We start from the raw sequence: 144,179 nt of genomic DNA, 5'->3' as shown, positions 1-144,179 counted from the left end.
CATATCAGTAATACCGTCTTCAAGCTTATTTCCCTTGTACAGACCCTCTATATACTCCTTCCACCTTTCGGCTTTTCTTCCTTCCTTTCATTAGATACTGGCATTCCATCGGAGCTCTTGATATTCATTCAGATGATTATCTTTTCTCGTAAGGCCTCTTTAGTTTTCCTGTATATCTTCCCCCTAGCGAAATATGCTTCTAAATCCTTACATATGTCCTCTAGCCATTCCTGCTTAGTCCTTTTGTACTTCTTGTCAATCTCATATTTTAGACTTTTCTATTCCCGTTTGACTGCTGCACTCGCTGCATTTTTATACTTCTGGTCAAGTGAATACAGGGTTATAAATTCAAAATAAAATGGAGACAATGCAAAAGTAGGTTTAATAATGAATTAGAAAATAAGCATGCGGGTAAGCTACTATGAACACCATACTGAAAGCATTTTTTTGGCCAAGATAGACGCAAAGTCAACATCCAATACAGCACACACAAGTTTAATGCCAACTATATCCGTATACGGTGAAGAGATTGAAGAAATATATAACGAGATAAAAAAATGAGTCAAACAGTTAAGCGAGATGAAAATTGTGAAGGGGGACTGGAATTCGGTAGTCGGAAAAGGAAGACAAGGAAATATTGTTGATGAATATTAACTGAAGAAAAGGAATGAAAGAGAAAGCCTACTGTTAGAAGTTTGCACACAGCATAATTTAATCATGGCTAACACTTGGCTTGAGTCATGAAAGGAGGTTGTACACGTAGAAACGATCTGGACACACCGGAAGGATTCAGATTGATTGTATAATGGTAAGACAGAGATTTCGGAACGTAGAACATATGTGGACTCTTATCACAATTTATTGCTTATGAACATTAGATTAAAACTAAAAGTTCAGAAAGGTAGGAATTTAAGGAGGTGGGAGTTGAATAAACTAAAAGAACCAAATGTTGTTGAGACTTTCAGCAGGAACATTAAGCGACGATTGAGTAGAAGAAGGGAAAGGGATGCAGCAGCAGACGAATAGGTTGCTTTGAGAGATGAAATAGTGAACGCAGCAGAATATGAAATAAATAAAAATACAAGGTCTAGTATAAATTCTTGAATAACATAGGAGATATCGAATTTCCAGGTACATAGGCAGCAAATTTCAGAGATTTATGGCTGGGTGCAAATTGCACTGAGTGCAGGTTTCAAATATCCATCGGACTGTGCTGTTTTCGGCCCTTTTTTAGGTGTCTTTGGTAACGTGGACGCACCGACCAAACAGTTTGGCGCCGTGGGTTCTCAGACCAGAGCCTACCCGAATTAGCTAATTAGCTATCGCATAAAAAGAAAATATGCTGGTTAAACGAACTGGTTTTGTGTGAATGCCGAACGGAGTAAGTCCGAGGCCGATTAAATATTCCAAATGGCGGAATCATAACTGAACAGCAATATTTTGCACACCTGACGAAGCAGATGTGCAGATAAGAAATTGATTCATAACCGCAGAAAAAGATAAGCGAAGTACCTGTTTTCCCAATTTTTAAATAAAAATTTCGAGATTTGAAAGGTAAATCTCTTTATTTCGTCGAAAATATGACAAATTATGAGGACTCCAAGACTGCACTAAGTAAAGCAAGAAGAGAAGGTACTGCGACGACACATACCCTTGACACTAGTTTGGAGATTCGACTGAGCGAAGACGTTTTGAAATTAACTGAAGGTCATATTTTTTTGAAAACTGACTATGGGTCTGTTCCTAAAAATGGAATCTCCGTATCTGGCTTAGAAGAAGTGGTGGAAATCATGTGCGAAAATGGGCCTGTTTTTATGGACGGTATATCTGACAGTTGTTCGAAACAACTCAGACGACTATAAACCATACACGTTGACATCGGAAGCACATACGAACAGACGAATGTATGTCTTTTATTTTTGCTTTGCTCCCAGACAAAATTCAAAATACATATAAAAGACCTTTTTTTGGATTGAAAACAAAGATGCCTGGGTGGACAGCGAAAACTGCAGTGGTTGACCTTAAAACGACTACAGTTAAAGCTATCAAAACATTGTTCCGCGAAACATCCCTTTCCGGCTGCAATTTTCACTTCAGCTAATGTCTAGGAGTAGTATGTCTATGTTCGTTCTGGAACACTTTGAAGACGTATATACGCAGCGATTACGCGTATGCTACGGCACCGTACCCATCTGAGTCATCGCCCTCTGGCCGTTGCGCAAGGTCGGGGCAGCCGTCCAGATGAGTCGGTTACGTACACTCACAAACACACACACACACACACACACACACACACACACACACACACACAATGTTTACAAGGGGTTAAAATTGGCATAATTTAATTTGGGAATGTTGTGAACTTCCATTTCTTACGAATTATCAGTTCAAGTATTAAAAGGGTCGGTTTAGGCCGGTTGAGGTGGAAAAAAACACCTTGCGTGTGTCGTTATTCCAGTGTGTTGTCTAAGTGTAGCTTAGATCGATTTGTGTACCACTGACATAGGTCGATCGGTCAACCACTAACAAAGTTCGGTTTAAGTACCACGGAGATAGTTCGTTCTGTGTACCATGTCCTGTGTACAACGATTGATCAAGTCTGTCACTATCCTTCGACTTTACCACAAGAGTGGCGGCGGCAAGGAGAACTGGAGCGAAATGTAGCAGCCAAGATTCCTCACCCCTTGCACTAATGGGAAGTAAACCAAAGAGGTAGCAGGTAAGAGCTCGCCTGCGAGCTCGCAAATTTTGGAAATGTAAGACGTACCACCAATATATGCATCTGAGAAGCTGCACTTTACGTATTCTGAAAATTTCCGTTGGCCAGTTTCCAATGTATCCTTCGTCAAAGGCTGTCTTCTCTTTGCTAATACTGACATAATCGCCAATTTTAAGTTTCGAAGGGCGTGGAACGATCATTTTGATTTTATTATTCTCCTTCGCTGGCTGCTTATTAATTGTCCTGTTTTTCTTGTGATTATATTGCTTTACGAATTCTTGTACAGTATTAATCAATTTTTAGGATCCCTGAGCAGTAAATTTTCTGGACATAAGACTCTTGAGAGTTCTGCTGAAACGTTCAACTACGGAAGCTTTCATACTTGAAAAAGTGGACTAATGATTAATTCTGAGATAATGCATTAACTTTTTGAAACTAGTATTGTAGAATTATTTCCCGAGATCAGTTTGTAAGTGTGCTGGAACCCGCCTGCTTTCTGTGTAATTTTTTTTAAGAGCATTTGCAACTGCAACACCGCCTTTAGTCTTCAGAGCAGCAACCCAAGAGTATTTGGAATAAACATCAACCACTGTTAATAAATATTTATATCCAGAATTCCATTTCGAATATGCAATCATGTCAATTAAGTATGCTTGATGGAGGATGCCAAATCCTTTTGTGAAAACTGTCCACCTAGTATACGTTTAACGGGTAACGGGCAGCACGATGAAGCTCATGAGCAATCGCAGCTTGCATCTCTCTTTAACTTGATGCTTATTGAAAACATCTGCCCAAGCCTAGTTCAACGCCGTTGGCTACACAACAAAAGGGGACCACTACTGTTAGTAATAACGTCTCTACTCAGGTATTAGGGGAAATGGAATTAATGATGGACGACAAAATGAAAGAATCGAAAAGGCAATTTCAATCTGTTCCGGAGGAAAACAAAGAAATGTGGGAGGAAAACAAACAAATTCAGGAGAAAATCGAAACTAAACTGAACACGTTAACAGATACTGTCAATAATTTGCGATCGGAGCTTACTGAGATGTTCGATGAAAAACACGATCAGATCAGAGAGGGACGTAAAGTCAAACGCGAAGAAATCGAAACGGAGACCCTAGAATTGCGGACCCACGTTCACAAAGAAATGCAAGCAGATAATTGAACTGGTTAGTAAAGCTCTTGAGAAAACACAGGCGCAAAATGATGAGATCATTAATATCAATAATACAAGCAAGAAGGACAAAAATCGATGAGTATAATGGTTAACGGCGCACAGATCTAGAGCGACGAATTGAACAATGAAGTAGACAAAATCCATAACATAACTACTGGCAGTGACGAAAAGTCAGTCGCGTTTAGTAAAGAGAATCTGCGTAACGAAGTTAATGCTGTGAGTTCATAACTCACAGAAGTTACGACTTTAAATCACAAATTTAATTGAAATATCTACAACTAGTGACAGAAGACTACTAGTGCAAACAGTATGAAAATTGTCAAGAAAAAAATTCGGAATATGAAAAGTGCTTGTTTTTCGTAGGTCAAGTTAAAGTGCCACCTCCAGCACATGAACAGATGAAAAGAAACGCCGATTCCAAGGACGGTCCCACTGAAGATGCATTAAAGTAAAATGCAAGACACGTCTAAACGAAATAAAATACATTGCAGTAAGAAAAGAGAGTTTTTGTTTATAAAACGAGTGTCTCTTCGCAATGTTCGCGCGAAAACTCCTTGAGACGGATCTGCGTTCACTGAAAACAGAATTTCCTGTACATTTTAGAGCTTCATAGCACGTTGAACAGTCCATGTTGATATACTAACAAATCTATCTTTTATGATACTGTATCTGTACATTGAGTAAATAGTATAGGCAAAAAAGGACACATTTGGAAAGGGAATTAAACTTCAAAGAGAAGAAATGAAAACTTTCGAGTTAGCAAGATTAGCATTTCTCAAAACACAAAATTTGCGTACATCAAATACAGGTATGAATTAAAGTGCTACGAATTCATTTCACAGTTCAGACAAGGAGAGAATATTTGAACAATAGTGTTACAGAAAGAAGGTTATATATGTGGAGGAGACCTGGAGACACTGGAAGGTTTCAGATTGATTATATAATGGTAAGACAGAGATTGCGGATCCAGATTTTAAATTGTAAGGCACTTCCAGGGACAGATGTGGACTCTGATCACATTTTATTGGTTATGAACTGCAGATTAATAGCGAAGAAACTGCTAAAAGGCTGGAATTTAATGAGGTAGGACCTGGATAAACTAAAAGAACCAGAGGTTGTAGAGAGTTTCAGAGGGAGCATTAGGGAACGACTGACAAGAACAGGGGAAATGAATACAGTAGAAGAAGAATGGGTGGCTTTGAGAGACGAAATAGTGAAGGCAACGGAGGACCAAGTACGTAAAAAGATGAGGGCTAGTAAAAGTCCATGGCTAAAACAAGAGATATTGAACTTAATCCATGAAAGGAGAAAATATAAAAAAAAATGCACTAAATGAGGCAGGTGAAAGGGAATACAAACATCTAAATTAGATCGACAGGAAATCCAAAATGACTAAGCAGGAATGGCTAGAGGACAAATGTAAGGATGCAGAGGCGTATATTACTAGTGGTAAGATAGATGCTGCATAAAGAAAACTTAAAAAGATCTTCGGAGGAAAGAGAACCACTTGTATGAATATCAAGAGCTCAGATGGAAAACCAGTCCTAAGCAAGGAAGGGAAAGCAGAAAGGTGGAAGGAGAATATAGTGGGTGTATACAACGGTGATGTACTTGAAGGCAATATTATGGAAATGGAAGAGGACGTAGATGAAAATGAAATGGGAGATATGATACTGCGTGAAGAATTTGACAGAGCACTAAAAGACCTAAGTCGAAACAAGGTCCCGGGAGTAGACAACATTCCGTTAGAAGTACTGATAGCCTTGGGTGAGCCAGCCATGTCAAAACTCTTCCATCTGGTGGGCAAGACGCATGAGACAGGCAAAATACCTTCAGACTTCAAGAAGAATATAATAATTCCAATCCCAAAGAAAGCAGGCGTTGACAGGTGTGATAGAAGATAGGTTAAGGAAAGATAAAACCTACGTTTATAGCATTTGTAGACTGAGAGAAAGCTTTTGACAATGTTGACTGGAATACTCTCTTTCAAATCCTAAAGGTGGAAAGGGTAAAATACAGGTAGCAATAGGGTATTTACGATTTCTACAGAAACCATAAGGCAGTTATAAGAGTCTAGGGGCACAAAAGGGGAGCAGTGGTTGAGAAGGGATTGTGACAGGGTTGCAGCCTATCCCCGATGTTATTCAAAATGTATAATAAGCAAGCTGTAAACGACACAAAAGAAAATTTTAGAGTAGTAATTAAAGTTCAGGGAGAAGAAATAAAAACTTTGAGGTTTGCCAGTGACACTGCAATTTTCGCAGAGACAGCAAAGGACTTGCAAGAGCAGTTGAATGGGACGGACAGTGTCTTGGAAGGAGGATACAGGATTAACATCGACAAAGGCAAAACGAGGATAATGGAATGTAGTTGAATTAAATCAGGTGATGCTGAGGGAATAAGATTAGGAAATGAAGCACTTAAAATAGCAGATGAGTTTTGCTATTTGGGAAGCAAGATAACTGATGATGGTCGAAGTAGGGAGGATATAAAATGTAGACTGGCAATAGCAAGAAAAGCGTTTCTGAAGAAGAAAGATTTGTTAACATAGAATACAGATTTAAGTCTCAGTAAGTCCTTTCTGGAAGTAATAGTCTGAAGTGTAACCATGTGTGGATGTGGAACGTAGACGATAAACAGTTAAGACAAAAAGGGAATAGATGCTTCTGAGATGTGGTGCTACAGAAGAATGCTGAAGATTAGATGGGTAGATCATGTAACTAATGAGGAGGTACTGAACTGAATTGGGGAAAAGAGATATTTGTTTGGTTTGATTTGTGGGGAAGAGATATTTGTATTACAACCTAACCAAAAGAGGGGATCGGTTGGTGGGACGCATTCCAAAGCATCAAGGGATCACCAATTTAGTACTGGAGAGAAGCGTGGGGAGTGAAAATCGTAGAGGGAGACCAAGGGATGAATACAGTAAGCGGATTTAGAAGAATGTAGGCTGCAGTAGTTACTCGGAGATGAAGAGGCTTGCACAAAATAAAGTACCATGGAGAGCTGCATCAAACCAGTCTTTAGACTGAAGACCACAACAACACAACGACAGTTTTATAGAAGAACGCTATATATTATACAGGTACATTCGATAAGCAACGAAGAGTTTTTAACTTGTATTGCTGAGAAAAGAAAATTACGACATAATTTCGTTGGAAGAAGAAATCAGCTGGTAAGCCCATCCTGAGGCATCACAGAAATGTCAATTTGGTAATTATGGTAGGTTTCATTAAGCATGTTCAACTGGGCGCAAACTGCGTAGTTACAGAGAAGAAGAGTTTCGCACAGGATATCCTAGCGTCAATACGTGCGTCTTCATTCCAAAGACCACAACAATGTACTTACCAGTCTATTAATATGACCTCCTGTCAAATGTCTGAATAACCACCTTTTGCAGTGCAGACCATTGCGATAACATATACAGCAAGAGAGTCAACTAGGTTTTGGAAGGTACTGACAGGGATGTGGAGTCATGCCGGCTCCAGTGCTGTGGTCAGCTGCGCTAGATTTCTCAGTTCAGAATCCATGACGCGAACTCCCTGATCGAGGTGGTTCCATAGATTCTCAATTGGGTTTAAAGTCTGGGTGTTTGGTGGCCATGGGAATACGCTAAACAAATCCTGGTGCTCTTCAAACTACGCGCGTACCCTCCAGCTGTGTGACACGTTGCATTGTCCTGCTCATAGATGTCATCATGCCTAGGAAAAACAAACTGCACTTAGGAGAGTACATGGTCCCCCAGGGATAGATGCGTACTTTTGTTGATCCATTACGCCTTCCAGAATGACGAGATCACCCAAGGTATGCCACAAAAACATTCCCCAGAGAATAAAGCTCCCTCCTCCAGCCTGAAAGTGTTGCTCTCAGACGTATCTCGCCATACACGCCCACGGCTATCTGTCCGATGGAACATGATTCATCTGCAAAGGCCACATATCGCCACTCAGTTCGGAATACTAAATTGTACTTATATTTCGGAACTATAGGGGTAGTGCGACCTCCAGACCAGATGAGAGGAAACGCAGATCACAGCAAACTGTAAGTAATTACCTACGAACCTTTTCGGAAATACAGGGATAGTCGACCTCCAGACCATATGAGAGGAAACGCTTTTGGTTGCCAATAAGAATTCCACTGTTGTGAGAGACGGAACGTCATACACGTTTCAGTAAGTCTTACAGAATAATTACTAATAGAGTTTCAACAGCACCACAACTATTATACATGGAAATGCCCAAAATACATGATCCAGTGACAATAATTTGACCACCGGCAACGTGTAATAACCACTCACAGACGGCAGGTGGGAGCACTAGCAGTGGACGATATATAAAGCAGAAAAGAGTGCAGTCGTTGGCATAATGCGGAAACGGAGTGATTTACCTGACGTCCAGGGGGGTTTCATCATTGGCTTCTGGGCCAAGGGTGGAAGCATTACCGAAACGGCTGAGTTTGCTTACTGCCATGGTTAAAGTATACCGTTCACGGCAAAACGACACTACCCAAAACCGGCGACGAAGGAGCTGTACTGCATTACGGGCCATAGATGACAGAGGCGAATGACAGCTGTGGAGATGTGTACAGGTGAGTAGACGTGCAGCTGTGGAGCAGCTGACCGGCCAGATGAACCAAAGGTCAGATATGTGTACCAACAGTGTTTCTTCCACGAACATTCAGCAAATGCTACCAAATATGTCTACCAACAGTGCATCTTCGACGATCATTCACCAAATGCTACCAAATATCACAACTACCGAGCCATAAGCTGATGGACATTTCATAAACACTTGGTGGTTTCTACCCCTAGAGAACCTATCAAATGTTTGTGTCATGCAGAATCAACGAATAATGTGAGCAACACCACGGCTCTTGCCTAGAGAGATTGTGTGTGCTGTTACTGCCTTGGAATATGGATATGTGCGTCACCTAGCTCACGTATCGTGATGGAACACTGTAGCATAATTGACTTGAACACTGATGGTTCTTGTCGGCTATAGCACTGGCGTTTCACCCCTTATAGAATGTAGCCAAAGTCTCTAGAACTCCACAGAGATAAAACATCGTTAGGTGGAAGCATGTTAGGTGCTCGAAATGGATTTCCTGCATTGAGATGTTAACAGCGTCGCATTCTAGACGACTAAGTGGACTGAAATAGCCGCACAAACATAAGAGAGTGTTTGATAGAGTTCTGCGCTGTCGTCATATGAATAAAATACAGAATATCGAATTAGATTTGCGATTGTATTGGGGAGTTCCTAGCAGATATCGTTTTATCTTAACGTAGAGGATAATTCGAGTTTAAAAGTAGTTTCATGCACTATTTTAGAGATGATTACTATAGCTTCTAACAGCGGTGCTGTTCCCCTCCGTGAACTTGACAGTGTCGGCTCCTGTCTTATTGCCTGGCTTGGACACCCACTGCCACAGTAAGAAAACCGCTCTGTACTTCTAAAATTACAGCGCGGTGTGAAATCAGGAACCTGGTTGCGTCGACGTATCCAGCCATAACCGAACATTATGGCAGCAATCAGCGGTTGTTCGCTGTGGTGTACACGAATGTGTCAAAGATAAGTGACTGTAGGTTGATACAAGATGACCTAGGCAAAATTTCTAGTCGGTGTAATGAAGGGCAGCTTGTTCTTAATACTGGAAAATGTAGGTTAATGCGGATAAGTAGGAAAAACAAACACGTAATGTTCGGATACAGCATTAGTAGTGTCCTGCTTGGCACAGTCATGTCGTGTAAATATCTGGGCGTAACGTTGCGAAGCGATATGACATGGAAGGAGCATGAGAGAATTGTGGTAGGGATGGCTAATGGTTGAGTTCAGGTTATTGGGAGAATTTTAGGAACGTGCGGTTTACCTGTAAAGGAGACTGCTTATAGGACGCTAGCGCGACCTATTCTTGAGTACTGCTCGAGTGTTTGAGACGCGCACCGGGTACGATTGAAAGAAGAGAACGAAGCGATTCAGAGGCGGGCTGTAAGATATGCTACCGGTAGGTTCGATCAGCAGGCAAGCGTTACGGATATGCTTCGGGAGCTCAAGTGGGAATCCATGGAGGGAAGAAAACATTTAATTCGAAAAACACTACTGAGAACGTTTAGAGAACTGGCATTTGAAGCTGAATGTAGAGCGATCCTAATGCCGCCAACATACATTCGCGTAGGGACCACGAAGTTAAGATACGAGAAAATAGGTCATATACGGAGGCATATTGGCAGTCGTTTTTTCCCAGCTATACTTGCGAAAATGGTTCAAATGGCTCTAAGCACTATGGGACTTAACATCTGAGGCCATCAGTCCCCTAGAATTAGAACTACTTAAACCTAACTAACTTAAGGACATCACACACATCCATGTCCGAGGCAGGGTTCGAACCTGCGAGAGTAGCAGCCGCGTGGGTCCAGACTGAAGCGCCTAGAACCGCTCGCCCACCGCGGCCAGCTTCTATTTGCGAGTGAGGTAGGAAAGGAAGTGAGTAGTTGTTGTGGTACCCACCTTACGGTGATTTGAAAGGTTTGTATGTGGATGTAGAATAGGAGAATGGCAAACATCTGCCTACATTCCGAAAGTATGACGTGGTACAGGCCAATTCAGACTCGCACGGCAGTTGAAAGCAGCTGGGAACACAGGACCAAACGGATCACTGGAGAGTCTAAATGGTTATTTGTGAATACGGCGCTAGCAGTGTTAGCGTCTGTGGCACACAGCAGCGGACTCCGTCTTTCGGCGATAAGTGATGATTGTAGCACTGGTGAGGTGTGTTGGAGTGGCCAGCGATCGCCATCCTCTGCCGCGGTGCTGCACGGCATGAGGTTCCATCATGTTCAAATAAAGACATAAGTGAAAACCTCTCTCATTTCTTTTCCCTCTACACACATCAGTGATGAGTGTTTGCCAACAGTTCAGGCTGTGTCAGTGAGTTATACAGTTTTAAAGTCGAGATAGGCGTTCCATAGTGCTTCCCTGCAACAACCAGTGGGTTTCCCACCATTTTAAATTTAGGGTGAGTAGGTTTTGAATTTCTCACTATTTTAAAACTTAGAACAAGCGAATTTTGTGAATTTTCCCATCATTTTAACCTTAGGAAAAATGGACTCTTGGGTTTGAAACTTAAGGTAGCCGATTGGGGGGGGGGGGGGGAGGAGTAGGGGGCTTAAATTGTGATATCAGAGTAGTGAGCGGCGGGTTGCTTAAACTTTAATATCAGAGGGTACTGTTTAAACATAGCACTAGTGAACTTAGGACACTGTCATATCATCCGAATAAATGTCGCTTTACTTCATCGGTGAATTATCACTGAAAACTGTCACATCCATTACATATGTGGCAGTAAACGTACGTAGAGAATTAGACTGGAATGACTACATAAAAGTAGTCGTATAAAAGGAATATGACATATTCACTGAAATAATTCTCAGAAAGTATAGACCACCAGCTAGCACGGTGTGGTTTACAGTTAAAATACCGAGAGTGTACGTTCGTAGAACAGTCAACCAAAATTTTGGTTCCTACTACATATATCTCGCGCAGAAACCTTGGAGACAAAACTGAAGAGAGAAGACCTCACACGGACACTTTCGAAAAGTCGTTCTTAGCGTGCACCATTCGCGACACAATGAGAAAGGCGAGGAAGTGGCATTTGTACATGAAGCAGCATCCGCCGCACACCGGCTTGTGGAGTACCGATGTTCACGTACATATACGTAAGAAATCAAGTTCATTGTGAGCACGAGTACATAAGTTGCATCTCTTACTAAAGAAACGTTCTCTTACGACTACAAAACAGCTCACAACGGTGCATTTCTTTAAACTCGCACTGAAATACGTAAACATCATTTACTCTTTCATTTCTTGATGTTTCTTTGTTCCGATTTAAACTAAATCTTATATCGTCTGCAAACAAGGGCCAAATCTGGCTCCTGACGGACATAAATTATTAGATCATTAACAAAGAAGAAGAGCAGTAATGCACCTACCTTGGAACTCTAGAGAAAGACGTTTGTGATTGTGCCATTTATAGATGACGTGGTGACCTTATATGTTACTTGAACGGCCTAGAGTGATTCTCTCCATCCTGTTTCCCTAATAAAAACTAAAACAACTATGTGTCGAACCACGTATCCCATAAAAATTTATAATCTCTAATAGCATACAAAATAATGGTACACTGAATTACTTTTGATAAGTCGCAGAATATCCCTATTGAAATTTAATCATTTAAAATTTTCGAGGCTAGATTAATAAAAATGAGACGAAAGCTAAAATTGTGATATTAATGCTCCGGGTATTCTACATAGTCTCCTCCCACTTGAATGCAACACACAGAACGTTCATAATGGTTCAAATGGCTCTGAGCACTATGAAACTTAACTTTTGCGGTCATCAGTCCCCTAGAACTTAGAACTACGTAAACCTAACTAACCTAAGGACATCACACACATCCATGCCCGAGGCAGGATTCGAACCTGCGACCGTAGCGGTCGCGCGGTTCCGGACTGAAGCGCCTAGAACCGCTCGGCCACTACGGCCGGCGAGAACGTTCATACAATCATGTGAAATTGTCAGAAGAGTTCTTTCGGATGTTGCTAAACTTCGGCGTCACAGTGACTTAGACGTCGGTTATGTCCTCAAAGCGTGGAACCTTCCTGTGGATTTCTGCACTTTGTCGTTTTGTGGCAGATCTGTTTTGATTACATCATATGTCTTCATAGCGCGATAATTTTTTCTAGTAAACAAATGTCAGATGTGGCGTTTCACTCAAGTCGCTATGACTTCGCGAATGCACATCTGTTGTTTACAGTTCTTCGTTCGAGCTACCACACTAGGTTCTGTGGTAATGTCGCTAATGCGCCAGGAAAAAATTCAGTCTCGGAACATTAAGGCCGGACGATGCATGTGCCCAATGAATACTATATATAAAAAGTTGCATCAGCAGAGTAGACTTTTTGGTATGGAAACAGTGATTGACTAAATATGCCGTACAACCAAGGTGGGATATAAATCTCTAGTACAATATCTTATGAAAAATTTTGGAAAATCATGTAAAGAATGAGGTTGGCCAGTAATTAACGTCTGTGGAGTCAGGTAAGTCATGATCATAGACTGACACAAAGACAGAACAAATATTGACGTACAGTGTGCTCGAAATAGGTCTAGAGTAATCTAACAACCGTATAAGTGGCATTGATATGACGGTCCCTCTACGGTCAAATAATGTATATGATGTTCTTGAGGTGTACTACGATATGAAATGTAACTAATTCGAGAGGACAATAATGAGTCACTTGACAATACTACAAAGCAGGAACAAAATAAAAGTCAGAAAACGAAAACATTATCATTTAGACACTTGTGTATGACTGTGACTCCAAATAACCTCCTCAGATGTTTAGTACAATCTGGAAGAAAAGAAGATTCTGAAAAGAATCGTGTTGTGAGCAACCGCGATACCTGTTGGTGTGGGTGCGCAGGCGCAGGAAGGAAGGCAGAAGTTGAGGGCTGTGTTATTAGGGCGGGGCCCCGCTGGCAGCTTAATCATCGTTACGAGTGGACAGAGCCGGCGCCGCGGTATCAAATTGAAATGTCATGTCCGGCGCGCCTTCATCAGCGCCCGCCCACCGTTAACCCGCCAATAAAATTTCGATATTAATAAAGCGAAGGTCCGGCTTTTAATGCTCGTAAATTCCCGCCCGTTTAATTTTTATCAAAGTGCTGATGGGTTTCTTTAGAGAGTGTTTGATGGTCCGATCCACTCTGCTACAGGTCAATATAATTCGCGGCCGGCTCCGCGGACGCACATAAACGCCGGGTATCACAATAAGCCGAGTGGCCGGGAACGCTTCTACGGCGGATATATGTCACCCACCCCTGCCCTAGCGCCTCTCCAGAATGAACTCATTTTGCAACAGACGTTCGGACCGGAAGGTATTAACTTGGGGAGCTCAGGGACCTACTATACGCTTGCCGTGTAACAACCTACAGAATGTCTTGCAGTTTCAGGCTACTCACAGATAACGTCGTTGTTTATTGACGAATCGCAACAATGCACAGTGTATCCTGATTATTAGCAGAAACTCACATGGATGAAATTATACGACAATAGAAGGCAAAAACGCGCCAATAAACGTGGGTGTGAATATGTTTAATTTCTTCCAGAGGCATCGCCAGTCGAATCTAGAATGATACAGTTTTGCGAGATAATTGCAAATGTAGTTATGTGTAGCCATTCACTTAAGTATGAAATTTGGTCCTATTTCATACAAATGCATTAGAAATGTAAACTTGTCGAACAAGTCCACATGCAACTTGACTAAAATTTCAACCATACTTAACTGCTTCTGCTCGTTACTTGTTACCATTCATTCGTTCCAGACGCTTTTCGCCTTTTACTTTAAGGTATCGTCAGCGGAATCTAGAATGATACAATCTTCTTCAGTATGCGATATTTGTAGTCAGAAGAAAAACAGTTCACGTTTTCTTACGTAACCAAGTGATTGCTTACATTTCTTCACGTTTTTGGTTGGCATCTGCATTTCCTCTTATCTGCTCACGCAAATGCTAACTGAAAACACGAAAACTGTAAGTAATCACAAATTTAGGTAAGAAACAAGACGTGAACTATTTTATAATCTTCAAATGTCGCAAATTAAACAAAACTGTATCATTCTAGATTCGACTGACGATGCCCTAAAGTAAAGGAGTAACGCGTCTGGGAGAAATTAAATACATTCCATCAAGAGAAGGTGTTTTTTATTTACAAAATGAATAGTCCTTTGCTCGTACCTGTCGAAAGAGGTGTTCCATGTGTCATCGTCGCATTCGGACGCAATACTACTCTCGTCTCTGCAGTTACAAATTCTTTGAAACATACCTGTATCAGCTCCTAAATCTTGACAAGACTGTACAAGTCGGTGGAGCTGTTCTTATACAACATACACTATATACCTCGCTTTTGCGACGACTGGAAAAAAGAATAGGACATTCCCGTGTTGTAGAAGGGTAGTAGAACAGATGCACATATTTATAGACCTACTAGTTGAGATATCCGGCATTGCTCGGATATTTGTATAATTCAGTATTCTATTAGTCCATTTCTACTTCCCACCTCTATATGACTATATCCTCCTCTCCCCTCTCTCTGTGCATTTTCTCCTCTCCCCCCTCTTTGTCCACCTCCTCCTCTTCCCTTTTTCTGTCCATTTCCTCCTTTCCCTGTCTGTTCGTCTTCTCCTCCCCCCTTTCTCTGCCTCATTTCCTCCTCTTCTCTGTCTCTTCATCTCCTCCTCTCCCATCTCTGTGCCTCATTTCCTCCTCCTTTCTGTCTGTTCATCTTCTCCTCTCTCATCTCACTGCCTCATTTCCTCCTCCCCACTGTCTGTTCATCTCCTCCTCTCCCATTTCTCTGCCTCATTTCCTCCTCCTTTCTGTCTGTTCATCTTCTCCTTTCCCATCTCCCTGCCCCATTTCCTCCTCCTTTCTGTCTGTTCATCTTCTCCTCTCCCATCTCTCTGCCTCATTTCCAACTCCTTTCTGTCTGTTCATCTTCTCCTCCCCCAACTCTCTGGTTTATTTCCTCCTTCCCCTGTCTGTTCATGTCCTCATCCCCATCTCTCTGCCTCATTTCCTCCTTCTCTCTGTCTCTTCATCTCCTCCTCTCCCATCTCTGTGCCTCATTTCCTCCTCTCCACTGTCTGTTCATCTCCTCCTCTCCATCTCTTTGCCTCATTTCCACCTCCTCTCTGTCTCTTCATCTCCTCCTCCCCCATCTCTGTGCCTCATTTCCTCCTCCTTTCTGTCTGTTCATCTTCTCCTCTCTCATCTCTCTGCCTCATTTCCTCCTCCCCACTGTCTGTTCGTCTCCTCCTCTCCCATCTCTCTGCCTCATTTCCTCCTCCTTTCTGTCTGTTCATCTTCTCCTCTCCCATCTCCCTGCCCCATTTCCTCCTCCTTTCTGTCTGTTCATCTTCTCCTCTCCCATCTCTCTGCCTCATTTCCTCCTCCTCTCTGTCTGTTCATCTTCTCCTCTCCCATCTCTCTGCCTCATTTCCTCCTCCCCACTGTCAGTTCATCTTCTCCTCTCCCATCTCTCTGCTTCATTTCCTCCTCCCCTGTCTGTTCATCTCCTCCTCTCCCATCTCTCTGCCTCATTTCCTCCTCCCTTCTGTCTGTTCATCTTCTCCTCCCCCATCTCTCTGCTTCATTTCCTCCTCCCCCTGTCTGTTCATCTCCTCCTCTCCCATCTCTCTGCCTCATTTCCTCCTCCTCTCTGTCTCTTCATCTCCTCCTCCCCCATCTCTGTGCCTCATTTCCTCCTCCACACTGTCTGTTCATCTCCTCCTCTCCCATCTCTCTGCCTCATTTCATCCTCTCCCCTGTCTGTTCATCTCCTCCTCCTCCATTTCCCCGCCTGTCTCCTCCCACCCCTGTCTCTGTCCATCTCCTCCTCTATCCTGTGTGCAGACCACATGCCCCTTGGTATCCGCTTCCGGTGACGCCTAAGGGCTGAGATGACACGCCAATCTGTCGGTACCGTTGGGCTTTCAAGGCCTGTTCGGATGGTGTTTATTTTTATGGATATCGTTGACATGAGCCTGTTGTAGAAATGTGGAAGATGTTCTATGCTCACGAATTATGACGGGTTTTTGGAGAACAAAAATCTGCACAGTAGATATCAACATGGATTCTGCAAACGGAGATCTTGCGAAACTCGTCTTGCTTTGTTCTTCCATGAGATCCATAGTGCTGTCCACAATGGCGATCAGGGTGATGTCGTGTTCCTTCACTTCAAGGAGGCATTTGACACTGTCCCGCGCTACCATCTAGTGAACTTTCCAGGATTGTAAATATCAGTTGAGTAACAAGTTATGAAACGAAAAGATTTCACTCTTTTGACTTCTCTATTCTGACACACTTCACTAGACAGATTGACAAAATTTACAAGCATGAAATTCCAAACTTTAACCATTTGCGGCCCACAACTAAACATAGGGAAGGAATATAATAATTTCTTTCAAAATCTATCTCTATTGTTACAGAAAGCAGTAATATGTTAAAAAGACAATAACATTTGAATTCTATAATAAAATATTTTGGGTGATTTCAAAGTGATACCACTGGAATATTCAGATGATTTTAATGGCCACATTTTTTTGTGAAATTCAATGAAAGAGTTTTCTGTTTTCGTTATACACAGACCATCATTGCATGTTTTACACATTGATCTTGTGAGATGTGGTACTTTAGCAGTACTACAGAGTGCACATCGTCGGGATGGTCCTCTTCTTGGCACATGAAAAGCATTCCCATTACGCTTTTCTGGTACAACGAATGGCTTGAATCTGTTCTGCTTGATTTAGGACCTCTTGTGGTTAGGGACGCTGAAGATTTTCGTACTAGACGAGCAGTTGCGGAGAGTCTGAACTGCTTCAAGGATATTTTCTAATCATTGCAATGTTCGTTATAAGTGGTGTAGGAATTTACAACAGTGACATCAAGAAAGTGCCACAAAATTCTGTGCCACCACTTTTTGCTCTTTTTATCAGTCTCATAGGCTAATTTTAACATGTCGGATTTGTCCAAAAGCCCCATTTAGGCATTGTAATCCTTTACAATATCTGAGCATGAAATTTCTACACAGGTACCATCTTTACATTTTCGAGAAGCTGTGCTTACATTTTCAATATTGTGGAAATTTGAAAGAAACTGTATTGTTTTATGATCTTTCCACACCACAGCTGTAATACCTTGGCTGCTGCATCGAAACTGGAATTCTCCCTGGGACATGTGCTTTTCATTTTCAAAGTCTTTTGGGAACCCAACTCTCCCATTTCTCGCTGTTCCACAGGCATATATTCCTTGTTTCCTCGAATCATGAGTGGCACAGAAGTAAAATAATTATCAAAATACAACTTGTGATATTTTTCTTCAAGTTCTGAGCTAAGGCTTTTCTGCCTCCTGCCCAAGTTTTCCAGTATAGGTCTGAAATTTGGAAACGTAGCCGGTTCAGTTTGCCAGTACGGAAACTCTGTGTCCACGTTTTATACGTTTCTGTGGCATATACTGCTTCAGGCTCCACTTACCTTTTAATCGAATCATAGATTCCTCCACAGCAAGCTGTTCTGTTGGCAAATAATTTTCTGCGGGTTTGCTTAGATAGTCTCGCAGTGGGCGTATCTTGAATAGTTTTTCATAACCTTTTTCTCCCTCTTTGGTTGCTGATTATTATCGTTCACGAGTATATGGCCTACCAACCACGAAAACCTATTCTGACGCATGAGAGCTGAAAAGTACGAATCACGGAAAGCTAGGTCAGAAGACCAATGATCCCTATATGAAGGACATTTTTTTATCCACATTAATAAATTGATGGCAATAAATTCCTTCATTTCCTCGGTATCAGTTGGTTTGAAAGTGGTAGAACCTCAAAGTTTCTGAGTCGCACATAAATTTGTTTGAAACACAAGACGATCTAGTAAATCATCACCAAATAAGTAGTCAAACATTTCAGTGGGGCTTGTTTCGTCAGAAAGAATATTTGAACCACATTTCCGTGGGGCAGGTCACTGGCGCCCAGATGTCCAGACTCAGTTACAAAACATATTTGTGAAAGCACAAGGCTTTTAGCGAGTTTATGGCTGTTCTTTGGAAACTTCGAAATGGACACAACAGGGGAGATAACAAGCTTTTTATGGAAGGCTGTGGTTCCATCCTGGTCATGTTGTTAGCAAAAGACACGGCATAAACGGGTGGGAAAAAGGCCGCAAAGCTGATTTCTTTTTTCAATTAACTTTGAAGTCTCTGATTGGTCAAATTGGTGTATGCGAGACCACGTACTTGCATTTTTCGGGTGCGCACCATTAATAACAGATTGCGAACGTCCATGACTTCAGTCGCCGAACACATCGTGGTGTGCCGCCCTGACCACCAGGAAGGTAAAGTACTCGCTGCTACGGCGTAGAGCTCCAATATATGTTTCTCAGCGCCCTGTTCTTTCGAACCATTTTTTTTTAATAGTAGAATGTAGATGCTTGATGGTGACGTAGTTTTTGTGCCATAACCCTGATTCACGTGTATGAAGTCAGATAAAGCGATCAGTGTTCCGGTTAGTGTCGTGTGTCGATCCTCAGCTGATCATTTCGTCCACCATTGACCCGATGCTGGTGAAAGCCTTTGTCAAATAAAAATGTTTGTGTGACGTTTGTCCGCAGCTCGTGGTCGTGCGGTAGCGTTCTCGCTTCCCGCGCCCGGTTCAAAATGGATCTGAGCACTATGGGACTTAACATCTATGGTCATCAGTCCCCTAGAACTTAGAACCACTTAAACCTAACTAACTCAAGGACATCACACAACACCCAGTCATCACGAGGCAGAGACAATCCCTGACCCCGCCGGGAATCGAACTCGGGAACCCTGGCGGGATTTTCTCTGCCTCGGGATGACTGGGTGTTGTGTGATGTCTTTAAGTTAGTTAGGTTTAAGTAGTTCTAAGTTCTAGGGGACTGATGACCATATATGTTAAGTCCCATAGTGCTCAGATCCATTTGAACCATTTTTTTGTGACGTTTCTTAAGTCATTTTTGTCGTTTTGTGATATTAAGGATGAATGAATGTATTGTCATTTAGATCACAACTTCTCCCTGTGTTCTGATTAACAGTACCTTGGCATTTTTAGTGCAGTCCAGATTCTAAAAGAGAGTAGCAAGCTTGCAGTTGGCGAACCGCTGTCAAGATCTTGGTCCTTGGCACTTCTGTGATGCTGTCAGTTTGCGTACTTGCCGACATTATTATGAAATAAAAATATGGTTCATTAGTACTTTGTATATACTTAATTCTCTGATTGTGTTGTTTATGTGTTTGTTTGTTTTATTTATAGCGCATTTGTGTCAGTGACTTCTGTGTCATTTGTCAATTGATTTCCCGTCGGTGCTAACGGCATTGTCGTATTGTTTTTGTGGTGTTTAATATTGGAATTGATTTGTATTTTGTTGTTTTTGATTCTGAATCTCGTGTACTATTCTCGTAGTCTCCGACTACATACAGGTGTGCAGTTTTTTTTTTTTTTTTTTTTTTTTTTTTTTTTTTTTTTTTTTTTTTTTTTTTTTTTTTGACGTCATTGTATTGCACTGCGTATAGATAATACGGTTGTCCAGCTGTCGCACGGTTTCGTTGCTGATAGAGAATTTGAATGATAACGAGAAGCAGATCTAGGCAAGTAGACTGGGAGCGGGAAAATGAAGCATGCGTCACGGAAGAAGAGCGCAATGAAACAGCTGAGGCGCAGTTTGAACGAAGGGAGGCGATGCTGTTGAACGGTGTTAGCAACAACGGTGACGTGCAACAAGGAAATCACATGGTTTTTCTTGAGGGGACAGACAGTGTCAGATCGGGTGTGGTAGAAGATGTGTGCGTACCACAACATATCGATGCAGATGTGCTTATTAGAAATCCGGACAAAGAAGACAGGGCGGTATCAGAACGCTATGATGCGGATACAACACCACAGAAATCATGTATGAGTTCGATGAGAGCTGGACTAAAATGAATGGAGGAAAAGATTAATGGACTAAAAGGAATGGAGGAAAAAATTAATGAGACTAGGATGGACATTAGAAATATCGGTGGTCAGGTAAATCAGATGCGAGAGTAACACAAGTCATGGGCAAATAAACTCCAGGAAAACCTACGGAAAGTAAGCACCAAAGCAATGAAAGGTTTAAAGACTGCACGTGTTGCTAAGAAGACGGCAGAGAGCGCCAAGACAGTTGCAAGTTTCGCAAGACGAGTAGCAGCTGAAGCATCGAAAGCGAGTAAACGCATAGAATTGCATGGGCGAGAGGTGGTCACCAGTTCGAACAAGAAGGTCGAAAGCGTAGAAAAGCGGCAAAATGACGCGGAGCAGCGCATCCACACAAAAATACGTGAAGCCACGGATTTTCATGTGACAGCGGCCATGGACAAATTGGAGTCAGAGCTGGGCAAATTAAAGACTGGTTCGGACGTGACAACTGCAACTCCAGTGAGCGAGACTGAAGAGGTCCGGACACTCCTTTCATTCAAATCGCAACAGGAAGCGATCAACATGCGCATGGAGAAGAAATTGGAGGAAGCGTCAAGGAAACAAATTCAAATGCGGCCAAGCGCGAACATAACAAATTCAGTCGAGACGGATAACTGTAACCGTTAGCAGCGAGCAGAGGACATGGTGAGATGAACGTCCCATTTTATCGAAGCCGAAGAGGGAGCACAAATGAGGGGACGTCGAACGAGGACATCCAAAGGACTGATATTTTCAGTAGGACGGAAGTTGTCGATGAAACGCCATTTGATTTTCAACACTTCTTACAAGTCCGAAAATTCGAAATTTTCGAGATGAGGGTAATTTTACTCACCCACGCACTTGGATATCACAATTTGACCTCTTTTTACCTCCACTGCGGACACTTGCAAGGGTCAGTTGCGGAGAAATTGCGTGGAATGTCAGCAACGTGTACAAGTTACCAGGAGTTCAAGGACAGCTTCCCAAGTATCTACTGGTCCACGTAGACGCAAGAGCGCATAAAATACAATATGATTGTTGCCAAAGATTTCGAGAGTTCAGGCTACAAAAGCCCAGTCCAGTTCCTAGATGTAATGATTGACAAGAACCAGTATCCCGACGTACGATGCTCTAACGGTGAAATCATTCATCATCGTTACACCAAACTTCCGTCAGCATATCAACAAGTATTAGCTGGCAGGTTTAATGTGGAGCTCAGTACTGTCCGCAACAAACTTCACGAATTAGAGTACGTATTCCGAGCAGAAAACATCAGAGAACACAGAGGAAAGTCTGACAGATACGTCGCAGGTCCTATGTCGCGTCACTAATATAACCATTACAATAATAGAAATGGAAATGCGCGGAATGGAGCGCCTTACGGAAACCTTTCACGGCCGTATATTTCGGGAGTAATGAAGTTGAACAACGAAGAGACTGGAATGGGAACCGCAATGATTTTGTACTATACGGGGCTGGAACGGAAGGAGGAATGATGGCTACGGACCACAAAACAACGGATGGTGAAACCATGGCTCCTGTTTCAATGACAAATGGGCGCAATTGAACCGCGGAGGAAACGGAAATGGAACTAAGATCGAGGAAACGGAGATTGGGGGAGCGAATCCTGGTCGAGGGGCGCAAGGAAATGATAACCAACGTCAGTGACTAGTTACGTATGCAGAAGAGGCGCAAAACGCATCTGCAACTAATTTCGGACCTAGCCGCATCAATGTTATTAGATACGACGATACTGAAGAAACGTTGCTGGAAGAAAGAGCGGAGTTCACTCAAAATGACGTGCATCCCCCCGACCCCGCAACAGAATGCAAACCTATCTCCGCCATGCAAATAATATTTATATACCAGAATGAAATTTCATTGTACAGTGGATCGTGCGCTGATTTGAAACTGCCTGTCTCCGCAACACCCTTCCTTTCAGGACTGCTATTTCAGCAGAGTATACGGGAGAAGCTGTGTGAAGTTTAGAAGATAGGAGATAAAGTACTTGTAGAAGAGCAGTTGTGATGGCGGATGGTGGGTCTTGGTTGCACAGCTCAGTCAGTAAGAAAAAGCCGGTAGAGCACTTTCCCGAGAAGGGAAAATGTCGCAGGTACGAGTCTCGATACAGCATACAGTTTTGATCTGCAAGGAAGTTTCATTGTTTACATAGACTATTCTGTAGTTAGGTCTACATCTCACCTTAATTGAACCAGACGGAACCAATAATAATAATTATTATAACTGTGCTAATCATTGAAATTCTCACTGGACTCGCATTCGGGAGGACGACGGTTCAATCCCACGTCCGGCCATCCTGATTTAGGTTTTCCGTGATTTCCCTAAATCGCTCCAGGCAAATTCCGGGATGGTTCCTTTCAAAGGGCACGGCCGTCTTCCTTCCCAGTCCTTCCCTAATCCGATGAGACCGATGACTTCGCTGTCTGGTCTCCTTCCCCAAACCAACCAACCAACCATTGAAATTCTCTGAGAGGGGATTTTTTTATCCCCCAACATATTAAGGTTTCTCCTCAGTCCACTACATATGGACTATCGAGAATATGATTGCTTCTGCGTTCCTGTGCTGTCTGCGTGCCCTCTGTGGGACAGGTACGTTAGGGACTGAAAAATTTTCGCACTTTTTGCTCTGAAAGATTTTTCTCCCGAGATATTTGGCGCTTTTCTTGGTACATCTACCAATTAAAGTTTTTAAATGTTTCTGTTACACTCTCTCACCAATCAGACATGCGTGTGACCATTCGCACCGACCGTCTTCATATACTCTATTCTGTGGCAATGTTTTGCACCTTTCAAGGAGGCTTTCCTTCCGATATTACTTCATTAAGTGACTACAGGGAGATATCAGATAGGTTGTAATTCGTTATTCGATCATCTGTGTGACTGACATCTTCAGGTACACTTAGTTTAATTCTTATTGTTTGCGCATGTTGGGTGATAGGGTAAAAGCAATGCTGTACTAGCTCAGTGTAAGAAAGAATAGGAGCATGTGCTTATACCAAGTCGTTTCCCTTCCTGGAAGCTTGAGAAGCTCTTGAGATGCGTAGACGTGGGAACGACTATTAGTCCACAGTGGCTGTCTTTGTAGAGTTCGGTGGAGAATATGGCAGCAGCTTAAAAGTCGCGAATCCTGAGTTGCGGTGGCGCCCAGCGCCTGGTCCTCGCGACCTAACTGACTGACTGGTGATCCAAACGAGCCTACCCTGGCTCGTGTTAGTCCAGGTAAAGCGTGTAACGCCCGTCCTGCGGTTCCTGTGTGGTTGGTGTGGTGGCCTCACATTTGGAATTGGCCGTGGGGTATTCTTTCGGTGGCATCCTGGCTCCGTTACGGTTTGTTAGTCTCGTAACAGGTCACGTCGACGTGTTGTTGGCGTACGGTGGATTTGATGGCCCAGATCTCTGATGAGCCGGTTTGACCCTTCGGTCCTCTCGTAAAACAGTCGCACTGACTGCCGAAATCTACCCTGTAGTAACGGGATGCCGGTCTGCTCGTGAAGACGAGCTTTAGAGTATAGCTACGGCAGGCGCAGAGCGAGCTTAAGCGCCCGGTTCTGCACACTCTGCAGCGCGTTGACGTGGGTGTCAGCTTCTTGACCGACCACAGCAGCGTACTATAGCAATGGACGTACCAGTGTCAGGCATAGGTTAATGCCGTGGCAGGGGGCAAATGTTGTAGACAATGCAACGGACCTCGCACGGCTTGAGACCACCCACCACGGCGCCTATAACAGTTAACTTGTTTAGCAGGTAGGCCTGGCGTCTCGACAAGGATTGATAGGTTCACATTTTGTCGATGAAGTAGGGAGATATTCCAGGAGCTTCGACACCAAAATCAAAATCCAAGTCAGAGATTGGTTGGAGCGCGGAAGAAAGTGATTTCCAGAAATATGATCCACTATCCACGTTTAAAGGAGAGGGGAACGGAGACTTGCTGTAGGAAACGCAGTAGAGAAACGTGGTCAGTCTGCAGTCTTCCATCTTAGAGCTCGTTAAGACCGGACGAAGTATGGACCTCATGTCTTGTGCTCTTTTGTAGAAGACATCTGTTAGGACACCGTAGTTGCTTCTATACTTAGACGTTACCTGAACTTCGCCCGACGGCCGGGAGTTCACGTCTGGTTCAGCAAACAGTGTTAGGGAGCACTACATGCGCTGTACACGAGTTATTAGGCAGTATTCGTTTGGCAGTATTCGGACTGCAGTCAGCCGTCCAAGGTTTTCGAATCACATTCCATCGATCTGAGAGTCTCCAGCAATGCTGTTGGCGGGAGATAGAGTAGCATGGAGAGCTGCATCAAACCAGTCTCAGGACTGAAGACCACAACAACAACATTGGGGTAGTAATTTCTTATGATATTTGATACAACGGTGATGTCAGTCTTTCCGTGCGTATTAGCAGATCGCGTGCGTTAGACAGGTCACAGCTAAGCTGTGAAGAGCCCATACCAATAAAGGGAAGGTCTGGACCCTATATTACTTCTCAGATTATTACTTTTGTCAGTGATTTCAATATCTGTGGGTTCAGTCTCAAATAAATGTAATGCAGATAACTGTACTTGTTGTTTCGTAGGTAGTAATTTATCCTGATCGTTAATTTACTTGTGTTTTGATTTATTTTATGTAGTATAACTTTTGAGTTAGTTTGAAGGGGACAGGCAGCTTGTCTGCATGTCCTGAATAACTAATTATCAGCAGGATAATTCTAAGAAACGGATAGGCAAACCACAGACAATTTGCTGGATTAATACAAATAAAATTAACGAGCTCTTACTGATGGGTACCTGTAAGTATCAGGGCACCCATCACATAGCATTATAAAATCCGTTGTGTTAAATCACTTGTATGTACCTATGGCCAGTCCCCGCCGTCACTAGCGGCAAGAGTGAACGTTAGAACTCTTGATGTCCCCTGTTAGTCTGGCCGGATGTGGGTCCAACATACTTCAGCAGTACTCAGGTATTGACTGTACAAATGATTTTTACGCAATTTCTTTTGTAGACAGACTTGTGCTTTACATAATTCTACGTATGATCCTAGCCTGTCATCTGCAACTCAGGCTATATGGTCGGTCAGCTTCTTACTTGTACACCCTACTACTCCCAATAATGTGTGTGGTATGAGTGACCATGGCCGTGTCTTATTAAACCAGCAGCCAAAGAATACCATTTACCTTTCATTACGTGCAAAGCTTCGCGTTTCTTTACATTAAGAGCAAGTTTCGAGGTTGAATATTTTTCGAAATTTAGTTACATATTAGCTGAATACACAGCATGGCCTGGGATGTATTTCAATCCACTATTAGTCCATTTTCTCCTTCCCCCTCTCTGTCCATATCTTCATTCCCCCTCTCTATCTATTACCTCCTTCCCCCTCTCTCTGCTCCTCCACCCTCTCTCCGTCCATCTGCTCCTCCCCCTCTCCTCTGTCCATCTGTTCATCTGTTCCTTTCCCCTTTGACCATATCCTCCTCCCCTCTAAGTCCATCTCCTCCTCCACTTCTGTCTCCTCCTAACTCCTCTTTCTCCTCCCCCCTCTCTTTGTCCATCTCCTCCTCCCACCTCACTCTGTCCATCTTCTTCTCCCCTTTCCCTCTCCACGTTATCATCACCATCTTATTAACAGGTTGCCGGTTCTCATCCACACAGTATTTCTTAAACGAAGTACCAAATTTGGTTGAAATCGGCCCATGGGTTTAAGTGGTGCTTTTTACCCGTGATTTTATCCGCGTATGCGCATGTCACATATAACTAACGTACTTCCCACGTATTTGAACACATATTGCACCTGTTTTTCCAGCGAATTTCGCCCTGCAGTGTCATTTTCACGAAATTTAGTCTTTTATGACGGTATATCTCCTGAACTGTGTGTCATTCGATGATATTTTTCTTGATACCCTCAGCGGCATATGTAGATGGATACTGTTTGCGAAATGTGTTGCAAATAGAGCTAGTAGCAAATATGTAATAAACGTAAACACCGTGCTTGATGCGGCACGTATCTCAGTGTTTATTACGTCATATCTCCTCTACTATGTCTCGTAAAATGGTGTAGTTTTGTTATAACATTTAGTGGTATATGTAAATACTGTGTGCAAAATGTGTCGCAAATACAATAAGTAGTAAAGAAGTGAGAAATTAAAACGTCTCGCCCGATGGGGTAGTTTTACTGCATGTGCAGCAAAAATGTAGTAAGCGACAAACTTATTGCATTTCGTCATTTTGTGCAGGTTGTCAGAAAGAAAAAAAAAGTGAAGGTTTGAAATTATGTGTAAAGTTTGTTGCAAGTCATTAAGAGCTCTCATTCTCAAATACTTGATGAATAAAATCGTGGTATTCATGTGTCGTTGGTTACACTTCTTTTCCACCTCCACTCCCTCCTCTTTGATAGACAGGTGTTTCTTACCCAGACAGAGATTCTTCCCAGGCACAAACTGACACGTGCACCAAGTTTGGTTGAAATCGGTGCAGTGGTTCGGAAGGAGATGTGAAACATACATACATACATACATCCGTTTTTACAGTGTATACAGATTACTCCAGTTGTTACCTGATAGAATTTCCTCGTTGATAACTGCATAATCTTTGAAAAGCCTTGCAACTAATACAATACGCCAAGTCGTTAATGTATAATATGAACCAACGATTTTATGAGATCTAAAGGCTACGAACATTTCCTCCATAACGCTAACTGTGGCTCGCCCACGGAAATTGACGAGAATACTGTGCTGTCTCGGTCATTGATTCGAGGCACAACAAAGAGCACTCCAAATGTACTACGCTTTCTATTGGGGACATCGGTATAAAATTGGAAAAAATCAATGGAACCGAAGTTACACTGAACTTTGGAGTCGACTTTAGAAGTGGGCTTTAGGACTTAAGAATTCAAATCAGTGCGTATTCCGACACCTGCACTCAACTGCGGTCGGTAGATTACAGCGAGGGTCGGCGCGTAATTAGAAAGCGAGGCTCACGGCTCTAAATGGAGTGCGGCACCAGCCGTCGCGTGACCTGTCACAGCAGGACAATCGCTCTGTTTAAGCTGCGTCGTAATTACCCGGGACCTGCGAGCGCGGGCGCCGACCGCGAGTGCGTGCACAGTCCCCGCCTCTCAAATATTGACGGCCTGCGAGTGACCAGAATCTGTTCATTCCGTCCTCAGGTAGTTCTCCCGCCAGAAGAAAAGCACGTCCTTTGATTTAATCATCTCGAGCCAAGAAGGTCGCGCTAACACGCGCCTTTACAGTTTACATTTCTAGGTGCTAGCGTTCTTTCACCACAGTTAAAACTATACGATTTTTCGTTGATGAATATTAATCGTAGAGGAAATTAACGTTTTTACTATCGAGCTACCATTACAGTAAGTCGTATTTTCAAAATACTGACACCAGATAGTTGCGGAAACCTACCTCAGTTCGGATCCGGAGACATGTAGGGCCACAAGAGCCAATATTGACCCAATGACTTACTTTACAAGATATATTAAAGAAAGGCAAACGTACATTTATAATACTTCTAGATTCAGATAAGGTTCTTAAAAATATTGATTGTAATACAGTCTTCGAAATTTTGAAGGTAGCATTGGTAAACTACACGGAACTAAAAGGTTATTTAGAATTTGTACAGAAACTAGACTGCAATTGTAAGAATCGAAAGCATGAAGAGAACGCTGCCATTGAGGAGTGAGTGAACAAAGTTGTAGCCTATACCAGATGTTATTCAGTCTGTGCGCTGAACAAACAGCAAACGACGCAAAGGAGACATTAAAGTTAACGTAGAATAAATGAATTTTTTGTGGCTGATGATGACATTGTAACTCGGTGAGAGACGACAAGCGGCTTAGTAGAGCAGCTAAATCCTACTGATAGTGTCTTGAAAAGAGAGTGTAATATAAGTATTAACTAAGGTAAACCGAGCGAGGTGGCGCTGTTGTCAGCACAATGGACTCGCATTCGGGAGGACGACGGTTCAAACCTGTGTCCGGCCATCTTGATTTAGGTTTTCCGCGATTTCTGTAAAGCACTTGAGGCAAATTTCAGGACGGTTCCTTTGAAAGACGATGACCGATTTCATTCTCCATCCTTCCCCCATCCAATGGGACTGATGACTTCGCTGCTTGGTACCCTCTCTCAAACTAACCAATCAATGAAAGTAAAACAAAAATAATGGAATGTTGTCTAAGTAAAGCAGGTGATTCTGAATGAAATAAATTAATATATGAGACACTAAAAGTAGTAGGTGACGTTGGTTATTTGGGAAGCAAAATAACAGATGATGGCCGAAGTAGAAAGGATATAGAATGCAAAATGGGGATAACACGAAAAGCATTTCTGAAGAACTGAAATTTGTTAACATCTAATATAAATTAAATTTTAAATTGAATCTGCCAAGTTTGCTGTTTATAGTTTTATTACATTTCGTACAATAGGCCTATTTAGACAGTACTACCACTGTCAGGTACACATGCAAATATTATAGTTGGTAAATTTATTTACTTTCTCGATATTTGTACTGTAATTAACTGTACATGTATATTTACGTCTAGCTAAGCGAGACGTACATATTGTGTCATTAATTAATTTGTTTTACCAATTGTCGCTATTTTAATGTTGGTAAAATAAAATCAAGTATTAATCTGACAGCTAGTTGACAGTTCCCAATGATATTGTACGTTTACAAAGTGTTTATTTTTTATCTTCCAGAATGTCTGTAAAATTTTCTAGATATTATTTATGTTTCAAGTCGATCTGTTCGTTTAGTATGTCATGCGGACAATTTTTCATGTAGAGAACTTTCCAATCCTTCCAATAAGTTAAAGGCGAGTGTTTTTGGTATTATGTGTAACATTTGAGGTGTCATTTTGTTGACTTTATGGATATGGTTTTTTGTAATGCATCAAGAGACTCGATTGATTTCTGTGCTTGTCTCTAGCATGTTCTTTAAATCTGATGTTAAAATTTCGTCCTGTTTGAAACATAAATATTATTTAGAAAATCTTATTGTCACTGTAGAACATGAAAACGGATAAAAAATAAAAAACCAAAGATTACAGAAATAGCTAAATTATTTTCAAATAACTTCCGGGAATTCAGCCACGTAACACTTTCAGCGACCGCCGATATTTCGGCGGGAGAACACCCCGCCATTTTCAAGCTGAAAGTGTTACCTGGCTGAATTCCCGGAAGTTATTTGAAAGTTGTATACGCCAGGAGAAACTCAGGTCTCACAGTTAAATTATTTGTACCTCAAACAATACCTCTGACTTTTTTTGTAGACGTACAGCTTCATTGAGAACTGCCAACTAGCTGTCAAATTATTACGTGATTACCATCATAGAAACAGCGATAATTGACAAAAGTATTCATCAGTTGTGCAGTATGTACGTCTTGCCCTGCTAGACGTATGCATACGTGTATAATTAACTCCATGTAAAAATTATGCAAGAGTAAATGAAATTTACCAACTTGACAATGGAAATACTGCTGAAATAAGCCTACTGTACGAAATGTATTAAAACTATTGGCAGCTAACTGGGAAGTTTGAATTTAAAATGTCGTACTAAGACCATAAAAATTTAATTTAATTCCTAGCAATTGTTTTTTGAACTCATTTATTTGGATTGTAGCCTTGTACGGAAGTTAAAAGTGGACGATACGCAGTTTAGACAAGAAGCGAATAGAAAGCAATATGGAACTTGATATGCCGGCCGTTGTGGCCGAGCGGTTCTAGGCGCTTGAGTCGAAACCGCGCGACCGCTACGGTCGCAGGTTCGAATCCTGCATCGGGCATGGATGTGTGTGATGTCCTTAGGTTGGTTAGGTTTAAGAAGTTCTAAGTTCTAGGCGCTGATGACCTCAGATGTTGAGACCCATAGTGCTCAGAGCCATTTGAACCATTTTTTGACGGTAAGATGCGTAGCCGGCCGGTGTGACCGAGCGGTTCTAGGCACTTCAGTCTGGAACCGCGCGACCGCTTCGGTCGCAGGTTCGAATCCAGCCTCGGGCATGGATGTTTGTGTTGTCCTTAGGTTAGTTAGGTTTAAGTATTTCTAAGTTCTAGGGGACTGATGACCTCAGATGTTAAGTACCATAGTGCTCAGAACCATTTGAACCATTTTTTGAGATGTGTCGATCAAGTAACGGATGAGGAGATGCTGAATCGATTTGTGGAGAAAAGAAATCCATGACACAACTTGGTTTAAGGAAATGTCTGTTTGAAAGAACACATCCTGAGGCATAAAGTAATCGTCAATTTGCTAAGAGGCGTAAGTGTAGAGGACAAATCGATGTAGACTGCAGTTTTTACTTAGAGAGCAGAGGCTTTCACAGGAGGGATTAATGTGAAGACTTGCATCAAATTGTTATTTGGACTAAAGACCACAAAAACAACGCAAGATGTTTCCCCCCATGAACCAAGCACCTTGAAGTGGTGAGGTGTCTTACGCGCCTCAGGAATTCACATATTAGTACCGTAGGAGCAACCAGGTCGGAGAGCTGCCTGTGGAGAGCCCTCACAAACATAATGATGGTTCTGGACAAGGGGCAGTAGCTTTTCCATTAAGGGGCAGTAATCTGGATGACTGATTGATCTGGCTATGTAAAATCAGTCATGCGTTGGTATTCTGCACGACTATCCCGAGGACATGCAGCTTTACTATATTATGAAACATGGACATAAATGGTTCCGATTGTGACGTAACAAGTTATTACGAGATGACATTAGTTGCAGTAGGGTACGCAGCCGTTTGGTGCGGTGGCTGCAGCATGGCTATGTTCTTTTGTCACTTCATTCACAGCGCAGCTGACGCTGCCTTCCGTGAGAACTGCATAGCATAAGAGTCAATACGAAGATGCATCAACTCTACGAATCTAAATAATTCATGTTACTTATTATTTGATTTTGTTCAGATTTGCTACGCAGCCCTTCGTTATTAATGGAATGATACTTTCAGAATTACAAATTATTGTTTATTATAGTGCCGGAATAAAGAAAATTACCTAAAAGCTCTAAAACCTACGAGTGTTTTTTAAAACTAAGTTAGGTACAATAATAGATTGACTTTCATTATCGCCCGGCCGCGCTGGCCGAACGGTTCTAGGCGCTTCTGTTCAGAACCGCTAGACTGCTACGGTCGCAGGTACGAATCCTGCCTCGGGTATGGATGTGTGTGATGTCCTTAGGTTAGTTAGGTTTACGTAGTTCTAAGTTCTAGAGGACTGATGACCTCAGATGTTAAGTACCATAGAGCTCAGAACCATTTGAACCATTTTTAAGATGCGTAGATCAAGTAACGGATGAGGAGATGCTGAATCGATTTGTGGAGAAAAGAAATTCATGACACATCTTAGTTTAAGGAAACATCTGCTTGAAAGAACACATCCTGAGGCATAAAGTAATCGTCAATTTGCTAAGAGGCGTAAGATCTCAGATGTTAAGTCCCATAGTTCTTAGAGCAGTTTGAACCATTTGAACTTTCATTATCATTTGAAGCCAGGCTCAAGTTATCAGTGCATAAAAATCAATTAATTAGAATTTTTTTTAAACTTTAGTCCCCGTACATTACGTAACGCAAAAATCAGTCAAAATTATTGTTTGATTATATTTTGTTGTTTGAGTCCCTGAGATGATTGACAGAGTGTATGTGTGACATACGTTAAAACTTAATGTTTCATTTTTCATGAAACCTTTTACAAATAGACCGTGGGAAAGTTATGGTGCAACCATAATTCAGATGACGTATGGCCATGTGAGCTTGCTTTTGTATAAAAGAATGAAAGTTAGAGGTGGAATAAGTTTATTTATCCATCTGGAGAATAATTCGCACTTCGCTTATTTTGATTAAACAGTATGCTAGAAATTGAGGTTTCAATGACATTAATTACTATGAGATCACTGACTAGATAAGGCAGGTTTTGCCGTGAGAATGATCTGGAAGGAACTTTCTGATTGGTCGTTTATATCAACAGCCCATCAGAATTAAGCTGTTCGCGTCCGAATATAGTGGAGTGAGCAGGGAGTAGAATAGTCTAGATAGTTTCTTGCTAACCGGCGTACGGATAACACCATGTTAGATAGCTCCGTAAAAATACTCTGAAAATTGAAGAAATGGTGAGTTAATTACGGTTCGAATACCTTGTGAATGAAGCGACTGGAGTTACGAACATTTTAATGAAAGTTTGGTGTTTCTAAATTAAATAGTTTGAGAGTTATGAGCGTGTAAACTTCCTGGTCGTAGTAGCAATTCCATGTGGCATGTTTCGTGCTCTGTACGGAATACTTAGGTGAGCACTTCTTACTAACAAGACCACTGAAACGACCGAATGTTTAACTCGCGAATAGTTGTGGGTCTGTAACTGCTAGAACGTGAAAATTAGTCGGGTCGGACTAGCAAAAATTCTGGCTACTTTTCGAGTGGAACTATATTATACAGACAGTGAACTTTGAATGATAGAGCATTCCCATATTAAATACGGACCTGATAGGTATTTCATGTGTTTGCATATGAATAAAAAGCAGATTCAATCTAATTTTAAACGGCTTCTGCAAGTAGGCTGCATCCTCCGAACGCACGGTTTTTTAAAAGTGAACTTTCAGGAACTGACTTTCAACTCGAGTTACACGGTCTCTGTGTGGTATGTGTTAGGTAGTGGTTTCATAAACGCTACTTTACACTACCTAGCATGTATCTGCTACTACAGAGTGAAGGGACGTTGGAAAGAAGCATATCGAGGTAGGTGGACTTTCGATAAGTGAAAGAGAGAATGCAGACGACCGACCCCGCCCCGCCAATGGACGATGGAGGTCAGAGGTCTTTGTAATCTGGTGCTACAGAAGAATAATGAAGATTACATGTGTTGATCGGGTAACTAAGGAAGATGTACTGAATCGCGCTGAGGAGAAAAGATATTTAAAGCCTAATTTGACTACAAGAAGGATTGCGCTGATGACCTCGCAGTTCAGTGGTCTAAGGCACCAATGATTAGTCACCAAAAGAAGGGATGGTTTGGCGGGGCACACCATTAGACACGATAGAATCAATAATATCGTAATGGTGGGAAGTGTCGGGGCTAGAAAATGTAGAGGGGACAAAGGCTCGAACAATGTAAGCACGTTCGAATGAGTACAGTTTGCATTTTTTACGTAGGTTTGAAGAGGCTTACACAGAAGAGGCTATCGTGGAGAGCTGCATCATAGCTTGTTTCGAACTGAAGATCACAAAAATAATAACAGTGTGATGTTTCGGAGTGCACGGAAAATCAGAGGAATAACGCTGGAAGAAGTGGAAAAGTTATGTGCCATTTTTGATGGAAACTACTATTCATAGAGCTGTCACTAATTTTCTGAAACACACAAATATAATGTTGAAAGGACATAAAACTAAGTAATGCATACGTAAAATGATAGAATTGAGACAAAGTATAAAATGTGTGTATGTATTAATATATGTTCTACATCCCCTCCTAAATCAGCGCACCGATTTGTACTAGACTTGGTACACATATCACTGACAGTCTAGAAAGAATCGCTGTGATGCTAAAAGCCATCTACCTATCGAAGGGGTTGGGTTTAAAAATCAGTGTAGCTCATGACGGGCTAATACGAATATTTTAGTCATCCAGTGTTTGGAAAAGACGGCTCTTCGTGATCTGAATAAACGTTACACATAATTTCAAACATTCACGAGACGTTTTCCTCGCTATCAGCCCTCACAAAACGATGAAAGGAAAAAAGTTAATTGCTTACTACATTTTCGCTAATCACGCAGTAAAACTGCCGCATCAGGCATGACGTTGACTTTATTACTTCTTTACTGCTAACTCTATCCACAACACATTTTGTAGGTAGTAGACGCATGTAGGGTTATATTGTACGATTCATAGTTCTGGAAATAGAACATCATAAACATAGGGGTGCCTGAGAATGAAACTGCAGAGCGAAATTCGCTAGAGATACGGCTGAAATATGTGTAGAAATAAGCGTAAAATATTTTAAATATATGTGAAATATATGTAAAATGAGCGCACGCAGGTGAAGCCCCGGGTAACGAGCTAATCCTAAACTGCTGAAACAATTTCTGTCAAATTTCGTACACATATTGGTTACGATCTGGAAACTCACTGACTGGAGTAGATTTGTCTTCAGTGATGAGTCCCACTTCGAACTGAGCTCCGACGACCAGCGAAGACGTGTCTATAGGTGCCCCAGACGACGGTGGGATATCAACCTGACTTTCGCCCTCCATATGGCCCGACAACGAGAAGTGATGGGTTGGGGTGTCATTTCTTGTCATAGCAGGACCCCTTTGGTTGTCATCAGCGGTATCCTTACAACAGAGTGGTACGTCGACGATAACATATGCCCCATTGCATTGCCCGTCATGGTAAGCCTTGCTGGGAAAAAATTTCAGCAACATAATGCCCACGCACACGAGGTGAGAGGTTCTACGGCTTGTCTTCGTTCTTGCCAAACGCTACCTTAGCCAGCAAGGTCGCCGTATCTCTCCCCGATTGAGAATGTTTGTACCATTATGTACAAGGCCCTCCAACCAGTTCCGAATTTTGACGATCCAACGCGCCAATTGGACAGAATTTGGTACGATATCCCTCAGGAGGAAATTAAATATCTCTATCAGCCAATTCTAATCCGAATAACTGCTAGAATAAGGGCCTGAGCTGAACTACACTACTGGGCAGTAAAATTTCTACACCACGAACATGTCGTGCTACAGGCGCGAAATTTAACCGACAGGAAGAAGATGCTGTGATATGCAAATGATTAGCTTTTCAGAGCAGTCACACAAGGTTGGCGCCGGTGGCGACACCTACAACGTGCTGACATGAGGAAAGTTTCCAACCGATTTCTCATACACAAACAGCAGTTGACAGGCGTTGCCTGGTGAAACGTTGTTGAGATCCCTCGCGTAAGGAGGAGAAATGCGTACTATCACGTTTCCGGCTTTGATAAAGGTCGGATTGTTGCCTATCGCGATTGCGGTTTATCGTATCGTGACATTGCTGCTGGCGTTGGTCGAGATCCAATGACTGTTAGCAGAATATGGAATCGGTGGGTTCAGGAGGGTAATACGGAACGCCGTGCTGGATCCCAACGGCCTCGTATCACTAGCAGTCGAGATGACAGGCATCTTATCCGCACAACTGTAACGGATCTTGCAGCCACGGCTCGATCCCTGAGTCAACAGATGGGGACGTTTGCAAGACAACAACCATCTGCACGAACAGTTCGACGACGTTGGCAGCAGCATGGACTATGAGCTCGGAGACCATGACTGCGGTTACCCTTGACGGTGCATCACAGACAGGAGCGCCTGCGGTGGTGTACTCAACGACGAACCTGGGTGCACGAATGGCAAAACGTCACTTTTTCGGATTAATCCAGGTTCTAGCATCATGATGGTCGTATCCGTGTTTGGCGACATCGCGGTGAACGCACATTGGTAGCTTGTATTCGTCATCGCCGTACTGGGGCATCGCCCGGCGTGATGGTATGGGGTGCCACTGGTTACACGTCTCGGTCACCTCTTGTTCGCATTGACGGCAATTTGAACAGCGGACGTTACATCTGAGGTGTGTTACGACACCTGGCTCTACCCTTCATTCGATCCCTGCGAAACCCTACGTTTCAGCAGGTTGCCGGTCCTGTACGGGCCTTTCTGGATACAGAAAATGTTCGACTGCTGCCCTGGCCAGCACATTCCCCAGATCACTCACCAACTGAAAACGTCTGGACAATGGTGGCCGAGCAACTGGCTCGTCACAATACGCCAGTCACTACTCTTGATGAACTGTGGTATCGTGTTGAAGCTGCATGGGCAGCTGTACCTGTACACGCCATCCTAGCTCTGTTTGACTCAATGCCCAGGCGTATCAAGGCCTTTATTACGGCCAGAGGTGGTTGTTCTGGGTACTGATTTCTCAGGATCTATGCACCCAAAGTGCGTGGAAATGTAATCACATGTCACTTCTAGTATAATATATTTGTCCAATGAAACCCCTTTATTACGGCCAGAGGTGGTTGTTCTGGGTACTGATTTCTCAGGATCTATGCACCCAAAGTGCGTGGAAATGTAATCACATGTCACTTCTAGTATAATATATTTGTCCAATGAAACCCGTTTATCATCTGCATGTTTTCTTGGTGTAGCAATTTTAATGACTAGTAGTGTAACACTCTATTGACTTGCTCAATTTTTAAAGCTCTTTCTCTTGAATAAATCACCCAATTTCTCTGAAACTGTAATCATTTGTTTGTCTTTAAATAAACGTACCAAATTTTAACCGTTGCACGCACTCTCAAACTAGTCCACTCCTAAATGGCCTTAATCAGACCAATCCTCTCACGTCAACGACGCCTGGATTTCCGTTCCATCATTATTTTACTACTCCCTTCCAAATACAAGCCCACGCCTTCCATATCCGTGTATCCTCCCACTACAGCTTTCAATGTGATCTTATAAATTTTCCTTACCTTCCCTATCACATTGAACACCTTCGTATTTCCAATCTAAAGATCGCGCAAATATGATAGCAACTGCCTTATCGTTTCATTACTAATTATTAACGACCAGACTGTGAGTGCCTATACCAACACATCCACAAACCTTACACATACACGCTCTCGCCACGTCTTATCTCAAAGAAACTTTAACTACCTTCCTTTACCTGAAAAGAAAATGCGCTCCGAGGTCTACCCATCCACTCAGTTTCAACAGAATACGCCTCTTCCTCTTAGTTTTAGAACACTCGCACCCTCGTGATAATATTCTGCGACAGTGAGTCTAGACGTGTATCGGGAGGTAGCAGTTATGAAAGGTTTGGTTGTTGGCAAGTGGACGGGCATGGATGGCGAATCTGTGACTGAGGACATATAACAGTTTTACGTGTACTGTGGACTGTAAAAATCATGGACATAGTGTATTTAAATGCTACGTATGCTGTATTAATTTTCCATGCAATATCACAGAGGCCACGACATTGGAATAGTGCAGAGACACATCTATTAAAGTAACTCTTTTCGAGATATGACACAGACTGCCAAGTTAAAATTCCAATGTGACAATGTGCCCCTCATCGTGAACTATCATATCGTGGAGGAATATATAAGCAGTGGTCAGTGGTTGTAAAAGGACAGTTTCACTGAGTGAACTATTTTTAATGTTGAGCAGGTGGTCCGTACTGTTTACCATACACAGAAACTACAAAGCTCGATCAGTAATTACAGAGATCAATTACATACAGTGACGTTGGTTATCATTACATTGTTCAGTACGGATTACCTTTTTCTACATCGCCAGCCGTCAACGCTTCAGTCAAAAAGGAGACACATACATTTTTTACTCCTCCATACTAATTATCACTGAAAAGGAAAGCTGCAGTGGCAATATTCAACAAGGACCACAACTACTGGAATATGTTTCTGGTCCGACAGCTTGGAACAGCGACTCGTCATTTCTCACAGTTAAGTTTATTTCACCGAACATTTAACTGTTACGCAATTCTCTTTTCGTTATTACTATTTTGTGTTATTGTATTTATGATTACAACTGATCATTGCTCACTATACACTGAATTGATAGCCTTTCCGAATAACCAGGCAACTAAGTGCAACAGGGCGTGGTAAATAAGTTTCTGAAGCTTCGTGTCCCTGAGGTGATACTCATGGACCAAGGTGCCAACTTCACATGAGATTTGACAAAGCAGTTATGTCAATTTTGAGTGTTGGAAAACTGAGGACTAGCCCGATGCATACACAAGCTAATTTCAGAATGGAAAGCATGTGTCATACTGTTGGCAGAACGTTGAGCTATTATGTCAACTGTTGCCATAATGTCTGGGATGTTTACTTGTCATATGTAGTGGCAGCATACAGTTCCAAAGTGCACACCAGCACTCGTCTTTCTCCATATGACGTAGTATATGGGTGGAAGATGCCTTCACTGTTTAATGTAGTCAGATCAAAACTGGAAGTAGGAGAGCTGTTATAGAACTTTGCTAGTACAGTGAAGAGGTGGAAACATATACAAAAGGCATATACCAAGGTCTGGTGCACGAAGAGAGGGGAGGGCTCGCTCTGAGCACTATGGGCCTTAACATCTGATGTCATCAGTTCCCTAGAACTTAGAACTACTTAAACCTCACTGACCTAAGGAAATCACACACACCCATGCCCCAAGTAGGATTCGAACCTGCGACCGTAGCGGTCGCGCGGTTCCAGACTGTAGCGCCTAGAACCGCTCGGCCATCCCGGCCGGCTGAGAGGAGAGGGAAGCACAGGTAAATTATCATACCATCAAGCAGGACAGTGGATTATGTTGACAAATCTGTATACCACAGAGGGTAAAACAGAAAAATTCATCATGCAGTACCAAGGGCTGCATCAGGTTGTCAAGATATTACTAGTGACGGTGAAATTACAATTACCAACATGAATATCTGTTGTTCACATGGAATGCATTCGACCTACTCAAGGCATCCCAGATGCTTTTCCACAGGTTTCGGTAGCAATCGTTAAGGAGAAGTACAAGCAGGGGGTTGGACAGCAAGGGGGACTTGCACAAGCCACATATAAAATGTGGTATGTATTAAGGTTTGTCATGGAAATAGAATGTCATGGAAATAAAATGGAACACAAAAGGCTTTGTTGTTGGCATATTGTGAGTGGAAGTATTTTTGTTTGTAATGTTGTCTTCAGTGCAAAGACTAGGTTAATGCAGGTCTCCACGCTACTATGTCCTATGCACGCCTCTCAATCTCCGAGTAGCTGCTGCAGCCTACAACCTTCTGAATTTGCCGACTGTATTCACCTCTTAGTCACCCTCTACTATTTTTTCGCCCACACGCTTCTCTCCACTACTAAAATGGTGATCTCATAATGTGTCCTACCAACCGATCCCATCTTCTAGTCCGAATGTGCCACAAATTTCTCTTCTCCCCATTGCTTTTCAGTACCCCCTCATTAGCTACGTGATCTACCGATCTAATCTTCAGCATTCTTCTATAGAACCACATTTCTAAAGCTTGTATTCTCTGTTCATCGTCCATGTTTCACTTTCATACGCGGCAATCCTCCATACAAATACTTTCACAAAAGCCCTCCTGACACTAAAATCTATACTCAATGTTAACGAATTTCCCTTCATCAGAAATTCTAGCCATTGTCAGTCTACATTTTATATTCTCTCTACTTCGACCATCATCAGTTATTTTGCTGCCCAAATAACAAAAGTCATCTACTATACATATGTTTTTGGATAGGTCCGCCTTTAGGAAAACATAATTTTGTTTTTTAACCCAAACATCTTTCACTACAGTCGCAGTATGTTCAGTGGGCTTTTATTTTATGGCTGTTAAAGATAAAGAGATTCATTTCCTAATCCAATTATCCCAACATCACCTGATTTAATTCGACTACATTCCGTTATCCTCGTTTTGCTTTTGTTGACGTTCATCTTACACCCGCCTTTCAAGACACTGTTCATTCTGTCCAACTGCTCTTCCAAGTTCTTTCCTGAAAGAGCCCTTTGCTCCCTGTATTTTAGCCCTACCATCTTTAGAATTTGAAAGAGAGTATTCCAGTCAACATTGTCAAAAGCTTTCTCGAAGTCTACAAATGATACAAACGTAGGTTTGCCTTTCCTTAACGTATCTTCTGTGATAAGTCGTAGGGTCAGTATTGCCTCGCGTGTTCCTACATTCCTCCGGAATCCAGATTGATCTTCCCCGAGATCTGCTTCTACCAGTGTTCGTTCCCATTCTTCTCTAAAGAGCTCGCGTTAGTATTTTGCATCAGTGACTTATTAAACTGATAGTTGGGGATTTTTATACCTGTCAGCGCCTGCTTTCTTTGAATTGAAATTATTATATTTTTCTTCAAGTCTGAGGGTATTTCGCCTATCTCATACATATTGCTCATCAGATGGAAGAGTTTTGTCATTTCTGGATATCCCAAGGCTATTTGTAGTAGTAACAGAATTTTGTCTTCTCCCGGGGCCTTGTTTCGACTTAGGTCTTTCGGTGCTACATCTACATCTACATTTATACTCCGCAAGCCACCCAACGGTGTGTGGCGGAGGGCACTTTACGTGCCACTGTCATTACCTCTCTTTCCTATTCCAGTCTCGTATGGTTCGCGGGAAGAACGACTGTCTGAAAGCCTCCGTGCGCGCTCTAATCTCTCTAATTTTACATTCGTGACCTCCTCGGGAGGTATAAGTAGGGGGAAGCAATATATTCGATACCTCATCCAGAAACGCACCCTCTCGAAACCTGGCGAGCAAGCTACACCGCGATGCAGAGTGCCTCTCTTGCAGAGTTTGCCACTTGAGTTTGTTAAACATCTCCGTAACGCTATCACGGTTACCAAATAACCCTGTGACGAAACGCGCCGCTCTTCTTTGGATCTTCTCTGTCTCTTCCGACAACCCGATCTGGTACGGATCCCACACTGATTAGCAATACTCAGGTATAGGTCGAACGAGTGCTTTGTAAGCAACCTCCTTTGTTAATGGACTACATTTTCTAAGGACTCTCCCAATGAATCTCAACCTGGTACCCGCCTTACCAACAATTAATTTTATATGATCATTCCACTTCAAATCGTTCCTCACGCATATTCCCAGATATTTTACAGAAGTAACTGCTACCAGTGTTTGTTCCGCTATCATATAATCATACAATAAAGGATCCATCTTTCTATGTATTCGCAATACATTACATTGCTCTGTCAAATTCTTCACGCATTATCATATCTCCCATCTCGTCTACATTTATGTCCTCTTTCATTTCCGTAAAATTGCCCTCAAGTACATCTTCCTTGTATAGACACACTATATACTCCTTCCACCTTTCTGCTTTCGGTTCTTTGTTTAGGACTGGTTTTCCATTTGAGCACTTGATATTCATACAGGTGTTCTCTTTTCTCCAAAAGTCTCTTTAATGTTTTTGTAGGCGGCATCTATATTAGCCATAGTGATATATGCATCTACATCCTTACATTCTGTGGTGTCGATAGCAACGATGCCACGGCGTAACTACAAGTTATTAAGTTGGCACTACGACAGACACAGACGACAGCTGACTCTAGCCGGAGCGGGAGAGATCTACGAGCTCCGCTCCTGATTCTGCCCTTTTGATGAAGAGCAGACGGCCGGGACACTTCGCACCACATTGCAAAGTTATGTATTCTTCTTGCTAGAGTAAAGGCGATTTAAGTTATAACTGCAGTACCGACGTGTATTACCTTTGCTGCTCCTACCCACGCGCCGCCTTCCAGGCGGGATACAACACATTCGTCCTCTCGCCATGCCTGCTTAGTCATTTTGTACACTCTGTCGATCTCATTTCTCATACGTTTGTACACCCTTTCGCCTTCTTCAGTTGCTACATTTTTATATTTTCTCCTTTCATCAGTTAAATTCAGCATCTCTGGTGTTACCCAAGGATTTCTACTAGCACTAATCTTTTTATCTACTTGATCCTCTGCTGCCTTCACTATTACATCTCTCAAAGCTCCCCTTTCTTCTTCTACTGTATTCCTTTCACCTAGTCTCGTGAATAGTTCCCTAAAGCTTTTGCAGTTTCTTCAGTTTTAGTCTACAGTTCATAACCAATAAATTGTGATCAGAGTCCACATCTGTACCTGGAAATGTCTTACAATTTACAACCTGGTTCCGAAATCTCTTTCTTAGCATTATATAATCAGTCCGAAACCTTCCGATGTTCCAGGTCTCTTCCACATACACAACCTTCATACAAACTTCTATCACGATTCTTAAACCAAGTGTTAGGTATGATTAAATTACGCTCTGTGCAAAACTCTACCAAACGGCTTCTTCTTTCATTCCTTTCCCTCTGTCCAGATTCACCTACTACTTTTCCTTCTCTTCCTCTCCCCACTATCGAATTCCAGCACCCCATGACTATTAAATTTTCAGCTCCCCTAACTATCTGAATAATGACTATAATCTCATCATACATCTCTTCAATCCCTTCATCTGTGGAGATAGTTGGCATATAAATTTTTACTACTGTGGTGGGTGCGGGTTTCGTGTATATCTTGGCTGTAATAATGCATTCGCTATGCTGTTCATAGTAGCTTATGTGCGTTCCTATTTGTTTATTCATTATTAAACTTACTCATGCGTTACCCCTATTTGATTTTGTATTTATAACCCTGTACTCACCTGACCAGTAGTCCTATTCCTCTTGCCACCGAACTTCACTAATTCCCAATATATCTAACTTTAACCTGTCTATTTCTCTTTTTAAGTTTCCTAACCTTCTTGCCCGATTAAGGGATCTGACATTCCACTCTCCAATCCGTAGAACGACAGTTTTGTTTCTTCTGATAATGACGTCGTCCTGGGTAGTGCCCACCCGGAGATCAGAATGAGGACTACTTTGCCTCCGGAATATCTTACCCTACAGGACGCCATCATCTTTTACCCATATAGCAGAGGAGTATACCCTCGGGATAAATGACGGTTGTAGTTTCCCCTTGCTTGCAGCCATTCACAGTACCTGCACAGCAAGGCCGTTTTGGTTGATGTTACAAGGCCATATCAGTTAATTGCCTGGACTATTTCTCCTGCAACCTGCAAAGGCTGGTGCCCCTCTTCAGGAACCACACGTTTTTTCTGGACTCTCAGCAGATACCCCTCAGTTGTGGTTGCACCTACGGTAAGGCTATCTGTATCGCTGAGGCACTCAGGCCTCACCACCAAAGGCAAGGTCCATGGTTCGTAAAGGGTGGGGGGAAGGTGGCTGTTCGTAATATAAGTTAGGTTGTTTGGTTGTTATGTGCGTAGGAATGATTGTTAATAATGGCACCTCGTTCTTGAAATGCATGCTTAGGGAATTATGTTGCTTATGTAGGGAGTTTAAGGGTTTTGTGTTCTTTTCTTCGCTGCGGGAACAGGTTATGAACATCGAGTATTTTGAAAGGGGAAGAGAGAGAGAAAAACTGCGGTTTCCTGTTCCCTGGTTGCCACGCCACCAGAGAAGACCATGAGCAGCATCATATTCCTAGCAGTATCTCTTCAGAAAGAAAGGATTAAGGGCATTGCAGAATTAGCAGTTGGAAGGTGAGGCATAGTTCTCCAGGTTGGAGTATGTCACCTTTGTCACTCACCAGTGACTATTAAAGCTGATTAATAATGTGTGGGAAGTATCACCTTAAGGTAGGAAAAAAGGATGTGCTGGAAAAAGTACAAGGAGAATATCACGGGATACGTGTGACCTAAGAACAGGTGCGTGAACATTTACGCCAGACAACGTTGTAAGGGAGGGTGATCGGATCCAGGAGGAAGCTACTGAAAGTGGTATCTGGGACTACAGACGCCAATGATGTCCGAGAACTAAGTAGTACTCTTGGGCAAGTGAGAGAAGTTGTAGAGAGTAATAAGGCTGTAGCAGAATGGCACAATGCAGAACTGGTAAACCTAGAAAAGGGCATACTGAATAACACGTGCACACTTCAGGAGCTGACAGTGGAGTTACTGGACTACATAAAGACGGTTTTTGGTGTAGTAAATCAGGACATGAGCATTACACAGAACCGCACGTATCTACTAGACACAAAGGTGGCCTAAGCGAGATTCCTGTGGTTATTAGCTGACAACAGAGAAGACGCTCGTGTAGAAGTTGCAGGGTTGTAGGAGGCCATTCATCATGTGTGGCAAGGGCAGCTAAACGTTGCACTATTACCTCTGCTGGATTTGTGGAAGATCCAGAAAGAGCTGCCACCCAGGTTGAAACACATTACCACCGTCTATGGGCATACTCTTTCGCTATATTACCGTCTCATGGCAGTAGAAATCAGTACCGATCAAACGCAACTCTATGTAGCAGTCAAATTCCCAGTGCCATGTACCCACACACCATAAGAGTGTTACACATTCCACCCCTATCCAGTGAGATAGGATAATGTGGAGAAGAATGCACAAATGAGCTGAGGTATCATTGATTGCCAAGAATGGGGGAAGCTATGTGTAAATGTCAGCAGATGAGTTATATGGCTGCCAAAGGGAGTGGGTGATGGTATGCCATACTCGAGTGGTCCAGACGAAGATGGATGTGTATGAGGTTCAATTACGTTTCGACAAGGCTGAAGGAAAAGGGTGCCCATGGGACATCCGAAAGCTGCAAACCTATTTTCAAAGGGCTGGCATACACTGGGTCTACTCCATGTATGATTTTGAGGTGACTGCTACAAATTTCTAAATGCAAGGAAGGCTTAGTAAAGTGCTACAGTCAGAGCTACAAAGCAGTGTATTATTGATTAATGGTGGAATTTGTGACATTATAGAGTTGTCTTTTCATTTTCCAGCTTCTGTTACTGGGATCAGCACTTTAAATGTGGTACAGCCCTAGTTTTACTGGCCAGACAGACCACTGGAATTACTCCTGACCCAGAACCTACCCAACCTCAATAATTGCCTGGGATCCGATCTTCTCCATTCCCCGGACAAACTCATAGCTACAGGAAAGTGGCGTACTCGTGCAGCGCTGTTGCTTCAACACGTGCAACGATACTGAGATAAGTAGCGTCACACACCCATAAGCACGAGTGTAACTATATCCGGCACCTTGGAGGCTCAGACTCTGCTCTGTGCCGCCTTTATCTATCTTCAGCAGAGGACCACCAACTTGCATGAGCCTCCAGTGCATCAGCTAAAAGTGGACTGGATTACCCATAGCTAAAAAGAGCTACATGTCATGATAGGCATAAATGATTAATTCAGAGAAACTGTTTATTGTTAGTAGTTATTAGACGATGAGTCCAGAGTAAATAATCTGGTAATATTATTCTACTAGTTTGTAAGTAGTCATACAATGAAGTTAATCATAAAAGCCAATGGGCAAATGAACTTTAGGTTAATATTCAGTCAATGAAATTTGTGGTTTAAGCTGACTACTTTTAAGGAAAATGTACTGTACACAGTTATCAATGTGTAGGATGTACACACATCAAAAAAAGTTTTGCATAAACCCGGTTCCCACAACTCCTGAAGGGAGACGTTGACTGTGGAGATTGTATCACGGACACTGTCCCTTTGACTGTTCGGATATGTCACTAAGCCCTCCCCCCAAAGATGTAAACAAAAATGCATGAGCAACACTCATTCGACGGGGGGGGGGGGGGGGGGGTCGACAGCTGATCAGTTCCAGTTATTCCACCAGGAAGGAGGTACACGTCTCGTGTTGTCTGCAGTTCGACTGACAGTCAAAGCCGCGGTTCGATCGCGTCCGCATTGTTACTTTGTGCCAGGAACGGCTCTCAACAAGGGAAGTGTCCAGGCATCTCGGAGTGAACCAAAGCAATGTTGCTCAAACATGGAGGAAGTTCAGAGAATCAGAAACCGTCGATGACATGCCTTGCTCAGGCCGCCCAAGGGCTACTACTGCAGTGGATGACAGCTATCTACGGATTATGGCTCGGATGAACCCTGACATCAACGCCACCATGTTGAATAATGCTTTTCGTACAGCCACAGGAGGTCGTGTTACGACTCCAACTGTGCGCAATAGGCAGCATGATGCGCAGCTTCACTCCCAACGCCCATGGTGAGGTCCATCTTCGCCACCACGACATTATGCAGCGCCGTACAGATGGACCCAACAACATGCCGAATGGACCGTTCGAGATTAGCATCACGGACTATTCTCCGGTAAGTGTTGTATATGCCTTCAACCAGACAATCGTCGGAGAAGTGTTTGGAGGCAACCCTGTCAGGCTGAACACCTTAGACACGATGTCCAGCGAGTGCAGCAAGATGGAGACACCCTGCTGTTTTGGGGTGGCATTGTGTGGGGCCGCCGTACGCCGCTGCTGCTCATGGAAGCTGTACGATACGTGAGTGCCATCCTCCGGCCGATAGTGCAACCATATCGGCAGAATATTGGCGAGGAATTCGTCTTCATGAACGACAATTCGCGTTCCCATCGTGCACGTCTTGTGAATGACTTCCTTCGGGCTAACGACATCACTGTACTAGAGTGGGCAGCATGTTCTCCAGACATGAACCCTCTCAAACATGCCTGCGATAGATTTAAAAGGGCTGTTTATGGACTACGTGACCTACCAACCACTCTGAGGGATCTACGCCGAATCGCCGCTGAGGAGTGAGACAATCTGGACCAACAGTGCATTGATGAATTGTGGATAGTATGCCACGACGAATAAAGGCATGCATCAACGCAAGAGGACGTGCTACCGAGTACCAGAGGTACCGGTGTGTACAGCAATCTGGACCACCATCTCCGAAGGTCTCTCTGTATGGTGGTACAACATGCAATGTGTGGTTTTCGTGAGCAATAAGAAGGACGGAAATGGTGTTTATGTTGATCTCTATTCCAATTTTCTCTACAGGTTGCGGAAACGAGGTGATACAAAACTTTTTTCGATGTGTGTACGTTGAGTCTTTGAAGAATTACCATGATCTAAGATCCAGATGCTGGATCTACCAAGAAGGGGAGTTATGAAGCGTAACCATTATCTTTTTGCGCTGCTGAATGAAGTAACGACACTGCCACAGCTTTCGCCACAGACCGTGGTATAACACTAGCTTCGTTATACGTCACTCTTCCCTAACAACCTAACCTCAAGTCCTGTCATGGGAAAAGCCACGTATAACACTAGCCTGCAGTGACGCAAACTAATGTTGCCCTCCGAGAGGATATGGGAAATCTGACTGTGCGTGTGACTAATGGACAAAGGTATTGGACAGTGATTTTGAATATAGTGGAATTAACAGTAAAACTGAACAGGCATTAACTTTGGGGTTAATGAAAGTAGTAAAATTCATATACGAATGAAACAATAAACGGTCGCCAGCCAAATTCGGCACATGAAATTGGAAATATAAGTTTAAGAAAATTGAATGTTAGTTATTGAAGATAATTTCATTAATATTTCCCTTTGCATAGCACACAGGATGCAAGCGGACATAGGGCACTCTAAGCTGTGGGTGGCAGCAGTTACCAATAATGCACAAACTAGTAATTACAGAAGGCAAAAATTGAACCAAACTTATACTAAAAACAGTTACACGCAAGATCATTACTTGAACCAGTACTGAAATGGTAATGCAAGAAATGCAGGACTAAAGATGGACCTGAGGGGCCTCTGTCTTAACTGGCATGTAAAAACCACAAATAAAGATAAATGCTACCACAATTTCACTATTCATATCCCTGTGCATGTATTTGTTTTCCTTAGCAGCAATAATATTCCAATTATCTTTCTAATATGAGAATAATATAGTGGGAACCCATAAACTGGTAGAGTATCATAGGTCTAACTCAATGATTATTTCAATAGCAAAATTTTATTTAAACAAAGTCACTTCTTTACTTCAATTTGGATAGTTTTTATTTTACTTTTCAAGGCAAATTATTCAACACTGAGATCAATTAACATAAAAAATCATTCATAATAGTAATCAAGGCTAAATTATGTTTCAAACGAGTTTAACTTATTTGCCTTTTTCATCACCTGTGAAGCAGGTATTTTAGACAGTAACTTATACACAATCTGGCACAGTACTTTTGCAAAACGATACTTTACAATAAGCTGAGAGTATTTTAGCAAAATTCCAACAAACTTCACTTTTGTTGATCCTTGCACATTTGACAAACATAAATATATCACTAGTTCATTTTAAACAGGATACTTGGTTTTATAAACACTTAGGAGGGGACCCTGCATAGATTCATGATCAGGATACAAAATACGACCCCGAACACAGATTTATAGCATTTGGATTACTATTAAAATCACTAACACAAATTAACTGGTCCATGCTCTGACACGTATCTGTGTGCATGAAGTTGGTGGAGCAGTGGCGAAGTTATGGTGGCAAGCGACGTGGCGGCTAACTGTACTCACGGCTCTTGATGTTGGGATGCTCTATAAAATTCCTTCTTGACGACGGATTTTTAACTTATTAGAGCCATTCCTTATTGCCGAGAATACCAAACAACAGCCAAATCCACATCCGAGGCAAAATTCAATGCAAAGCTGCCTCCAATTGTCTCCCTTGCCACCTTCGACGTGTACCGTGCAACGGCTAGCCACTGACTGCGTACTGTTCCCACCAAGGAGCCGCCTAGTTCAACCGCCAAAACCACCTTTCACATCGCGCCATGCCACTTCCGTTGTGGAGGGACTTCACTACATCATTTACATTTTACAACACAAGTGCCCTAAGCATGAACCAGTTTCCAGTACACATTGTTTATCTTATTAACTTACACATATTATAAAATTTCATTATTTTAAACTATCATTTATCTTTTTCCATATATACATTACAAACTTTAATTTCCTGTTACAAATCAATGACCTTAACTAACAAAGAATAAACACTTCATAATTACAGGTACAAAGTTTCATAATACAAACCTACTTCTAATCGATATAAGTCTTACAGCGGGACTGAGCTAGCACAGCTAGCCAAAAGGGGTTACATCGGAGTTTACGTACTGATACAACACAAAATGCCGCTACGACAGTGGGAAGCAACCACGTCTTGGGCCAGACGAGGGACCAACATTTTAATAATGACAACACATCAGAAAAACAGGACTAATGCAGCGTGGTAGCCTGATTACTTACCAAGAGAGGTGGCGCAGTGGTTAGCACACTGGACACACATTCGTGAGGTCGACGGTTCAAATCCGCGTCCGGCCCTCCTGATTTAGATTTTAGGTGATTTCCCTAAATTGCTTCAGGCAAAAGTCGAGATGGCACTTTCAAAGTTCACAGCCGACTTCCTTCTCCATCCTTCCCTAATCCGATGGGACAGGTGACCCCACTGTTTGGTCCCCTGCGCCAAATCAAAAAACCAACCAACCTGATTTCTTCATACCTTTGCCATAGGCTCTGTTGAAACTAGATTATGGGAATCAATGACTTGGAAAAACAAGTAGACAGCAAGCTGTTATAAATACTGGGTGGTAACGTGGTTGCCTCACATGCACTGGCCCGGGTTCGATTCCCGGCCGAGTTGGAGATTTCTCCGCTCGGGGACAGGGTGTTGTGTTGTCTTCATCATCATTTCATCCTCATCATCGGCCGCATGTCACCCAATGTGGCGCCGAATGAAATAAGACTTGTACTTGGCGGCCGAAACCGAATGGGAGCTCCCGGCCATCAGTGCCATACGATCATTTCATATTTTCAGATATACGGTGTGTATGCAGTGTGGCATCACCACCTTCCTACTCGCTGTTTGCAGCACACGTCCTTCAGGGCGTTGCGCCGCAGAGCGTCGCCAAGGTTGCTTTCGCTGGTTCACAAATAAAATATCTGATTATTGATGGCGTTTCCATGAACAGTTATTGGTCAATTTCATGACAACAACCTTTAAACTGGACATTTTTTAGCCAAATGAAGTTACTCAACATCGAAAAACTTGTCATGTTACACTATTCAGAGCCATTTTGGCAATATGACTATTTGAATGGAAGCGTGGTAATGATCATTCTAGTTCACGTAACAGAACTATTCGGTAAATTATAGAAACAGTCAAATTGGATAAATATTTTTAGTTATTCGAGAATAACATATGACAGACTTTGTAGACTACTATTTTCCTTGGCGACCACACAGATTTCTTTCCGTTTTCCTGAAATTTGTTCAGCAGATTTCACTTTTATTTTACAGATCAATTAAATTTTGCTACATTTTGCGTGAACATGATCATTACTGGAAGGAAGATTAATTAGGGGGAGATTCTGTTTCGCTACACGCATTTACTCTCACACGCCTAATGATTTAAAATATTTTTGTTTGTACCGTGGCTCAAGTAACACAATTTACACTGAAAGTTGTCATTCCGGTTAAGCTCTACCAAAAGAAAATGAGAATGTATGATTGCTTACGTGGGACAGAGGTACCCACTTAACAACATGAAGTTGTCATGTACAGTAATAGTGCCGAACATTATAAGTCCCATAGTGTTCAGAGCAATTTGAACCATTTATTGCTCTTTATTTACAGTTATTGGACACACAATGGGGTTGTTTTGTCTGTAGCGTTGGTGGGCGTACTTTTTTTTAGTATGAGTCATACTTGAGCTGAGGTTATTTAGTGTCTTGCAGGCGCAACTGCCAGGATAGACCGTGAGACGTTATACTTGTTTCACTGTTCGAAAAAAAGTGCCTACTGTCGCTAGCTGATGAGTGGTATGACATAGCTCCTCGATCTTGTCGAACAGCTTTTGAGCTTTTCCCCGCACTTTTTAGCACAGGAATTTTTCGTGCAGTGCGTCGTGGAATTCCGTTGTCCTTGTCCTCCAATGTGCTCCGACGGTCCATCGGAGACATTTGTTTTGCGTGACTTGGAGCTACCTGAAATTGGTGTCGCATCTTGCCCCAAGAGGTCACTCATAGTTCAGTGTGGGCTGTACGGTGGCTCGGTATAGTCTCATCATCGTGACAAAATTCAGATCCTTACTCTTGAAAAATGGGATGATAGGTCTCAACGTTCTTAGTCCGGCTTCCTTCTTTTCTGCAAAGTGATGGGCGAAGAAAAGTTGTGTGTCCAGGTAAAGGCCCAGGTATTTAACCACCGGGAACCAAGGAATAGGTTGGTTTCCGATGAGGAAACTTGTTTGGATGACCAGTCGGCGTAGTGTGAAAATAGTGGTCACTGGTTTATCCGGGTTGAGTAATGTTGTGTAGCTGTGCCCATCGTTCCGTGAGATCCAGTTGTAACTCCAACCTCGTAATCCCTTGAACTAATTTGCTGTCGCTTGTTAAAAACACTGTATTATCAGTATAGAGGCTATCTGACACGTTTATAATAGCAGGTATGTCGTTGAAATAGACGTTTACAACTGCTGGAGAGATTACAGATTCCTGTGGGATACCGGCATGGACTGGTTTTTTGGCAGAGTTCTTGTCGTCAATGCGCACATGCAATTTCCTACCTAGAAGAAAGTTATCAAGCAATTTTACGTAGCAATCATTATAAAATGAACAACATATGGTGATATAAATCCGTACACTGTTCAGAAAAGCACGCGAGAACACATATCGCCCTAAGTTTAAAAAATGACAAACATCTGACATAATGGTAAAACCTATGTTGACAACAGACCCGTAAGACAAGTCCCATGTAACCAACGTGGTGGAAGAAATACAAATGGCGGAAAAGTGACAAAGATCTCTCATACTGGTATCTTAAACCTGATAGTGCAAATACGCTAGAAAATCAAAATCGATATCATATTTATTAACATTAAGGAGGCAGAAAACGGTTATACATAAGCAACGTGCAAAACCGGTTCTGTTTCATGAAACCTGAACATGAATTGTACAAATGGAAGAAAGATTTACAGGAGGTACATCAGCCACTGGGTTGTGGAGTTGACGACAACACATAGGCTACCCTAGTCGCCAAATATCAATGCAAAAACCCACGAAATACAATTCCTGCTTCAAAATATTTTCAGTTTAACATTAGAGCTTCCCTGTGGCTACAAGTAGCCTACGCTCAAAGAAATGCAGTCATGCTGAAGTCTATCCTATTTATTTTTTTCCACAGGCCGTTATCAGCTAAGACTAACACCTCTTTAAACAGTCGCTTTTATGTGGAAAATATATAATTTAAGTAAGTGCTGACATGCACAATTTTTTTCCTTCCGTTTACGAGCTCTAGCTACCGTCTTCAAATTAAAAGTGTCTTTCTTCTGATCGGCTAAATGGATGGTCCTATTCTTGTATTACGTCTCAAAATAACTGTTTAACGGAAGTATCAATGCTTGGATGTTCTAGAACCTTTGAGGCTGAAAATCGGCATGGCATTCTGTGTCACCCCTAACACGGAAATCACATCTCGCACCGGTGTTCCCACTGTTGCGTCCACAAGTGATATATTGCTCTGTACATATATATAGTAAATTACGCTGCAGTGGCGGCCAATGTTTTATCTCCATGCTGTGGGCATCCTTCGCACGCTTGCACATAACTGAGTTCAACACTGTTTGTCTGGTATTTGGCTCCACGGAAGCTGAATGCCCGTTTGAGGTATTAGGCACAGACGGCCGAATATGGCACAGTCTCGCTGCAGTGCGCGGGTTCGCCACTCGTCTCCTCCACCTACTAACCATCCGACAGAATGCTCACAATAGACTAAAACTACAAAAACTACTAACCGGCCGAACATGGGGACTAAATCGTCCACTGCCCTTCGCATGCACAAATCCCTAATCGGCCCCACCCTTTGCTATAAAAATGTTGCGTGGATATCCGCCCCTCCCAAGTTCTGTAAGTCCCTCTAGATCTTCTACCACATAATATTTACTTAAAAATATTGCTGATAATACAAAGAAAACACTTATTAGCTAAAAAGGAGATAATTAAAAGGTCGCCAGCCCGCCAGAGCAATGAATCTTCAGTTTCTTTGGAAAGATAGTGGCAAAGAAATTTAAGCAATAATCACTGACGTGGCAACAGAATGTTGTCACGCTTTTCCACACCACAACCGTTCACGAGAAAATAAATTAATCAGAAAGCACTGAGTTTGCAGTTACTTATTCTGAAATACCAAATCTCGAAAGTAAAATTAAATAAAGTTACTGGTTAAATAAATGGCTGGCTTAACTTAAACTTTGTTATGTACAAAAATGACTTTTAGTAAACAGAATGTAACTTAATGCAAAATTTAGAAAAAGGTAAGCAGTTTACATTTGATTATTGAAAGATTGAACTGAATTTACTTTAAGCGAATGGGCAACTGATTTTACTTTTAAAATAACAACAATAAAATACATACCAAGCCAGCAGAATTCACTCGCAATATAAATACAGAACAAATGAAATGAGCACTCTTAATTTGTGCTGTATCTTTAGTTATTAGTTTCTCCAGTAAAATTTTACGTAACTTTAAGTGAATGGAGTAAATACGCAAATTTACAAATTATTTAAGGCTCTGTTATGCGATACAAGAATGAGCAGTTCCTGAGGCAGAAAATTTAGACTGAAACTGGTCATTAGCAAACACACAAAACTGACTGTAAATAGTTAGTCAATTTTCATATCCTTTCGACACTTGGTGACTGCACGAGAAAGAAAGTGACCAAGCCTGGTAATAAAGTCTGAGGTCAATGGCAACACATGTGCCCTACAAGTTTTAGCTATTGCAAGTTATCATTCAAGTTATTCATACTTTGTGAAAGAAAATCAACTGGGTAAAGCCCCTACATTACTATATCTGTGATTTGACAGTCTTACGATGTTGTAGCTGTGCGGCCGACGAAGAATGTAGCCGGCGACAATGCTGAGCTGCCGATACTGCTGCTGCTGTTGCTGCTGTTTGAGAACCCTGAGTCGTCTCCAGAGCCACGGATAATTATTGGCAGACAGTAGTTAGAACTGCAGCCCTGTACACTCCTGCCAAGCTCTCAATATACTCGGGTTAACGAATCAGGGGCGTCTACACTGGCATAGCTACACAGCGCGTCTAGGGGAGCGCCCAACAAACACTTCCGCACTCCTTCACCACTCAAACTGGTCTGCTTCCTCACTGCTCGCAACGCGACAGTGATTCTCCATACGCCAATATAAACAACGACACAGCTACTGCCATCTCTTCGTTGCTATCGACACATTGAAATAGAGTTCCCTTGGCTATTACCCAGCAATTTACAATACTCTCATTATAATTACAATCAATTTTATACAATCAGAAATAAATACACTGTTGCAACGATTACTTATTAAATATAGTTTCTGTAATACAGCTTACAGATTCTGAATCAGTAGTACTGTACAAGTTAGCAACGGATATTAAAGGGCAACAATTTTTGGATGGTGCAGAAGGTATTTTATCTGTATTTTCGGTTTTACACCCTTTTCCCAACTATTTGTGTCACCAGTTTTCCCCCTCTACTCCACCCTCTTTTCTGTCCCAACAGCACTCCTATCCCATCGCTGCAGTGCTACCGTCCTCCGTCTCCGTCCTTACACCACAGCATTTCCACCCTTTTCACAAGCCAACCTTATCCCCTTAAACAGCTGACTCCCTATCCCGTGACCGATCCTTCTAGTTTCTAGTGACAGGAAAGTGCTTCTTTTACACACCAGTGTGCCGGCAACATGTTTTACACGTGCTAGTATCATATTTCGTTTTACCTTTTATTATTACAGTTTTTAACTATCAGTGAAAAAAGTCATCCATCGTATATCTGAAAACTTAAATTTTATTTTTCACCTTTAAAAAGTTTTTAACTACGTGTATTTATCTCCACTATCTGTTTCTTGTTTTTTCATCTACCTTACCATTTGATTGTCGTTGGCTTAAGAGCAGGTTGCCTGTACCGCTGTCACACCCCTCTCCCCCCCCCCCCCATATGAGGCGCGGGGGAGATAAAATAACGATAAAGAAGAAGAAAAAGACAGTTAGTTCTGCACTCGCATCTGATACTGTCGATTACTGTCATCGCTGTACTATGGACCATTGGATAACAACTTCGCTTGATACATGGTCTTTCTCTCTGGTCTTGATTCGGACTGTGCCTCTCTTTGCTCTTGGCCTGTCGATATCGAGGCGAAGATTTCCACTTTGGACTTCATTGTTTGCATAGGTTGTTCCGGTCTTTGCTGGGTCCTGACCGCCGTCAGTCAGCCGTGTTTATCTCAGCTACCGCTTGATTTCGTGTTCCCTTCCGCAGGCGGCCTGCCCGTCTTGCGGCTTCAGGTGTTTCTCTCCTGCGTTCCGACGCGTGCGCTGATATCCGGTTACTCGTGAATATAGCTTACGATGATACTAGGGTCTTCAGTCCCAAGACTGGTTTGAGACAGCTCTTGAAGCTAATCTATCTTGAGCAAGTCTTTTCATCTCTGCATAATTATTGCATCCTACTACAGAAACAAATAAACTAACAAAAGTCTCTCATATACCACACAACATTTTATGATTGTATTTAGAAATGAAGCTGATTTAAAGTTGGACGGGGTGGAAAGTGGGCTTCTGCTTCAACTCAGTGCCATGCTACAGGATTATAGCAATAAGAGTTTGCGTGAGCTATGAGAACTTTTGTATAAGATGAAGGTGTACGAGTTAGCACTATAGCGGTAAGGACTGTGAAACCAGCATGAAGTTCCGGATCGGGAACAGGGAGTATGTGGAAGTTGCCTTGTGACAAAAGATACAGTGTGTTAAAGTGGAGAGAAGTGGGGGATTTGTTTGTGGAGGTGTCTCAGCGGTATACGACTGAAAAGAAGTGAAGAAACAATGTCGCTTGTTTTTTTTTTAAGTAACTAAAAAAACGTTTTCACCACGTGCATATCTGCAAACTAGTGTGAACTTAGATTTAAGGGAAAGCACGGCATAGAAGAAAAATCTTTACGAAACAAAACTTAAGTCTTAATAAATTTCTGTGAAATAAAAAGAAAACAGCAACCAGAAATATTCGAAAAAGCACATCTGCGCATACAAAATCTGTTGCGCTGCATCATTCAGTACCGCGTTTCTATCTTTTTGCACTGTAACATGCTGTCCACTAAGGTGATGGAGACGTTGCCGCTGAGGTCACTCGCATTCTTCGACGGCGGGCAACCTGAGTTGCTGCTCCGCTGTGCTTGACGGTTCCTGCGACTGCCTGATGCGTGTTGCAACTGGTTATAAGCATTTTAAGTCAGGGCCATCGTACTAGATAGCGCAGGCCCTACCTCACTCAGGTAACGATGATGGAGATGGATGACAATCACTCACCGAGCTCTCCAAATTAGATCGCAAAGGCTCAATAATACTGACATCTGGTGACTGTGGTCGACAGGGGAGATGCGACACTTTATCCTCATGATAGCAATACCTGCAAAACGACTCCTGAACGATACGAGCTGAGTGAAAAGGAGCGCTGTCATCTTGGAACACAGCATCATCATTGGGAAGCAAAAATTGAGCCATGAGATGGATATGATCAGGCAAAATGGTCACATAATCTTTGGCAGTAATGTGTCCTCACAAAGTAACCATGGGGCTCGTGGAATACCATGAATGTCTGCCCAAATCACCACCTCCGCTATTCATACCATGAGAGTGATGCAAAACTGTTTCGGACGTTTAGTTAACTTCATGTACAGCATTTACGGATATTTCTAAAGTTCCACTAGGTCCGCTTCAGTCATATCATGGAGTGGGCAAATTTTCCTGACTTCCTCCCCACGGCACAGCACTACTGATTAATAATAACGATATCCACAAGTGTATGAATTTGTTTGACCTTGCCGCGCGGAGTAGCCTCGCGGTTTGAGGCGCCTTGTCACGGATGGCGCGGACCCTCCCGCCAGAGGTTCGAGTCCTCCCTCAGGCATGTGTGTGTGTGTGTTGTTCTTAGCGTAAGTTAGTTTAAGTGATGTGTAAGTATAGGACCGATGACCTCAGCAGTTTTGTCCCTTAGGAATTCACACATTTGTTTGACCTTATTACTAAGTTTTAATTAGACATAACTCGAACTGGCTACATTGTAGGGCAGCGAGATACGTACTCCAGCAGAAACAACCAAACTTCATAGAGGTAAGGTAGAGGACACTAGCCGCTGGACGCTTGATTAGAACACTTACTGCTAGACTACGGAAGAATTACGACTTGGCGCTGGAAGATCTTGGAGTAAAGACTTGTTACTGGACAACTGAAGAGATGCCCCTTGATCTCTAGAGACAAATGACTCCACTTTAGCACTGAGTACAGAGTGCGAACTGTACCCAGAATCTCCAGCCGCTACTACCACTGTTTTCTGTTTTTATGCTACACGAGTCTGCTAAGTATGGGCCAGCATTGTAAATACCGATGCGATATGGACGCGATGTTAGTTAGCTCCATACAGCAATTTTAATGTTTCGCAACCAGCTAGTTGCTTTCATTATCACTCTGTAGATCTTACTGGGCTTCGTAATTATTTTTCAGTGTTCTTTCTGTAATTCACCAGCCATTTCTGCAGTCATTGGCAAATCTGCGAATTATTTTTGTAACTATGCTCGTATCGTGCCTACCCACGTGTGCCAAGATTACATTTTACAATTATAAGCCCTAGTCCAGATATTAAATGTTGATTCAGTTATCTCAGAGGGTAACTCATATGTTAATTTCTTTCGACAGTAAACCGGATTGTTGTAGTGACTACTTGTTTCTGTTATAGAGAGATGATCCCTCCTTCCATTAATATATCGTTTTGCATGGTATGGTACCCATATTTTCATGCTTGATTGGCTCACCCCTATTAATTATCATTTCAGTAAGACACTATCATTTCCTTAAATTAATTTGCATGAGCATATAGGGTGCTTCCCTTGTCTGAAAGTCACCAGAGATCTGGCTATAGCATCATAGAGATATGCTAAATAATACAATCGACACCCCATTGAGTTACCATTAGTTTTTTCTGGTATTTCAATCTTCCCGTCTCCTTGATCGTAAAAGGTCTTCTTGTACTTCATTCAGTTGTCTCTTCCTAGTTCTACCTGCTGTTCTCCTCCCTGATGGAAATAAGTTGTTTTGGTATCGTTCACCATCGTTCGACCCACATTATTGTTACATGATAAACCCATTTCAGTCATCTGGCCATCATCAGACCAATAACGTTTGAGTCTTTGTAATGTGCAATGTACTCCACTCATCAGTGGCTGGCTTTTGGGTATGTCCACAGATTTCATATGTTCCTTAGGATTTCTAAACCTAGAAGATGCCTATTCTCTTTCTAACGAGTATTCCAAGTGTAGTAGTCAGAAATTATCGCTGGAAGTATTAACATGTATATAAACAATTTCAGCTCACGAGATATAAATAACCCTTGATAAATCATTTAAAGACCGGTATTATCTGTTCCCAGCTTAATTCCAATACTACTTGATGTACTTTCGCTGTGATCGCCCCAAAGTATCAGAATTCTTTTTTCTCTTTGTACTTTTCTAAATCAACCATCAGTTCATTAATGTTCTGTCGCTGCCATATCACGACAATGTACTTGGCCTTTTAAAGACTAATAAGGAGAGTAATTTTAGCTGAGACTTTACCTACGGTCTGAGTAGATAACTCAATTCGTTATGAGTGCTCCATCAGAGGACAAAATCTTCCGCACAGCGATTGTAATTCCTTGGTATTTACAATGAACTCTTCAGTTTGATACAAATCTTCAAATACTTCCGAATGGATAATCTCTAAAAATGGAATAATTGAGGAAATATTGGAAATAGATTGGAGAAAACTGGCCAAAATTCTTCAAGAAGTGGTCCATGGCATATGGCGAACCGAGAACATCCCCAAAGAATGGAAGTTATTTCACCCACTTCACGAGAAAGGAGACAAATTAGATTTAAGTAACTACAGAGCCACCTATTTAAAGCAGTCTACAAAATCATCTCTTAATCCCTACAGACTATGTTAGAAAAATAAACAGGCCACTTAATGGAAGAGTACTAGGCAGGATATAGAATAAGCCGATCGTGTGTGAAACTATTTCCATAGCTTGAAACCATCCTTCAAACTAGCAAAGCCAAACAAACAGTAATCATATTCGTTTATTTCAGAAAAGCGTGTTATTTCACAATAGATACTGTCTAATGCAATAGAGGAATTACACGTTGATGAAAGGAAATCTGGGAATATAACAAACAGTGCCTGACTGACTGACAAAAAAATCAATATTTAAATTTTTGGGACAGCTTCCCGCACGTTTGAGATCAAGATAGGCATCAGACAAAGGAACAACGTATCACCACTTTTGCTCAGTGTAATTCTGAAGACACCTGTCACATCAACTGTGTAGAGGGTGCGGTGGTGCTGTGCTGTGATCGAAAGAGAATTGTCACACGTGACAAAATCTTTCAAGCTATAAAAAATTCAAAACCCGTATCAGTGATCACGAAATTCCTGAGAAGCTCCATCGATAAGCTACAGCATGGACAGCAGAATGAACGAAGGAACGCAGTGAATGGATGTAGCGATAATGGGAGGAAAGGAAGACAAGCAGTGCTACATCAGTTCAAATTCGCTCCTGAGCTATGGTGAACGAATCAAAGAGAAGGGAAAAAAAGGAATATTTTAAGCGCAGTCTCTGTATTGTATCTTTTCACCACGGAATGCCTTGCTGATTTCCATTCAGCAGCCTAGGATTTCACAGTAGAAATTTCCACCAACCTTCAGTATTTATATTCTACTTCACTATCGCTGTCCTCTTTGTGGGAAACGGTCGTACTGATCCAAACATTTGTTGTTACTTTCCGTTGTGTGAGGTACAAAAATATGTTTGTCATATTCCTGTAAACGTATTTTTTTTTCAGTTTATTCCTTGTAATGGTTATTTCCGCTATCAGGGATTTCTTGTGAGTCCCTATCTCCTGGAAGCATAAAATTTTACATATTTCGCCCTGCTAATGGCACCTAACTGGACACAGTCCTGACAGTTTGTGACATCAAATCTTTTCAGCCATAGGTTGTTGTACTCATTTAGCCTTTTCATTCACTGTGATCTACATTGAGGTGATAAAAGTCATGGTAAAGCGATATGCGCATACACAGATGGCAGTATCGCGTACGCAAGGTATAAATGGGCAATGCATTGGCGCAGCTGTCATTTGTACCCAGGTGATTCGCGTGAAAATGTTTCCGAAGTCATTATGGCCGCACGACGGAAATTAACAGACTTACAAGGCGGGACGCAAATTGCAGCCAGGTGCTTTGGACATGCCATTTCGGAAGTCGTTAGGTAATTCCATGTTCCGCGATCCAAAGGATCAAGAATGCGCCGAGAACACCAAAGTTTAGGCATTACCTCTTCCCATCGGCAACGCCGTGGCCGACAGCCTTCACTTAACGACCGAGTGCAGCGGCGTTTGCGTTGAGTTGTCAGTGCTCACAAACAAGCAACACTACTTGAAATATCCGCAGAAATTAATGTGGGATGTGTGACGAACATATCGGTGAGGACAGTGCTGCGAAATCTGGCGTTAATGGGATATGGCAGCTGACGACCGAAGCGAGTGCTCTCCTGCAGCGCCTGTCCTGGGCTCGTAACCATATCATCTGGAACCTCAACGACTGGAAAACCTTGGCCTGATCAGATGAGTCCCGATTTCAGTTGGTAAGAGCTGATTGTAGTGTTCGACTATGGCATAGAATCCACGAAGCCATGGACCCAAATTGTCAACAAGGTACTGTGCAAGCTAGTGGTGACTTGATAATGGTGTGGGTTGTGTTTACATGCTATGGACTGGGTTCTCTAATACAACTGAACAGATTATTGACTGGATATGGTTATTTTCGGCTACTTGGAAACCATTTTCCGCCATTCATGAACTTCATGTTCCCCAACAACGATGGATTTTTATAGATGAGAAAGCACCATTTCACCGGGCCACAATTTTTTGCAACTAGTTTGAAGAACATTGTGGACAAATCAAGCGAGTGATTTGGCCTCCCAGATTGCCCGACATGAATTCCATCGAAGATTTATGGGACGTAATCGAGGGGTCAGTTCGTACACAAATTGCTGCACAGGCAACACTTTCGCTGTCCAAGCAGCTCTGCTTTTATGGATCGGTCTACCTAATCAAAAAAATTGGGATTTTTAACGAAATTCTGAACAAATGTAATATGATAAATCTGGCCTAGGTTATATACTCAGTCATAGCCGACCCCGGTGCGAGTTTTTCTTATACTGCATGCAATACACCAGTGCTAGTTGTGGAACACACTAGATAGTACTATCAAACAGCTTCTTCCAGGTTCCCCGTCATCTTGGTGAAAGTCTCTAGTAAAGAGTGTTGCTTCAAGTGTTATATTTTGGTGGCTCAATGTTATATTTCTTAAATGGTTTACGTTATTGAACCAAGGATTTGAAAATTCATAGTGCGACGCAAATCTCATATTTTGCTGTACGGATCACGTCTTTAACTTTTTAACTACCGAGACGTGTGGAACACTATAATGTTGAAAAACAACTGAAACTGCTAAAACGCAGCAAGACTCCAGAACCCGGTGGAGTTTCTTTTCAAAGTCTGTATAGAATTTACGAGTGTAATAGCTCAGGCCCTTTGATCAGGTAAAATGCTTCCAATGTGCTGGAAAAGAGCACAAGTCTACAGGAAAGAAGTAGACTGCTGCTACAGAACTACTAACCCATATCACTAACATCTATTTCCAACAGAATACTAACCATCCCTGGAACAGAACGAACCTCGAAATGAAAATCGACATCGATTCCGAACACATGAATCACGTGAAACTGGCGTCGCTCTTCAAGCACTATATCCTCAGTGCTAAGAGTAAGCGAAGTCAGTCTCATTCTGTTCTTTCAGGCTTTCTAAAAGCATTTTAATCAGTACCACATTAATGTCTGATAAAGGAAATGTACCATTTTTATATGGGATATCCAACCAAGTTCAAAAATGGAATGGACATTTTCTGATGGACAAGACGCAGCACGTTGTCCTGGAAAAATGGTCATCTACAGACACTGGTGTTATATCTGGTGCGTGAGAGGGAAGGGTAATTTTTCTATCCTGCTCTCCGTGGGTGGAGCACACTTTATAATAACTCTTACTGGTGGTAAAGTAGGGAGCAGTGGAACAAAACAGGGGTTTTTGGAGACAAATGACAGCTGTGTTCAATAGTTCCAGAGCGCAGCGAATTCGACTTAAGTGTACACAACAATCCAGAGAGTAACCCAAGTCAAAACGTAAATCATGTATGTGAGTATCATATTTTCAAGGATTATAATCCCTTAGATTCTAATGTTCTTGTATTTCGGTATTATATGAATTCTTAATTCTTAAGTAAATTCCTATGTTCATTCCCCAGGCAGATTTTGTGCATTCTCTTGGATTATACCGATCGTAGAAACATTCTAAGCATAGAAATTCGGGGCACTACGACCATCGTGTGAAGGCAGGTTTGCCACAGCGAGATTTCTACGCATAAATCTCACTCGGGAAAGAAACATCGTTAACATTGCTGAGAATATCACGCATTGGCAATAACTTCGCGCTAATCCGCGCGTTACGAATCACTTTTCCGGATACTGGCGCTTGCAGGTGATTGCGAATCTAGGAACACTACTGGAATTTCACCGAAAATAACTTCAAATAAGTTTTTCATAATTTTCTTTAAGTTCATTCACCAGATACACTGTTAGTTAACGAATATGGACAACGTTATTTCAGTATACATTGGGAAACGTTCGTGTAGTAATCTTCTACGGACGTGGGTGGATAAACGAAAAGTAAAAATAAAAATAATACTCGGAACTCGAACACGGGACTCAGAAGTGTGGAGCCGCGACGCTAGTCACTGAGCTACTGCTTCGTTTTAATGACATACTCGTTCAGAGGCACATAAAGTACCTCAGCAATTTTTGACCGTCGTGTTTTCAGAAACCGTCGAGTTATCTACTCATAGACGGAGACACGAGTTTGCTTGTTTTGGCTCCTCTTCCAATGAGCGAAGTTTCTGTGAAATCGGGTGCTGGCACTTCTTGTAATCTCCTCGTTATTGGATGTTAATAGTTAAATCTGTATGTGGTAAAAGTTGCAGTAACTTCCAGAGGAACTTCGACAAAATGTCGTCCTGACAACTAACTCTTCACGTAGAGAAATTCAATGCTGTGCATTTCACTAAATTCGAAAGAGTGGTATCTTTGGACATAAGGATTAGCGTATAATAACTAGTGTAAATGATGTCATACAGACATTCATAAGTCACAGTGTTCAAAGATATTAAGTGCTACTTCGCTATTTTTGTATTCTGTATCCACCTTCGTAATCTATGTACCTATAGTCTTTAGCCACCTGCACTTACATCTGGCAGGGATAGAGCCAGCAAAATTAAGCAAGCAACAGCTAGCACGGTGGAGTACGACCAGTCATTCTTTCCACACTCCATCCGTGAATCGTAATATCGCATATTGATAAGTACCATCTACGACGCAAACAGCTATTTGCATAGTATAGATGTAGGTACAATACGTAGTTGATTCACTTTTTACAACCTATCAAGTATTATTGAAAAGAGGAGTTACTTATTTATTTATCTCTTGTTCCGGTGATCCATGTTGTGACACTATCGCAGGATATGGAATATGTCAATTTTACAAGTTTGTAGCCAGAATTTATGGTAATACATAAAACAAAACAAAAACAGGAAACAGTAACTCAGGTCCCACTACAAAAAAAATAAATTTTAGAGATAGATAGTGATTACAATACAAAAAACAGTAAACAGTAACTTAGGTCCCACTACAAAAATACATTTTAGAGAGAGATAAAGATTACAAAATAATAAGTGTTACAGAGAAATAAATATTGAAAAATATATGTTTACAATAAAAATTTTCGGTATTACAAATACAAATACATACATATGCAATTTACAATACAAGAGATGTTAAACGCTGTAGTTCAGGAACTCTTCTAATGTATAAAATAATCCTTGCAATAGGAACTGCCTTAAAGTTTTTTTTAAACAAGAGAAAATCATCTACCAAACACTTAATTCTTGAAGGGAGGGCATTAAAAATCTTACAGCCACTGAAATGGACTCCTTTCTGCGCCATACTTAGATTTGGCTGTTCATAGTGGTTATCATGTTTCCTTCTAGTATTGTGACTGTGATATGCGCTATTGAGCTTAAAGATGGATTTTTCTTTCCTTATGAAGCACATTAACCAGAATACATATTGCGCAGTGGCTGTTAAGTTTTCAGTGTCGCGTATGCGGATGGCGGAAAACAACACTGCAGCCTCGGTCACCATATATTTTAGTTTACCCCACAAACTGTGTAAAACGTTCTGGCGAAAATATTAACAGATGTAAAGTTTTAGAAATGTAACGAAACCATTAACATTAATTCATATGTTTGATATCACCGAAATCCCCCTTTCAAAATATCTCGGATGCAGTTACAAGACCTATATCATCCCTGAAAGAATTGACAGTGCTGTTTCAATCCCTCTCGACATGAAAACATCCGGGCTGGTAACAACTTCAGTATGTACGGTCTGCTAAATGTGAGGAATGTCAAATTTGTAGAGGAAAAGAAGTGGGTGCATCCCGTAAATTTCGCGAAATTAATGTCTGGTTACCAATATCCGACGTCCTGTCATCATTTCACAAGTAACACTGGGGATTGCGTTACAGTTCAGTAGTAAATAACGAGCCTCAAGCCAAAGGCAACGTGATTGTAGCAACTGCTATCAGAACGGACGATCCAAACAGTGCTTCTTTCTCCTTCCTTTTCCCGGGCTTATTTCAGTCTTCAGGGGGGCGGCGTGCTGTTCTGGATTTGGCAACGTTATTGGTAGAGGGTGGGAGGATGCCCTTCCGTCGTCAACCTTTCTCCACTGGGACGGGATTTGTGTAGCCCATCCGTCCACATCTAGTGAAAATGAAATGAAATGATCGTGTGCTATTCATAGCCAGGAGTCCCCACCTGCTGAAATTCGGTTGCTGAGTTGCAAGTGCCGGCCGCTGTGGCCGAGAAGCTCTAGGTGCTTCAGTCCACAACCGTGCTGCTGCTACGGTCGTAGGCTCGAATCCTGACTCGGGCATGGATGTGTGTGATGTAATTAGGTTAGTTAGGTTTAAGTAGTTCTAAGTCTAGGGGACTGATGACCTCAGATGTTAAGTCCCATAGTGCTCATAGCCATTTGAACTATTTGAGTTGCAAGTCTTTTCAGGACGCACCAGACAGGGCGACATGCTTACTGATGATAATGAAATGATGAGGAGCACAACACAACGCCCAGTCTCTGAGCAAAGGGAATCTGTAACCCGGACGGGAATCGAAACCGGCATCGCTGCATGGCAGACAGACCACTTAGCCAAGGAGGTGGACTGTAATTCTTTTTTTAACTAGTATGAAAGTATAAGAACCTGTTGGAAATGTTTGAGAATCGTGTAACTGAGGCGAGACTTCGGTACCAGCCCGGTATTCACCTAGTCGGATGTTAGAAACCACCTAAAAGCCACATATAGGCTGTCAGGCACATCGCCCTCGTCGTTAATCCGCCGAGTGCATTCGATCTGGTATGAGGGCATCTCTCTGAATCCCCAAAGTGGCTATCCAGTTTGGTCCATGTCGACACTGCTTATGATGCAAATTGTTGACGAACGTAAGCATCGACGTATGGCAGCTGACTGAAAAGTAATTTGCTCTTTTCTTGTTCGAAATGATTTCGAAAGCCACTGTAATTTTTTTTATCATCTCATTCATTCGGGATATCTGCTAGAGTTTCGGACGAAAGTTCAGTTCTTAAAAGTTGTATTAAAAATTAAAACCTCTTTCGTATTTTAAAAGTCTTGGAAGCATGATAGGGGGTTTTTGAATCTACGCGATCTGTGGCTAGTGCCTTTTGCCTTGCCTAATACGAAAAAAATGAACGGGTGGCGCTGGTCAGACTGGGGGTGCCAAACAGAGCCACAGCGCTCTCCCATTCTGCCGTCTGCTCTTTTTTTAGTCACACACTAAGCTAATGGAAGGCAGCTTTACATGTTATCGCTCTAAGCTTTCGACAATTTTGGTGACTGAGGCGCTGGTCCTAATGACTGCCTCTAAAGAAAAAAAAAATAGAGTAGTCACGCGAACGCTGCATTAAGCGCGCTTCGGCGCTTTGTATGGCACTTAAGAATTTTCGCACGCCGGCTGTTTGTTCCTCTCACACAAAGCATGTTCGTTTTTACACTGCACGGAAAAAGCTACCATTGTTTTCACAGAAGCGGGATTTGTTGTTTTCTTCACGCGGGAGACACTGTTAAAACACAAATGCAAACCACAGCATCTTTCGACGATTCTACCTTGTATCACGTCTGACTTAACACAAACACGTCACACCCCGGCAAAGAAAGTGATACAAGTTAAAAAACGCCAATTTTTAATTTATAACACTGAAAAATACGTTCGTAGTGCCCCAATGTTCAGGAGAAACGTCACATCTCTATCTCACAAGTTCTCCAGTTGAAGGCAGTTGTATCAGTTTTGTTGTAAGTTACTACACGAATCGCCACGAGAAGAACAGTGTGACCTTGCCTTTTTACTAGCAAGAAAGGCTTGGATAACTCCAGAAGAGCGGCACATTCTCAGCTGTGACACTTTTCATGCGTAAGAATTTCCATGTCACTCTTAAATCATTTATTATTACAATGTCAGTTTATACAGTGTCTGTATCTTACATTACAGTCTTCTTCATACATGCATGCAGACACTGTTTTGACGATTACGGTTGTAAATACTGCGAAACTTCATGCGTTGCAGGGTTCGAGAAGAAAGATGAAAATTTCTGCTATAAAGTAAGTCCATACTGAATGTCTTTTCTGGGCGCAAGGTATTCGTACGTTATATGGGTCCGTTTATGATTCTGTGTTTCTTATATAATTGATGTTCCTTATTAAATTATGTTAAATTTCATTAATTACAATTTTTCATTGTATAGTTTTCTAATAAAACAATTTCAACTTATTTCCCTTTTTTTATTCTAGCTTTGGTACTAATTTTGTTTAATGGCCGTTCTAAAGTCGCATTGTATTACAGTAAGCAAATGCATACAGAGTGGGGTGGTTAAAACCGTTTTGGGAGATATATGGGAAACTACACATCAGATCACTAAAAGGATTGTAATTACAGTTGTTCATCTCGAAGGGCGACATCGAAGGATACTACATTTGACCCTTCTGCCCCTCCCCCAGGTGATGGAAAGAGTCAACTTCGAAATCTTAAGTAGGAACCCCCAATGTTTATTGCGAATTCGGGTTCTCCGGGAAAACATACATAACTTTCGTAGTGAACATTTGTATCGTTGAGTGATAGATGGTGATGTAAATGACACAAATCAAAATGGGATATAATCTGTTGAAACATGATAGTATCTCAGGAAATTACCCAACAGACTGGAATCCCAGGAGGAAATTTGATTACAATGCAAAGAACGTTATATGACCATGTGAAACTTTCAGAAAAGTCTCTCTTTTGGCTGTTGTTCAACTCGCGCTACACATTATCTTGAAGTCCGGTTCTGTCGTCATGCTAATTTTTTCACGTTGTCGTTTTCTGCTAGGTTCGGATTGACAGCATCACGTCTACTCACTCCTGATTATTTTTTTCCAGAAGATAATTGTCGGCTCTGTGTATTTTAATAGCAAGCGTCCACGCTCAGTTGTTATTGTTCGGAAGTCAAGGTGTGCGGGACCAACTTTGCACGCGCTCTTCTCTACTTCTAAACACTTTTGGGACTGTCATGAACACTTGCTTTAGAGATGTTCTCCATTGCTGTTTTTGACATAGTACGGTTGCACGTCCTCTACGTAACATTGCCTTATCACATGTGACTGATCAACAGCACATGTGTTGTTTGCAGTTGTCAGTTCAAACTGCGACTGTAGTATTGGGCAGACGTCGCTAATTCGTAAAGAAACTAAATAATTCTCGGAAATTTTTGGATGTACGTTGCATGCAGTTTAACATATCTTCCATGATCACAATCTCTGAAAATCTCACTGTTGCCTTAAAGTCGATAACGAAAAAATTAACAGCATCTTTTTCATCGAGCGATCCAGCTCCGCTCAACACTTATCTGTTTGAATTCTAAGCTGTTATAAATTTGTAGTGTGAGACCTGCAGCCGAGAAATTTTATCGGCACTGTTACACCGAAGAATATCACAGCGCATTTCCTATGCTTAAACGTCGCACAGATAAATAAATTAGCAGTTCTACTGACTGTAAGCGACTGTAATGAATGTTAGTATAGGGTGGTGGTGTCATGTTTGTACTGCATGATGATGCGAGAATGTAAACAGAGAAACCTTGTGCCTGCAGATAGCCCTCTCCTCCCAAGTAACACTAAGAGGGCCGCGTCCGACTGATGGAGCAACGTCACCAGTGTCACGTTCCTTCACTCTAAATATACAAGAAAGCTTAGTATGACTTTGCAAGGCAATGTAATTTAGAACAGTAGAAAGAAGACAAATACACGAAATTTTATGGTGATTACTTGTCCTCCAATGAACGTAAAAAATCAGCCAGTGGAGAGGCACCAATGGCAGGACATCCACATCTACATCAACGTGATTACTCTGCTTTCGCAATTAAGTGCCTGGCAGAGGGGTCAATGAACCACCTTCAAGCTGTCTCTCTACCGTTCCACTCTCGAACGGCGCGCAGGAAAAGACGAGCACTTACATTTTTCTGTGTGATCCCTGATTTCTCTTATTTTATCGTGATGATCATTTCTTCCTATGTAGGTGGGTGCCAACAGAATGTTTTCGCAATCGGAGGAGAAAACTGGTGATTGAAATTTCATGGGAAGATCCCATCGCAACGAAAAACGCCTTTCTTTTAATGATTGCCACTCCAATTCACGTATCATGCCTGTGACACTATCTCCCCTATACAAAACGAGCCGCCCTTCTTTGAACTTTTTCAATATAATCCGTCAATCCCATCTGAAACGGATCCCACACCGCACAGAAATACTCCAGAATATGCCGGACAAGTGCAGTGTTCAAAATGGTTCAAATGGCTCTGAGCACTATGGGACTCAACTGCTGTGGTCATTAGTCCCCTAGAACTTAGAACTACTTAAACCTAACTAACCTAAGGACATCACACACATCCATGCCCTAGGCAGGATTCGAACCTGCGACCGTAGCAGTCGCACGGTTCCGGGCTGCGCGCGTAGAACCGCGAGACCACCGCGGCCGGCTGCAGTGTAAGCAATCTCTTTAATAGATCTGTTGCATCTTTTAAAGGTTCTACCAATGAATGGCAGTCTTTGGTTTGCTCTACCCACAACATTATCTATGTGAATGTTCCAATTTAGGTTATTTGTAATTGTAAAACCTAAGTATTTAGTTGAATTTACAGCCTTCAGGTTTGTGTGACTTATCGCGTAATCAAAATTTAGCAGATTTCATTTCGTACTCATGTGAATAACTTTACATTTTTCTTTATTCAGGGTGAATTGCCACTTTTCGCACCACACAGATATCTTATCTAAATCATTTTGCAATTCATTTTGGTCATCTGATGACTTTACAATTCGGTAAATGACAGCACCATCTGTAAATAATCAAAGAGAAGTACTCAGATTGTCTCCTACGTCGTTAATATAGATTAGGGACAGTAGAGGGCCTATAACACATCCTTGCGAAACGCCGGATATTACTTCTGTTTTACTCGCTGACATCCCGTCTATTACTACGAACTGTGACATTTCTGACAGGAAATCACGAATCCAGACGCACAACTGAGGCGATACTCCGCAGGCACACAGTTTGGTTAGAAAACGCTTGTGAGGAACGGTGTCGAAGTCTTCTGAAAATCTAAAAATATTGAGTCAATTTGACATCCCCTGTCGATAGCACTCATTACTTCATAAGTTCCGCAAGAACTATATTTTCTGAATCCGTGCTGACTATGTGTCAGTAAATCGTTTTCTTCGAAGTACTGCATAATATTCGAATACAGTATATGTCCGAAAACCCTACTGCAAATCGACGTTAATGATATGGGCCTGTAATTCAGCGGAATTTCCCTATTTCCCTTTTTGGGTATTGGTGTGACTTGAGCAACTTTCCAACCTTTAGGTGCGGAACATTCTGTGAACGAGCGCTTGTATATAATTGCTAAATATGGATCTATTGCATCTGCATACTCTGTAAGGAACCTGACTAGTATACCATCTAGACCTGAAGCCTTGCATTTATTAAGTAATGTATACTGCTTTGCTACACAGATAATATCTACTCCTATGTTTCTCATCTTCGCAGTTGTTCTTGGTTGGAATTCGGGAATATTTAGTTTGTCTTCTTTGGTGAAGGAGTTTCGGAAGCCGTGTTTAATAACTCTGCTTTGGTGGCACTGTCATCAATTACTTCACCGTTGTTATTGCACAGTGAAGGTATTGATTGCGTCTTGCCACTGATGTGCTTTATACAGGGTGTTACAAAAAGGTACGGTCAAACTTTCAGGAAACATTCCTCACACACAAAGAAAGAAAATATGTTATGTGGACATGTGTCCGGAAACGCTTACTTTCCATATTAGAGCTCATTTTATTACTTCTCTTCAAATCACATTAATCATGGAATGGAAACACACAGCAACAGAATGTACAAGCGTGACTTCAAACACTTTGATACAGGAAATGTTCAAAATGTCCTCCGTTAGCGAGGATACATGCATCCACCCTCGGTCGCATGGAGTCCCTCATGCGCTGATGCAGCCCTGGAGAGTGGCGTATTGTATCACAGCCGTCCACAAGTCTCTACATTTGGTACCGGGGTTGCGTAGACAAGAGCTTTCAAATGCCCTCATAAATGAAAGTCAAGAGGGTTGACGTCAGGAGAGCGTGGAGGCCATGGAATTGGTCCGCCTCTACCAATCCATCGGTCACCGAATGTGTTGTTGAGAAGCGTACGAACACTTCGACTGAAATCTGCAGGAGCTCCATCGTGCATGAACCACATGTTGTGTCGTGCTTGTAAAGGCAGATGTTCTAGCAACACAGGTAGAGTATCCCGTATGAAATCATGATAACGTGCTCCATTGAGCGTAGGTGGAAGAACATGGGGCCCAATCAAGACATCACCAACAATGCCTGCCCAAACGTTCACAGAAAAACTGTGTTGATGACGTGATTGCACAATTTCGTGCGGATTCTCGTCAGGCCACACATGTTGATTGTGAAAATTTAAAATTTGATCACGTTGGAGTACATACTGACGATACTAAAATGAGCTTTAACATGAAAATTAAGCGTTTCGGAACACATATCCACATAACATCTTTTCTTTATTTGTGTGTGAGGAATGTTTCCTGAAAGTTTGCCCGTACCTTTTTGTAACACCCTGTATATGACCAGAATCTCTTTGAGTTTTCTGCCAGATTCCGAGACAGAGTTTCGTTGTGGAAATTATTAAAAGCAGCTATATTTCGAACTTGTGCCAAACTTTGCCAATCATGGGGAATTTGCGTCCTTCTAAATTTTGCATGATTTTTTCGTTGCTTCTGCAACAGCCTTCTGACGCGTTATGTGTACTATGGGGGATCAGTACCATCACTTATTAATTTATGTGGTATATATCACTCAAATGCCGTCGATACTATATCTTTGAAATCATTCCACATCTTTACTACGCTTACGTGATCAGATCGGAAGGAGTGGAGACTGTCTCTTAACAAGGCGTTAATAGCATTTTAACAGATTTTTTAAATAGATGTACTCTGCGTTTCTTTTTGATGGTTGTGGGTGTTAAGGTGTTCAGCCTAGCAGCAACTTCCTTGTGGTCACTAATCTCTGTATTCGTCATGATACTCCCTATTTGTCCAGGATTATTTGTTGCTAAGAGGTCAAGTATGCTTTCGCAACCATTTCCGCTTCGAGTAGGCTCATGAACTAATTCAAAATAATTTTCTGAGAAAGCATTCACTACAATTTCGGATGACGTTTTATGCCTGCCGCCGGCTTTCAACGTATAATTTTTCCAGCACATCGAGGGTAGACTGAAGTCACCGCTGACTGTAATTGTATAGTGAGGCCCCTATTTGAAATGAGACTCAAGTTTTCTTTGAACTGTTCAGGAACTATATCCTCTGAGTCGTGGGGTCGGTAAAACAATCCAGTTAATAGTTTAGTCCGATTGTCAAGTATAACCTCTACCCATACTATTTCACAGGAACTATCTTCTTCAATTTCACTACAAGGGAAACTGCTTCTGACAGTAATAAATACTCCACCACCAACTGTATTTAATGTATCCTTTCTGAACACTGTTAGACCGTTTGAAAAATTTTGGTTGAACTTATTTCCGGCTTTAGCCAGCTTTCTCTACCTATATCTATTTGAGCTTCAGTGCTTTCTATTAGGGCTTGGAGCTCTGGTTCTGTCCCAACACAGCTACGACAATTTACAACTACAATACCAATAGTTTCTATAACTACCTTACTGTGTATTACCTGCCCCCTTTTAGACTGACGCCCTTTCTGTGGTTTCCTGAGACCCTCTAACCTAAAAATACCGCCCAGTCCCTTCCCCACAGCCCCCGCTACCCTTGTAGCCGCTTCTTGTGTGTAGTAGACTCCTGACCTATTAAGCGGAACCCGGAAACCCTCCACCCGATGGCGCAAGTCAAGGCATCTGCAGCCTACACGGTCACAGAACTGCCTGAGCCTCTGATTCAGACCCTCCACTCGGCTCTGCACCGAAGGACCACGTTCGGTTCTACCGAAGATGCTGCAGATGGTGAGCTCCGCCTTAATCTCCGAAGCAAGACTGGCAGTCTTTACCATTTACGCTAGCTGTCCGAAACCAGAGAGAATCTCCTTCGATCCAAAGCGACACACGTCATCGGTACCAACATGGGCTACAACCTGCAGTTGGCTGCACCCTGTACAATCAACAGTTTGACGCCGCCGGAGATGGAGTGGATGCCACGGCTGGAATGATCTGGCACCAAGTGTATCATTTTCCACTGATTATGCAATGATGAAGGTGGTGAACGGTAACGCTATGTTGTAGTCTGTTTTGTAGTGGCTACTGAGTTAGATAATGAATTACGATAGAATGCGGCGCTACTATTTAGTTGTAGAGTCTCTCAGTGGAAAGACCTGAAATTCTCCGACTGTGGGGCAAATTATCATAGAAATAGATAAATAGATGTAAAAAAGTAATAACTTTTTTAAGAAAATGATGAAATGTAGAATTACATTTCCTCACTTTTTGTTTCTAACAAAGCTTAGTGTGACTCGCAGAGCAGTGTAATTGAATACAGCACAACGAATGACAATTACAATAAGTTTTATGGTGGCTACTTGTCATTCAGTGAACGTAACAAGAAAAGGACGAAGTGATAGTGGAACAGCAAGTACTTCCGCTATAAACTGTAAGACGACTGTGTGTAACGTATATACAGGGTAATTCAGCTGCCCCTAGCGCTGTCGTTTTATGCAGCTCTTGATGTTCTAACTTGCGTTCATAAACAATGAGCAAGGTTTCAATCCTCTCGCTCGCACACGCTACGCTCAAATTACTAGTCCTACAGAAAAAAAACGAACCGGAACTGTTTGTAGGAAATTTAATATAGTTTAATATTGTACTGGGATACTTTTTCGCTGGAGGCCACGGTTTTCGAGTTATTCAAGAAAAACGTACAAAAAGAGACCTTTAAACGCACCTCTACCCTCCACTCACCCAAACCAGTCACGATTTCTAGTATGAATATTTTCGTGGCACTCTCTCCTACCATTGTATAAAAACTTCTGAGTACTCGAACATTTTTGGTCTCATACTGATTGGGATATTACGCCACCAGCATAGTCAGTTGTTTCTTTAATATTATCAATTGAAGCGGGGCCGTGAGTGTAATAAAAAAAACGACTTTTGTAAATGTTACGATAAAACTAATTACGTTCACAATTCGATCCAAACTTAACCTTAGGAGTACATCTACATCTACATACTCCGTAAGCCACGGGACGGTGTGCGGAGGAGGGTACCTATCGGTTCTCCCTTCTGTTCCAGTCTCATATTGTTCATGGAAAGAAGGATTGTCGGTATGCTTCTGTGTGGGCTCTAATCTCTCTGATTTTATCCTCATGGTCTCTTCGTGAGATATACGTAGGAGGGGCATAATATACTGCTTGACTCTTCGGTGAAGGTATGTTCTCGAAACTTCAACAAGAGCCTGTACCGAGCAACTGAGCGTCTCTCCTGCAGAGTCTTCCACTGGAGTTTATCTATCATCTCCGTAACGCTTTCGCGATTACTAAATGATCCTGTAACGAAGCGTGCTGCTCTCCGTTGGATCTTCTCTATCAACCCTATCTGGTACGGATCCCACACTGCTGAGCAGTATTCAAGCAGTGGCGAACAAGCGTATTGTAACCTACTTCCCTTGTTTTCGGATTGCATTTCCTTAGGATTATTCCAATGAATCTCAGTCTTGCATCTGCTTTACCGACGATCAACTTTATATGATCATTCCATTTTAAATCACTCCTAATGCGTACTCCCAGATAATTTATGGAATTAACTGCTTCCACTTGCTGACCTGCTATTTTGCAGCTAAGCGATAAGGGATCTATCTTGCTATGTATTCGCAGCACATTACACTTGTCTACATTGAGATTCAATTGCCATTCCCTGCACCATGCGTCAATTCGCTGCAGATCCTCCTGCATTTCAGTACAATTTTCCATTGTTACAACCTCTCAATACACCACAGATCATCTGCAAAAACCCTCAGTGAACTTCCGATGTCATCCACCAGGTCATTTATGTATATTGTGAATAGCAACGGTCCTATGACACTCCCCTGTGGCACACCTGAAATCACTCTTACTTCGGAAGACTTCTCTCCATTGAGAATGACATGCTGCGTTGTGTTATCTAGGAACTCCTCAATCTAATCACACAATTGGTCTGATAGTCCATATGCTTTTACTTTGTTCATTAAACGACTGTGGAGAACTGTATCGAACGCCTTGCGGAAGTCAAGAAAAACGGCATCTACCTATGAACCCGTGTCTATGGCACTCTGAGTCTCGTGGACGAATAGCGCGGGCTGGGTTTCACACGACCGTCTTTTTCGAAACCCATGCTGATTCCTACAGAGTAGATTTCTACTCTCCAGAAAAGTCATTATATTCGAACATAACAGTGTTCCAAAATTCTACAACTGATCGACGTTAGAGATATAGGTCTAGAGTTTTGCACATCTGTTCGACGTCCCTTCTTGAAAACGGGGATGACCTGTGCCCTTTTCCAATCCTTCGGAACGCTACTCTCTTCTAGAGACCTACGGTACACTGCTGCAAGAAGGGGGGGAAGTTCCTTCGCGTGCTCACTCTAAAATCGAACTGGTATCCCATGAAGTCCAGCGGCATTTCCTCTTTTGAGCGAGTTTTGTTTCTCTATCCCTCTGTCGTCTATTTCGATATCTACCATTTTGCCATCTCTGCGGCAATCTAGAGAAGGAACTACAGTGCAGTCTTCCTCTGTGAAACAGCTTTGGGAAAAGACATTTAGTATTTCGTCATTTAGTCTGTCATCCTCTTTTTCAGTACCATTTTGGTCACAGAGTGTCTGGACATTTTGTTTTGATCCACCTACCGCTTTGATATAAGACCAAAATTTCTTACGATTTTCTGCCAAGTCAGTATATAGAACTTTACTTTCGAATTCATTGAACGCCTCTCGCATAGCCCTAATCACACTACATTTCACTTCGCGTAATTTTTGTTTGTCTGCAAGGCTTTGGCTATGTTTATGTTTGCTGTGAAGTTCCCTTTGCTTCAGCAGCAGTTTTCTGACTCGGTTGTTGTACGACGGTGGCTCTTTTCCATCCCTTACGATCTTGCTTGGCACATACTCAACTAACGCATATTGTACGATGGTTTTAGGCTTTGTCTAATATGTTATCGCCACAAGTCGGTTCTCTGTTTAACTGCTCAAGGTAGTTTTCAGATAAAGCACTTTAAAAAATGTCACTGGATTCTTTGTCCCTGCAACCCGTTATGAACGTTTGAGTCTCCCAGTCTATATCCGGCGAATTAAAATCTCCACCCAGAGCTATAACGTGGTGGGGAAGTCTACTCGAAATATTTTCCAAATTATCCTTCAGGTGCTCAGCCACAACAGCTGCTGAGCCAGAGGGCCTATAGAGACATCCAATTACCATGTCTGAGCCTGCTTTAACCGTGACCTTCACCCAAATCATTTCACATTTCGGATCTCCGTCAATTTCCTTCGATACTATTGCACTTCTTATCGCTATAAACACGCCTCCCCTTTCACTGTCCAGCCTGTCTCTGCGGTATACATTCCAGTCTGAGTTTAGGATTTCATTACTGTTTTCGTCTGGTTTCAGCCAACTTTCTGTCCCTAGGGCGTTGTGACCGTCTATTAATGAGAGCAGTTCTGGGACCTTTCTATAGAAGCTCCTGCAGTTTACTATTAGCACATTAATATTGTTATTCCCTGTTGCATTTTGCCTACTCCTACGTTGCCGCGTCTCAGGAAGCGTCTTGTCGGGCCTAGAGAGGGAATTCTCTAACCTAAAAAGAAAAGACATGTGCACTCCACACGTACTCCGCTACCCTTGTAGCCGCTTCGGGCATGTAGTGCACGCCTGACCTATTCAGGGGGACCCTACATTTCTCCACCAGATAGCGGAGGTCGAGAAATTTGCACCCCAGATCTCCGCAGAATCGTCTGAGTCTCTGGTTTAAGCCTTCCACTCGGCTCCAAGCCAGAGGACCGCGATCGGTTCTGGGAACGATACTACAAATAGTTAGCTCTGATTCCACCCCGCGAGCGAGACTTTCCGCCTTCACCAATTCCGCCAACCGCCTGTACGAACTGAGGATGACCTCTGAACCCAGACGGCAGGAGTCATTGGCGCCGACATGAGGAACAATTTGCAGTCGGGTGCACCCAGTGCTCTCTATCGCCGCCGGCAGGGCCTCCTCCACATCTCGGATGAGACCCCCCTGCAAGCAGACAGAGTGAACACTGGCCTTCTTCCCCGACCTTTCCGCTATTTCCCTAAGGGGCTCCACCACCCGCCTAACGTTGGAGCTCCCAATAACTAATAAACCCCTCCCCCCGTGTGCCTGCTCGGACCTTGCTGAAGGAGCAGGCACATGTCCGCTCACAGGCAGAGCGGGCGATGCCACACGGCCAGCCTCCACATTGACCCTCCGCCTCGTGCGCCGCGAACGCCGCTGAACCCGCCACTCCCCTTGGGGAGAGGGCTGCCCAACCGCGCCCGCCACCCGCGAAGATGTCTCGACAGCAGGGACAGTGGGTGAAGCATGTAACACCTGGGGTGTACCTTGCGACGCACCAGACTCCCCACTGCCGCTACACTCCGAGGCAGCAGCCTGAAGACGGCTGACCGCGGCCATCAACACGCTCAGCTGTTCGCGAACAGTGGCCAGCTCCTACTGCGTCCGTACACAGCAGTCACACATCCTATCCATACTAAGGAATCAATTTACTGAAGAGAGTTAATCAACTTTTAACTAGACTGCTAATTCACTAAAGGCGGCTGGTTATTGACTAAACTGTGATTGCTAGCCATTTCTTGTAGAAAACAATGGAAATAGCACTACCTGTCTCTGGACTGTATTGAAAACAAACACTAGCACTACTAGCACTACGGTTGACTAAAGGGACTCTCTCTGACTGTATTCAAAACAAACACGAAATCTATGGAACACTATTATTAGCACTCGACAATTAAAGCTTCCTAAAAGCAAAAACACACGGAAGAAGAAGTGACAAGTAAGAAAAATACACTTAACACTTAAATTAAGGTAGCTCGCTGCACAGCAGACGTGAAGCAGACGGCGGTTAGGACGACACTGACACTACTGGCACTATGGCTGACTAAAGGGACTCTCTCTGACTGTATTCAAGACAAACCCGAAATCTATAGAACACTATTAACAACACTCGACAATTAAAGCTTCCTAAAAGCAAAAACACACGGAAGAAGAAGTGACAAGTAAGAAAAATACACTTAATACTTAAATTAAGGTACCTCGCTGCACAGCAGACGTGAAGCAGACGGCGGTTAGGGCGACACTGTAGTTTCGTAGTCCGAAGGGCTGATGAATACGATGATGTAACTGTTTGTTTTATGATGTTAAAATTCACAAAATTCTTTGGTAAAATTTACACAAACGTCAGTTTTACAATTTATAAGGGCTCGACTAAGCAGATGGCGCAATAAGAAGCCCAGTCAATGGAGACCAAAATGGCCGAACAGGGGAAATAATACGCGCAATCGTGAATTTTTGTGCAGTGGTAGAAGGAGTGACATGAAAAACTTACGGTGGCGGCTGAGTGCGGGTGTGTAGGTGCGTTTGAAAGTCACTTTTGTAGGTTTTTCTTGAATAACTCTCTAATTACGGCTTGTAGCGAAAACGTATCTCATTAAAATCTCAACAAAAGATTTAACTCTATTAAATTTCGTGAAAAAAGCTCCGGTTCATTTTTTTTGTAATAGTAATAACTCGCGCGTAGCTAGCGAAGGAATATGAAGATCATGCGCGTGGTTTATGGAGGCAAGGTATAACTGCATAAAACGGCAGCGGTAGGGGCAGATGAACCACCTTGTATGTACACTGATTGACCCAGAACAGGACGAGGAAACGAAATGAAACTTCACGGGTTGTGAGGGTATTTGATGTTATTCAGTGATTACAAATTCGAATCAAATTTGCAAAGAACTTTGCAGTATGAGCTCACGTGACAGTATCACACTGCACACGCTCTGGCCTGGTTGTATGCACTAATTCGGTTGGGGAGGGTGTCACGAAGCCGTTACATCCTCTCCAGAGGCAAAGTGTGGTACAACTGTTGCCTTTGATATCCTGGACACTGGCACTGGGATGTAGCAGACGTCCGAACTGGTCCCACATACGCTACTGGCCATTAAAATTGCTACACCAAGAAGAAATGCAAATGATAAACGGGTAATCATTGGACAAATACATTATACTAGAACTGACATGTGATTACATTTTCACGCAATTTGGGTGCATAGATCCTGAGAAACCAGTACCCAGAACAACCACCTCTGGTCTTAATAATGGCCTTAATATTCCTGGGCATTGAGTCAAAGAGAGCTTGGATGGCGTGTACAGGTACAGCTGCCCATGCAGCTTCAACACGATACCACAGTTCATCAAGAGTAGTGACTGGCGTATTGTGACGAGCCATTTGCTCGGCCGCCATTGACCAGACGTTTTCAATTGGTGAGAGATCTGGAGAATGTGCTGGCCAGGGCAGCAGTCGAACATTTTCTGTATCCAGAAAGGCCCGTACAGGACCTGCAACATGCAGTCGTGCATTATATTGCTGAAATGTAGGGTTTCGCAGGGATCAAATTAATGGCAGAGCCACGGGTCGTAACATATCTTAAATGTAACGTCCACTGTTCAAAGTGGTGTCAATGCGAACAAGAAGTGACCGAGAAGTGCAACCAATGGCACCCCATACCATCACGCCGGTGATACGCCAGTATGGCGATGACGAATACACGTTTCCAATGTGCGTTCACCGCGATGTCTCCAAACACGGATATGACCATCATGATGCTGTAAACAGAAATGACGTTTTGCCATTCGTGCACCCAGGTTCGTCGTTGAGTACACCATCGCACGCGCTCCTGTCTGTGATGCAGCGTCAAGGGTAACCGTAGCCATGGTCTCCGAGCTGATAGTCCATGCTGCTGCAAACGTCGTCGAACTGTTCGTACAGATGGTTCTTGTCTTGCAAACGTCCCCATCTGTTGACTCAGCGATCGAGACGTGGGTGCACGATCCGTTATAGCCATGCGTATAAGATGCCTGTCATCTCGACTGCTAGTGATACGAAGCCGTTGGGATCCAGCACTGCGTTCCATATTACCCTCCTGAACCCACCGATTCCATATTCTGCAACAGTCATTGGATGTCGACCAACACGAGCAGCAATGTCGCGATACGATAAACTGCAATCGCGATAGACTACAATCCGACCTTTATCAAAGTCGGAAACGTGATGGTACGCATTTCTCCTCCTTACACGAGGCATCACAACAACGTTTCACCAGGCAACGCCGGTCAAATGCTGCTTGTGTATGAGAAATCGATTGGAAACTTTCCTCATGTCAGCACGTTGTAGGTGCCGCCACCGGCGCCAACCTTGTGTGAAAGCTCTGAAAAGCTAACCATTTGCATATCACAGCATCTTCTTCCCGTCGGTTAAATTTCACGTCTGTAGCACGTTATCTTCGTGGTGTAGCAATTTTAATGGCCAGTAGTGTATGTTCTATAGGGGACAGACCGGGAGTCTTCCTAGCGACGGGAGGATCTCAGCAGTACGCTGTCATAGAGACACGTGCTATGTGAGGACGAGCATTGCCTGGTTGAAAAATGGCACCTCGATACAGTCTCATAAGAGATAACACTTTAGGTCGCAGGATGTCTGTGACGTACCCCTGTGCCGACATAGTTCCCTCAATCGTTATCGGCAGTGACTTTAACTCACATTCTGTGACTATTCACACGATGACGTTAGAAATAACGCCGCTGTGGCCCTCCAAAGTAGTGCAAGAATGGAACCTTTCTGCAGGTCGCCTCCATGCTTAGTATAGATGGTGATCCGGGGCAGGGTAGAACTACTGTTCATTGCTGAACACAATACGATGCAGTCCATGCTTCCAGGTCACGGCACCACTCCAAAAGCATCCGTTTGTGTTGAGGTGTCAAGGGCAGCCTAGGCACGGGACATTAATTCCCTGGTCCGGTTGCGGCTAGTCTCCGATCAATGGTGTGGGATGATACAGAGTGTTGCAGGAAGTCCATTACTTGTTCTCCGATGGCAAGCGCAGGTATGAAAGGGTTACGATGTGCTTGATGCACAATACATCGATACTTCCTTCACAAGTGGTCGACCGGAAACCTGATGACGAAATTTCCTTCTCTCATGTTCGCAGGTATTCCAACAGGAGACTGTCACACCCAAACGCTCCTCAAATTTTGATATCACATGGTACGATTAGCTGATCAGATGGAGAGCCATAATGAGACCCCTTTCAAACACTGTCAGGGTAAGGCTGTCTGACAGAGCATACCGTATTTCCATACGCTTCACAGTGAGCGCTCATTAACTGTTTCCTGTTTGTCATATTTGATAACCGTTTCATTGCTGCCGATTATATTCGTACTCTACTTTTAAAAACGAAGTTCATACAACTAAATTGCGATTTTCTCTGTTGTTTTAGTGAACTAAAGTGGTAGTGCACTGAAGCAAAAGGTGTCCAAATTGTTCAACTGAATTTTCATATATTTCACTAGAACATTGTCACAACCCACTGCAACACTGAGATGCGTTTAGGGTACAATGTATTGTGTACGTAATCGGGTACAGATACCTAATATTATTGAGGGTGTGATCACTTTTATGTGCTTTTCCCTTCATTGTCTATGTTCTTGAGATTGAGAACAGTTTTTTGGTTGTTTGTCGTTCATTGGACATTTTGATAACTAGTGCTGGCAGCGAAATTTTTGAGACTGGACGGCCTTTAAGGGGAGTAATTTACTGTTCTTTTCTTAGCGATATTGGAAATGAACTTGTCAGGTTGTGAATCTCTTTACTTCAGTTATGACAAGAAGTACTACTGTCTTGGCTTTGCTGACTGACTGAAGTCTGATCCCCAGGGTTCACACATTCAGGGTACAATCAGAACTTGCGTAACAACCTGCCTAATTGCAGGTTGAGAAGAGCAAATATGCAGCCTTCTCTTACGTCAGCTAACAACACAAGTTCAAATAGGTGGATTACTTATCGTTTGTGCCTCCTACGATAAATTTGGAGAAGGCTTATTTTTCGCTTTGAACTCAGCTGCAAAAATAAGTAAAATATGCAATTTGGTTTTAAATTTACCATTTAATTATTACAGCAACGAGTTTCACTAACGTAATTAACTTTTCAACAAAAGGTGGCTTTTTGTACGTTACGTACGGCGTGTTCAAATGGTTCAAATGGCTCTGAGCACTGTGGGACTTAGCTGGCCGGTTTGGCCGAGCGTTTCTAGGCGCTGCAGTCTGAAACCGCGCGACCGCTACGGTCGCAGGTTCGGATCCTGCCTCGGGCATGGATGTGTGTGATGTCCTTAGGTTAGTTAGGTTTAAGTAGTTCTAAGTTCTAGGGGAGTGATGACCTCAGATGTTAAGTGCCATACTGCTCAGAGCCATTTGAACCATTTTGAACTATGGGACTTAACTTCTGAGGTCATCAGTCCCCTAGAACTTTGAACGACTTAAACCTAACTAACCTAAGGACATCACACACATCCATGCCCGAGGCAGGATTCGAACCTGCGACCGTAGCGGTCGCGCGGTGCCAGACTGTAGCGTCTACAACCGCTCGGCCACCCTGGCAGGCGTACGGCGTGTGTTCTGCTTCTCAGGCAGCAACCCGCCGGGGCCCAAAGAGTATGTTTGGACTAAAATAAACGTTTAAGATATTTGTAATTCTTAATTTGCTGTGAATATAAGCTTATAAATCAATAAGTATCTGGGTGTGGTCGTGACAACGACAAGCATTTCCGTTCTACCTGTCCTGTGATTCGCAAATGCATAGAAAAAATGTCATGCCCTCCTCCTCGCCCACGTTATTGTTGTGGTCTTCAGTCCAGAGACTGGTTTGATGCAGCCCTCAATACCACTCTATTCTGTGCAAGCCTCTTCATCTCCGAATAACTAGTGCAACCTACATTTTTCTGAATCTTCCTAGTGTATCCATCTCTTGCTCCCCCTCTACGATTTTTATCCTCCACGCTTCCCTCCAACACTAAATCGACACTAAATCGGTGATCTCTTGATGCATCAGAACGTGTCATACCAACCGATCCGTTTTTCTAGTCAAGTTGTACCACAAATTCCTCTTCTCCGGAATCCTATTCAGTACGTCCTCATTAGTCACGTGAGCTCCCTATCTAATCTTTAGCATCCTTTTGCAGCATCTCAAAAACTTCTAATCTCTTTTTGTCTACTCTGTTTATCGTCCATGTTTCACTTCCATATATGGCTACACTCTTTACAAATACTTTCAGAAAAGACTTCCTAACACTGGAATCTATACTCGAGCTTAACAAATTTCTCGCCTTCAGAAACGCTTTCCTTGGCATAGCCAGTCTACATTTTATATCCTCTCTACATCGACCATCATTTCGATTCCCAAATAGCAAAACTCATTTACTATTTTAAGTGTCTCACTTCCTAAGCTAATTCCTTCAGCACTACCTGACTTAATTTGACTACATTCCATTATCCTCGTTTTGCTATTGCTGATGTTCATCTTATATCCTCCTTTCAAGACACTGTCCATTCCGTTCAACTGCTCTTCCCGGTCCTATGCTGTCTCTGGCAGAATTGCGATGTCATCGGCAAACCTCAAAGTTTTTATTTCTTCTCCATGGACTTTAATTCCTACTCTAAAGTTCTCTTTTTTTACTTTACTGCTTGGTCAATATTGAGGTTTGATAACATCGTGGATAGGCTACAGTCCTGTCTCACACCCTTCTCAACCACGGCTTCCCTTTCGTGCCCCTCGACTCTTAAAACTACCGTCTGGTTTCTGTACAAATTGTAAATAGCCAATCGCTCCCGGTATTTTACACCTGGTATATCCAGAATTTTAAGGATAGTATTCCGGTCAACATTGTCGAAAGCTTGATCTTAGTCTGCAAATGCTAGAAACCTACGTTTTCCCTTCCTTAATCTATCTTCTATGACAAGTCGTAAGGTCAATGTTGCCTCGCGTGTTCAAACATTTCTACGGAACCCAAACTGATTCTTCCCGAATTCGGCTTCTACCAGGTTCTCCATTCTTTTGTAAAGTATTCGTGTTAGTATTGTGCAGCCATAACGTATTCAACTGATAGTTCGGTAATTTTCACACCTGTTAACACTTGCTTTCTTTGGGATTGGAATTATTACATTCGTCTTGAAGTCTGAAGGTATTTCGCCTATCTCACACATCTTGCTCACGGGATGATAGAGTTTTGTTACGACTGGCTCTCCTAAGGCTATCAGTGGCTCTAATGGAATATTGTCTACTCCCGGGGCCTTTCCTTGACTTAGGTCTTTCAGTATTCTGTCAAATTCTTCATCATATCTCCCATTTCATCTCCATCTACGTACTCTCCCATTTCCATAATACTGCCCCTTAGTACATCGCCCTTATATAGTCCCTCTAAATACTCTTTCCATCTTTCTACTTGCCCCAAAGTGGTTCTCTTTTTTCCAAAGGTCTCTTTAATTTTCCTGTAGGCAGTATCTTTCTTATAGTTATATAGTTATATATGCCTCTACATCCTTACATTTGTCCTCTATCCATCACTGCTTAGCCATTTTGTACTTCCTGTCGATCGCATTTTTGTGACGTTCGTATTCCTTTTTGCCTGTTTTATTTACAGCATTTTTATATTTTCTCCTTTCATCAGTTAAATTCAATATCTCTTCTGTCAGCCGAGGATTTCTACTAGTCCTCGTTTCCTTACCTACTTGATTCTCTGGTGCCTTCACTCTTTCATCTCTCAAGGCTAACAATTCTCCTTCTACTGTATCACCTCACATACTTTAAACTGATGGGGAGAGGAATGTCTAAAACTAGATTTTACAGAGACGCTAAGAGACAGTTCAGAGTAAACTGATTTTGTGGTAAGACCTACAGTACTTTTAATTTCTGTGAATGCTATCAAAAGCGGTTCTAGGCGCTACAGTCTGGAACCGCACGACCGCTACGATCGCAGGTTCGAACCCTCCCTCGGGCATGGATGTGTGTGATGTCCTTAGGTTAGTTAGGTTTAAGTAGTTCTAAGTTCTAGAGGACTTATGACCTCAGCAGTTGAGCCCATAGTGATCACAGCCATTTGAACCATTTTTTTTTTTTTTTGCTATCAAAATTTAGATTGATATCAGGGCAAAAACTTGTCCGATATCTATTACTACTGTAAAATTCCTTTGTGAACTATTTTTCGTAATCAACATTATGATACGAAGACATTCTTCATTTTTCAGTACTTATATGGCATGTAATTAGAAACACCTGAGCTGTAGGACCGGAAAGCTGGAACTGTCCGCAGCCAGATTAATTCACCTTATGACTTTGATGAAATCCACAAGTTGGACGTGTAGCATAATTGAATTGGGACCCAGAATTAGTTTTTAGTGACCTCATGCGCAGAGAATATCACAAAAATGATTCCTATAGTTTCTTATCCAGTGCTAATTTTCTACTTTCTACGTGAGTACTACACTCAAAATCCTGTATAATTTTGTTCGCATATTCTAGTGTTCGTCTGCTCTTACTTCTTTTCCCTCTACTGACCCGTTCAAGTACCAAGTTAAATATTCCTGGATACCTTTGCAGATGTCCCAGTAATCTTCCCGTTTCTGCTAGGGGTCTTCCACAGACTTTTTTCGTCGTCTGTTCTTTGTACAATGTCTTCATTTCGTACTTTACCTGTCCATTTAATTCTTAACACTCCTCCATAGAATCACATTTTAAATGTTTCCTCTTTCCCTCTCTCTTGTTATCTGATGGTCTACATTTCACTTCTGTCCTATACCGTGCCTCAGATGTAAACCTTCATTAATTTCATTCCCATTTCCTTAGCAGTATCTGATACCAATACTGCTTGTTTACTGAATATAGCTTCCTTCATTTGTTTCAGTCTGCTTCTGGTGTATTCCTTGCTTCGTCCATTCTGTCTAATCTCACTAACTTGAGGGGACCATGCTTCCACTGCTATGTGTTACGCAATTTTCATGCTATGCAGGTCATCCTCTTCATCACGTTTATCTTTTGTGTTCTGATCCACCACCATATTTTGTGATAACTAAGCTGTCCTTTACATTTAACAGGTGTTCTACGTCCGTTTTACATCCAACCAGAAGATCTCTGTCGTTTGCTGCTACTTTATTAAACGTGAGACTGAGAGATTTAAAGTCCAAATTGCTAAAACGTCCATCTTTTTCGCCATAATTCGCGCTCTCTGTGTTTAACTTTTTTTTTTTTGACAAAAAAAAGTTTTTTACGGTTGGAAGGCAGCTTGCGTCCAGTGAAGACAGAACCGCAAATGATCATTCTGCAGACTTGCCAGAAATGCGATTCAGGTATGAAATCACATCATTGGAAAAGAATGGAGACAAAAAACTGAAACAAAAGAGCATTAATGATGAAAAATTATTCTTTCAGAATTTTCCATCTTGGCCTCTTATTGCACAATTAACATCCGAACCACAGCTGTATGATGCTCTGCAGCGGCATCTGTACTCTATGAAGCACAGTGAAGCGTGTGAGAGAGGATACTACTCATTGTCTCATATATTAATATTTATTCCCATTCTGATCAGGGCAGTTAGTTGCCTAACTTTACCCGCGCGATGTGTACGGGATACATACGCAGGAAGCTGAAGGAGAAATTCTTGTTTTCGGTTTGAAAGGCAGTTCTTAAGGGTTTCCGCACACGTTCTTGGCAAATGTACGGCGTCGTTCTTAGAGTGCTTGCCAGCTAAGATTTTTCAACATTTTTGTTACAGTTTCTCGCCAATCAGTCATTGCTGTGATTATTCACGCCGCCCTTTTTCGTGTACGCACGATAGCTCTCGTTTGTTTGACCTGATACATGTCCCATAAACTTGAGTACTATTTCAGTAACGGCTGGAAAAAATGTTTTGGATGCAGTCTCTTTTTTAAACAAACGGCAGCGTTCTAGCATCTTACCAGTGAGTCTTGGCCTACCATTTGCTTTACCTAAATCTGTCCTATCTGCTTGTCCCGTACCTCTGTACTCTGATATCCCTAAATACCGGATGATCAGAAAGTCAGTATAAATTTCGCAGGCCGACGTGGCCGAGCGATTGTAGGCACTACAGTCTGGAACCGCGTGACCGCTACGGTCGCAGGTTCGAATCCTACCTCGGGCATGGATGTGTGTGATGTCCTTAGGTTAGTTAGGTTTAAGTAGTTCTAAATTCTAGGGGACTGATGACCTCAGATGTTAGGTGCCATAGTGCTCAGAGCCATTTGAATCAGTATACATTTGAAAACTGAATAAATCACGGAATAATGTAGATAGAGAGGTACAAATTGACACACATGCTCATGCTTGGAATGACATGGGGTTTTATTAGAACCAAAAAAATACAAAGTTCAAAAAATGTCCGACAGATGGCGCTTCATCTGATCAGAATAGCAATAATTAGCATAACAAAGAAAGACAAAGCAAAGATGATGTTCTTTACAGAAAATGCTCAATATTTCCACCGTCATTCCTCAACAATAACTGTAGTCGAGGAATAATGTTGTGTACAGCACTGTAAACCATGTCCGGAGTTATGGTGAGGCAGTGGCGTCGAATGTTGTCTCTCAGCATCCCTAGAGTTATCGGTCGATCACGATACACTTGCGACTTCAGGTAACCCCAAAGCCAATAATCGCACCGACTGAGGTCTGAGGACCTGGGAGGCCAATCATGACGAAAGTGGCGGCTGAGCACACGATCATCACCAAACAACGCGCACAAGAGATCTTTCATGGGTCTAGCAATACTTTGTTGTTGTTTCTTTTTGTTCTAATAAAACCCCATGTCATTCCAAGCATGTGTGTCAATATTTACCTCTCTATCTACATTATTCCGTGGTTTATTAAGTTTTCAAATTTATACTGACTTTTTGATCACCCGGTATCTGTATGATATCGCTGACTGCAGTTGTAACTCATTAATCTGGAAATCAAAGGATACCACGCTGTTACGTTTCGTGAAGACACAACTTAGCATTCATCTGCGTTAAGAGCAAGTTTACAGCCTTTCGTAGGCTGATATTTTGACGAAATCTAACTTAGTATTACTGCAATTTTTACTGGATAAAATCTCCTTATATCATTCACAAGAAGTAACAAATTGCGATTAGTAAAATCCGGTAATTCATTAATGTATAAAATGAACAGCAAGGAACCTCTTACACTCCCCTGGGGCACACCAGATATTACTTCCGTGTCTGCAGATGACTTCCCGGAACGCTTAACTTTCTGCTTCCTCATATTAGGAAAGTTTCCGATCCAGTCGCTAACGTGGTTAGATATCCCATAGGAACGTATTTTCTCTAGAAAGTGTCGACGTGGTATTGAATCAGCTTTACGAAAGTCTATGGTTTAGCAAATCAACATGGTTACCTCTATCTGTGTCACAAAGATAACCATGTTCCTCCAGCAGTGTCTATTACGAACAAATGTGAAAAGTTAGTTTCATACGAGGTCACTTCCTCTTGCCTTTTATGCAGTTATCGGCCTATAGCGGCTTCTCCAGCCCATAGTTACTGTTAATGCCGCTGTGTGCTGCCTTCTCTTTCTCTCCACCTTTTCTGTCTCTCTCTCTGTCCTGCCCCCTCCCTCTCTCTCTCTCTCTCTCTCTCTCTCTCTCTCTCTCTCTTTCTCTTTCTCTCTCTCTGTCCAGCAACGTCTGCGAAACTTTCGTCCCTCGGACAACACGGCTACCACACTGCGCCCCGACGCTCCTGCTTCTGGAAATACTTTAACAATTTCCGCCTTATGTGGATTCTTCTAACTGAATTAAACTGTTCACTCTCCACCCATAACAGAAGCTGCAACTTACAATCACCAGTGGCGAAGCTCACACTTAACACAGACTCAATCTCGTGTTCCGTGTCCTTCTGGCAGAGCAAGCCTTCTGTTTTTGACTTACTCTGAAGTTATCTCAGAATGATCGCTAAATATTTTAACTCGGTGATCATTCGTGACACGTTTTCAAACTACGAACTATTTAACATGTTTAATTTGTTCCTTATTTTGTTTTTCATTTTTATTGTTGTTAGTGTTATTTCTATTTCTATTATTATTATTATTATTATTATTATTATTACAAAGGAAATATGTACTTTGTACGCTCTTCACTACCCTCTTAATAACATTTTGTCAAATTTGCATGTTTTTATAGTTGTCTCTACAATCATTAATTTTCTTGAAGTACATCGTCTTCTCCACATTTTCTAAAATCCTAATTCGCCGTCTACTCTCTAGATCCTCTAACAACTGGAACCCTGAGTAAAAGATTTCATTCCGTGTAGTCTCGGAAACATCGTTTTCGGTGCTACCGACAGACGTGACTGAAGCACTCGCTTGGCATACTGAATACGGTTAACTGTGGGGGTGTGAGTCGACAGGAACAACCGCACCACAGTCACAGCACAGGCAAGAACCCACATGTGACTCGATAACTGAAATATGTTGTACGCCAAGCATTTACATGTGACTGATAAAATGCACTGAAATCGGAGGAAAAGAGTGCATTAGTATTAGTCTTCAAGACTCACAACATAAACATCCATTGAATAAATAGCTGAGAAAATAAATATGTTTTGATACTAAGAAATGTCTTATCTGGTTGAACAGAGAGATAAAGAAAAATACGAGCAATGAGATGCGACAGTGTTAATTACGCTGCCGGCCCTAGTACGTATCTCGACGTACAGCTACAGACGGCGGCGTAGCGGTTCCTCTTCCGATTGCGTAAATCACGTAAGAAATTTACTCCTCACTAACAGTAAACGTCACGATGTATGTGCAAGTCGTATTCAAAAGTAAGTTGCACTTTATAATGGAAAGCTAAGCAAATGTTATTGAATGCGGCACTACATTTAAAAGTGACAGATAAACAATGGTCGGTACGTTGTACCCATCGTTCAGATTCTCGATTATATAAATCCGATCTTTGGTCACCATTCGAAAACCGCTGTGTAACGCCCCATCGTTTAAAATCTCTTCCCACTGTAACGTTACAAGCGGCTGTTCGGCTATGCAAAGTATTTAAAAACAGAGTATTTGAGTGGGCGATAAGAGGGGCCGGCGAGAGGCAATGGGGTAAGCAGGCAGTCAAGCGTTCGCGTCTAGTGGCCAGCACAGGGTTGGTTAGTTAGTTACACGTTACATAGATAATTTGAATTCGTGTATGGAAACTATGTTGAACGAGTCAGGGCTTTGGAAAGCACAAGGAGAAAGGCAGGAGATGCTACGATGTACTTGAAGAAGGGTAGCAATATCGCCTAGTAACTGAGAAGCTTCAAATTATCACTAAAAACACTACTTACAAACAAGTTGCACAAATTCTAATGGCAGCGTTGAAATCATAATAAAGAGACAAATCCAATAAAATTATTACCATATTTATACAACTAATATTATGGAAGTTATTAACATTTATGTGTAAAATTGTTTATAACAACAGCAACCAAAACTACAGACATGGTACTTATGTGTACGACACACATGTGGAACGATCGTGATGACAGCCATAAAATACGTTCAAGTAATTATTTCAAATATATATAAATTGTTATAAATAAATTATTTAATAAACATTCTACCAAGACAAAGAGTTCTTCACAGATACACGAAAGACTATCATGAACAATCTGTGCGATTACCCTAATTTGTTTATGTGCATTAATAAGAAATTTTGGCAATACAATGCAGATTAACTGTAAATGCATATCTTATTTGTTTAGAATGAATATACACTCCTGGAAATTGAAATAAGAACACCGTGAATTCATTGTCCCAGGAAGGGGAAACTTTATTGACACATTCCTGGGGTCAGATACATCACATGATCACACTGACAGAACCACAGGCACATAGACACAGGCAACAGAGTATGCACAATGTCGGCACTAGTACAGTGTATATCCACCTTTCGCAGCAATGCACGCTGCTATTCTCCCATGCAGACGATCGTAGAGATGCTGGATGTAGTCCTGTGCAACGGCTTGCCATGCCATTTCCACCTGGCGCCTCAGTTGGACCATCGTTCGTGCTGGACGTGCAGACCGCGTGAGACGACGCTTCATCCAGTCCCAAACATGCTCAATGGGGGACAGATCCGGAGATCTTGCTGGCCAGGGTAGTTGACTTAAACATTCTAGAGCACGTTCGGTGGCACAGGATACATGAGGACGTGCATTGTCCTGTTGGAACAGCAAGTTCCCTTGCCGGTCTAGCAATGGTAGAACGATGGGTTCGGTGACGGTTTGGATGTACCGTGCGCTATTCAGTGTCCCCTCGACGATCACCAGAGGTGTACGGCCAGTGTAGGAGATCGCTCCCCACACCATGATGCCGGGTGTTGGCCCTGTGTGCCTCGGTAGTATGCAGTCCTGATTGTGGCGCTCACCTGCACGGCGCCAAACACGCATACGACCATCATTGGCACCAAGGCAGAAGCGACTCTCATCGCTGAAGACGACACGTCTCCATTCGTCCCTCCATTCACGCCTGTCGCGACACCACTGGAGGCGGGCTGCACGATGTTGGGGCGTGAGCGGAAGACGGCCTAACGGTGTGCGGGACCGTAGCCCAGCTTCATGGAGACGGTTGCGAATGGTCCTCGCCGATACCCCAGGAGCAACAGTGTCCCTAATTTGCTGGGAAGTGGCGGTGCGGTCCCCTACGGCACTGCGGAGGATCCTACGGTCTTGGCGTGCATCCGTGCGTCGCTGCGGTCCGGTCCCAGGTCGACACGCACGTGCACCTTCCGCCGACCACTGGCGACAACATCGATGTACTGTGGAGACCTCACGCCCCACGTGTTGAGCAATTCGGCGGTACGTCCACCTGGCCTCCCGCATGCCCACTATACGCCCTCTCTCAAAGTCCGTCAACTGCACATACGGTTCACGTCCACGCTGTCGCGGCATGCTACCAGTGTTAAAGACTGCGATGGAGCTCCGTATGCCACGGCAAACTGGCTGACACTGACGGCGGCGGTGCACAAATGCTGCGCAGCTAGCGCCATTCGACGGCCAACACCGCGGTTCCTGGTGTGTCCGCTGTGCCGTGCGTGTGATCATTGCTTGTACAGCCCTCTCGCAGTGTCCGGAGCAAGTATGGTGGGTCTGACACACCGGTGTCAATGTGTTCTTTTTTCCATTTCCAGGAGTGTATGTTAAGAAAGTTCAAGAGTGTATTCGAATAGTGGTCTAGAACGTAAACTCTACAGTAAGAGTCAGATAACCAATTTTTTAAATGGGTGAGACTCGTGGTCTTTTGGTATTCATAACCAGTAAGGTGAGGTTGTTGGTAAGGTTGAGCGGTCGGGTAGCCGCATTTGTTCAGATGCGTTTGCTGTTAGGAATACTTTGATGTGCACTGATTCTGGACTTAACCATTTTCCCAGTGTAACAGTTTGGGATCTAGAGAATGTCCGAACAGTATATGTGAGTGTAGCTATCAGCGACTGCACTTTGCTATGTTGAGTTGGTTATTACATACAGACTTGGATGAACTTGCTGAGAATTAGGAATTTATTCATTTTAGTTGATTTTGATGCACTTTACAATGCCTTTGGCCTACAATAGCCATTTCCTGTGAATGCTCTGCTTGATTTGCTAGATGGTTTATTTCATATTCCATTTGTTACTCTGTGTGTAACATTAGCAAACGTAAGGCCACCATTCAGAGTAACTTTTATTTAATCTGAATAAACAGACAATGAACTTTAATCCTGTGGCTGGGCTTTATCAGTATCCTGAGGATCATTCCTTATTTCCTTCTTTTTAAATGTTTTCATATTGCTACGCCACGAATAAGTACAGGCGTGGATTTGGGGAATTCTTGTAAATTTCGCGCAGCTCTGACTAGAAAGTAGTTGTTAAGGGACGATTTATCACATCGGAAGGCAGGCGCGGGGAGTGTTGATATTTTGTAAACGATTCTGCAGGGCAGATTTACGACACCACTCGCAGGCGAGAAGACATGGCCCGGCGGGGTCTGAATACAACTCTATAGTAATCAGAGTAGCACAGGGCACTGACGAACTGTGAAGAGCCCACACATTGCAGTTACAACAGCGCCTAGTGACCTGTGTGTAGGGGCCGAAGTGGGCCGAGGAAAGCTGACATAATTATTAAAAGAGATTCCACTTGTCTTCTCCAGAGAAGCTACGTCAGAAGTGTAAGGAGAAGATGTATTCAGGGTGTGGTAGATAAGTAATGAGACTGGCCGCCGCGCGGCGCCCCAGTCTCTCGCAGGGCGGTCTCCACCTGTACGTCACGTGGTGGGGGATCTGAGCTAACAATAGAACCGGTTCGCAGTCGCATCGGAGCTCTGGTGCAGTGAGGGTCGAGCTTCGCGTATTACGTTGTTTGTGTGCCCGTGACACTTGTGAAAACGCTGAAGATGGATCGCTCGATAGAACAGCGGTATGCAATCAAATTTTGCTTTCGCTTGGGCAAAACTGCTTCGGAAACTTTTGCTATGATTACGGAGGCCTACAAAGAAGACTCCCTATCAAGAGCTCAAGTGTTCCGGTGGTTTAATGAATTTAAAAACGGGAGGGAATCCGTTGAAGACATGGAACGATCTGGACGCCCTTCAACGAGTCGTGTGGATGAAACGGTGGCCAAAGTGAAAGAACTCCTGGACTCCGACCGTCGTTTAAGTCTCAAAATGATCGCTGATGAGGTCTCCGTGAATAAATTTACGGTTCACCAAATTGTTACGCAAGATTTGATAATAAGGAAAGTTTGCACAAAATTGGTTCCCCGAGTACTCACCGCCGTACAAAAGCAACAACGAGTGGATGTTTGCCATGAGATGTTGAATGATTTGGAAAATAATCCAGACTTTTTAGACAACGTAGTAACAGGCGACGAATCGTGGACATTCCAGTACGACCCGGAGACGAAAGCCCAGAGCTCGGAGTGGCACACACCGAAGAAAGCAAGAATGTCAAATTCCCCCATCAAGACAATGCTGATTGTGTTTTTCGACAAGCGGGGGTTAATTCACAAAGAGTTTGTCCCTCAGGGGATGACTATCAATGCCGAATTCTACAAAGAAGTCCTTCAGCGATTGCACAGAGCCGTCAAACGGAAGCGACAGGACCTTGCTCAACGCTGGCGTCTCCACCACGACAACTCCCCGCCGCACACAACGTTCCTCGTGACCTCCTACTTGACCCGAATTGGAGTTGAAGCTCTGCCACAGCCACCATACAGCCCTGACTTGAGTCCTCCTGATTTCTTCCTATTTCCGAAGGTCAAAAGAAGCCTGAAGGGTCATCGTTTCGACGATATTCCGAACATCCAACGTGCTGTCAGGAAGGCACTAACTGGGATAACTCAAACGGACTACAGTGGGGCCTAAGCTTGGAAAACGCGCTGGCAACGTTGTGTCGACGCCCAAGGCGAGTACTTTGAAGAATATTAACGTTTTGTACAAATTGGATCAATAAATTTGTTTTTCTAGACTGAGTCTCATTACTTATCTACCACACCCTGTAAATAAGCGAGCTCGGAGACAGTCTTGTCGCCATTCTGTTCTCGTACAGAGCCGAAGAGAATGACGACCGGTTAAGTTGTAGGCAACGACGACGACCTGTGGCGATGAACATCGGCAGCCCACCGGCCCGCTGAAACTACCACAAACCTCCGCCGCACAGGTTCGCCATAGCTGTGGCGATCCGGGCCTCATGTTGGAGTTGCACCGGCGCAAACAGCTAGAGAACTGCTGACCCCCGCTTTCGGTTGACATCTTCCAGCGGACTGCAAGTTGCCATCGGCAGGGACAGGGCCCGAGCGCGAACTTGCGGCCTCCGGGTGCAGAGCTGTCTGCGGTAACTGACAGAGCTGCCCTAGATTGACGGCCAGAGCTGCTAAGTTTCACTACAACGGCGGCAGACGGCTGTTTCCCTTCGGCGCTCGACATGGGGTCAACGAGTATCACTTGAGGGAACAGTCAGCCGTTTCGTGGACTACCTGCGTAGTCAACACACTCGGCGGCTACTTAGCCGTGGCGTGAATAGAAGCGCAACGTCCGCAAGACGGGGAAACCGGTCGCCGACGCAGCAGATTCCGGCATTGGCATTGGCTCTGATGCACGCACACACACCTTATGGCGCTTTCATCGTGGTTAGTGAAACACCGGCCGTGTACCTACGATGCAGTAAACCTAAAGACACACTTCCTGGTGTTTCTCTGCACGCCTCAGTGTGAGTCACTCCTCTCTCCCAAACCATACTTCTCGGTTGTTCTGCCCCCCTGAGCTCTGGGAAGCGGGGAGGCGTTGTAACAATATTCACCTATGCGTTTTTCTATATTTCATTCACTGACTGTTCATTAGACTGGCCATATGGTTAATTGATACTTCTTCATGGGCACTATGCAACAGTACACTTTGTCAGGAAACGAGCCATATACATTTTTGAAAAAAAAATGAATTTTTAACCATCAACTGTTTATTTTAAAACCTATATGTCTACCGGTTTCGGTCATGGACCATTTTCACTGGAAGTCAGGTGGAAATACACTCCTGGAAATTGAAATAAGAACATCGTGAATTCATTGTCCCAGGAAGGGGAAAATTTATTGACACATTCCTGGGGTCAGATACATCACATGATCACACTGACAGAACCACAGGCACATAGACACAGGCAACAGAGCATGCACAATGTCGGCACTAGTACAGTGTATATCCACCTTTCGCAGCAATGCAGGCTGCTATTCTCCCATGCAGACGATCGTAGAGATGCTGGATGTAGTCCTGTGGAACGGCTTGCCATGCCATTTCCACCTGGCGCCTCAGCTGGACCAGCGTTCGTTCTGGACATGCAGACCTCGTGAGACGACGCTTCATCCAGTCCCAAACATGCTCAATGGGGACAGATCCGGAGATCTTGCGGGCCAGGGTAGTTGACTTACACCTTCTAGAGCACGTTGGGTGGCACGGGATACATGAGGACGTGCATTGTCCTGTTGGAACAGCAAGTTCCCTTGCCGGTAGAGGAATGGTAGAACGATGGGTTCGATGACGGTTTGGATGTACCGTGCACTATTCAGTGTCCCCTCGACCATCACCAGAGGTGTAAGGCCAGTGTAGGAGATCGCTCCCCACACCATGATGCCGGGTGTTGGCCCTGTGTGCCTCGGTCGTATGTAGTCCTGATTGTGGTGCTCACCTGCACGGCGCCAAACACGCATACGACCATCATTGGCACCAAGGCAGAAGCGACTCTCATCGCGGAAGACGACACGTCTCCATTCGTCCCTCCATTCACGCCTGTCGCGACACCACTGGAGGCGGGCTGCACGATGTTGGGGCGTGAGCGGAAGACAGCCTAACGGTGTGCGGGATCGTAGCCCAGCTTCATGGAGACGGTTGCGAATGGTCCTCGCCGATACCCCAGGAGCAACAGTGTCCCTAATTTGCTGGGAAGTGGCGGTGCGGTCCCCTACGGCACTGCGTAGGATCCTACGGTCTTGGCGTGCATCCGTGCGTCGCTGCGGTCCGGTCCCAGGTCGACGGGCACGTGCACCTTCCGCCGACCACTGGCGAGAACATCGATGTACTGTGGAGACCTCACGCCCCACGTGTTGAGCAATTCGGCGGTACGTCCACCCGGCCTCCCGCATGCCCACTATACGCCCTCGCTCAAAGTCCGTCAACTGCACATACGGTTCACGTCCACGCTGTCGCGGCATGCTACCAGTGTTAAAGACTGCGATGGAGCTCCGTATGCCACGGCAAAGTGGCTGACACTGACGGCGGCGGTGCACAAATGCTGCGCAGCTAGCGCCATTCGAGGCCAACACCGCGGTTCCTGGTGTGTCCGCTGTGCCGTGCGTGTGATCATTGCTTGTACAGCCCTCTCGCAGTGTCCGGAGCAAGTATGGTGGGTCTGACACACCGGTGTCAATGTGTTCTTTTCTCCATTTCCAGGAGTGTAGATAAGGTAAAATCGTATTTCATGTTCCTTTTATACTGATACAATCTAAAAGCCGCAACAGTGAGCACCCACAACAAACAGTCAAATGCAATACTTACAGTAGTAACGAACAAGCCTCACAGTGATTAATGCATGTGTTATCTGCACCACAGTAGAACTTCGTCTGTAGAACACACAGAATATTTATCCTCTTATGACAATATGCCACTCTTGTTATGCGATGCTCTGAGCGTGGGATGACATGTGTCTCTTAATTTCTAAAGTCCCTAAGTATTTATTATAGGCTGTTACTACTTCTCTTAATGTGTAAGCGTTGTTCGTCTCGCCCTCTAAACGTAAATGATGAGCGTATTCTTTCTCTTCTTTCCCCCAAATTGGTGGGTGTCCTTTGTTGCTTCAGCGACTACTGCTCAAAGGAGATCTCAGTGTCAGTTAGACCGTCAGCGAGAGCAGCACCGCTAGTTCCTGCTACTAATAAGGTGAATACACCGTTCGCTTGTTACATATTTTTACGTGCTTCAAACAGGAGGGACTGTAGTAATGGATAGGAACTGTGAATGTTGTGTACAGATGCGAGCTGAGTTGGTGACCCTTCGCTCACAGCTCCGAGCTTCTATGGCTTCCATCACACGGCTTGAGGCTGCTGCCAAGGGGCGTCACTGTGGGGGATCGAAAGAGGCGATGCGAGGGAAGTCGGCACGTCACACGTGTCCTCCGATCGGTCCACTGCTGTGGCCGCCCCGAGTACTGCCTGCACTGAGGTTGACCCCTCACCCGTGGTCGAGTTGGAGATCATTCCAAAGTCTGGCAGGCAGCGAAAAACTTTCCGAGGGGCCGATCGTAGGGCCTCCCTTGTTCGCTTGACGAACACGTTTCGGGCGTTATCTGTGGCTGACGATGTCTCTGAGCCGGATGCAGTCGTGCACCCTGTTCCAGTGGAAGCTTCTCGGCCCACAAGGTCTGGGCATTCACAGAGGGTAGATTTACTGGTAGTTGGGAGCTCCAACGTTACGCGCGTAATGGGGCCCCTTAGGAACATGACTGCCAAGGAGGGGAAGGAAGCCAGTGTGCACTCCGTGTGCATTCCGGGGGGGAGTCATTCCGGATGTGGAAAGGGTGCTTCCGGATGCCATGAAGAGTACAGTGGCAGCCAACTGCAGGTGGTGGCTCATGTCGGCACCAATGACGTGTGTCGCTTTGGACCGGAGCAGATTCTGTCTGGTTTCGGGCGGCTTGCGGAAATGATATGGACTGCCAGTCTTGCTTCCGAGATTAAGGCGGAGCTCACCATCTGCAGCATCGTCGATAGAACCGACTGTGGTGCATTCGTGCAGAGCCGAGTGGAGGGTCTGAATCAAAGGCTCAGGCGGTTCTGTGACCGTATAGGCTGCAGGTTCCTTGACTTGCGCCATCGGGTGGTGGATTTCCGGGTTCCGCTTAATAGGTCAGAAGTCCACTACACACAGGATGCGGCTACACGGGAGCGGGGCTTATGTGGAAGAGTCTGGGCGGTTTTTTAGGTTAGAGGGTCTCAGGGAACCACAGAAGGGACGTCAGTCTAAAAGTGGACAGGTAAAACACGGTAAGATAGTTGTAGAAACGATTGGTGTTGTAGTTGTAAATTGTCGTAGCTGTGGTGGGAAAGAACCAGTGCTCCAAGCCCTAATAGAAAGCGCTGAAGCTCAAATAGTTGTAGGTACAGAGAGCTGGCTAAAGCCGGAAATAAGTTCAACCAAAATTTTTTCAAAGGATCTAAAAGTGTTCAGAAAGGATACATTAAATACAGTTTATGGTGGAGTATTTATTGCTGTCAGAAGTAGTTTCCCTTGTCGTGAAATTGAAGTAGATAGTTCCTGTGAAATAGTATGGGTAGAGGTTATACTTGACAATCGGACTAAACAATTAATTGGATCGTTTTACCGACCCCACGACTCAGAGGATATAGTTGCTAAATAGTTCAAAGAAAACTTGAGTCTCATTTCAAATAGGGGCCCCACTCATACAATTATAGTAGGTGGTGACTTCAATCCACCCTCAATGTGCTGCAAAAAAATATACTTTTAAAGCCTGCGGCAGGCAGAAAACGTCATCCACAATTGTACTGAATGCTTTCTCAGAAAATCATTTTGAACAATTAGTTCATGAGCCTACTCGAAGGGTAAATGGTTGGGTAAGCATACTTGTCCAGGACAAATTGTGAGTATTGGGACGAATATAGGTATTAGCGACCACAAGGCAGTTGCTGCTAGGTTGAATACCGTCACGCCTACAACCATCGAAAAGAAACGCAAAGTATATATATTTAAAAAAAAAAGCTGATAAAATGCTCTTAATGCCGTGTTAAGAGACAATCTTCACTCGATCCGACCTGGCCATGTAAGTGTAGAAAATTTGTGGGATGTTTTCAAAGAGATAGTATCGACAGCTGTTGAGAGATATATACCACATAAATTAATAAGCAATGCTACTGATCATGGTAGTGTAGAAAAGTTGGGGAATGTTTTCAAAGAGATAGTATCGACAGCAATTGAGAGATATATACAACATAAATTAATAAGCGATGGTACTGTTCCCCCACGGTACACAAAACGGGTCAGACCGTTGATGCAGAAGCAACGAAAAGAGCACGCCAAATTTAAAAGAACGTAAAATCTCCAAGATTGGTAATGTTTTACAGAAGTTCCACATATGGCGCGTACTTCAATGCGTGTTACTTTTAATAATTTCCATAACGAAATTCTGTCTCGAAATCTGGCAGAAAACCCAAAGAGATTATGGTCATACATAAAGCACACCAGTGGCAAGACGCAATCAATACCTTCACTGCGCGATAACAACGGTGAAGTCACTGATGACAGTGCCACTAAAGCAGAGTTATTAAACACGGTTTTCCGAAAGTCTTTCACCAAAGAAGACGAAGGAAATATTCCTGAATTCCAATCAATAACAACTGCCAAGATGAGAAACATAGAAGTACACATCCTCGGGGTAACAAAGCAGCTTAAAACACTTAATAAAGGCCAGACCTCCGGTCTAGATTGTATACCAGTCAGATTCCTCTCAGAGTATGCTGATAAAATAGCTCCATATTTAGCAATTATATACAACCACTCGCCCACAGAAAGGTCCGTACCTAAAGACCGGAAAATTGCTCAAGTAACACCCAATACCCAAAAAGGGAAGTAGGAGTAATCTGCTGAATTACAGGCCTATATTACTAACCTCGATTTGCAGTAGGGTTTTGGAACATATCCTGTATTCGAACATTATGAAGTACCTCGAAAAAAACGATTTATTGACACATAGTCAGCACGGTTTCAGAAAATATCGTTCTTGTGAAACACAACTAGCTCTTTATACTCATGAAGTAGTAAGTACTATCGACAGGGGATGTGAAATTTATTCCAAATTTTTAGATTTCCAGAAGGCTTTCGACAACGTTCCTCACAAGCGTCTTCTAACCAAACTGCGTGCCTAAGGAGTATCGCCTCAGTTGTGCAACTGGATTCGTGATTTCCTGTCAGAAAGGTCACAGTTGGTAGTAATAGACGGAAAGTCATGGAGTAAAAAGGAGTAATAGCTGGCGTTCCCCAAGGAAGTGTTATAGGCGCTCTTTTGTTCGTGATCTATATTAACGACATAGGAGACAATCTGAGTAGCCGTCTTAGATTGTTTGCAGATGATGCTGTCATTTACCGTCTTGTAAAGTCATCAGATGATCAAAACGACTTGCAAAATGATTTAGATAAGAAATCTGTATGGTGCGAAAAGTGGCAATTGACCCTCAATAAGGAAAGGTGTGAAGTTATTCACATGAATACTAAAAGAAATGAGCTAAATTTCGATTACGCGATAAGTCACACAAATCTGAAGGCTGTAAATTCAACTAAATACTTAGGGTTTACAATTACAAATAACTTAAATTGGAACGATCACATAGATAATATTGAGGGTAGAGCAAAGCAAAGACTGCGATTCATTGGCAGAACACTTAGAAGATGCAACAGGTCTACTAAAGAGACTGCTTACACCACGCTTGTCCGCCCTATTCTGGAGTATTGCTGTGCGGTGTGGTTCCGCATCAGGTGGGACTGACGGATGACATCGAAAAAGTACAAAGAAAGGCAACTCGTTTTGTATTATCGCGAAATAGGGAAGAGAGTGCTACAGATATGATACGTGAATTGGAGCTGCAATCATTAAAGCAGAGGTGTTTTTCGTTGCGACGGGTTCTTCTCATTAAATTTCTATCACCAGTTTCCCCCCTCCCCCCCCCCCCCCAGATTGCGAAAACATTCTGTTGGCACCCACCTACAAAGGGAGAAATGATCATCACGATAAAATAAGAGAAATCAGGGATCGCACAGAAAAAATTATGTTCTCGTTTTTCCCGCCAGCCGTTCGAGATTGGAACGGTAGAGAGACATCTTGAAGGTGGTTCATTGAACTCTCTGCCAGGCACTTTATTTTGAATAGCAAAGTAATCACGTAGACGTAGATGTATTTCGTATTATCTCTGTAGAACCCCAGAGATGTTTCACCTGGTTGAGATGTCCTCCCATGTTTAGGTGATTTTTGTTGAATTTCTATTCTGCGATAAGTTATCTCCACATCTCTCAATTTGATGTTCGTGCGATGATAGAAAGGAGATACTGTATTACAAATTACCATGGTGGAACAGTTTTGAATGACCGAATTTAAAATTTCAGCCTTCTAACTGGCATCTTCCGTTTCGGTGCCAGTATGGTCAACAAGCTACTAAATAAATAGACTTCACGTAAGTGTAAAACTTCTTAGCAATTTTAGAAAGATCGGTTAGCAAATGATTGAATGCTTCTTGTGTTTTTCATCGTACTCTCCTTTCGATGTCGCTTAAGTCGAGAATGAAACTTAGTTTGCGTTCGTAGCACCTTCGTAACATAGGTCATTTTTACAAGTGAATTCTGATGGAACTCTATAGGCTGTCCCACAAATGTTGCTAGAATCTTCGAGGGGTGTCTTGAGGAAGAAATGGAAGACAGAAACCCTTATTCTGAAACGTCACCCAGCGATGGTGCAGAGAGTCGAAGCTATGGGTGCCAGCGCCCGCCACTCGGCCACTTCTTCGGCAGGAGACGTGTCTTTGTACGCTGACGCACCGTAGGCGGGACGTCTCGCGATGTTCTTTGTTATTCTCTGATGGCTACTAATTGCCACGATAGCCAGTGGAGAAGATGTACCCAGCTGCTGCGTAGAAGGCCTTTTCTCTTATGTATGCAATTCTCTGTTGTCTCGGTGGATGACAGTCAGACATTTACCCGGACCGCTGAAACATGTCACTTCAAGATCACTTCCCAAGCACCATGGAGTTGATAGTTTAACTAACAAACAAGTGAGCAACGGGAGGCGCCGCGTCTTCTCAACCAATAACAGCACCGAACAAAATCCGGTTCCGGCGTCGACGCTACCACGTTGCGGGCTTCCATGTAGCCGGCCAGAGTGGCCGAGCGGTTCTAGGCGCTTCAGTCTGGAACCGAGCGACCGCTACGGTCGCACGTTCGAATCCTGCCTCGAGCATTGATGTGTGTGATGTCCTTAGGTTAGTTAGGTTTAAGTAGTTCTAAGTTCTAGGGAACTGTTGACCTCAGATGGTAAGTCCCATAGTGCTCAGAGCCATTTGAACCGTTTAGCTTCCATGGAAACATTGTATGTTAGTGAGCGAACGCCTGCTGTTGGGTTGTGTTACCGCCTCGACTACAGTTTTTGTTTGTTAAACAATGTCACCAAAATGATGTCGTTCGCCAAATGACAATCCGTTGCGCCGTGGAGTGCCATTAAAGAGTCAGGCTTTGGAATTGCTACGGAGGACGCGCGAGTTTTACGAGCAAGAAAAACTATTTGTTTCTGTTCATGGGCATGCGTCGATTCCTGCCGATAAAGTTTTAGAGCGTACCTCGAAAACTCTAGGACTCAGTGAAAGAACAGTTATAAGGAAAGGGGTGCTACTTCAAGACTTACAAGACAGTGAAGTAAAGAGTTTGGAAGAAAGCCCCTGTGGAAGAAACAGTGTGTTTTAAGTTCTCCCGGTAAGAAAACGAAAGCAGCCTCGTCCTGTTACAGATATTGATTCTTTCCAGTCCGATGCAATTCGTCGGCACATATACAGTAAAAGGAAAGAATACCCCACAACAGCGAAGTTGCTAATTTCTTTAAAAGAAAGTGAACTTTTCTCAGGGGTGAAAACGTCACTTAAGATGATATTAAAAAGTATGGGCTTCCGTTTTAAAAAGTTAGATGGACGAAAACTGTTACTAGAAAAAGCTCATGTCGTTGCAGCTCGTACCATTTTCTTATACAAATTTGTAGGAAAGAACATACTCTCAGTCATGGTTAGGCGAAACCTGGGTCAATGCTGGAGAATCAGTTGAGAAATGATGGACAGATGATACTCCGAATATCAGCGATCATCAGCCAACAGGAGAAGGATCCTGATTAATTGTGGTCCATGCAGGATCTTCAAACGGCGTTGTGCCTGAAGGACTTCTAGTTTTGCGATCGAAAAAAACCGGTGACTATCATGAGGATATGGACCACCAACGGTTTCTACAGTGGTTTAAAAATTTGTTGCTCCACTTTAGTGTTCCGACAGTTTTTGTGATGGACAATGCACCGTGCCATTCCGTGATTTTAGATAAAATTCCGACCACTAGTAACCGTAAAGAAACTATGGTGGAGTGGTTGTAGGCGAGAGACATTGCTGCGGACATGACCATGACAAAGGTACTGTTATACTCGCTCGTGAAACAAAATAAGCCTATGACGCCTAAGTACGTTGTAGATGAAATTTCAAGCGAACAGGGTCACTTGGTAATTAGGCTACCGTCTTATCATTGTCATTTTAATCCAATTGAATTGGTTTGGAGTGAAGTCAAGGCGTAAATTAGAAGTAACAACAAGACTTTTACTATAACAGAAGTGGAAAGAGTGCTACGTGAAGGTCTTGCTACTGTAGACGCTACCTCATGGAGGAAAAAAGTAGACCACGTTGCTAAACTGATAAGAGAAGCACAGACTATAGATGGCATTGTAAATGAAAACGAACAATTAATGATTTCTCTTAATGATAATGATTATGATGACGAAGACAACGGTTTTGGCGCCGGTTCCGATGACAGTGGAGGAGAACTGGATGGGATTGCGCCATTGACATCGTAAATTGGTGAGTGTAAATGTATACAGAGTTAATTCTTTTTCTTTCTGCAATCGGGTAGGCTATGCATGTTTTGCTTTATTTCTTTCTATGAGTATGGATAGCGTGTTATTTGATATGCTTAAATTACATTATTATACGACGTTTTACATGCAGCTATTACTGTAACAATTTGAAACGACTTTTCGTAAATATTGTCATTAACTTCGGGTGTTTTTATTTCCCGGTTCAGTATACCATCAAACGCTTCGTCTCCGTCGTCGTTCTCTCCATTGATAGAAAAACGTACTTTGTTGCACTTACAAATAAACGTTGATTTTAGCTTACATTTACAAAACATACTTCAGAGTTGTGGGAGTGTGCGGTGGCAGGAATTGCAACCTCGCAATCGCAGTGTAGCCAACCACACGCGAGCTGTCAAGTAACATGTTTCACCGGCCCGGGTATAGGTTTCCATCCGCAGTTTATTTTTCCTCTGCAACAATCCAAAATTTCCAATGTTTTTTGGTATACTGGAGAAAAATAGACCGCGGATGGAAACCTGTGACTGAAACCGTCATCTACCGAGGGAACAGGGCATCACATTCATAGGAGAGAAGGCCTGTCTACGTAGCAACTAGCTCCATCTTTTTCACTGGTGATTGTGTGAGTGGATCCCAATCACTGAATAACGAACAACGTTGCGAGACTTGCCGCCTGCGGTCCGGTCCGTCAGCGTACAAGGTCACGTTTGCTGCCGAAGGGATCACCTCTTGACAGGCTCTGGATCTGTAACTTCGATACACTATAGCGTAGTAGGATACGTTCCCGGATACAGGATCCTATGCTCCATTTGTTCCTCAAGGCACCCTCTATAACCCCTCGAAGTTTGTCGCAACATTTCTGGGACACCCTGTATTGGATTGCTATGATGCTACATCTTACATGTGCTACTGATCAGCTACCTCACTGCAGAAGTATTCTTACAATCATGGCACCCCTCTTCATTCAAAGAAATCTGTCTAACAGCCACCGCGATCTTGGTGAGAATTAATAGTCATTAACTGGAATGATTAATATCAAAATTAAAATAACCCAACAATACTTATCTACCTAACAAATAACATAATCATATTTCCGGTTCTCTCTCTCTCTCTCGAGGCCAGATAGGTAGCCACCATGAAAATTTTATCACTTATCAGTTAGCAACTAATTGTGAAACCAAATATGACTTTTCCATTCAATTAATTTTGCTTGAATTAGAGCCGAATAACTATATTAAAATCTCCAACCCTTTGCGTGTCACATGAAACATAGTACTGCTGGCGTCTTCAATGTTGGAAATCCTTCCAACACAATCTGAATGAAATCGTCTTTTATCGGATTCACCATTCTCTACTGAAAGGATCCTTCAGTGATACAAAAAAAATTGTTAGCATTTTTCTCTCAAATATGGTAAAGGATTCATCTTGTTTGTGATATAAATTTACAAAGATCAAATAATTGTAGACTTAATACTTTCTTTGACGCAACAGTGATAGGGTATACTGATCTCCCATGGTAAACAAAACAGTTCAGAACACTATTGATGAAGCGATGAAAAAGCATGTCGAATTTAAAAGAGCACAAAATCTTAAAGACTGACGACGTTTTACTGAAGCTCGAAACGGAGCGCAGACTTCAATGCGAGATACTTTTAATAGCTTCCGTACCGAAACTCTGTCTTTAAATCTGACAGAAAATCCAAATAGATTCTGGTCGTATGTGATATACACCGATCAATACCTTCACTGCGCGATACCAATGATAATATTACCGATAACAGCACCCGCTAAGTCGGAGTTATTAAAACACAGTTTTCCGAAATTGCTTCACCAAAGGCGACGAAGCAAACATTCCAGAATTCAAATAGAGGACAATAACCGACATGAGTAGCTTAGAAGTAGATATCCTCGGTATAGGAAGCAGCTTAAAGCACTCAATAACGCCAAGCCTTCCGGTCCAGATGGCATACCAGTAAGATTCTCTTCAGAGTATGCTGATACAATAGCCCCATAATTAGTAGTCATAAACAATAGCTCGCTTCTCGAAATATTTACAGGTCACACCAATACTCAACAAAGGAAATAGAAGTAATTCGGTGAGTTTCAAACTAATAGGACTAATGGCAATTTGCAGGAAGATTTTGAAACACGTACTGTGTTAGAACATTATGAATTATATCGAAGGTAATGATCTATTGACACAGGGTCAACACTGATTCAGAAAAGAATAGTTCTTGTCAGACATAACTAGCTCTTTATTCGCACGAATGCTATCGACAGGCTTCAAAAATGGTTCAAATGGCTCTGAGCAGTATGGAACTTAACATCTATGGTCAGCAGTCCCCTAGAACTTAGAACTACTTAAACCTAACTAACCTAAGGACAACACACAACACCCAGCCATCACAAGGCAGAGGAAATCCCTGACCCCACCGGGAATCGAACACGGGAACGCGGACGCGGGAAGCGAGAACGCTACCGCACGACCACGAGATGCGGGCTATCGACAGGGATTTCTAGTTTTACCGAAGGCTTTTGACAGCATTACTCACGAGGTACTTCTGATAAAATTACATACCTATGGTGTATGCTTCAGTTGCGCGACTGGACTCGTGATTTCCTGTCAGAAAGCTCACATACGAAGTAATCGACGAAAAATCATCGTGTGTAGCAGAAGTGATATCCTGCGTTCCCTGAGGAAGTGTTATAGGCCCACTGCTGAGCAGCCCTATTTAATTGATTGCAGATGAGGCTGTCATTTACCGTCTAGTAATATTTTCAGTAAGGAAAATTATGAGTTCATCCACATGAGTACATAAAGAGATCTGTTAAATTTCGGTTACTCGCTAAATCACACAAATTTAAATGCTGTCAATTCGCATAAAAAACTAAGAATTACATTCACGAACAAAACACAACGGTCACACAGATAATGTTGCGTGGAAGGTAAACCAAAGATTAAGGTTTATTGCCAGAACGCATAGAAGATGCAACAAATGGTTCAAATGGCTCTGAGCACTATGGGACTCAACTGCTGTGGTCATTAGTCCCCTAGAACTTAGAACTACTTAAACCTAACTAACCTAAGGACACCACACGCATCCATGCCCGAGGCAGGATTCGAACCTGCGACCGTAGCAGTCGCACGGTTCCGGACTGCGCGCCTACAACCGCGAGACCACCGCGGTCGGCGAAGATGCAACAGGTCTACAAAAGAGACTGCCTACACTACGCTTACTTGTACTTCTTCTGCTAGATTATTATTGACGGACGATATCGAAAAAGTTCAAAGAAGGGCTGCTCGTTCTGTATTATTGCGAAGTAGGGAAGACTGTGTCACGGACATGGTAAGCAAATTGTAGTGGGAATCATTGAAAAAAAGGTGTTTTTCGTTGTTGCAAGACCTATTTGCGACATTTCAGTCACTGACTTTCTGCTCTTAATGTGAAAATGTTTTATTGTCGGCAACCTACGTAAGAGATAGGATCATCAGAGCTCGAACGGAAAGATTTTATGTGCTCATTTTTGCCACGCACAGTTAGAGAGTGGAACGGAGAGAAATAGTCTGAAGGTGGTCCGAAGAACCCTCTGCCAGGATCTTCAGTGTGAACGGCAGGGCAGTCGTGTAGATGTAGATGCAGATGCAGATGTAGACGCAGTCACAGTAGGGACCGATGACTTGCTGCTTGGTCCCCTCCCCCAACTCAACCAGCCAACCAACCAACCAGTAATCACAGTAAATGTTTTACATGGTTAAACAATATAGGTCGCTATTGACCATCATCAGTAGAAAAGAAAAAGATAAGACCGTCTATATCACTTTGTCAACGTTACGTATATGGAACAACACAAAAAAGAAAAAAAAAATCATGCCGACTGAAAGCAGCATCTGATGGGCACCATATAACGCCTTGACAGACTGAATAAAAGCGTAGTACTTGTGTTATATGAGCACTATTATCCCATTCGTTACGCCCAGAGTTCAGGGGGCAGAGTTGCCAAAGTTTGCAGTAATGGTTTAATTAAACATTACGGTTTAACAAGAAAGTCTTTTTAAATAGTCTGTAAGGAGAAAATATCTTTCTAAAGGACTTTTGTGAGAAGTTTAAACACAAATGATATACAAAGACGAGAAGTAGTATCAAGAACATATTCTACAACAATACGATGCAATTATTGTGGTATAAAGATTTACAAAACTTTCAAAATTAAAAAAAAAAAAAGGTTCAAATGGCTCTGAGCACTATGGGACTCAACTGCTGTGGTCATCAGTCTCCTAGAACTTAGAACTACTTAAACCTAACTTACCTAAGGACATCACACACATCCATGCCCGAGGCAAGATTCGAACCTGCGACCGTAGCAGTCGCATGGCTCCGGACTGCGCGCCTAGAAACGCGAGACCACCGCGGCCGGCAACAAAATTTTAAAAACAGGGAATATACTCAATAATAATTAAGAGTAGTTTTTAACAAGATGATGGCATATGTTGTGATACATGAAATTAAAAAAAGATTAATTCCACAAAGAAGATGGAGCAGGTTGCCTTGCTACTTGAGCATTAGGAGGCGCTCTTGTACCGAACGCACAGCGTGCCAGGTGACAATAATTCATTAGGAAGGAGTCGCTGGGTAGACCACTGCTGCGGTCAGCACAGTAACAAAGCGCCGCAGAAAGAGCATATAGTCCTCAGTAAACATTCACCTCAGTATATCGTCAAATACACTGCCGGAAAAATAATGAAACTCCCTCAGTGACAAAGTCATTTTATCGACAAGTGAGGTGACAGGTAGTTCATTTTTGAAGGCGCATGTGGTAATAAATTCAGACTAAATTAAACACACACCTACACCGAAGTGCCAGGGAAAATGGTTTAGGTATGGGTACTCAAATGCAGAGATATGTAAACAGGCAGAATACAGCGCTGCGGTCGGCAACGCCTGTATAAGACAACAAGCGTCTGGCACTGTTGTTAGATCGTTTACTGCTGCTACAATGGCAGGTTATCAACATTTAAGTGAGTTTGAACGTGGTGTTATAGTTGGCGCACGAGCGGTAGGACACAGCATCTCGTAGATAGCGATGAAGTGGAGATTTTACCGTACGACCATTTCGCGAGTGTACCGTGAATATCAGGGATCCGGTAAAACATCAAATATCCGACATCGCTGCGGCCGGAAACAGATCGTGCAAGAATGGGGCCAACGACGACTGAAGAGAATCGTTCAAAGAAGTCCAAACCTTCCGCAAATTGCTGTAGATTTCAATGCTGGCCCATCAGCAAGCGTCAGCGTGCGAACCATTCATCAAAACATCATTTGGGGCCAAAGGCCCACTCGTGTACCCTTGATGACTGCACACACCAAGCTTCACGCTTCGACTGGGCCCGTCGACAGCGACATTGGACTGTTGATGACTAGAAATATGTTGCCTGGTCGGATGAGTCTCGTTTCAGATTGTATCGAACTAATGGACGTCTACGGATATGGAGATAACCATGAATCCATGGACCCTGCATGTCAGCACGGGAGTGTTCAAGTTGTTGGAGGCTTTGTAATGTTGTGGGGCGTGTGCGGTTGCAGTGATATTATGGGATCCTTACTACGTCTAAATTCGATTCTGACAGGAGACACTTGTCTGATCACCTGCATCCTTTCATGTCCATTGTGCATTCTGATGGACTTGGGAAATCAAGCAGGACAATGCGACACCCCAAATGTCGAGAATTGCTACAGAGTGTCTCCAGTAACATTCTTCCGAGTTTAAACACTTCCGCTGGCCATCAAACTTCTCAGACATGAACATTATTGAGCGTATCTGCGATGCCTTACAACGTGCTGTTCAGGAGAGATCTCCACCTTCTCGTACTCTTACGGGTTTATCGACAGCCCTGCAGGACCTATGGTGTCTGTTCCCTACAACACTATTTCAGACATTAGTCGAGTCGATGCCATGCCGTGTTACTGCACTTCTGCTTGCTCGCGGGGGCCCTACACGATATTAGGCAGGTGTGCCAGTTTCTTTCGTTCTTCAGTGTAATATAAAGGGTGCCCAAGCAGTTACCTCAGTACACTGTATCCCCTTCTCTGGTGACAAGGCAAGAGAGTACTCTGTCATTCAAGCGACCATAAGGGTCGCCGATTTTGTCCCAAGCGAGTTGTGCCTTTTGTTGCAATTCGGCAATTGTTCTTGTAGGCCATGGAGAACGCGTAAGTTCCTGTTTCTTCATGTCCCATACGTGTCCAATTGGCGAGAGCTATATTCATCTTTCTGTCCAGGACAGCTGTTGTAGAACGCGAAGAGTATATTGCGTCAAAGCGTAAGCGTTATTGAACGTCCTGGACTGAAAAAGTGTATCACCTTGCTGTCGAGGAAATCGCTGTGGTACGGAGATAACAGTCCCACACAAACTCACACCACTAAGCCTGTGTTTCGCGGGCGACTGTGCTCTGGAATGCGTAGTTCACCTCGTCTACGCCTTACACGCGTATTTTCATCAGTCACGTATTGACAGAACCTACTCTCATCACTGAAGACAACAGAGCGCCATTCTACTCTCCAGTCAAATCTTTCACAACAGACTAGCCATGTTTGGCTGTGTCGTGGTGTCAACGGTAGCCTGACTAGAGGCACACGTGATCTAAATCGTGCTGCCAGCAGATGATTTCCAGTGGTCCCTGGTGACACAGGTCGTGCAGCATGTGCCCGAATCGTCCCTGAATGACGTTCCATTGGTCACCGCTGCTCACACAGTGCGTCGATCTTAACATGCGTCTATACTATGCCGACGCCCAGAATATGACCTCCAGGTGCTGGAATGTTCCACAGACCACTGTCGAATGCAGCGACACACCGCTAATACAGCATGGCAAAGATGTGCATCAACTTGTCGGTACGACCATCCAGGTTTCCGGAGGCCAACAAGACGACAGCGTTCAAGTGGCTGAAGGGGCTCAACAGTAGTACACATTCGTACCCTAGAAAGAATGTTGCAAACACACTTTTCACCTATAAAATCAGCACGTTTGCTGTCTGCGGAGTCAGAACGAAAGGTTCACAAAGGAGTTTCCTGAGCGGCACTCGATCGCCGATGACCGTGTCATATGAATCATAAACACCATAAGTGCTCAGTAGGCACATATTATTTTCTGGTGGAACAGAAAACAGCCTTTAAGGGTGAAACATTTTCTTCACTGGACTAAGGGACCGTGGAGAATTCGTTTTATCCACAAATGAGGTTATCATGCTCCTTTCTTCTCTTCGCGTATACTTCAATTTCTTCTAGAACGTCAAGATCCTACTCTTCTTGTCTGTATTCAGAATTTGGAGTTTTTTTGTTATTTTTTCAAGCAGTGCCAATGAAACGCCTCTTCTTTGCAGTGTATAGATAAAAATGCTTGAGAAAATGTATATGAACGATCTGGCACTATATTTCGCAAATCCTGGAATTTTCAGGTTTGTGTTTCAATAATGAGTTAGAGGTCCGCCTTCTTGCAAAAACACATTTTTTTGTTTTTTTTTTAAATCCCGTAATATATTTTCACCACACTTGTGGTATGATCAGCGTCTTTTTCTTTTGCTATTTCAACAAAAGAGCCTATTGAAGATGCCACATCTGTGATGAAACAGGTATGGGGATTAAGCAGAATAAATATTGTGATCTTGAAAGAAGATGAACAGTCTTTTAATTCATTATTATTTTCTGCAAGTACTGGAACAGAGGTGAAAATTCCATTACCTGTTTAAATTGCAGTATCTTATTTTTCAGGTTATTTGTTGTTCTGAAGGCAATATTAATTTCTTGCCAGGGAAAGATACGCTTCATGTTGTCCGATGTTTTGCCGATGTACCTCGTCACTGTTAAATTCTTACTTTCATGTTCTTTTTACTTTGGGGTCTCTTTGTTCTTTGAAATTTTATTGAATATCTCAACCATTGTTTTCGGTTTATAGATGACGATGACAGCGAACTGACGCAAAATACTCATTTATCTCTTTAATTCTGTATAGTTTAATGACATTCTTGTTATTATGTGGATCATTAATAAAATTATGCTCATCTATGCTGCAGTAAAACGATGTATTCAGCATTAATAGTGACATCAGTGTGGGTCGTTTTCCTATATATATTTCAGAACTGTGCCTTCTGTTTGTGTTACAAATTGTCAAATCCAAGAAATTAAACTCGTCGTTTATTTAAAATTCTATTTAGAATTCTATAGTGTACGTAATTTTCGTGTACGTTGCACTCACGTAGGTAGTTATTTCCAGTATTTGTGTTTCTTGCCATTATAAAGAATGGTTCAAATGGCTCTGAGCACTATGGGACTTAACTTCTGAGGTCATCAGCCCCTAGAACTCAGAACTACTTAAACCTAACTAACGTAAGGACATCACACACATCCATGCCCGAGGCAGGATTCGAACCTGCGAGCGTAGCTGTGGCGCGGTTCCAGACTGTAGCGCCTAGAACCGCACGGCCACTCCGGCCGGTTTTATAAAGAATAATGGAGTTCCCCACATATCATATGTTACAGAAATGTTAGCGAGGATGTCATTATTGGCACTAAAATGCGTTCCCTAAATGGTTACAAAATTTCTGATGAGATTCCAGCTAAGCAATTGCCTATAGCCCGGCCAACATATTGTGTATAGTATTTGTACAAAACAAAATAACTGTTGGAAAGAGCGAAATGTAACAGTTCGATTATCTCAGTGACTTCTTGACTCATTTGATTGTGGTGTCATAAGTTCCTTTCAATAATATGAAATCTTTCCTCAATAGGGATGTTCGTGTATAAATTTTCAGTGTCCACTGACGCATAAGTGCCTCTTTCTGACATCAAAATACTCTTTGTTTCATGGGAATACGTTGTGCTGTCTCCTTTTTAATTTCATGTCTGGCAGAATTAATGTTGTTAGTTACTGGCTGAATGGGTTTTGTTTTTGTGAAGTTTTATTTGCACTTGCATCACTGACGTGCTTCCGGTCATAGCTTTCAAACGAAGTTTCTCTTTGCTTGAAAAGAGCAAATTCAGTTTATCTATTTTCCTTTTTAGCTCTTTTATGGCAGTTGGTTGTAGGGTTTTTCTTTAATTCTAGAATATTATTTTGGTTTAGCAAAATTCTCTGTGTCTCTTATATAGTCCCCACCATGGATTAAAACATGCTTGTTTCTTTGACCCACTTTTATTTACTTCTTTTGGAATAGTGTTTTCATATTTTTCTCTTTGTGATAAACGTTGCAGATATATCAGACATACTTATTTTTTATTTCTGCATTATATTTTCTCCATCATTCCTCATTGCTAACTCACTCGCCACTTTAACGTCAGCTGTCGTATTTTGAATAGTGTTACTGTCCTCTTTCTTACTAACATTGCATTGTAGTCCTCCATTCAAAAGTTGTTTTTTTTCTCTTTTTAAAAATTTATATGTTTATAAATGTGTTAATCTACTGGAGTTTTTTGGTGCAGTCTAATGCTGCTTTCAGTCAGAATCGAGAATAATGCGCGTTTAATTTTTATATTGTTCCATATAAGTGGAATTGACAAACTAAAATATATTTTTTTTATGTTTCTTGTGGTGCCGATTTTTACGGCAGATGTATATAAACTGCAAAAGAAAAATATCATTTCAGGACTCCCACTGAAGATACCACGTAAATAAAGTGAGATGCGTCTGGATGCGCAAGTAAAATAAAAGAGATTATTTGCAGCATGTAAAAGACGTTTTCGTTTTAAATTACTGCAATTTGTATATTTTTTTTCTTTCCTGGTTCTGATGATAGCCAATGATGACAGATACTGGTTAACAATATACATTTTATGTCATTCCGACAGAGAAAATATTAACTGTAAAATTTAGAAAAGGTCAGTCAGAATCTCAACGACAAAATATTTTTTTTAAATAAAATTATTCTCTATTTAAAATATTTTATTTGATATTTGAAACATCCCTGTACTGCAACCAGTCAGCGAGCAACCTTTCCTCCCCAAAACATGACGCACTAGAAATTTATGCAAAGCTTGCAAGGCTGCATAAGGCAATAAACGAATTCTCAGATTAGCGTGCAGTACGCAAGATTCGGTTGAGCAATGGTTTTTGTATGGATATTTCTTTCATAGAACTATTGCATTTCCTTAGGTTTCTTTCAGTTGATCTCATACTGGCATCAGTATTTCCTGCAACCAATTTTATGTGGTCACTTCGAACTGATACTGAAGGTATTTTAACGGTGTTGCTGTTTCCAGTGATTTACAGCTCATAACGTAATGGAACAATAACTAGTTTTTCAAATTATTTACGTGCAGTTCGTTATATTTACTTACGTTGAGAGTCCACTATCAGTCCATGTACAAAGAATCGAGGGATCCTGTTCTTGTATTCCTCCATTTCTCTATACTAGCTTCGTGCCTTCGAATGATACAACTCAGAATCTCCCAGAAAAAGTCGGTTGAAAAATCCAAGTTTAGTACGATGTTGATCACCTTTTTCGTCAGTAATCAATGACGAATTTCTACCCGAGGGAAGAAGCGTGGAAGGCGATGATCACCACGCTTTCGACTGTGGCTTGGTCTGCGGATCGTATTGGTAGCACTTTCTCGTCTCCTGTAATGGTGCCGATATCCAACAACGCGTGTGCTTCGAGTGACTCTACAAGAAGTGTTTGTTGACAATTTCCAACAGATTTACAACTGATGTCAGAAGTGTGTTGTAGGCAATGGTGATTACTTTGAAGGCCGGTGAAGTTATTTTGTTTGTAACTCAGGTTACCATCATTTTTTCAAATCATCCACCAAAGTTTTCAGAAGTACATTACATTGTTACATAGTGTTGATCCACCACTGGAACGCAATGCAACAGCGGTTCTGTATGACATGGATTTGACAAGCTGTTGGTAGTTTCCGAGAGATATCGGCCGGTGTTTTGTGGGTGAGCAGCTGGCGCCTGATAGGATACCAGTTGCTCCATCGGATTCACATCAGGATAATTTAGTGGCCAACACATCAAAGTGAATTCACTATTATAATCCTTAAATCAGTGTAGCATGATTCTGGCTTTGTAACATGGATAGTTTTACTGCTAGAAGATGCCATCATCGGTGGGGAAGATGTTAAGCATCAAGGGATACAGGTGTTCCACAGCTGTCATAGTCTTGTCGATAACTACCCATAAGTCTCTTGCCCATCGTATAATACTGCCCGCACCATCTTGCATCTGTAGCTGCATGTTTCGCGAAGCCGTTCACCTGGATCAAGGCATATCCACGCCACACTGAATAGGAAACTGCGAACACACCGTATTTAGATGGTACTTCTGTCGCACTGTATAAGACTTTGTTTCATATATCATATTTCTCAACAATATAGATCAAAAACGAAAAAAGTTTTCAAAGTTACTTATTTTTGGTGCGCTGAAGATGTAATATAATTTTTACCTGGTGCACACTGTTGGGATATGGACAGGCACAGATGATTTCACAGATTTTCGAACTAAGGTTGCCAGTTAATAATGACTTAGTTTCATAATCGAAAAAAGGTCTTTCACACACAAATATGTAGATCGAAATACTGTTGCAGTCTCACAACGGAGACGTGTAAATTCTATTCGTGGAAAGCAATTTCTACATCCTGGCAAGTTTTAACGTAAAAGGATTTGATTTTGAAATGGAAATTACCTTGCAGATCAGTCAATTACACCCACACATGCATAGGGACGCTTTCAACTGAAATGCCAGATGGTCCGGAAACCATTTGTAAAACTGACGTAAGATTGGCAGCGACCTCAAAATCTTTAGGAAACTATCCTTTTAAGTATTTCAAGGTCAAAATGAATTCTTCAGACTTCGTTTTCGTTAACGCTACTGAGCCTAGGCAACTGGGCTGTGTTTGTCAGAATATGTTCCCTCTAAAATGCGATTGTCTTTCTAAATCCCTCCCTATCACATCAGAAAGAAGTAGATTCTCACCTCACAGCGCCTCACTGTGAGCAGTGTCCAGTTAAGTCCACTCAAATTGCGAGGTCTGCAATCCATTTCGGATGTGTTAATTTTCGTTCCTGCATCTCTTTTTCATTCATAGACGCAACAATAGCGTGTTTTAAATCAAAAAATCGTTCCACACATAGTCCTTGACTTAACCAACATACTATGCAGTAATACACACATCAAAAAAAAAGGATTGCATCACCTCGGTTCCCAGGACTCCTTAAGATGGACGTTGACTGTGGATATTGTATCACAGACAGTCCATTTGACTGCTGAGATATGTCACTAAACCCGCCCAAAGTAGTAAACAACCATGCATGAGCAGCGCCGATTAGACGGAGGGTGTCCGACAGCCGATCAGTTGCGGTCATTCCACCAGGAAGGAGATACACGACTCGTGTTGTTTGTAGTTCAATCATGCCTAGACGGTCAGTACCACGGTTCGATTGCGTCCGCATTGTTACTTTGTGCCAGGAAGGGCTTTCAACAAGGGAAGTGTCCAGGCGTCTCCGAGTGAACCAAAGCGATGTTGTTTGGAAATGGAGGAGATACAGAGAGACAGGAACTGTAGATAACATGCCTCGCTCAGGCCGCCCAAGGGCTACTACTTCAGTGGATGACCACTACCTACGGATTATGGCTCGGAGGAACCCTGGCAGCAACGGCACAATGTTGAATAATGCTTTTCGTGCAGGCAAAGGACTTCGTGTTACGACTCAAACTGTGCGCAAGAGGCTGCATGATCCGCAACTTCGCTCCCGACATCCATGGTGAGGTCCATCTTTGCAACCACGATACCATGCAGCGACTTACATATTGGCCCCAACGACATGCCGAATGGACCAACCAGTGTCGCATATGCCTTCAACCAGACAATCGTCGGAGATGTGTTTGGAGGCAACCCGGTGAGGCTGAACGCCTTAAACAGACTGTCTAGCGAGTGTATCCAGGTGGAGGGTCCCTGCTGTTTTGGGGTGGCATTGTGTGGGGCCGACATACGCCGCTGGTGGTGGTCATGGAAGGCCCATAACGGCTATACTATACGTGAATGCTATCCTCCGACCGATAGTGCAACCATATCGCAGCATACTGGTGAGGCATTCGTCTTCATGGACGACCATTCGCGCCCCCATCATGCACATCCTGTGAATGACTTTCTTCAGGATAACGACATCGCTCGACTAGACTGGCCAGCATGTTCTCCAGACATGAACCCTATCGAACATGTTTGGGATAGACTGAAAAGGGCTGTTTATGGACGACGTGACCCACCAGCCACTCTGAGGAATCTACGCCGAATCGCCGTTGAGGAGCGGGACAATCTGGACCAACAGGCCTTGATGAACTTGTGGATAGTATTACATGACGAATACACGTATGCATCAATTCAAGAGGACGTGCTACTGGGTATTAGAGGTACCGGTGTGTACAGCAATCTGAACCACCACCTCTGAAGGTCTCGTTGTATGGTGATACAACGTGAAATGTGTGGTTTTCTTGAGCAGTAAAAAGGACGGAAATTATGTTTATGTTGATCTCTATTCCAATGTTTTGTGCAGGTTCCGGAACTCTCTGAACCGAGGTGATGCAAATTTTTGTTTTGATATGTTTATATTAAGTCTACATATTCTTTGTTTAGGTCTATTGAAACCTGTTTTAACTGAAGTTGGATTAATGTGTGTGATTTCAGTGGTTTTGCTATTCATGCAATCAATTTCTTCGCGTGCCGATGCCTACAAATTTGGTTCACAGTACTTCTTGCTGTACAGAACGATGAATCCTGTCTGTACATTCTTGTAATTTTTTGCTCTTTGATTGTGAACCAGATTTTTAATTCTTTCTGCACAGTATTGTAATGTCATTTCATAGCAAACTTGCCGTAGCCGTCACTAATGTGACTGCATAATATAAATTGTGAATTCTCATCCCTCTCTTCTGTCGTTCCTATTCATTTTAGAGGCTGTGAAGACAGATTGATAGACTGCCTCTTTTTGTGCAGATAGTGACTGAACCTGTGGACATCCTTCATGCCACGAAGAAATAGCGAAGGATAAACGGCGCTGACACCGCGATTCTGCCGAACTGAGGAAAGTTGTGCCGACTGAAAAATTCCACACCGCAAATGACGCGCATCACCGGGCAATTCCGAGAAGGACCGAGCAAACCCGAGACAGGCCAAGCTTCGGCCCGCACGCGTCTCGTACGCCCGGCACACAGGAAGTCTGGTACAGCTTTGCCGGCCCTGCTGCAGTGTCACGTGCTGTAGCACACGCCACAGGGTCCGTATAACGGAGGCCTTCGTGAAGGGAGGCCTGTGACTGCCTTGATGCCCACGAGAAAGACAGGCTGCGGCGGGTACGTCGCAGCACGTGACACTGCAGATCTTACAAATGCCAGTAACCGTCTCCGGTGGGGAGCAGGCAACTATTTCAGACGAATTTCATAATTCTTAACTCCGTGTTTAAATGCATGCAAACTTTCGATAGCACATAACAGAGCTAAGACTTTTAGCGGGCACCTTTCTATTGACATACTGGTTTTCGATGGGCCCTGTATAGGGCTGAGCGTTGGTGAAAGTATGGCAGACAAGGCAACTAGTTGTGACACGTTCTTTGCGGGATCCATATTTCTCGTGGGCTCTGTACTGCCTCTAGTGCGTCACGGCATTTATTTTACACATAGGCACAGGTTCAGGTGCAGGAACGAGCACAGGCAAAATGGAGTTAGTTCACAGTGCCATTTCCAGTTGGAAATTTCGGTGCAGACGTGAGAACTGCTATTGTACACTGTTCAAAATGGTTCAAATGGCTCTGAGCGCTATGGGACTTAACTTCTGAGGTCATCAGTCCACTAGAACTTAGAATTACTTAAACCTAACTAACCTAAGGACATAACACACATCCATACCTGAGGCAGGATTCGAACCTGCGACCGTAGCGGTCACGCGGTTCCAGACTGTAACGCCTAGAACCGCTCGGCCACTCCGACCGGCTATTGTACACTGTATATTTCACGCAAATTACATAACAGTTGTAAACTGTTGTTTTACCACGATCCCTGCTGTTCAGTTCAAAGGCGATTACTTAAGAGTTTACTTCAGTTTCGAGCTTTTGTGAAACATGCAGCCCTGGAACTTGATCTAACATTAAAAATACGATTATTATAGCGCGTGGCAAAGGGAAACATACATTCTAAAACCAAAAAATTGAAAAGAAAACACACACCACTTCATACAAACCTGCGTCTATTTGGAAAATATAACTTAATATCCACTGTTGGTTACAAGGCAGCTGTTCCTTATTTTAAAATAATTATTTGGAAAAATATTTCCCAAAATGTCTCATGTCTTTGAAATTATTTCTTTCCCATCTTTACCAAAAGCACATGTCTCTGAAATGCTACAACACTCATCTGTCTTTTCCAAAAGCTGTTTGAATACTTCCCCGGCGAAGTGGCCGAGCGGTTCTAGGCGCTACAGTCTGAAGCTGCGCGACCGCTACGGTCGCAGGTTCGAATCCTGTCTCGGGCATGGATGTGTGTGATGTCCTTAGTTAGGTTTATGTAGTTCTAAGTTCTAGGGGACTGATGACCTCAGCAGTTAAGTCCCATAGTGCATAGAGCCATTGTTGAATACTTCCCTTTGATTTGTGCCGCTTATAAACAAACATTCAAAATCATCAGATACAAATGTTTGAAATAGTTTTTATCCTTCAACGACAATTTTAAGTATGATATCAGATGGTAGCTTTAAGGCGCCTCTGCACAGATTGAGTAAGTATAAGTTAATCTCATTGTTTATCCCACTTGCAATGAAGTCACGAGCACTAACAAAAAGTGCTTTACTTTTATCATACTCCTTACGGAATTTTATAAGCAGTGCCGTACATAACCTCCAATGTAAAGCATCACACTTTGATCATTTTTGGAGATTACTACACACATAAAAAAAAGTTTTACATCACCCCAGTTCCCAGAACTCCTGAAGATGGACGTTGACTGTGCATATTGTATCACAAATACAATCGATTTGCCTCTTCAGAGATGTCACTGAAACCGCCCAAAGATGTAAACAACCATGCATGAGCAGAGCCTATTAGACGGAGGGGGTCCGACAGCCGATCTGTTCCAGCCATTCCACCAGGAAGGAGGTACACGGCTCGTGTTTCTGCAGGTCAACCACGCCTAGACGCTCAGCACCGCAGTTCGATTGCGTCCGCATTGTTACTTTGTGCAGGAAGGGCTCTCAACAAGGTAAGTGTCCAGGTGTCTCTGAGTGAACCAAAGCTATGTTGTTTCGAAATGGACGAAATACAGAGAGACAGGAACTGTCGATGACATGCCTCGCTCAGGCCGCCCAAGGGCTACTACTGCAGTGGATGACCGCTACCTACAGATTATGGCTCGGAGGAACCCTGACAGCAACGCCACCGTATTGAATAATGCTTTTCGTGCAGCCATAGGACGTCGTGTTACGACTCAAACTGTGCGCAGTATGCTGAATGATGCGTAACTTCACTCCCGGCGTCTATGGCGAGGTCCTTCTCTGCAACCACGACACCATGCAGCGCGGTACAGATGGGCCCAACAACATGCCGAATGGACCGCTCAGGGTGGCATCACGTTCTCTTCATCGATGAGTGTCGCTTAAGCCTTCAACCAGACAATCGTCAGAGATTTGTTGGGAGGCAACCCGGTCAGGCTGAACGCCTTAGATACACTGTCCAGTGAGTGCAGCAAGGTGGAGGTTCATTGCTGTTTTGGGGTGGCATTATGTCGGGCCGATGTACGCCGCTGGAGGTCACGGGAGGCGCCGTAACGGCTGTACGATATGTATGCTCCGACCGATAGTGCAACCATATCAGCAGCATATTGGCGAGGCATTTGTCTTAATGGACGATTTTTTGTGCACCCATCGTGCTCATCTTGTGAATTACTTCCTTTCAGGATAACGACATCGCTCGACTAGACTGGCCAGCATGTTCTCCAGACATGAACCCTATCGAACATGTTTGGGACAGATTGAAAAGGGCTGTTTATGGACCACGTGACCCACCAACAACTCAGAAATCTACGCTGAATCGCCGTTGATGAGTGGGACAATCTGTACCTAGTGTGCGTTGATGAACTTGTGGATAGTATGCCACGACGTATACAGGCATGCATCAATGTAAGAGGAATTGCTACTGGGTATTAGAGGTACCGGTGTGTACCACAATCTGGACTACCACCTCGGATGGTATCGCTGTATGATGGTACAACATGCGATATGTGCTTTTCATGAGAAATAAAAAGGGTGGAAATGACGTTTATGTTGATTTCTGTTCCAATTTTCTGTACAGCTTCCGGAACTCTTGGAACCGAGAAGATCCAAACTTTTTTTGATGTGTGTATTTTACTTTCTTCTTCACGAACGATCTCTGAGAATCTAATAGACACTTCGTTATGATGTGTCTCTACAGAACTCAGCGTCAAGGCGTTACACACAGAAGACGCCAAACAACGCAGAACTCTTTTTAACACACTCATTGTTTTCAGTTTCTTTTTGGAGTCTAAGAGCTATGAAACTGACACATGATAACATGTAATACACATCTGATTGTGCCGACCAAACCCACTCTCGAGAATCCGTCTGAAATTTATTTCATAACAAATATCTGCAGCCCATGATAGTGCTGAAAACGTATTCTGTTAAATGAGTGAGTGTCTTTGTTGTTGTATGTAACAATCAAAATAGTAACAGGTTTTAATTTTCCAGTATGTTTAGAGGGAGGAACAGTTGGTGATAAGTTCATCCAGTACATTGGAAACTTCGCAATATTTTTCAAGTACTTAATACTGGCATCATCAATACTGCTTACTGGTTATTTTAACGGGTGTCTGAGGCGACAACCAGTCTTAGGAGAATGAACTTTCACAATCTTCCACCACGAACGACTAATCTTAATAAATTCTGCTCTGCCTACGGAACATTGCTCTTCGAAAAATGAGTGTAGAGCTGACACGTTCTTTTCATCAAAGAAATGCATTGCCAGCTAAAGATTTTGACGGTGAATATTTGGGGATGCAATACTATCTTCGACAACGATGGTGCAAACGTGAATAATTTACGTCCTAATTGATGAACGATCTTTAGATCTTCAAAATTAGAAGTTAAAACATAAGAAAAACCCTGAAAACAAGGAAATACAAACGTTTGTTCCTCGTCACTTTGATTTAGCCAGTTGTGACTTATTCTTTGAAACAGATGAACGGCGTTGAAAAGCAAAAATATTTTCTCTGTCGGATGAAATGCATTACGCATGAAATTCTTTATAGCATCACCACAAAGAAGTTGAAATAAATTACTGTTGATCTTGTTCTCATCACTTATAAGTGACAAAATGATTTTCCCTACATGTGTTAGTATTTTTAATGACCTTAAGAGTAAGATCTTTGAGCTTATTTGCCTGAAGTGTCTTTGAAGCATAAATTCCCCTCACATCTACATCTACATCTACATTCATACTCCGCAAGCCACCCAACGGTGTGTGGCGGAGGGCACTTTACGTGCCACTGTCATTACGTCCCTTTTCTGTTCCAGTCGCGTATGGTTCGCGGGAAGAGTTGTTGAGTGTAACCTCCACCCATAATATTTCACAGGAACTATCCACTTCTACTTCACTACAGGATAATCTACTACTAACAGCGACAAACACGCCACCACCGGTTGCATGCAATCTATCCTTTCTAAACACCGTCTGTGCCTTTGTAAGAATTTCGGCTGAATTTATCTCTGGCTTCAGCCAGCTTTCTGTACCTATAACGATTTCAGCTTCGGTGCTTTCTATCAGCACTTGAAGTTCTGGAACTTTACCAATGCAGCTTCGACAGTTTACAATTACAATACCGATTGCTGCTTGGTCCCCGCATGTCCTGACTTTGCCCCGCACCCTTTGAGGCTGTTGCCCTTTCTGTACTTGCCCGAGGCCACCTAACCTAAAAAACCGCCCAGTCCACGCCACACAGCCCCTGCTACCCGTGTAGCCGCTTGCTGCGTGTAGTGGACTCCTGACCTATCCAGCGGAACCCGAAACCCCACCACCCTATGGCGCAAGTCGAGGAATCTGCAGCCCACACGGTCGCAGAACCGTCTCAGCGTGTGATTCAGACCCTCCACTCGGCTCTGTACCAAAGGTCCGCAGTCAGTCCTGCATCATCATTATCGGAAAGTAAAGAAGTCAGCATATATGCCTGGATTTTAATAGCAACTATTTCCGAGACTGCATCTAAACATCCACCTCTACGCTTAAGCTTTGGCGAAATTCTATTTAATCTAAAACGTCATTCGCAATTTTTTCATTTGTATGTAACCGATTGTATTGCTCTCTTCGATTAGCGACCTGGCCCGCTTTTAATCCGACTCTACTCTTCAGGTCACCAGAAGGTTTTCTCAGATTCGACAGGTGGCGTAATGATAACACACACGTATTCCTAATGTGGTTGTAAGCACCAGGAATGGGGAAAAACATTGAAGGACACAGGATAGTCTTTTGGGAATATCATGGTCAATTAAGTAAACTATTTTCAATTTGCTCCTTCACAAACTGTAGCTTGCTTGTAAAACTTACATGGGCATTCTCTCTGAGTCATTACTGTATTAATTAATTGTGGAGCGAATATTGTTCACAGTCACCATTCTATTAGCTCCTCAGAAAGCGAAGCAAGTTCTGTAATGTAGAGTACCTGGTCCAAAGTACAGTATCACTTAATATCCAGTAGTTGCTGGAAGGCATCTTACGGATCTTGAGATATACGCTATGTGTATTCGGACATCTGGCTGAAAATACCTTACAAGTTCGTGGCGCCCTCCAATGGCAACGCTGAAATTCAGTATGGTGTTGGCCCCCCTTAGCCTCGATGACAGCTTGCACTCTCGCAGGCATACGATCAGGCACGTGCTGGAAGGTTTCTTGGGTAATAGCAGCCCATGCTTCACGGAGTGCTGCTCTGAGGAGAGGTGTCGATGTCGGTCGGCACGAAGTAGGCGTTCCAAATCATCCCAAAGGTGTTGTATAGGATTCAGGTCAGGACTCTGTGCGGGCCAGTCCATTACAGGGATGTTATTGTGTAACCACTGCGCCACAGACGTGCATTATGAACAGGTACTCGATCGTGTTGAAAGATGCAATCGTCTTCTCCCAATTGCTCTGCAACAGTGGGAAGCAAGAAGGTGCTTACAACATCAATGTAGGCCTGTGCTGCGACAATGCCAGGCAAAACAACAAGGGTTTCAAGCCCCCTCCACGAAAAACACGACCACACCATAACACCACCGCCTCCGAAATTTGGTTCTAGGCTCGCAGTCCGGAGCCGTGCGACTGCTACGGTCGCAGGTTCGAATCCTGCCTCGGGCATGGATGTGTGTGATGTCCTTAGGTTAGTTAGGTTTAAGTAGTTCTAAGGGGACTGATGACCACAGCACTTGAGTCCCATAGTGCTCAGAGCCATTTGAACCTCCGAAATTTACTGTTGGCACCACACCTGCTGGCAGATGACGTTCACCAGGCATTCGCCATACCCACACCCTGCCATCGGATCGCCACATTGTGTACCGTGACTCTACACAACGTTTTTCCAGTGTTCAATCGGCCGATGTTTACTCTCCTTAAACCAAGCGAGGCGTTGTTTGGCATTTACCGGCGTGATGTGTTGCTTATGAACAGCCGCTCGACCATGAAATCCAAGTTTTCTTACCTTTCGCCTAACTCTCATAGTACTTGCAGTAGACCCTGATGCAGTTTGGAATTCCTGTGTGATGGTCTGGATAAATGTCTGCCTATTACACATTACGACCCTCTTCAAGTGTCGGCGGTTTCTGTCAGTCAGCAGACGAAGTCGTCCTGTGCGCTTTTGTGCTGTATATGTCCCATGTCCCTTCACGTCTTCGCTTCACTATCACATCGAAAACAGTAGACCTAGGGATGTTTAGAAGTGTAGAAACCTCGCCTACAGACGTATTACGCAAGTGACACCAAATCACCTGACCACGTTCGAAGTCCTTGAGTTCCGCGGAGCTCCCCAACCTACACTCTAACGATGCATAATGACTACTGAGGTCGCTGATATGGAGTACCTCACAGCACAATGCATCTGATATGAAAAACATATTTTTCTGCGTGTGTCCGGATACTTTTGATCACTTAGTGTGTTCGTACACAGAAATCTCAAAATTTTTGTAGAACACTATATAAATGGGATGTATTTGACACAACGTCTCCAAAATAACACGGAATGCGTGTTAAACTTGTTGGAAAAGTCACTTAAACACAGGTCATATACGCTATTTGTAAAAACATCATAGTTTGTAATCCCGCCTGCACACACCTTACACTTAAATTTCGATCCTCTCGACAAAAAGTTTGATTTGCTCTTTCTTTCAGCAGACAAATGAACAGAGATGTGAGGTTGGTTGTTCAGGAAAAAAAGATGGAAAACCAGTCAGTGCCAACCATCCAACAAGTATGTTCATCTGTCTGCTGAAAGGGAAGTGCCAGAGGAAAGAGCAAAACTCGATTTTGTGTAAGGTGTGTGCAGGACGGGATTACAAACTATGATGCCTTTACAAATAGAGTAAATGAACTGCATTGAAGTGACTTTTCCTATAAGATTACCATGGCTTCGTATTATTTGACAGACTTTGTGTCAAAGACATCACATTTATATTATTTTCTATGAAACTTTTGAGACAATTCCGTGTACAAATATACTCCTGGAAATGGAAAAAATAACACATTGACACCGGTGTGTCAGACCCACCATACTTGCTCCGGACACTGCGAGAGGGCTGTACAAGCAATGATCACACGCACGGCACAGCGGACACACCAGGAACCGCGGTGTTGGCCGTCGAATGGCGCTAGCTGCGCAGCATTTGGGCACCGCCGCCGTCAGTGACAGCCAGTTTGTCGTGGCATACAGAGCTCCATCGCAGTCTTTAACACTGGTAGCATGCCGCGACAGCGTGGGCGTGAACCGTATGTGCAGTTGACGGACTTTGAACGAGGGCGTATAGTGGGCATGCGGGAGGCCGGGTGGACGTACCGCCGAATTGCTCAACACGTGGGGCGTGAGGTCTCCACAGTACATCGATGTTGTCGCCAGTGGTCGGCGGAAGGTGCACGTGCCCGTCGACCTGGGACCGGACCGCAGCGACGCACGGATGCACGCCAACACCGTAGGATCCTCCGCAGTGCCGTAGGGGACCGCACCGCCACTTCCCAGCAAATTAGGGACACTGTTGCTCCTGGGGTATCGGCGAGGACCATTCGCAACCGTCTCCATGAAGCTGGGCTACGGTCCCGCACACCGTTAGGCCGTCTTCCGCTCACGCCCCAACATCGTGCAGCCCGCCTCCAGTGGTGTCGCGACAGGCGTGAATGGAGTGACGAATGGAGACGTGTCGTCTTCAGCGATGAGAGTCGCTTCTGCCTTGGTGCCAATGATGGTCGTATGCGTGTTTGGCGCCATGCAGGTGAGCGCCACACTCAGGACTGCATACGACCGAGGCACACAGGGCCAACACCCGGCATCATGGTGTGGGGAGCGATATGCTACACTGGCCGTACACCTCTGGTGATCGTCGAGGGGACACTGAATAGTGCACGGTACATCCAAACCGTCATCGAACCCATCGTTCTACCATTCCTAGACCGGCAAGGGAACTTGCTGTTCCAACAGGACAATGCACGTCCGCATGTATCCCGTGCCACCCAACGTGCTCTAGAAGGTGTAAGTCAACTACCCTGGCCAGCAAGATCTCCAGATCTGTTCCCCATTGAGCATGTTTGGGACTGGATGAAGCGTCGTCTCACGCGGTCTGCACGTCCAGCACGAACGCTGGTCCAGCTGAGGCGCCAGGTGGAAATGGCATGGCAAGCCGTTCCACAGGACTACATTCAGCATCTCTACGATCGTCTCCATGGGAGAATAGCAGCCTGCATTGCTGCGAAAGGTGGATATACACTGTACTAGTGCCGACATTGTGCATGCTCTGTTGCCTGTGTCTATGTGTCTGTGGTTCTGTCAGTGTGATCATGTGATGTATCTGACCCCAGGAATGTGTCAATAAAGTTTCCCCTTCCTGGGACAATGAATTCACGGTGTTATTATTTCAATTTCCAGGAGTGTGTATCTCAGGATCCGTAAAATGCATTTCAGCAACTACAGGTGGGTATTAAGTGATTTTGGACAAGGTACTCTACATTAGAGAACTTGCTTCGCTGTATGAGTAGCTTATAAAATGGTGACTGTCTGGACATTAAGGTGAAAATGGACAACATTCGCTTCACAATGGATCAATGCATTAGTGACTTAAAAGAGAGATAATGATCAGATAAGTTTTAATAGAAATCTACCGTTTATGGAGAAAACAGAAAATACTTTACTTAATCGACCACAGTATTTCCCAGAGACTATCCTGCGAACTTCTTCAACGGTTTTTTTACTATTTCATGTGTGTTATCAGTACCTCATCTGTAGTATTTGAGAAAACTTTCATGTGACACAAAGTGTGAAATAGGATTAAAATTGGGCCAGGTCGCGTATTAAAGAGAGAAATTTAATCGGTTACATCCACATGAAAAAATCATGAATGTCCTTTTAAATAGTTTCGAGCTTTGCTTCATAGATTTAATGTTCTCGTGTTCTGTGACTGACACTTTAAACAAGTTTGAGCATTCAACCAAGAGACCAAAATCTTTCAGGGGAGAGCTACATAGGTATTCTCATATGATGGGTTGCAGGCTGCAGAGCTGTGTATGAAAAGAACACAGGCCACTAGAAGAAGGAGACATGGTCACTTCAGTGAGGGCACTTGCTAGTTCTTTAACTCCCTACCATCCATTCCTTTCCAGGAAGAAACGTACTCAACCTATCGAACACTGATTATCACGTTTCCATTTTTTCTATTCTTACTCTCTCATGTCAGGGATCGAGATTTATAGCCATGAATTGTCTTGTTACAGTGCCTACCATCACTTAGTTTCTGAGAAACGGTAATACTTTAAAACAGCAACAGTCGAGTTCTATCCTAAACTGATTTCCCACACGTTTGGGCCTTTCTGTTTAAAGGCCATTCAAAAACGAATTAACAATTGCTTACTGGTCCCAAGGTCATATTTGGCTTCCTAGCTGTCTCCCACTTATTAATCTGTTGCTTGAATTTAACCTCCACTTTCCTTCATTTGACTTAGTTAGTAAATAACAGAGTTCATTCACTGTAACAAATTTGCGTAAGGTATTCTGCTGTGATTTTCTCCTTTCCTTTTGCTTAAGGTCAAATTGTATCCAGCAAATATATAACAGCGTGATGTGTCAGCCAGTAGAAAATAGCTATGCAATTTATACAATAAATACGACCCAGTGAAAAGAGGATTAAATCTCATCATAACTTATTATTATTTGGGATGGGGGGCACATTATATGAAACCGTTGCATCATCAATAAAGGTGCAGCTTTTGCTTTCTGCATGCGACGACATTTTAATTTACCGGCAACATTATGTCACAGAGCAGGGTACAAATTCGATTTCCATCGTGGTTGTTTACAGGGTTTCTAGTGTAGTCAGCAGACTTGTGTGTTAACGACATCACAGATGAAAAAGTCTTGCAACATAGCAATTAAGTTGAGAAGTCGTGTAAAGTATATCTCACCCAAACGCTCTGGATTTATTAGAAGACCTTCTCATATTACGAAGTTGATAAATTGGCACGATTCACCTTATTTAATGCCTTTCAGTGACTTACGATGTTTTCGGCACAAGATCCTTGTAACTCGGAAACTTTATCGAAAAAGATTCGTGAGCGCCTGTTGTACACCGTGCCGGTACGTGTGCCTGGCTGTCAGAAAGTTCGTAACTGGGGGTTCGTGGTTACAATTCCAGCACGAATATATTAAGGCTTCATTATGCCCTTTCAACATACCAGGTATTTCAATATTTTAGAAACAGTGTTCGAGGGACGATTCACCAATTGTAAAAGACCAAGTCTTCTAGCGTCCCGTAGCTAGATATAATCCGTAAAAGATGAAAATAAAAGATATATGAATATCCTCTTTAAACGCCTCCAAGAATTTCCCTTCATACCGGAATAGTGCTGTCTATAATGATAAAACGTTTTTCTTACTTAGAATAGGCACATGTTTCAGAAATCACGAAAAACAGGTCATTGGACTCATTGCACTTTGGCTGTGATCATACCAGAGATGTGTTTGTTGTTAGTTGCCGCAGAATCTGTTTTGAATGGAAACCACATCGGAGAAGAGAGACAAATGAAAATTAGAATATGTAGTCACCTCTGAGATACACCCAGAATGAGAATGTGTTGATCTGTGATGCAAATTTTAAGTTTCATCTAAGATTGGCCTTAAGCCATTATTTTTGTCCGATGACATATAAATACAAAACCACAACAGTTCGCACCAGTAGAAATAGCTATATAAAAATAGCCATTGTATATTACTCTATGCTACAAACAGCATTCACATAAAAGCTGATAATGTAGCTACACAGCCCAATCATCACACTCTCGAACTACATCGAGAAAATTTCTGGACTCTGGACTAATACGACTAAGTGGCAGAGTCAGCGAGCGGGCACTGTTCACCCTCTAGGTCCTCTGATGTTTCTTTAATAAATCGTAAGGTAATGAAATTGTGGCTTCCAGTTTATACTGGTAAGTGACAGACAGAAGATTCGTACTTAAACTCATCACGATGTAATTTCACATACCTTTTATTAATAACAATATATTGTCTCTGTGTCGTACCATAAGAAAGTCTTCGTGTCGCTCTATGAAAGGGAGTTATGATCGGTCACCTGACGGGGAAAGGACCATCTTCAAATGGTTCAAATGGCTCTGAGCACTATGGGACTCAACATCTGAGGTCATCAGTCCCCTACAACTTAGAACTACTTAAATCTAACTAACCTAAGGACATCACACACATCCATGCCCGAGGCAGGATTCGAACCTGCGACCGTAGCAGTGTTGCGGTTCCGGAATGAAGCGCCTGGAACCGCACGGCCACAGCGGCCGGCTGAGGACCATCTATTCACCCACCGGCCACAAGTAAATCTAACGGCCATTGCGTTCACTTACCTAATCAGGCACCGTTGCGGTCCATAGAACAAACCATTATGGACCTCAACTATACTCTCCTCATTGTGGCTAGGGTAAGATTCGGAGGAGTACTATCGACAGAGTGTGGGTCCAGACCCGCTACGTCAAGCACGTTCTTTGTTGCTACTCCTTCACCCATTTCAGATCACGGTTCGGTCAGAAAGCCCATGTTTTAGTTTCAGTGCATAAAACTCATTCCGCCAACCTTGATAGGCTTCTTGAAATCCACTCCCCTGACACTGTGAGAATAGATACTAGTATAGTCCATGAAAAAAAAACGTTAAAGGAACACCGACTATTACCTATCAAACAGAGGTCGCATAACTCAAGATTGGAGACAGTATCTGCAAGTTCCTTCGAAAATATCGGTCATTCCGGATTATACCAACTTGCATAAGAGGTTTAAGGTTCACTTTTTTCTCATTATTGCCTCTGAGAAATTTTAAGTGGTTAAAAAGTGCGTAGTTATTGCCAGAAAACTATTCTAGTTCAGTGTTATATTGGTTTGCAGCAAATTTTCACACGTGAAGCAACCTGAAGTTGCAACTCCAGCCCGAACAAATTCTACGATCTGAACCTTCACAGACCCCCAGCTATTCACGAGCTACTACATCATTCAATGGTCTTCTTTAAAGGAAGTGCTCAGCATAAATTCCGTAAAATTCACGAAACACGCCACGCGGAGTTTTCAATGGTCCAGAAATTTGACACAAAAATAACTTCCAGACTAATTCACATAAAAATCTCAAAATTTCACTGAATGTTTAAAAACAGTAATCGCCTCACATTTACAGTAAAAGAACCGAGAGAATCAATGCTTTTCTTCATGTTAGGTGAGATAGGTGTGGCGGTGGTGGTTGTGGTGGTTAGTGTTTAACGTCCCGTCGACAACGAGGTCATTAGAGACGGAGCGCAAGCTCGAGGTAGGGAAGGATTGGGAAGGAAATCGGCCGTGCCCTTTCAAAGGAACTATCCCGGCATTTGCCTGAAACGATTTAGGGAAATCACGGAAAACCTAAATCAGGATGGCCAGAGACGGGATTGAACCGTCGTCCTCCCGAATGCGAGTCCAGTGTGCTAACCACTGCGCCACCTCGCTCGGTATAGGTGTGGCGCTGTGCCACATGTTCTCACTAAAACGGCTGCGAAACACTCCTCGACCCGCTGAACTACAGGATGAAGTGCCATACTAAGCGTGGGAAATGCTTCATTCTGATTGGTTGATGAACTGAATGGACACTCAGAAAAGCTCTTGCTCACAATTACCCACTGTAATCCACAACAAATCCTATAAAATTACAGGAAGTAAATATGAAAGAACTTCCAAATTTACAAACCAAATTTAAATAAAAACAAAACCAAGTCCGTATTAGCCTCATTAACCAAATATTAATTCAATTCCCTACTAACTTCCATTCTGGCTGCTTTTATATAAAAGTATGCAAACTGGAAATATGTCACAAGGCTCACGATTGCACAAGACATCCCCACACTTGCCTTTACATAGTTTTCAATAAAATAAAACATCCACACTTCAGTAACGTCCTCCATATATTCTCTCACCCTTCCATTGTCACGTAATTCAATATCTATGATTCTGACGGTTGTACGATAATTGAAAGGATGAACTTCAGTTAGATAATTAGTTACGTGTTCCACTGATCAACAGTTAATTACTTACGTGATCCACTGCTCAATCTCACTGTAACCGTGGTTATGTGAAACGTGTCAAGTGCTTAAGAAATGCACACATGAATCAAAGTTCTTTTTTTAAGTTTGAAATTTATATTACCTACCCCCATTCCCTTAAATGGCACAAAACGCATAGATTTATTTATCCCTATTCAAGAATCATCTATGGTGTAGAATTTGTTGTCAAGGAGATACGCTTTCAATTTATTTTTGACACTATTACTGCTGTCTGTCAGACATTTATTTCACCAGGTAATTACAGCAGCATATTTTACCCCTTTCTGTTCCAAAGATAGGTTAAGCAGAAGACAGTGTAAGTCTTTCTTTCTTCTGGTATTATAATCATGAATGTAACATTTTTTTAAACTGGTGCATGTTGTTGAGAACAAATTTGTCACGGACTAAAAGTACTGTGAGGCTGTTGTAAGAATTCCTAACCTTTTAAACAGATGCCTACAAGATGTGCGACTATGAGCCCCACACATTATTTTAACCACTGTCTTTTGAGCAGTGAATACTTTTTGCCTAAGTGTTGAGTTACCCCAAAATATTGTTCTGTATGACATCAGAGAGTGAAAGTAGGCAAAGTATGTTAGTTTACTAATTTCTATATCGTCAAAATTGGCAGTTATTTTGATTGCAGAAGTTGCTGAACCTAGTCGGTTTAGCGCTTTAGAAGATACAGAATATGACTTTTCCAATTAAGATTCTCATCTGTATGTACACCCAGAAACTTAGTATGATATACCCTGGCTACTGACTTCTGTTGATGTGTAATATTTATTGAAGGAACTGTACTCCTTGGTGCAGAAAATTGGATATATCTTCTTTTTTTCCAAAGTTCACAGCAAGCCCACTCGGAGAATACCAATAACTTTTCCAAAGACACTATTTTTATCATTTTCTATTAGAGCTTCTTTTACTGGATTAATAATGATGCTTGTATCATCAGAAAATAGTGCCAGTTTAGCTTATTGTCTCAGATAAGAAGGGAGGTCATTCACATACACCAAAAACAGAAGGAGATCCATGATCGAACCATATGGATGGTCCTGTGTGGAACAGCTTTGGAGAAAGACGTTTACTATTTCGTCTTTCTCTGCGTTATCCTCCGTTTCGATGGCATTATGGTCACTGAGTAGCTAGACAGTTAGCTTCGATCCATTAACTCATTTCACATAAGACCAAAACTTCATATGATTTTCTGTCTAGTCACAAGATAGAAATTTAATTTCGAATTGGTTGAACGCTTCACGCAAGGCATCCCATTGACCCACTTTGGCTTCGTTCAATTTTTTTCTCTCTGTGAGGCGTTGACTACGTTTAAATTTGCTGTGAAGCTCTTGTTGCTTTCGTTTCAGTTTTTTAACACCATTAGCCACAGCGGGTTTTTCCCATCCCTCACAATTTCAGTCGGCATGTACCTACTTGCAGTGTACTGTAGTGTACTCTTAAACTTTTTTGTATGATGCTTAGCTTCGTCAGAACTGGGGGTAAAATTTTCTTGTTGACCGCCCAGATAATCTCAGATCCACACCGACGGTAAAAAAAAAAGATCTCAACAACAAAAAATAATTAATATGGAATAATGAAATGTCCGAAATACGTTTGACTAAGTAACACTGCCAGATCACAGTTTAATGTGAAACGCTGATACGTTAATAACCGAAATCCTAAACTCAGATTGTAATGTATACCGCAGAGATAGGCTGGACAGTGAAGGGGGAGGCGTGTTCATAGCGATAAGAAGTGCAATAGTATCGAAGGAAATTGATGGAGACCCAAATTGCGAAATGATTTGGGTGAAGGTCACGGTTAAAGCAGGCTCAGACAAGGTAATTGGATGTCTCTATAGGCCCCCGGGCTCAGCAGCTGTTGTGACTGAGCACCTGAAGAATAATTTGGAAAATATTTTGAGTAGATTTCCCCACCATGTTATAGTTCTGGGTGGAGATTTTAATTTGCCGAATATAGACTGGGAGACTCAAACGTTCATAACAGGCGGCAGGGAAAAAGAATCCAGTGAAAGTTTTTTAAATGCTTTATCTGAAAACTACCTTGAGCAGTTAAACAGAGAACCGACTCGTGGCGATAACATATTAGACCTTCTGGTGACAAACAGACCCGAACTATTTGAATCAGTTAATGCAGAACAGGGAATCAGCGATCATAAAGCGGTTATGGCATCGATGATTTCAGCCGTAAATAGAAATATTAAAAAAAGGTAGGAAGATTTTTCTGTTTAGCAAAAGTGACAAAAAGCAGATTTCAGAGTACTTGATGGCTCAACACAAAAGTTTTGTCTCAAGTACAGATAATGTTGAGGATCAGTGGACAAAGTTCAAAACCGTCGTACAATATACGTTAGATGAGTATGTGCCAAGCAAGATCGTAAGAGATGGAAAAGAGCCACCGTGGTACAACAACCGAGTTAGAAAACTGCTGCGGAAGCAAAGGGTACTTCACAGCAAACATAAACATAGCCAAAGCCTTGCAGACAAATAAAAATTACGCGAAGCGAAATGTAGTGTGAGGAGGGCTATGCGAGAGGCGTTCAATGAATTCGAAAGTAAAGTTCTATGTACTGACTTGGCAGAAAATCCTAAGAAATTTTGGTCCTATGTCAAAGCGGTAGGTGGATCAAAACAAAATGTCCAGACACTCTGTGACCAAAAGGGTACTGAAACAGAGGATGACAGACTAAAGGCCGAAATACTAAATGTCTTCTTCCAAAGCTGTTTCACAGAGGAAGACTGCAGTGTAGTTCCTTCTCTAGACTGTCGCACAGATGACAAAATGGTAGATATCGAACTAGACGACAGAGGGATAGAGAAACAATTAAAATCGCTCAAAAGAGGAAAGGCCGCTGGACCTGATGGGATACCAGTTCGATTTTACACAGAGTACGCGAAGGAACTTGCCCCCCTTCTTGCAGCGGTGTACCGTAGGTCTCTAGCAGAGCGAAGCGTCCCAAAGGATTGGAAAAGGGCACAGGTCATCCCCGTTTTCAAGAAGGGACGTCGAACAGATGTGCAGAACTATAGACCTATATCTCTAACGTCGATCAGTTGTAGAATTTTGGAACACGTATTATGTTCGAGTATAATGACTTTTCTGGAGACTAGAAATCTACTCTGTAGGAATCAGCATGGGTTTCGAAAGAGACAGTCGTGTGAAACCCAGCTCGCGCTATTCGTCCAAGAGGCTCAGAGGGCCATAGACACGGGTTCACAGGTAGATGCCGTGTTTCTTGACTTTCGCAAGGCGTTTGACACAGTTCCCCACAGTCGTTTAATGAACAAAGTAAGAGCATACGGACTATCAGACCAATTGTGTGATTGGATTGAGGAGTTCCTAGATAACAGAACGCAGCATGTCATTCTCAATGGAGAGAAGTCTTCCGAAGTAAGAGTGATTTCAGGTGTGCCGCAGGGGAGTGTCATAGGACCGTTGCTATTCACAATATACATAAATGACCTGGTGGATGACATCGGAAGTTCACTGAGGCTTTTTGCAGATGTTGCTGTGGTGTATCGAGAGGTTGCAACAATGAAAAATTGTACTGAAATGCAGGAGGATCTGCAGCGAATTGACGCATGGTGCAGGGAATGGCAATTGAATCTCAATGTAGACAAGTGTAATGTGCTGCGAATACATAGAAAGATAGATCCCTTATCGCTTAGCTGCAAAATAGCAGGTCAGCAACTGGAAGCAGTTAATTCCACAAATTATCTGGGAGTACGCATTCGGAGTGATTTAAAATGGAATGATCATATTAAGTTGATCGTCGGTAAAGCAGATGCCAGACTGAGATTCATTGGAAGAATCCTAAGGAAATGCAATCCGAAAACAAAGGAAGTAGGTTACAATACGCTTGTTCGCCCACTGCTTGAATGCTGCTCAACAGTGTGGGATCCGTACCAGATAGGGTTGATAGAAGAGATAGAGAAGATCCAACGGAGAGCAGCGCGCTTCGTTACAGGATCATTTAGTAATCGCGAAAGCGTTACGGAGATGACAGATAAACTCCAGTGGAAGACTCTGCAGGAGAGACGCTCAGTAGCTCGGTACGGGCTTTTGTTAAAGTTTCGAGAAGATACCTTCACCGAAGAGTCAAGCAGTATATTGCTCCCTCCTACGTATATCTCGCGAAGAGACCATGAGGATAAAATCAGAGAGATTAGAGCCCACACAAAAGCATACCGACAATCCTTCTTTCCACGTACAATACGAGACTGGAATAGAAGGGAGAACCGATAGAGGTACTCAGGTACCCTCCGCCACACACCGTCAGGTGGCTTGCGGAGTATGGATGTAGATGTGGATGTAGATGTAAATGTAACCGCCAAAATGTTTAATGCAAGCACTCACACGTGCATACATTGTGATGTACGGATGCCGGATGTCAGTTTCTGGGATGGAGCTCCATGGCTGTTGCACTTGGTCGGTCAATACAGGGACGGTTTGTAGATGACACTGGAGTTGTCATCCGATGATGTCCCATGTGCCCTCGATTGGAGACAGATCTGGCGATGGGGCAGGCCGAGCCACCTTATCGACGCTCTGTACAACACGTTGGGTTACAACAGTGGAATGTGGGATAGCGCAATCCTGTTGGAAAACTCCCCATGAAAATACAGTTCATCAATGGCAGCACAACAAGCGAATCACTAGACTGGCCCACAAATCTGCAGTTAGGGTGCGAGAGATTACTACGAGAGTGCTCCTGCTATCACGCTAAGTCTCACCATAGACCGTAACTCCAGTTGTAGGTCCAGTGTGTCTAGCACGCAGACAGATTGGATGCAGGCCCTCAACTGGCCTCCTAACCAACACACGGCCATCTTTGAGACCGAGCAGACCCAGCTTTCGGTGGAAAACATTGCAGATCTCCACCCTGCCCTCCAATGAGCTCTCGCACGGTACAGGGTGCCAGGCTCGGAGCTATCCTTGAAATAGCGGATCTGTAGCAGTTCGTTGTGTCACTGTGGTTTCAACTGCTGCTCAGACTGCTGCTGCAGATGCAGTACGATGCCCCAGAGCCATACGCCGAACAAGACTGTCCTTCCTCTCTTGCCGTCCGGAGCTTCGTCTTCTTGCGATCATACATTCTTGTGTCCAGCGCTGCCAGAAGTCACATACAGTGGTTACATTCCTGCCAAGTCATTCTGCAATATCACAGAAGAAGCCTCCAATTTCTCGTAGCACTATTAAGCGACCTCGTTCAACCTCAGTGAGGTGCTGATAATGGCGTCTTTGTCGCCTTAAGTGTATTCTTGACTGACATTAACTCACGACGTCCAGTCTCGAAAGTAACTATCGCCCACGACCGTTTCAGCGTGTAATTAAAGCAAACCTGGTTTGCATTTCATTAGATGGGAGTTGCTCGAAATTCAAATAGACATCGTCTTTCAGATGTAGAAACGCGCTTACCAACTTACGTTTATGTCGCACAACTCCTTCTTGGTGTTGCTGTATTTTTCCAACAGGGTATTCCTTGACGTCCTTGCTAAGGAGAAATATCTTTCTACCTAACTTTTTCCTCCTGTTTACAACCGATTACAGTAAGACGAACTGTCTTATGATTGCTGATACCTTGTTCTAAGTCAACTTAGTCGGAAATTTCAGGCCTATTGGGAACCAAGTGATCTAACATCTTCTTTCCACGAGCAATTTCTCTGATTAGCAGCTGAAGATGATTTTCGAATAAGGCGTTTACAACAATTTCAATTGACTGAATGCCCCTTCTACACGCCTTAATCATTTATGTCTCCCAGTCTATAACTGGTAGGCTGAAATATCCTCCTAATTATGTAATTTGACCAGGAAATCAGTGCGAACATTTTCCAAGCTTTAGGGGTTCAATAAAAGCATCGGATGACCCTGTTTGATCCTCCGTTAACACTTTCCTTCACACAAATAATTTCCCTTTCGGACGAAATAGATAGTATCCCTTTTCTCGGCTATAACCACACCTCCACCACTGGTTTTCAGCCTATCTTACAGATATACACTGATAAACCTAAATATTATGACTACTGCTCACTATGACGTTGGTTGCCGCCGATGGCGTTGTGGACACATGACGCGGCAACAAAAGTGTGTAAGCGGAGCAGAGACAGACGGTGGATCGCCCAAGTGAAGGTATGGGCTAAAATGGGGAAATGCATTAAGGTAATCGACTTGGATAGAAAGGGAGATAATTATTACGCAGAGCGTGTAACCGAGTATCTCTAAACTGTGGCGGAGTTGGTCGAATATTCAAGTGCTACTGCCGTGAACATCTACAGAAAGAGATAGGACATTGAAACTATCAATAGGTGCTAATTGGTTGGATATCCACGACTCTTAGCACTGTACACTGCCTTTTGCGTTGATGCAGACATTGACTACACATTGTCCTGAATGTGGAAGCCAAACAAATCAAAAGAATGAAGTGGCTCTGAGCTCTATGGAACTTAACATCTGAGGTCATCAGTCCCCTAGAACTTAGAACTACTTAAACCTAACTAACCTAAGGACATCACACACATCCATTCCCGAGGTAGGATTCGAACCTGCGACCGTAGCTGTCACGCGGTTCCAGACTGAGGTCAAAAGAATCAAGACGAAATATGTTCTCACACTGGCGTGAATGTAGCACTGTAAAAGTCACTGTTCGTGTATGTGAGCGATACATGTTCCGAGAACGGGAATGTATTGTCCATTATAAGACGTCAGTTGCGTGCTGGTTTGAGACAGACGCGGAGAGCCTAACAGTTCTTATGTGTGACGATTTAGAGGTGTGATAGAGGCACCGTGTCCGACAGAAATTTCACACGTTTCCCACAAATAAGAAAATGAACAAAAAGCACGCATGCTAGTTGCAGACTTAGAATATACTGCATTAATGGCATGGGCATTGTGGCGAGATTTTTGTGAGTGGGCCGAATTCTTATGTGTGTTCCGTTGCAAACATATGAATTGCACATGTCCTTTCCTACCACAGGCGTAACACTGAGCTTGTCGGGAGGGGCAGTCTTGTCGTTTGTGCCGTGTGTAACAGCGAGGGCAAGACTTAATTCTGTTCGCCTGTGTAGCCGTCTGTTTAGCGAACAGCTTAGGTGGCGTGGAAAGTTGTTTACTCAGTTTGGCGAGCACTCGCAGCCGGTGCGGAATGGGGCGAATGTAACTAAGGGACTCAACCCTACAAATAGCTGGCTGCTCAGATGGATGAGCTGACAAGGCACCGGAATCATACTGATCTAATATTTGCACTACCTGCTGAAAAGATGTATCGGACTGTTTCAAAATTTGTTCTCTGACTTTGACATCAGGCACATTGAACACAATCGCATCACATAACATAATATACACTCAGTCGCAAAAGTATTCGGACAGTACCTAACGGCGCATAATTTTGCAGTTTGCCGCATGAACAAATACAGAACTTGCACTTTGTAATGTATTTGGGACTCTGGGTACGATGTCGCAACGTGAAACACGCGTCAAATACGAATAATTGTTGTTGGACATGTGTTTGTTACGTAATATTTCCTGAAAGCGGCATGGGAAGGTGCAACAAAAGTTTTCGGACAAAGGAGGACAACGTGAGAGAATAGTTCATTCCGAGACGCACAGAGGGTGAAGCGACTGCAGTGTGTCCGACATTTCCGCGAGACGATAGCGATGATTAGTAAACACTTATCGAGAGTATGTGCAGGTCGACGATGGGACGCAGAGAGAAGTGTTCTACGTTCGAGCAAAGGCATCTTGTAGTTTGAAAGCCTGCAGGGAAATTGCCGCAATAGTGAACATGAAGAAAAGTACAGTTCACGACAATATTAAACGGTTCGAGAAAGAAGACTGATTGGAATTCCGTTGCAGTACAGGACGGCCACGGACATTTACACAGAGAGATGAACATGTGATTGTGCGAAAGGTACAACAGAATCCGAAAATACCTGCCACACGAATTGCAAGTGAGGTGGAGGGAGACCTTGGTATAAAAGTTCATCCCGAAACCGTGCGGAGAGTACTACGACGATCGCAGTACCATGGTCGAGTGGCACGGCGAAAGCCATTCATAAATGCAGTGAACCAGAAGAAAGTATGCAGTTTGCGAGGGAATACGCCGAACACGACCAGGCTTGGTGGAATCGGGTGATATTTTGCGACGAATGTAAATTTACATTATGCTAAAGAGACGGAAAGGCAAACGTGTGGCGAAATACCATTGAAGAGCTGAATCCCAGGAAGCTCAAACCAACCGTAAAGTTTGGAGGTGGGAGTATCATGGTATGGGGATGCATGCCCGGCAATGGTGTGGGTGATTTAGTGTTCATTGATGATACGATGAACAAGGAAGCGTATTTGAATATACTGCGAGGACATTTGAAGCAGAGTGCACGACATCTAGGTATGGCGAACAACTTTCATTTTTATCAGGATAATGATCCCAAGCATACCGCGCATATTGTACAAATGTGGTTGCTCTTCAATTGCCCGAAAGTATTGTACCCCCCTCCCCAATCACCAGACATTAACCCAATCGAACATTTGTGGGATAAATTGAAACGGACCCTCCGCACGGACAACATCTACACGAAGGAGACCTTGAAAGAGAAACTGCGCCAAGAATGGGCAAATATAGGCCCAGATTTCACGATAAAACTCGTGGAAAGTATGTTTAGTAGATTGGAGGAGGTATTGAAAATGAATCGTGGACCCACAAGGTATTGACATCTTCGTCGTACAACTTATGAACATTTATTGGACAGTGTCCGAATACTTTTGTAGCAGCAGGGTGTGCAGGAGGTATCATTTTTGTTGTTAATTTTTCTGTTATTTATGTTTTGGAAACGAAATAATGCAATAATTCTTTTGTAATTAATGTTGTTACGCATATATGTTGCTAATAAATGTGTTTGGATTTCATAGACAGTGTTTCTCAGGTACTCATTGTGAAACTTCCCACTGTCCGAATACTTTTGCGACTGAGTGTATGAATATAAAACACCGCAAGCACATCTGAATCTGCATTTCGCCGTACTCTGCAAATCTGTTACCCACTCGCGATAAGTTTGTTCTGACCGTTTTTGCAATTGAAGAACTGATACCTAGCTGCTACCACATCCACTTGTTCGTTGTGATAGTTTGTTAATCATGTTTGTCGTACGACAATTCACTTAGAGTGGCGCTAGGAAAGAATTTAATTAATCTGAACGCTGCACTCCCTACTGTGAATAATAGATGGAGAAGTTTCACAGTACCTGCAACATTGTGGGCACGTAAATGTGCCTCAGATTGTAATAACCACTCTATCCATTTCTCTTCTCCGTCACGAAACTGTCGAAAAGGTGGTATAGCAACTGTAGTAGGTGGTGCTTGTTCTGTCGGGCGCGGAACGTTGGCCAGTAGCTGCTGCACCGTGTTGAGCAGGGTGGCGATTTGCTGCGTCACGAACTGAAACATCTGCATTAGTTGTGTGGCATCTAACGCTTGCGGCAGTGGCGCCTGAGCAAGGGGCGGGACAGGTGAGGGAGCCATGTTTGAAGACACAAATATAACAAATACATAAGGCAAACAAAATAGGCAAAGAATATTTCTGCAACGCCCACCTGAAAACAGTGATTAGCAAAAACGACAAGAAACTGTTAAAGCAATATACCCCCCTGCAAAGTAAAGACAAGAGAGAATTAAGGAGCCAGCAACAAGAAAAACAGAAGTCTGTGGTCGGCAGGCACGTAGGTTGTTTCTAACACCTCGTCGCCAGTTGTGATGTCTTGCCCACTTGTCGCTAATTGGGTGCCTAATGGACGTAGCGTTCTCAGAATGCTATACAACAATTCAACTAAATAACATTAGTAGTTTTATTTCTACGAAGCAAGTTGACAATACTTAACTTTGATTACAGCAAATGTCGCTAGCGAAAGGCGACATGAAAACAGTAAAGTTTTTGCTATATACGAAGTCCTAGTAAGCGCTTGATACGGATCACGACAATCTGGTAGCGTAGCACTGCTGTCCGTTGCAGACTGGGCTGATATGAGTGGCCGAGTCTAGCAGGACCGGGGCTTACGTTCACTTCTTCCAGGCGTTGCTCTTGGCGCAGCGCGGTCCAGTCCCGCGCACCATTGGTCGACATTTCCTCACAGCCTTCTCTCGTCTTGCGTACTGCATCTTCGTTCTGGCATTTGTGGTTACGCCAGAACAATAATGTTTTGTCTCATCAGCGTACATTCCAATCGAAAATTAGAATTTCATTGCTAAAACATCTGGTAGCAACCAGGTTTCTGTCACTATCTCTGTGTGGACATTGTTACCGGTTATAAGCAAGACTAGTTTTGAGACCTTTCCATAGACGCTTCCATACACCAATTCCGTATTAACATTTTATATCTACGATCTGCCATGACGAACCCAACTCTCTTCAGTTAATAAAGATAGTATTCTTCTCTGTCTGAAATCAGAACGTATGTTATAGGGCCTTTGGGGTAATTTCTGTATCCTAAAAAACCCACATGTCTACGCAAAACGTACTCCGCTACCCAAGAACCAGCTTCCTGCGTGTAGTGCATGCATGAGGGGAGAGAGAGGAGGGGAGAGGTCTCCTGAAATTCTCGACCCTACAACGGAGATCGAGAAATCCGCGTACAAGATGGTCACAGAATCGTCTAAGACTGTGACTGAAGCCTTCTACTCCGCTCAAACCACAGGACCGCAATCGGTTCTGGGAACGACGCTGAAAACGCTAGCTCTGCTTCCACCTTGCAAGCAAAGCTGTCTGTCTTCACCAAAGTAGCCAGTCGCCTGCAGGAATCGAGGATGGTCTCTAAATACAAGCGACAGGCGTCATTCGACCCATCATGAGCCACGGTTTGGTGCCGGACTGGACACTGTCCGCTATTTCTCTGAGGGACTCCATCACTCGCCTAAAGTTCGACCTCCAAATTACAAGCAGTTTACCCTTCGCATTTGTTCGAACCTTTCAGGGAAATTGACCCCCAGGCTCAACAGACGATGCGTCCCGTCCTAGTTCAGGTGTACTTTTAGCATTGGGCAATACCTCTTTTTAAGGCATAGGGTAGCAGCCGTTCGGTTTTTAGGCACTTTGGCCTTCCTCCCAGAGGTTCACGACACCGCCACTGTTCGCCATCCACCACCCTAGTGCCACTGCACCCCAGGACAGCAGCCTGAAGCCAGTCGACAGTGGGCAGCACGGCTCTTTACGGACTGTGGCCAGTTCCCCTTGCATCTGTACACAACAGGCATAGTCCCTATCCATCTTTAATCAATGTTGTACGATACCACAAAGAATACAACACTAGTCCAAGAAGTCGGTGGGTGCAATCAAAGTTAGGCCGCTACGCTGAATCCAGAGTCAGCTGACACAATGGAAATGTACTAAAACATACGGAAAAACTTAGAATAAGTTAATATACAATACTAAAGATAGTAAAATACAAAAATACATTTCACTTTTTCACAGAAGCAAGTGCGACATAAAGTAAACTAAATCCTGTGTAACAAACAGAAATTGCTGTTGCTGCTAGCATGCCTGCTGGGCTCCGTTGTTGTGGAAATGCAGCAAATGGTTACTGTAATAAACAGTTGTTACAACCTCTGTTGTGTGCATGACTGTAGAATATGTCGAAAACTATACCGCACAACACAAAGGGCCATTGTTCCGAAACTACATAATTGTCTCCCATTGGCAAGATGTCGACACATGCGAGAGAAAGGCCAGAGCTCAGTTCATCAGTTCATGTGAGGTGTAAGTTGAATTAATGATGTCACATTGGTACCAAATTTCACCACAATTCCGACCAACACCACCATGGACGCTTTACATGATGGGAATGTCGTCACACCACTCTTACTCATTTTTCACCCGGTCTTCAGGCGCCTACGCGATGGATGTCAGCACTACAGCTCCCAGCGCTGCAACCAAGTGGTTCTCAGATGGGTGGCCGAGGAAAACATTTCAGACAAACCATCGCTCAGAACTGACATGAAGAGGCTTCAGGGTCTGTCATAAAGGATGTCAATGAAACCAACCGCTACCTTCGGGCGTCGATTCACACATATTTCGCGGTCAAAAAGAAAACGACAGTTCGCAGGGCAATGAGCAAGGGGACGACGTTCTTGGCAAACTTTGACACTGCTGACAACCTCTGGACGATTCAGCTCTACTCTAAGGGCATTGTGGGCCAATACCCATTTTGGACGTGATCGAACCCCTTCGAGTCCAATGTCGTCGCAGTTTTTGCTCTAGGGTATACAGTGGAACCTTGAGGGACCGTTCAAAACCATTCGTCGGAATCTGAAAGTGATCCGAAGCACCAAAGTGTGCTACTGCGTTTTCAGGCTCGCACCTTCCT

Source organism: Schistocerca gregaria, chromosome X, assembly GCF_023897955.1.
Source record: "Schistocerca gregaria isolate iqSchGreg1 chromosome X, iqSchGreg1.2, whole genome shotgun sequence".
NCBI classification, from domain to species: Eukaryota; Metazoa; Arthropoda; class Insecta; order Orthoptera; family Acrididae; genus Schistocerca; species Schistocerca gregaria.
Note: the sequence above shows the minus strand (reverse complement) of the source record.